This window comes from Pholcus phalangioides, unplaced genomic scaffold (genome assembly GCF_987345545.1).
Source record: "Pholcus phalangioides strain wild (caught in Gottingen) unplaced genomic scaffold, Ppha-v1.0 ptg000028l_1, whole genome shotgun sequence".
NCBI lineage: Eukaryota > Metazoa > Arthropoda > Arachnida > Araneae > Pholcidae > Pholcus > Pholcus phalangioides.
This window is the reverse complement of record NW_028301618.1, coordinates 5,858,798-5,979,673: the sequence shown is the minus strand read 5'-3', so window position 1 is coordinate 5,979,673 and position 120,876 is coordinate 5,858,798. Positions and strand designations below refer to the sequence as shown.

At 39.5% G+C, this 120,876-nt stretch overlaps 1 protein-coding gene across 4 annotated transcripts; it reads left to right on the top strand.

Moving 5' to 3' along the window:
* The first annotated feature begins 17,403 nt into the window (after positions 1-17,403).
* On the top strand, positions 17,404-86,705 carry LOC149067825 (uncharacterized). 4 transcript variants are annotated; one of them, XM_089252306.1, is made up of 22 exons: positions 17,404-17,490; positions 29,822-29,888; positions 33,628-33,710; positions 35,792-35,890; positions 38,285-38,455; positions 55,710-55,787; positions 58,664-58,743; positions 61,033-61,138; positions 65,200-65,280; positions 66,031-66,117; positions 69,218-69,343; positions 70,856-71,127; positions 72,809-72,858; positions 77,695-77,767; positions 77,911-77,992; positions 78,415-78,659; positions 78,807-78,921; positions 79,218-79,406; positions 79,782-79,881; positions 80,531-80,637; positions 81,902-82,025; positions 86,490-86,705. In XM_089252306.1, exons 1-22 carry the CDS (start codon positions 17,446-17,448, stop codon positions 86,597-86,599), a joined length of 2,490 nt encoding a protein of 829 aa, XP_089108432.1. In that variant the 5' UTR covers positions 17,404-17,445; the 3' UTR covers positions 86,600-86,705. The 4 variants fall into 4 exon arrangements, with proteins under 4 accessions (XP_089108432.1, XP_089108434.1, XP_089108435.1 ...); XM_089252308.1 differs by having other exon boundaries at positions 17,406-17,490; positions 38,318-38,455; XM_089252309.1 differs by having other exon boundaries at positions 17,413-17,721; positions 38,318-38,455.
* Positions 86,706-120,876: the final 34,171 nt, after the last annotated feature.

The following is a 120,876-nucleotide window of genomic DNA, read 5'->3' as shown; positions in this document are numbered from 1 at the left end:
TATATTAAAATGAAGTCTTTACCAGGTCATCCACTTCATAATGTCATTTTCAATCCGTCATTTCATAGACTTTTTGCTGCTCGCCCTTCATGTGTTTGTTACGCGTTGGAGAGGGGCGCTTCGTCGTCCGGTAGGCTCGCTCATAAGTAGAATATAGCGATTGTTAATTATTTACATGTTTTATTTAAAATTTAAACAACCATTATAACTTTAATAGCAGGAGCTTGTGGCAGACGTACGGAGAAGCCGAATGCAAAACAAACAATAAAGATAGTCGGCTTTGACTGAATGAAAATACACATGTTGCCACACTGACATAAATAATAATAAACAGTTGAAAAAGGGTCGCTACATGTTCCATCTTACGGTCTTCGTATGAGGGCACTTGTGGAAGAACTACAATTAGACATCAGTCGTGTGGCCCCAGTTGCTTGGCAACTGGCACCATGGGAGCAGGCTCTGCCAGATGTCTCTCTTTCATTATCATTATACCCTAGAGCCACCACAGCAGATGTCATATATCAACAGATTTTCTTTAGGCACAGGGGTAGGTACAACAAGTACTTCCCCATATATACCGACGGCTCCAAGAGCCCTGGCCATGTCGGTTGTGCCTACATCTGCTGTGAGGAGACATCTTTCAAACTTCACGACACATTCTCTATTTATTCGGCAGAGCTGTACGCAATCCTTCAGGCTCTACGTCATATACGACGCAAACGCCACCGACGATGCATCATTTATAGCGACTCTCTTAGCTCATTGCAAGCATTGTGTTCTTTTACTTTTCACATTCATGCCATTTTTCATGAACTGCATCACCTCATTCATCACGGTACCACAGTAAAATTTTACTGGGTACCAAGTCATGTAGGAATACCGGGCAACGAAAAAGCAGACAACGCAGCTCGAACAACAACTAACATTGACAATAGCCTTTTGGTTCCTGCCAGTGACCACTTCTCAATCCTCCGGGAAGTGATGCATCGCCGCTGGCAGGATCATTGGAACAATCAAACTAATAATAAACTTCATGCCATCAAGCCCACACTTGGCCACTGGCGTTCGAGCTGCAGGACCAACCGAAAGGAGGAAGTTCTGCTTGCCCGGTTACGCATAGGACACAGTCGCATCACACAATCATATCTTTTACTACGAGAGAGTCAACCGCAGTGCCCTCATTGTCAAAGTCCATTGACCATTGCCCATGCTTTTACTTGTTCGTCATCATTTTACGACCGCTTTTGGTCAGAATCATCTTTCACTTCGTGACATTTTATCTGACCATTGCGATGCATCTCGCATTTTTAAATTCATCAAAGCCATTGGTTTTTATAACAAATTATAGTTTTACAATTCATGTCATTTTTTTACGTTTGTTTTCCTTTTTATACATGACAAAAAGACATTTTTCTTATTTTTGTGTCATGTTTTGGCGCAGTTTGGCCAAATTGGTCCTTGCGCCAAAAAAATTCAAAATCCAATCCAATCCGACGGTTCTAAGAGCTCTGGTTGTGCCTACATCTGCTGTGAGGAAACATCTTTCAAACTTCCCGACACATTCACTATATATTCGGCAGAACTGTACGCAATCCTTCAGGCTCTACGTCATATGCGACGCAAACGCCACCGACGATGTATCATTTATAGCGACTCGCTCAGCTCATTACAAGCACTGTGTTCTTTTACTTTTCACATTCATGAACTGCATCACTTCACTCATCATGGTACTACAGTAAAATTTTACTGGGTACCAGGTCATGTTGGAATACCGGGCAACGAAAAAGCAGACAACGCAGCTCGAACAACAACCAACATTGACAATAGCCTTTTGGTACCTGCCAGTGCAGTGACCACTTCTCAATCCTCAGAGAAGTGATGCTTCGCCGCTGGCAGGACCATTGGAACAATGAAATTAATAACAAATTACATGCCATTAAGCCCACACTTAGCCATTGGCGTTCGAACTTGAACTACCAGACAGATACCCACGTTAATATTCCTTACGGAACCTCTAACGTAAAGGGTATCTGTTGGAAAAGTAGCAACACCTTCCCCAGCCCATCAAATCCATCCACCCTACCCGATCAAACATGAGAACACTTTTTCAAAGTACATGGGGGGGGGGGGACGTAAAATATATATAGTAATTTACAAAATAATGTGAAAATTAAACATTTGTGGAAGCACAATGCACGTCACAGTTCAGTATGTATGAAAAGGGTGGGGGAAAACATCAGTTATATATAGTATATATCAGTTATATAACACTGGAAAACACAGAACAATGAAAAATAAACATCTGTGGTAAGCACAATGCAGGTCACAGTCCGAGAGAAAAAAAAACGGGGAACAACAGAAATGCAAATATGAAGAACACGAAAATGCAAATATGGTAAGCACAAGAAATATTCAAATCTTAAGCATCTGTGGTAAGCACAATGCACGTCACAGTCCGTTCAAGTACATATGTATATGAGGAATAGAAAATAAACAGTTAAATCACTATGGGAAACACAAAAAACAGTAAAAATTAAACATCTGTGGTAAGCACAATGCACGTCACAGTCCGAGAGAAGGAAAAAAATGTGAACACATTTTTACAATTTCAGCGTAGTCATTAGATTTGGGGTGTCGATGCTGATCTGGCCATCGATCTAGTCACCACTCTCATCAGATTCAAAGAGATCATCTTCATTTTTGCTGTGCAGTAACGACAGATTTTCCTCTAGAAAGTTGATAAGTTTAATGATGTCAGCCCAGTTTTTAGTTTTTATTACTTGACGTTTCCAGACGTGGAAATGTTTTAGATTAATCGGGGGCTGATGGTAGGATGCAGTGCTTGGACACGACCAAATATAGTGAGGAAATGTTCCGATTTCCCCACAAGCACATAATTTATTTTTAGATATTTTAAATCTCCTTAAGTAATACGGAACAGGGCCATGCTCACTATATAGGATTGTCCTTTCTCTAATCCATGGTTGGTTGAAGATTTTGGTCTTATTTATGATTTGGAAGACCTTTCTGCCCCGTTGTTCACCATCAATCCATCTGGACTGCCAAGTTTCTTTCGCTACACAAAGTATCTTGTGTTTGGCATGAGACCAGGGAGGAAAAACATCAGAGTTCATATTTTCTGATGAAGTAGCTGTTTTAGCAAGTGCGTCTGCTAATTCATTCCCTGGTCCATGAGATGAAAGTGTTGGGCTTGTCAATTAGATTTGCTCTGATTTGTCGTACAAGTCGGGTGGGGGAAAAATTATTTCTAAGCGCGAGAATACTGGAAAGACTGTCGGATATAATCTGAATAGGTTCGTTCTCATGTAGTATATGGAGAATTGCCTGATGAATAGCATACAATTCTGCCTGGAAAACAGAGTTGAAGTCTTGGAGCCTTTGTGACCATTCGTGTATGATGACGTTGTTGCGAAAGACGACAAAAGCCGAAGCAACTCCATTAGAAGTTTTCGAGCCATCCGTATATATTTTGATGGCAGTTGGAATGTCTTTTTCTTCAGTGATGAGCTGATTATCTTGAAGATCTATGGCTGGATGATGAGGCCATGAGGTTATTTTTTCTTCGTATGCAGATGCTAGTAGACTGAAATCGTTACATATGACATTGTGTCTTAATAGAAGGAGTCGGCTTCTTTTCGATATAACTTCTATTTGAAGGTCCAAAGGTAAATTTCCAGTGGAAAGTTGTAACACATTAGTTGGCGTAGTATTATATGCACCTGTTACAAAAAGTAAGTATTGCCTTTGAGCTGTCAGCATCTTGCGTTTCATTCTGCAGGTGGGGTTTGCAAACCAAATACTCGATCCATAGGATAATTGGGGGATGATAATGGTTCGATAATAGATATTTCTGAATAGCCTGTTAATACCCCACTTGCTGCCCCCAATCCTATAGAAAGACTGGAGTGTTTTATGAGCTTTAAGTACTTGTTGGTCAATGTGGTAGATCCAGTTAAATTTTTCGTCAAAATTGATTCCCAGATATTTAAAGTTCCGTGTTCTTTTGATGTGTTGGTTATCATGCTGGATTTTCAGGCGTCCTTTCTTTCTATAAGGCCAGAAATATGCAATCTTGTTCGTTTGAAGTTGCAGGTGATTAATTTCAAGCCATTCTTCTATTTCTTTTAGACATCGGGTGGCAATTTCATTGATGGATTTTGATGTGTTGCTTGATACTATAAGAATGATATCATCAGCATATGCTTGTAGGCATACATCGTCTGGCCATTGATGTTTGAGAAGGTCGTTAATAATAACATTCCAAAAAAAAGGACCACTACAGGAGCCCTGAGGGCATCCCTGTTTCTGTGTCTTTGTTGCAGGCCCTCTATCTGTCATGATGGATATACTTCTTTTTTCTAAAATACTTAAAGTGCTTTTAAGTAAATTATCAGGTATTGTTGAAATTGACGATAGCCTATTATATATGAGCTCATGGCGAAGATTATCGAATGCTGACTTGATATCGAGAAGGATCACAGCAGAGAAATTACTCTTTTCTTTTTGTCGTTTCAATTCTTGCATCATGTTGTCGATTTCCCTTTTCTAAATCCAAACTGTAGCGGATGGAACCAATTCTGTTTGTTTAAGAAATAATCCATTCTATTTATGAGTATACGTTCAAATATCTTCCCAGCATTCGATAATAATGTTATGGGTCTGTAAGAGTCAAGGTCTTCGGGCTTCCTCCCTTGTTTCAGAAATAATAATAGCATGCCATTTTTGAAATGTTCCGGAAAGGTTCCAATGTCCAGGCATTTATTGAACAAGATATAGAATAGAGAAGGGAACTGACAATGAAGTTTTTTGATAGTTCTGTTACAAATTCCATCCACACCTGGTGCCTTTCTATTGTTTAACTTGTTAATGATTCTTGTTATCTCCATGTGTGTGATAGTCTTATCTCTTGTGTGCAGTGGAATGTCACGAGATTGGAGATCGGTGTTCCGGATCGGATCTGGATAAATAAGATTTAATTGACGTCCAGCTGCTTGCACAATATCTATTTTTTGGTTTTCTTGCAAATGAAGGAGCTGCGGCGGGAAATATTTGTTGTTCTTCGTTGTTTTAAAGCAATTCCCGTAAGGTTCTTTCATTCGGCTGCAATATTCATACCATTGTTTTTTCTTAGTGCTTCTAATTAGTTTCTTGAAAATAGCACGCTTTTTCTTAAATTCTAGTATATATCCTGGTCTGTCATCTTCTTTTACGTAATTTATTTTTCTTTCCATTGCACGAAGTTTCCGCTTTTCTTTAGTCAAATGTTCATTCCACCATGATAATTTGGAAATAGTTTTGGGAACTTTTAAAGTGAAAGTATTACTGCATGCAGTCGTTAAAAGATCCAAGATTTTCTCTACTAAGGTTAGTGATCCTTGATTATTATATGTATCTTGGTGTTTCAGCTCGTTCAATAAATTGTTCAGAGGTTCTTGCAGCTTTTTGCAAAGCAACCTTAATTTTCTCTCTGTTACGTGATATCGAGGATAAGATGAAACACAAATGCTCTCAGAAATGCTGATTCGAATGTACTTGTGTTGGCCCAAGGTGTCTTTGTCGCTTATTTCCCACGAAGTAGAAGCCGAAAGCGTTGGAGAATTGCAGAAGGAAAGATCAGGCCAGGGGTGTAATGTGATAGGCCTCCTCGTGGTGCACTCTGGGTAACGCCAAATCTATCACACGTCATTGTCATCGCTTTTTGTGCTCATATACTTCACCTTCAATAGCCCAAATTACACGTTTATTTCTACACATCTTGCAGTACATGTCTTGCGTCTCGTTTTGTCCTGTACATGTTTGTCTTCTGTGTCCAACCCCTCATTGTGGGCCCCGCTCAGGCGGGGAGGGGTCCTCCCGGATGGGGCATTGCTTCTAGCGTATGCTCTATCCGGGACGCTGTCTACCTGCGTGTTTGCCGTGCGTGGAGACCCGTAAGGCTGGAGATGGGGATCCTGGTTAGCCTGATGCGCTAGCTTTGGCCTCGGATTCAGCCGAAACGGGAGGCCTGTATTAGCCCCGTCTGGGTCAATCGGCTGGTCGCTTCGGTGGCTGAAGGGGTTACACTACTGGGCAGGTAGAGGGACCGGGCCTGCCGGACTTCGTGAGGTTTCTTGGTGCTGCTTCACGTCGCTCTTGGATCTGGAACGCGTCTGCTCGCCTGTTTCGGTGGTGTATAGTTCCTACCTAACCTGGCGTTGCCACTAACCTTCATCAGTTACGTGCGCGCGTCCCCTCGTAGGGCTCCATGGTGGGCATGGTCGGTAGGGGCCGAACAAACTATCTCCAAAATGGGAAAAAATGCACCAAAACGTCAACGTATAGCTATGAGCGAAACAATTGTCACTGAACCTGCTGCTACTGTTTCATTTTTCTTCTTGCATTCTACTGACACCGATAAACCTCTGGCCAAAGCATCACCATTCTTAATAGACAAAGCTCTCTACGGCGCAATAGGCACATTAAAATCAGTGAAGGCTCTTCGTTCAGGAGACGTTCTAATTGAAACTAACACACCGAAACAATCCGAACTTATTCAAAAGCTCACATCTCTTGGGAATATTCCCATAACAGCAAAAATTCATCCCACGTTGAATTATTCACGTGGTGTCATTTCAGATACTAACTTGATTAACATGGATGAAGAACTACTAACAGAAGAGCTGGCGTCTCAAGGCGTAACATCTGCCAAGCATATCATGAGCCGCAAAGATGGCAATCCAGCTCCATCACGTAATATAATCCTGACATTCTCATCACCGACATTGCCGAAAGATATGAAGATAGGCTATTATAGCCTCAAAATCCGCCCATACATTCCTAACCCTGTTAGATGCTTTAACTGCCAGAAATTCGGTCACTCACGAACGGCGTGCCGAAGTCAACCCACCTGCGCAAAATGCGGTGAGAAGGACCACATTTCGGACAACTGCACTTCAACATCATTCAAGTGCGTCAATTGCGGTGACATTCACCCCGCATTTGACAGAAAGTGTCCGAAATGGAATGAAGAAAAAGAGATCCAGAAGATCAAGGTCCTTAACAACATCTCATATATCGAAGCACGCCGTCGTATAACCTCTAACCAAACTCCAATAGGTACTAGATCATACTCTAATATGGTAGCAAATCCATCGTCAGCTAATAAGACTAACACTGTCACCAAAGCATCTGTAACAACTCAGACTGAACCAATAGCTGACACATCAACTCAAACATCATCATCTAACCAACCGTGCAATAGTTGTGGCTGCTGTTGCTCCGCTGGATTCCGGAGGGAGTCCACTACCTCCGAAGAAGAAGCGGGAAAAGCAACGGCTAACACATTCAAAATAACTACAGATACTAAACCAAAAATCAACTCTGCAAACAAATCAAAAAAGAAACCATTCAAGACCGGATATTCACGAAAAGCTGTACAGAGAGCGCTGAAATGTCCATCCATGAAGAATGTGTCACTTCTTGATGACAAATCAATTGGTGACATGGACCTTGACAATAGATCAAATTCCGGTACTACTCGCCGTAAACTAGACCGGAATAAATTTAAAGATCTTGAACCGTCTAATTCTACTTAATTTATGGCCAACATAATTCAATGGAACATTCGTGGTCTTAGATCCAATTATGAAGATCTCAAGGATTTGATCAATCGTTATCATCCTGTTTGCGTGGCACTCCAGGAAACTTTTACGAAGCCCTCGGAGACATGGAACATCAGGCGACATTCCTTGTTCCGTATTGATTACGATGACGGGAGCAGAGCTTGCCGCGGTGTTGCTCTGCTGGTTCCACATCACGTGTCGTCGCGCGTTTTAACGCTGCGCACGAACCTGCAAGCCATCGCGGTGGAAATCTCTACAGGCCTAAGGGTTACCATCTGTTCCATTTATTTGCCACCAAATGACACCATCTTACAGAGAGATCTAGAAGATCTGATTGATCAATTACCTCCACCATTTTTTCTTCTTGGAGACTTCAATGCACATAACATGATTTGGGGTTCTAACAGCAACACCCCACGTGGCGAAATGGTTGAACGGCTGTTAGAAGACATGGACCTCGCCATCATGAATGATGGCAGTTTCACTCATTTCCATGCCCCAAACAATAGTTTCACTGCAATAGATCTATCGTTATGTTCACCCACACTCTTGCCGAACTGGTCCTGGTCGGTTGATCCGGACCTCCACGGGAGCAATCATTTTCCTCTAGTGGTTAAGTGCCTTGATCGAAGCCATAGCATACCTGAGGGTCCTCCTCGGTGGAAGCTTGTGGCCGCCCGATGGGCAGACTTCACGGTCAAGGCAGAAATCACGGAGGATATGGTTTCGCAACCCGACGTCGACCACTGTGTCGACCTTGTGACCAGTTGTATGATCTCAGCAGCCAAAGAAACAATACCCAAAGTCTCCTCGAAACTTCCTAAATTTCCTAAACCTTGGTGGAACCACGAATGTAATCTCACGATTAAAGCACAAAAGAAAGCATGGAGTAGGTTCCGGCGGTATCCTACCCATGACAACAAGTTGGCATTTTTAGAAGCAAAGGCGATAGCAAGAAGAACCAGGCGCCAGGTTCAACGCGAGTCCTGGCAAAAGTTTACCACGGGAATCAATTCATCTACTTCATCTAAAGTCATTTGGGACCGGATCCGAAAAATCAATGGTCATTATCAGTCTCATCCCATCACTATTTTAAACACCAATGGCACTATCATCAGCAATGTGAGGGATATTGCGGATACCATCGCCGCCCATTTCGCCACTGTCTCCAGTGATGCGAATTATCCCCCATCGTTTCATCCCATTAAATCATCGGCCGAACGTACATCGTACACCTTCCGGCCTTTTACACCGGAGGGATACAATTCCTTGTTCACCCTTCATGAACTGACGACGGCCTTGCAGCGAAGTCCTGACTCAGCTGTAGGGCCGGATGCCATTCATTATTCCATGATTCGGCATCTATCACCAGAATCACTGTCACATTTACTCATATTATTTAATCGGATCTGGGTCAGTCATTCATTTCCTGACACCTGGCGAGCAGCCATTGTTCTTGCATTCCCGAAGCCTGGCAAAAATCCTCAGCAACCTAACAGTTACCGACCCATTGCTTTGACCAGTTGTTTATGTAAGCTCATGGAACGCATGGTCAACTATCGCCTTATGCACTACCTTGAGGTTAACAATATTTTATCGAAACATCAAAGCGGCTTTAGACGGTTCAGGTCCACAACATGCAATATGTTACGCCTTGAGACATCAATAAGACAAGCATTCGTAAAGAGGGAGCATATGATAGCTATATTTTTCGATATAGAAACGGCCTACGATCGTACATGGAGGCACGGAATTCTTTCCGACCTCTATAATAGCGGCTTGCGGGGCAACTTGCCCATTTTCATTAAGAACTTTCTTGCTCGCCGCATCTTCCAGGTACGGATCGGAAGCACATTATCAGCTCCCCAAATTCAAGAACAAGGTGTACCTCAAGGTAGCATTTTAAGTGTGACACTTTTTATTTTGAGACTCAACGGGGTGTTGAACCAACTCCCGTTGTCAGTCACTGGCGCACTTTACGTGGATGATCTGTTAATATCATATCAATCAGTGAATATGAGGTCAGCCGAGAGACAATTACAAACTGCTCTCAACAAGATCAGCAAGTGGGCTCATGATAACGGTTTCTCTTTCTCCGCTGACAAAACCGTCGCTGTGCATTTTTGCCGGCGTCGTGAGCTTCATGATGACCCACAATTATTTTTAAATAATAGTCAAATACCTATTGTAGAGAATACAAAATTCCTCGGCATTTCATTTGACAAGAAACTTACATTTAAACCTCAAATTGCGCAATTAAGAGCTCGTTGCATGAAGACGATGAACCTCTTGAAGGTCATCTCTTCTACATCGTGGGGAGCTGACCGTAAGTCGCTCCTTCACTTATATAAAGCTTTAATAAGATCGAAGCTCGACTACGGCTCCATTGTATACGGGTCGGCACCTCGGAGCTATCTGAGTGTGCTCGACCCAGTCCACCATCTCGCCCTGCGGATTTGTTCTGGAGCATTCCGGACGTCTCCAATGGAGAGCCTGTATGTCGAATGCAACGAGCCATCACTGACATCAATACGCCAACAACTTTCTTTGATATATTATATCAAAATGAAGTCTTTACCAGGTCATCCACTTCATCGTGTCACTTTTAATCCCTCATTTCATAGACTTTTTGCTGCTCGACCTTCATGTGTTCCATCTTACGGTCTTCGTATGAGGGCACTTGTGGAAGAACTAGAATTAGACATCAGTCGTGTGGCCCCAGTTGCTTGGCAACTGGCACCATGGGAGCAGTCTCTGCCAGATGTCTCTCTTTCATTATCATTATACCCTAGAGCCACCACAGCAGATGTCATATATCGACAGATATTCTTTAGGCACAGGGGTAGGTACAACAGGTACTTCCCCATATATACCGACGGCTCCAAGAGCCCTGGCCATGTCGGTTGTGCCTACATCTGCTGTGAGGAGACATCTTTCAAACTTCCAGACACATTCTCTATTTATTCGGCAGAACTGTACGCAATCCTTCAGGCTCTACGTCATATACGACTCAAACGCCACCGACGATGCATCATTTATAGTGACTCTCTCAGCGCGTTATAAGCACTGTGTTCCTGTACGTTTCACACTCATCCATTCATTCATGCCATTTTTCATGAACTGCATTACCTCATTCATCATGGTACCACAGTAAAATTATACTGGGTACCAGGTCATGTAGGAATACCGGGCAACGAAAAAGCAGACACCGCAGCTCGAACAACAACTAACATTGACAATAACCTTTTGGTACCTGCCAGTGACCACTTCTCAATCCTCCGGGAAGTGATGCATCACCGCTGGCAGGATCATTGGAACCTTCAGATAAATAATAAACTTCATGCCATCAAGCCCACACTTGGCCATTGGCGTTCGAGCTGCAGAACTAACAGAAAGGAGGAAGTTCTGCTTGCCCGGTTGCGCATAGGACACAGTCGCCTCACACAATCATATTTGTTATTACGAGAGAGTCAACCAGAGTGCCCTCATTGTCAAAGTCCATTGACCATTGCTCATGCTTTTACTTGTTCATATCATCGTCATCATTTTACGGCCGCTTTTGGTCAGAGTCATCTTTCACTTCATGACATTTTAAATGACAATAGCGATGCATCTCGCATTTTTAAATTCATCAAAGCCATTGGTTTATATGACAAATTATAGTTTTTACAATTTATGTCATTGTTTTACGTTTCATGTTCCTTTTTATGTTTTAGTTTTTTGACATGACAAAAGGACATCTTTCTTATTTTTATGTCTTGCTTTGGCGCAGTTTGACCAAATTGGTCCTTGCGCCCATAAATTGAAAATCCAATCCAATCCAAGATCAGGCCATCCCTTAGACTTTCCGTGCACATACGTTGGAGTTTGTAGATCTTGATTGAGTAGTATGAGATGATTCTTTTGTAGAAATTGTAAAATTGTTCTTCCTCTGGAATCTTCATCTCTGTAGCCCCATAACGAGTGATGACCATTCAGATCCGATCCAATCAATATAGGTATATTTTTGTTGCTCTTTATTGTTCTTTCAATTTCATCAATTGTAGAAGATAAGTTTTCGTACGGAGAAGAGTATGCCGAGATGATAATGAGATCACTGTTATTCAGACATACTCTAACAGCTGTGGTGGAAGTTGTATTGCATACTGTGGCTGGATGAATGTTGGAATTTGTACATACTATTGCAGCTTTATTGTTGGTGGATGACCATCTATTCCAGTGCGGTGGAAGACCGTGCAGTTGTCCGTTTTTGGTGCACGGCTCTTGCAGCATTATGAAATCAATTCCTTCTTTTCCGGCCATTGTTACGAACGATTCGGTTGTGTCCAGTGCACGGTCAGCGTTATACTGTAAAAGTTTGATGGGCCCCTTAAGACTTTGCTGAGACATAGTTTTAGTGTGCAGTAGATAAATTTTAGCTTGAAATTGTTTTTTATTCAGGATTAATGTGAATTCAGTGAAATTGCGTTTTTAGACACACTGATTTCGATGATGCGTGCCCTTCTTTTTTCTAAAATTTATATCTTATGTCGCTGGTTATTTCTAAGTGAAATTTAAGTTTGAAGTTATTGGTCACCTCCGAACTTATAATTTTCGCTGCTAATGGATCTGTGCAAGTCAGTACGAGTTGATTTCCATTTGCATCTGTTTTAATAATGTATTCATGCAGGTTACTGTATGTCAGTTTTTCTTCCAAATCATGTACGACTCTATTGATGTCACCATGATCAAGGATGTTGAAAGTTAGTCGAGTTCTGTTTATGTCCATATTGCGAAAATTTGTAGTGCGATTCCATCCTGTTCGCTGCTTGGCCAAACTTGCATTTTGTTGGCGATTATACAATACACTACCAGATCCAAACCTGAAAATTGGCGGGTGATTATTCACAGGGTTTGGGTTATTCTGAAGGTATGTAGAGAAATTCTTAGGTTGTGAGATGAGTCGAGGATTCTTTTCCTGGAAAATCTTTTTATCATGAGTCCAATGTTGTGGGTGACCAGAAATATTCTTCTCCGGACAAATGACATATATTGTTTGTCTCAATAAGTGATTGTTGAGAATAAATTTTCTTATTTTGAGACAATCCTGAATGGTATAGCAGTCAATTGCCGTGCCATTTTTTATATGTCTGATGGCATGGATATTGTTTTCAAATTTCTTTATTATAATTGGACCGGTGGTATCAAATTGTTTCGAGTTGGATTTTTTATTTTTGTATAATAATACTGTATGTATTCGTTGTTTTAGATTCTTTTGGTTCCTCCTATAAGTGACTTTTTGAAAGGGCAAGGTATTACAATCTAACTCGTCTACAATGACATATGAAGGTGCACTGTCATCTTCGTTTTCATTATGTGAGGTTAACGAATTGGTTTTTTGTGTTAAAGGAGAAGAAATTCTTGGACATGGAACTTGTATCATCTTGTCTTTCCTAGTTGCCAAAGTTGTGTCGCTAGTTGTAGAGTTTTTTTCTGGAGTATTTGTTTTCTTCTCAACATTGTCCGAAGTCTGAGTAGAAGCATCTTTTAAATCATTATGGGAGCTAAGAGCCCATAAATTGACAATTTCCAACAATTTTTCCGCTTTTTTCCGCATTTGAGTTGGAATTCCGAATTTAAACGTCTTGCCTTCGCCTGTGGAATGTCTTATGATTTGTATGATCTCCTGGAAGATGTCCTGGATGTTCAAGACATTATTCTTGTAACGCTCTGTAGCAATGATTTCCATCCAGTCTTGTTCAGAGTACTCATGTGATGTGGAGGCTATGGGATCATTTTTATTTTTTTCTTTGCTCCCATTAGAATTTGTTGGTTTTCTTTTCAATGGGTCGGATAGTTTACCTTTAACAGCAGGTCTATTGGTCTTTTTGCTGATTTTCTTCTTTGTATGTTCATTATTGTCTTTGTCATCTGGATTCTGTTTAGTTTTTGCCCTGTTGGTATTCAGGAACTTTTCAGGACTTTTAAGGTCACGAATAATGGTGCCGTTCTCTGGATCCTGTTTGACAGATACAACTCGTGGATTTGAATTTTCCGTTGACTTATCAATATCATCTTCGCCTCCCAGCTTATTTCCATCATTAATGTATTTATCATTATTGTTTCCAAATGGTGAGATCATGTAGAATTTGGATGGAATGACATCAGTAGGAGTAAAAACAAATGTCTGTGATCCTAATAACAATCTGGTATTCTGTTTCTCTGACTCAGTTGTCTGTGCTACTATTTCCGCTTGCAAAGGTACGTGGTTGGAGACCGATGCCGGGGACGATGACTGTGCATTAGTACCTCCTTCATTATTGAGCTTATATGCATCAGTTAATTCTACATGATGTCTTTTCTCTTCCATTGATAGCTCGGTGATAATGTCCATGATTAAGTTGTGATTTCTCCATTGTTGTTTGGAGTAGAATGGTGATCATTCGAAAGTCCAACAATACCAGAGAATATATCTGATACAAGAAAACTTGGAGAGTCCAAAAGGTGATCATCAACATTTTCATCAGTTTGAGCTTCCACCCCAGAAATTTCATCTTGTATCTTCAGTTCAGGGTGTATAATAGAGTCGGTATTGAAATTTTGACCATCAGCAAGTGGGTCCTTTTCTCAGATGTTGTCTCTGTTTTAAAAGAGCCTTCTGTTGTCTCTGTTTTAAGAGAGCCTTCTGTTGTCTCGGTTTCAAATATGGACGACGTAGGTGACATCATTTCAATACGGGAACTATTGGAACACTCCGTCGATCTTTTATCAAGATATTCCGTCATTGAGTCTTGTATTACCTGTTGTTGCAGGTAGGATCTAAGATAATACCTTGACTTCCTCCCCATTTTTACTAATGATGCCTCGTTGTAATTACAATCCAAGTCCAGTGAGACATCAAATTCTGTGTGGTTTTTCATAATTTTCTTTGAAGGTGGGTTAAATAAAAAAATAGTTTCAAAAATATACGAAGAACACTTTTTTTTTTTTTATAAATTTTTCAAATTTTGCAATTTATGAAATGTAAAATTGGATGTCAATCATTCTATATATACATATAAGTTAGTATGCAAATTTTTTGCTTTTCTTCACCACCAATATATAAATGTCACATCCAACCCGGTAACCCGCGAAATTGACAAAAATTACTGAGCTGCAAACACAGAAAATTATAGGATATGAAAGTAATGTACAAATTAATTAAAGACCGTTACAAAACGAACAAATGAAATCGAGCCAACAGTTTTCAGGATAGTAATGTCGGTGGCAACAATTTTGTACTTTAGCTAGGGCAGATCATTGATATAACCACAAATACAAATTTTCCAAAATATTGTATGGCAGACAATAATACCAGGGGCAAAAAACAAGAGGAACATGTTGCATTGGGCTTCTATTAATTACAGCAATTTATATTTGATATAATTTTGAACTCAACTGGCAGTTTAGCTTTTGTTTACATTTTCAACCATAGAGGTCGCCCATGATCGTTGTCGCCGAGAAGTTTTTTTTTTTTTCCTTTTTTGGAAGAGGGGGGGGGGAAGACACAGGCACAGTTACTATGTTGACAGTTATTTTTCAATTATGTTTAAATGAAATCCGGAGGCGTATTTATTCATTTTCGATGAAACTCACCCAATGTTTTTTCTCTTTCCAATCTCTTTCTTTCAACTCAGACCCAACGGTGACCGTTAAAACTTCGCCACGGTGGAACAGCAATAACTTTTGAATTTGTAGACAGATTCCCTCAAACAAACACCAGAATACTCCTCACACATTCTTACGTACATTACCTACATTTTATTGCACAATTTTTTAGTATAAACTATTAAATAATCAACAAAAGCACAGAGCGCTGAAAACGGTGACTGACGATGACGACTCTAGATGGCGACTCTTGGCGTTCGAGCTGCAGGACTAACCGAAAGGAAGTTCTGCTTGCCCGGTTACGCATAGGACACAGTCGTATCACACAATCATATCTTTTATTACGAGAGAGTCAACCAGAGTGCCCTCATTGTGAAAGTCCATTAACCATTGCTCATGCTTTTACTTGTCCACATCATCGTCATCATTTTACGACCGCTTTCACTTCATCAAGGCCATTGATTTTTATAACAAATTATAGTTTTGCAATTCATGTCATTGTTTTACGTTTCACGTTGCTTCTTATCATGGACAGTTTTATTTTTTTTAATATGACCAAAGAACAATTTTTATGTTATAATTTTTTGGCGCAGTTTGACAAAATTGGTCCTTGCGCCAACAAATTTGAAATCCATCCATCCTGGTCGGTTGATCCGGACCTACACGGGAGCAATCATTTTCCTCTAGGGGTTAAGTGCCTTGATCGACACCATTGCATTCCTGAGGGACCTCCTCGGTGGAAGCTTGTGGCCGCCCGATGGGCTGACTTCACGATCAAGGCACGTAGGATATGGCGCTCACTGGAATCTACTAATTGTTTGAGTGCATTGGACGGAAAGCATATTCGAATCAAGCAATTATTTGGAACCGGCTCAACTAACTTCAGTTATAAATCGTATTACTCAACTGTAATACTAGCGTGTAGACGGTAAGTTCCGTCCAATTTTCCCTCTAAAGCATACTTTTTATAAATGGCGAGACGATGATCTTATAGCGAAGGAAAAAATTGAGTCGTATGAATCATCTAAATTTTATATTTTCATTCGAATATGGCCGACAGTTTTTTCAATTCGCCGCGCAAAGGATTATGGGGAAGAAGAGGTTATGACCTCTAAATTATCTCAAGTGAAGGGGCTACGCCTTCTCCCATTTCTTTCCCTACGAGAGGAAAAATAGCCGTAAAGTGGGTGCTAGCCCCCCCCCCCCCATATTGCATATGTGAATGGATCTGATGTAACATTTGAATCCCCCTTATGGGTGGAATTTCAAAAAATCCGTTCTTAGTGAGCCTACGTCATGAAATAAAACTATCGCTAATTTTCATAAATATTGATTCAGCTGTTTCGGCTCGGTGATGATAAATCGGTCAGTCCGTTATATATACAGGATGATTCAAAACAACGTACAAACTTTTAGGAGCAGTAGAAAACAAAAAATTGTGCATAACTGGATTTTAAGAATTGTTGAAACTTGACGTGTACACGTACTGTCTTCGTGTAAAGTATCGCTAAATAAAGAGTTTTTCTACCTAAGTGTCATTCCTCTAGCATCTCCGGTCGTACATTCCTATGTGATTCTGTTTTCTACCTCCCCTAAAAGTTTGTACGTTGAGTTTTGAATCACCCTATACAGATATACATGTGGAAATATTTTTTTTTTGTAAATGAAACTAAGAAATAGAAAGCATGTATTTGAACATATCTTGTGGATTTTTTAGTGCATTTAATCCGGGCTTGTCTCGCTAAAGTAACTTCACTTTAAAAAAAAAATGCCTGTCTCTAATTAGTTATTTTTTCCCTTCCGAGCTCACGTTCTTACTCCCCTGAAATCTACCCGAGGATTCTAGCTTTGGACCCCGCCTCTATAGTGATATCACCAGATTTGGATTAATGGTTGTTTCTTTCTCTTATTTTTTCTGGCAAATCTTCGTTAGCGATATCTGTTAATCAATGAAAAAAAAATTGAGTTTCGAAAACTACTGCAGCGCCAGAAAGAATTACGGATGGGTTTTCATTTTCTTTATTTTATGTTTTCTGCTGAAAGAGGTCAAAGTTTATATTTTCCTTGATAACTTGAACGAGGTGATGATTTTATTAATATGCTCACTATCTATTTCAAGATCTTTTCTTTTTCAAGTGTGCGATTTCTCAAATTTCGTCCAACTCATTCGCGATGGTTATGTACAGTTCCTGGGTTAATGTCCGAAGTTAGTGACGAGGAAGGAATTGCTTTCCAACCCGAGGTCAGTCAAAAGAAGTCATTTCAAGTAATTGTGATCTCATTTCACATAAAATAACGAATTTATATTTTAGTTGTTTCTCAATTTTAAGACTAATATAAAATCAGAATGAGATTGTCACCAAGAGAACTTGAAGGGCTACTTTTACATCAGGCTGGATTTGTTGCTCAGAAGCGCTTGGCGAGAGGCCTGAGACTCAATCATCCTGAAGCAGTGGCTTTGATTTCATCTCAGGTAAGCTAGCACCAATTTTATAATTATGCTGAACCCGTCGCTTATATCACATAAGAGAAAACTAGAGTCCCCACCATCGGCACTACAACAAAATAAGCAATGCGCCATATCCGCAGTAAACCATAATATGCATTGCATTACAATACAGCAGGGAATATCAGCATTACATCACTATAAGCAATGCACTACTATATACAGTGCACCACAAAATATAGCATACGATGCACAACATTACGTAATTAGGTATTACATAGCAATACGCAATGCATAAACAATGTACTATAATAAGCAATAACCGCTGCATTACTATAAGCAATACAGCATAATAATGCAATGAAAAGCATGAGATTCAACGGCCCTCGAAACCAAACCTTCCTCATGGAGGTTCGGCAATGCTTTTTTGTATCATAGATAACACGATCTTTTTGCTGTGTTTAATGTGTGTGTGTATATTTTTTACAACAATTTTCTTTTATGATATAAAACATTGGCTTCAAACAAATTACACACATGTTGAATGAGCATTCTGTTCCGGTCTCTAGAGTCAAAAACATCGACCCGCACTTGGCGACTGTTGCCCAGTGTCTTTGATTTGGTGAGCCGTAGCGAAGTCATCTGCTCAATGCTCCGCCCTGGGTACTCGAACCTCTGTTGATATATATATATATATATATACACACCTCTTGGCACATACACAAAACTTGATCCCGATGGGTTAAACGGTTCTCGATATATTCAGGAGTTAAATGAAAACTTGACCCAAAATCGTAACCAATTTCCGTTGCATTGAAATGGGTCCTTTTCGAGTTTGTGATTTTATATTACAGATAGAAACGCGACAATTGTAGAACCTTCGTTAACAGACACTTTCTGATCCAGGGTCAATGCAGTCTTAACGCATGGGCCTAAAAAAAATGCCTTTGAACCACTTAAGGGTCGAATTAGTTGATGCACGGCCTGGTTTGCAGTTTCACTGGCTGTGATACAACAGGCAAATTCTATGGAAAAGGGAAATTAACAGTCATTCATGCGGTGAGGGCAAGTGAAATGTCCGGATCCCATATATTTGGTGGCACGTGATTATAATGCTGCCCCTTGATTCGAAATTTTTTTCTTGGTCCCTAGAATACCGTTATATCGGGATTAAAAATTGACAGACGGGCAGTATCACATTTCTTGCACCTTTATGCGTTGCATTGTTTAATGAAATTAAATTCATTGGTTCATAAAACTTTGTTGATCACGAATCGGTTAGAGCATGGAAATCGGCTGAGAAATCATAAACTAACATAAAGGTGGAGGAGGCGAACAGAAATTCAAATGTAATTTTCGAAATTTCTCTCAAAGAAATTTTCTGCCTTCCTTTCCCCCGTGTAATGTTATGTCTTTGATACGCATCTGCACTGGGAAAAACCCAACTTAATTTTTGTCAGTAACTGCGGCCATGACCCGAGAGGAGTAGAAATCGAGCCGAAGTGTTGCGCAAACGCCGAGATATTATGTAACATTGATAAAGAAGGGCGTCACATAATTTCATAGGAATTAACACTACAACGAAAAAAGAATGGATTGGGGGAAAACAAACTCCAACTTTTTTAGCATCAGTGAATATGAAAAAAAAAAACGATGCCTCCACATTTTCTTATACAATAAAAGTCCGTTTTAACGACAGTCAGGGACGGCCTTAAGAATTTTACGGTTCAGTGAGAGAACAGTTTTCTAATGGTATGTCGTGAAATGGAAGCTTATGGGAGTCTAAAGACACGGTATACTCTGAGAAAATGCATCTACCTCAGTCAGTCAGACGTTAAAAATAACGCACAAGATAGCACAATAAAATAAGTAATGGAAGATAGCTACCCCCGAACCGCCCTTGGGGGCATCTGGAAACCAATGAAATAAGTAAATCCAATAGTAATATATTTGCGGGCACGTAAAATCGATTCAGATATGCATTATTTCATGTCACATGCCCGACTTGATATGTAAATTTTTGGACATTTGGCCAGTCCGGGTATTTTTTTTATCAGTGAGAATTAACTGTTTAAACAAAATTATAATTTGGAGGAGTATATTTTCACTCCTCAACGAAATTTGGGGGAGTAAAGTTGAATTTTGACGCGTGAACCACGCGTCTAGATACGGCGAATACTAATTTCGACTCTACACTTTGCTGAGCCGCGGTTTCTCACGCAATGTCTTATAATTTTACACATTACGAACTTCACACGCAATGTCTTATAATTTTACACATTACGAACTTCATTTTTTCTGTTTTGTTGTAAAACAGTTTTTAACTTAACAGTTACAAAATATTCGAAAAGTTCAGTCCTGTGATGATTTGAAGAAATTTTTGATCGTAGTCTGCTTTGACGTCACTAAGTAGCCCATTTCACCTGCAGTCATTGTATTACCTGTAGATATTGCAGGCCGACGTATGCGATCTTTACCTTTTTGCAGTATATTCAGTGACGTCACGAGCTTCGACTGGAGGCTTTTTGAAAGAATCCCCAATCGTAGACTTTTCACGAGGTTCCTACTTTGATTCTACGAAACTGAAAAAAAATGACGAACGTCCAGGATTCTAGGATAGAGAGTCACGTCAGCCTTTCATTTGTTACAGCCCACAAATACATTTTCCCACTAGACCGCGAAACACCTGAACGCTCGGATCGTGCAACAATCTTCTTCCGTGCACGCCATGATCTGATTCGAAAATGACTATCGCGAAATAGACAAGAAAAAACAAAAGCTCGATTGGTTCCAAACTGCAAGGAAGAATTCCTTTTGTGTTCGTGGAAAAAACCGATTCCAAGCGCAGATTAAGAATAATTAATCATTCGATTTTTCTTCCCTTAAAAATTTAGAAGAGGCTGATTAGTTGACTTCAAACGTCCTTTGGAATCTCTTTTCACATCACAATACAACACGTCTTTTGATTGCAGTCACATTATGTTGCTTACAACTGATTGTAACATTGCAGACTGTACAATAACCATCTTCAGGTTTGATATTTTGTTCCATTGCAATTGATTTCTTCAAGGATATCTGCATCTGGAAAATTATAAGTAGTTATAACTACTTATATATAAGTAGTAATATATAAATTAACTAGGCTACATGAAACTTAGACAATTACTTAGACACCATGACCATATCAATGTTTAAGATAGGCTAGTACTGATACATCAACTCTGTATCAGTAAAAAATAACGACAAGAAAAGTAACATTTTTAGAATCACGAGACCCCTTTTTTCGAACCTGAGTTCAGAATATTTCTTAAAACACAGTGTACGGACAATTATGACTGTCGTAATAAAAGAAAAACCAATGCTCAAAATTCAGGAGTTTTCCCGATATTCCAGCAGACCAGTATGCCATCATACTTGTATGATGTTGAAACTGAAAAATTTTTTTCCCCCCAAATTTTGTTCTCATTACATGAGGGCTATGCACCTGGGGAAAATCTCATGAATGGAACAATCACAGACCATGTTATTCTTGGTTATTTTTATTATCTCTATCAAGTCCAATAGAGAATTCTACCGAACCAGATTTATTTTATTTCAAACTGTAAAATATGTTCTTACCTCTCGTCGCTCTTCTGTAGAAGGCAACTTGACGTATTCCTTTGTCAAGTTAGTGTTAGCTGAAATGACCCTGTGGCATAAAACCGCAAAGCAAGAGGAAGTTGTTGCTGGACTGTAAATTTTCTCCGACTAGGGAGAGAATCCCTCTCTGCGGTGATAGGAGTTATCCAGTATCTGGCATGAAAATCTTCGCCAGATAATTCATCCAAATCACAACCCCCCTATCTTCATAAATGATCCTCGATTTTCCTCCAAGTCTTCCAAACATTCAAGATCACTGTCCGCCATGTTTTCAGAGGGAAAATGAATTTTCCAAGCACAAATACACATGCGCTAACCGAAGCTGGTTATTTTAACCGGCCAAGTAGCTCGGGTTAAAATTTGACGGTTAGAACGGCATTTAACCGGGCGTTTAGGTACGGAGAATACCGTTTTTCAAATAACTGACGCTTTAACAGTTGCTCCGGCCGTTAGTTAATTTTTAAAGAATTAGGATTGAGAGATACAAGCCACATCTGGTACGTGGGCCAAAGGTCTGCGCCAAAATTTCTCGGAAAATCAACGTTATGTCGCAATAATCCCATCCCTGCAGTTATAAGAAAGAAATGTACCATACAAAAGTCACAGCGCACGTATGATTGTCAGGAATGTCCAAAATCCACGTTGCAAGATCGAACCGAAAATGCGTCTAATATGGGGTACAGCGCGACGGCGGACACGAGGCAGTTGAGGAGTCCCTGTGGCAATCGGTCCCACTCCTGCAGCAACGCAGTTTTCAGTTCTGGGATGGTTCTCGGAAGAAGATGCCAAGAGCGTCCCAGGCATGTTCTATAGCAGTGGTTCTCAACCTTTTTAATATCGCGGCCCGGCAAATCTTTAAATGCGATTCAATAACATGTGGAATAAGGGTGCTTGAATGCAAGTCGTCATCTTCCATAACACAAGCGCACTAACTGTCCGGCAAAATCAAGAGAAGACTCACCACTTACAGCAACGGTTGGAAAATCAAAAGGATACATCCGCGATGCGTCGATGATCCTAGAAAAGCAACCAGTATAGCTGTGTCGATCTTGATGAACGCCTCCGTCGTGCTTACAGCTGCCGTTCGTACACCAGAAAAGCTTCACACCATCACAACCTCGCCCTACCGATGTCACTGAGAGAATGGGCCCGAATGTAACATAATTTAAGTATGACTGAAACATTTCGTAAATATTTTCACCAATGATTTTCAGCATAGGCGGGAGTAGCCTTGGAAGTCTGAGGGGGGGGGGCACGATTATGTGAGTTTTTTAATCACCATGACGCCTGGGATTTATAATCCTTGCAAATATTCTCAATATAAAATTTTTCTCCTCTCGTATTCAATACTAGGAGTCATCTTTAAGCAATATCTCAATAACATTAAAGCAGGAGTTTTCTAAATACAAAAACAATATAGTAGCATATAAGGTATATACCTATACGTACCTGAATACTCTTTGAACTCCAAATTAATGGCAGTTTCCAATATTTCCAAAATCATGACTATCGCTCAAATGATCTCTGAGTTGGCACACAGTCCGGAATTTCTCCTTGCAATCGTCTTTGCACTGAACAGTGAGTTTCTTCACTTCGTGGATTTCCCTCTGATGTTCATTTAGACCACTCTGTGGGAAGCAAAACTTACTCCCCGCATTATCATTTGTCGTTTTTAATCCATGAACCCCGGACATGCGACCACTCACACAAGTAACGCTTAAAATAAAATTCCGCGTAACAAATTGAGCATTTGTAATCCTTTTTTTTTTTTCAAGACCTGAGTAAGGATAAATAAATCAACAGCAACGGGAAAAAAAAATCAACAAATATACGCCCCAAGAAAGGAATTTGTCCCTAAAAAGGGCCTTTTGAAAAATTAAATAAAAAAAAAGAAGGATGAAATTTAAAAGATGAAAAAGCGAGAAACTACAAGCGAGCACATAAAAAATAAGAGAGAAAAGTAACAAGCGCGGGAAAAAAAACAAATACATAGCGTCAAAGCAATACCTTCTAAAGCCGAAAGTGGGCGATGGAATGGTCCAAGGGAGCGATGTGAGGAAAAAATTTCTGATGAAGGGGGCGATGGAACAAAAAGTTTGGGAGACTATGCTCTAGAACATAGGTTTCCCAACCTTTTTTGTCCCATCGCCCCCCTTCTTCAGAAAATTTTTCTCCCATCGCCCACCAACGCAATCTAACCCATAGGATCCTATGTTAAATCCGAACATTCCATCGCCCACGTTGGGAATCACTGCTCTAGAAGGTGTTGGCCAAAGCCACATGCAAAAGGTTACGAGGAAGAAAATCCTGATTTTACGTCATAGATCACGAGGTAGTAAAGGCCCAATCAAATTTGACATTAGAACAGAGTCGGACAAGTATTGAGGCGCTTTCTTCAAACTGCAGAGAATCAAAAAAGACATGACAAATATGTGACATGAATATACTTATTTTTTTTTATTGTAATCACATACACATTACATAAATACTATAACACACGAAAAGGAATACAAAAGAAAAAAAAAAGACATACACATATAACGAATATACACTATGGGACACTAAGTCCTTCCAGGAAGCCAAAAAGACATTGTATTACATTTTTTCGCCGCCAAGCACGCAGTGTAATTATAAAAAAAAACATATAAGAAGTTTAAGACATGATGTATAACAGTTCAATGTAAAATGACAATCCATATTTAGTAAAACTTGAACAAGATGATGCGAGTATGTTCTGGGTACAACATTAATACACATAAAAAAAAAATTGTTAATTTTATATTTATCTAGCTTTTTTATGAACAGTTTCAGAACATGTCATCATAATTTTGAATGCTTTTTTCATACATGTAAATTTCATATTTGTGGTTGGTATTATTAGTAGTTGGTTTTTTTGACTGAAATGAAATTAGGAGCAGTAAATGAGAAACACTTTTGAAAGAGATGTTTTTGTTTTTGGAACTTCAAAATCATGTTTGAATCTCGCTGCTGTTCTATTTGGTTTTTCTCTGAAGCCAATTTTTATTTTTCGTCGCAAAGTTTATCGTTCGGTAAATATATAATTGTCTGATGTCTAGTGTGTGACAGTTAATTTTTCTATCGTTTCCAGTATAGGCTTGTGTTTGCATATTTCTTACCTGATAGATTTTGAATTGCCACATAAAAAAGTACCTTTCATTTCCTGTCGCAGAATCTCCAGTACCTTTTCTATTTGTTCCAATCAAATCTGATGACTCACTTTTGACGATAGGGGGCAATACCCCCATGCCATCCCATATTTCCGTCCATCATAGCGTTGTACTTCGTGACATTTTATCTGACCATTGCGATGCATCTCGCATTTTTAAATTCATTAAAGCCATTGGTTTTCATAACAAATTATAGATTATAGTTTTTACAATTCATGTCATTGTTTTACATTTCACGTTGCTTTTTATCATGCATAGTTTTTATTTTTCTGACATGATCGATTGTTATGGCGCAGTTTGACCAAATTGGTCCTTGCGCCAATAAATTTGAAATCCAATCATTGCGTTGTGTAGAAAAGCAAGGGTGAGTGGATGGTGTGTTGCACTAGATCAGTGTTTCCCAAAGTGGGCGATGAAATGGTCCAAGGGGGCGATAGAACCTACTGATTTAACTTAGGATCCTATGGGTTTACTTGAGTTGGGGGGCGATGACAGGAAAAAATTTCTGATGAAGGGGCGATGGAATAGGTTTTGCGCCGCGTGAACCGAATAGTATAATTTCGCGTCGGCAGGCAGCAACGTGTTACATAATCACGCTACGCATTTGTGTTTTCCTAGCGAGGCGCATCAGATCAGGGCGGCTGTATAAAGTATATGGCTTCGGCATCAGCTACTCTGTCGTCTGCATGCTCCGGTTTAAACGGAAGGAAAAGAAAACGCACAAGAGTGAAGAGAATATCGGCAAAACCGCGGCGCACGACGCATTTGACTCCTCCAGAAGCAGTCAGCCAATCACGCCCGACGTAAATCGCTGTCGTGAGGCGTATCGCGCTCTGTAGGAAAACACATGCTGCTTTTCTTAGGCCCCTTTCACACGGAGCGGACGCGGGTCCGCATACCCTTTCAAACGAGCGCTGAAGATGCGGACGAATCGCCCGCATCTTTAGTTCGAAATTCGTGCATAAAAACTGTTTTTTCGCAATTTTTGTAATTATTTTTCTCCTTCACCCCTGATTCAGTGCCCACAGGCAGCCTAGAGGCATTCTTTGGTGGTTTTTATCATTGAGCCTAAAGATGCCTCCATTCCGATCCTCACAAGTAGTCGATGGGAGAAAATATCTTAAAATATTTTCAAAAAATTTTGAAAAAAAATCTGTCTTTTCGGAAAAATATGAAAGAAAATTCCAAAAACATCCAATGTTCGAAAAATCCAATCCAAAAACATCCAAAACATTCGATGTTCCAAAAAGAAAAAAAAAAAAAAAATTCAGCAAATATCAAAGAATTTGCAAGTATAAAAAAAGGGAGGGGTTGGGACTTTCAAAATGTCTGTGCTTAGAAATATTCACATCACAATTCTGTCTTAGGCCGGGATTACACTATAAAAGTTTTGTAAAAGCTCTTTGATAAAACGTGAAAAATTCAACCATTAAGATCACCGGTTGCATTTGCTTGAATGCAACCGATGCGCCTATTGGTTGAATTTTTTAACTTTTATAAACGATTTTTTACCAAACTTTATAGTATAATCCCGGCCTCAAGTACGGATTACACTATAAAAATTTTATAATAATTCTTTTAAAAAAACAACTAATAAATTTATGGGTTGCACTTGCAATTTATTAGTTGCTTTTTTCAAGTTTTATAAAATAACTTTCATAAACCTTTTAGAGTGAAATCCCATCCTTAGATTAGTCTCACTTCTGAAATATAAAATTTCATTTTTTTAAGTTTATAGACTAAATATTGAGTAAAATATACTTGTAGGTCGGGGAACCACCAAACTATTCAAGCGCTAGGGTCTTCAAACGTCTTAATCCGGCCCTGAGTGAACACCGTACGTGGATAACGTTGTTTAATAAAAGTATTTTTTTTAAAGATTAAAAATTAAAAATAATAATAAATATTTAAAATAATATTTCAGATATTTATATTTTTTTAAATAATTTTAAAAATTTAAAAAGAAAAAAATTAAAATTTTTAAATTAAGTTTAAAAGTTATTAAAGTATGTAGTCAATTAAATATTCGTAATGGCTTATAATTTTGGTCCCGTCAGTGGCCGTTGTTGGCAGGTTTTATTGTATAAAATTGTGAAATATGGACAAAAGGCAGTTAAAGTTGCTATATCTCAATCTCAGAAGGAAACGAAGGGATAGACGTATGTAGGTACATTATATTAATGAGCAGGGACCATCATATGGTGTTTTTAAGGGTATTTATGGCAAATAATTAAAAAAATTCCGTGAAAAATCACCTTCAAAAAGTAGCCAAAGATGCGGACGAATTCGCTCCGCATCCGCATCGTGTGAATAGCTCCGAATAAACCTATTATCAAAACTTCTATGTGCGGATGCGGAGCCCGCACTTAGGTTTTACATGCGGACGACGTCCGGCCCCGCATGAACATTTCCTAGGTGCGGAGATTTTTCGGCTCGTCTGAAAGGCGCAGAATATTCCAATTGTTAAAACTTCTTCCGCATCCGCTCCGTGTGAAAGGGCCCTTACTGGTGAGTGGACAGCGTGTCGCGCTGGGCGAATCACGTCAGGAAACCTGCTTCCTTCTAGGGAAACCCGGCTTTACTTGACTTGACTGGACTTTAATATTCAGAGATATTCATATATGATCACTTTTTTCCCCCTATATTTTCGTCCTTACATTGTCATCCTTATATATGGCAACAATCAGTTCCTGCCATTGTCTCTCTTTTCGTGCTAAAGTACAAAAATCTCTTTGATGTCTTTCTCAATATTTACTCGTTTCTTTGTTGCAATGTTCGAGATGGGTAAAGAGATATTGTGATTTTTTTCTTAAAACTTTGTTGTTATCATAAAAAAACTTACTATCCCCGCATTTGGACAATATCACGGCCTTATTATAATAACTCTTTTAATTTGTTTAGTTCAGTGCCGTGTTAACGCGTGGGCCCCGTTCGGGCACCTCAAGAGAAGAGGGCCCTCATAAAATGATATTTGGTTGAAATTTTCTAGAATTTACATGTAAGCGCCTCAGAAAAACGTTCGGCCTAGGGTCCCCACTTAAGACGGCCCTGGTTTAGTTTCTCAGATAGTTCCTTATTGGTATAATGACAAACAATATTAATTGTAAATGGTTCCCAAAAAGTGTCCGCGGGTAAAAACGAAAATGTAAGTAGCAAGTGTTTTTTGTTTGTCTATTGGGTTTACTAGGTAACCCTTAACACTAGAACTATCGCACGGTCAAACTTTATTCTTCAAAATTGTAAAATTACGCTCCATTACTTTTTCTAATTCGTTGGAGCAAAAACTAAAATTTTAAGCCATCGCATAGGTTTTTTTACAATAGCTTCTACCTAGGACTGCGGAGCGGTCATTTTGTCTGTTGGAAATGCAGTTGCTCAACCAGATATGTATTGAAAGTGCCGTCTTCACGCATGGGCTCACCCACGGCCTCATAATAATATCTGGTTGAAATTTTCGAGAATTTGCCACCTAAGGACCTCAGAAAAATCACTTCGTTCGATGGCCCACGATACTCGTAAGACGGCCCTGGGCAAATTTGTAGTGTGGCTTCAATAATTCATGCACATACCCTTTCCAACGTGCTTTATTGAATCCCTAATATGCCAGATGGCTAGTGTCCCCAGTAACCATTCATTGTTTTCCCTTATCGGAACCCTTGAATAGAAGGGAGGGGATTGCCATTCAGTTGTCTTGGAGCAGAATGATTGTGCAGAGATTGTAGAATGATTTTCTTATATGAAGAGATATTTTTTCTGCCTGATATATACTGAGAAATTTAATTTTCCGGATGTTATGCCGAAACTGATATTTGAAAAGACAAGTGATATGTCTCCTCCGGGAATCAAACCCGGGTCCCCTTGCATAGTGCACTTGCCCGTATGCAAGGGGACCCAGGTTTGATTCCCGGAGAGGAGACCTATCACTTTTCTTTCCAAATATCAGTTTCGGCATAACATCCAGAAAATTCAATTTCTTAGATTGTTTCTTATGTTACTCGCAAGACAGTAGTGAGGGTAACTTACTTGGTTTGGTGAAACCTGGAATCAATGGATGGTGTATCCCAAAGCAGAATGTTTTTCATACTGCGACATGCCCCAGCTGACTGGAAATGTTCTGCTGTAAAAATTCCCATAATATAGTGTTTTTACACTTTTCTCAATTTTTTTGCAGCAGCACTGATTGTTCTGTGACGTATGTCACAAATTTTGTGGGGGGGGGGGGGTAGCGCAGAAATGCCAATTATCATTCAAAAACAGAATATTTACAAAAATTTGAATGTAGATAACTTTTTTTAAATATGTTGATCAAGAAATATATAATATTTAAATATTTTTATACCATTCCCGTTTGTCACCTGTTAGACTATTTCCCAATTTTGTAAAAGCCATGGGCCATTCTAATTGATGAAATAATAGTAGCACCACCATATTTTCTTAGCTAAAATGCACCCGTTTACCGTGATGGTCCAACAGTGCTCGAGGAGGGGCAATTTATTGTGTAGTATTTTATGTGACATTAATTTTTCTCCTAGTACTCAGCTCTTGGGCTATCGGCATCAGGGCTGTAACTAAATACTTTGGCACCCAGGGCAAACCAGTATTTTAGTGATCCTTGCCATATAGAAGTAGTTAAAGGGTGAATTCGGCACTCCTTTCTGGGTCCAGCGTCGATCAGTATTGTCCCCACCCCCATCTGGATTCGTGGCTGTAAATCTTCGCAGGGTGATCTGCCAGGACTGTGAATGTTTATTGGTGGTTGTCCTTGAGTGAGTGCAAGTGTGTCGATAACCCATTGAACAGGGACCCAATTCAGCACCTTGAATCATCCAAAAAGAAGAATAGAAAACATATTTCTCTTATTGCTTCTCAATACTTACGGGCTGTGTGATTCATGCATCAAAATTAAATTTTACTCCAAATTTTATTGAGGAGTAAAAATAGTCAAAATGTTTTTTAATAGAATTATTTCTTCGCTTGTCCTGGAGGAAATCCCTTTTTTTGCGCAAAACCACCCCTTAACATTTCAGAGACTAGTAAAATAACTTTTTAAAATTATTTTTTGGGTAACACTGCTCATAGGTCCCTAGACTAGGGTTCTGAATGAGGACTTTCAACAGTGGCAAACTCGTGCCTCTACATCCCTCAGCAGGGGGCTCTTAGCCTCCTCAGTCCTCCATTAACCTACTCTTGTTTTAAAATTATTGATTTTATTTTAAGTTGAAATTACTTGTGTTTTTACTTTGTTTTTATTTATCGGAAGGCATAACATAAATATTCCTATGCATTTCTTTTATGCACAGGTACAAGAATTCGCAAGAGATGGCTGGAGTGTTGCCGATCTTATGGACAGAGGTCGCCAACTTTTAGGTGAGTGGATATCAGTTACTTGAGCGCAAAAAATTTTTTTTTTAAAAATCTCTTGCACTGGAAAGACATGCTATGCACATAGCTTGTTATCTGCTTCTAAAGTGGCAATGAAGTGCTATGCGCGCCTACTGAATTTACTGTTTATAATAAATAAATACAGCAATGCGATATTTGAGCATTTTTGCAGAGAATGGTGTTTGTTGTAAAATTTTATTTGTCTTATTGCGGTACAATAAATAACAACCAAGTCGGTAATAGTATATTTATTATTTTTTTATTAAGCATTATTTTTATCTATTATTATCTTTATTTAGATCCTAAAATGGATCGTTGCATTGCATATTCCTCATTGTTTTGAAGTTTATTATATTGTACAGAATTATTAATAAAATGCTTTACAACATTGTAAATCTTATTTATATTTATCTAAATAGTGCGACTATATGTATTTTTTACACACGATCTGCTTGAAACTTTAATAGAATTATTACAAGTAAAAGCGCTCGCTTTGGACGAGTTTGTCACGGGCTTCTGCCAATTAATTTCCAGCGCAAGAGGTTAAATCATTCTACGTACATGAAATTTTGATAGTGAGTGCAAGAACTGGTTCTCGCTAATTAACTGCTAAGCATATTGTATATGACCGCTAGGGTGGCCCTTAGCCATGTAAATTTCAGAACGTTAAAATTATGCTACTTTCATCCCTGATCATATTCTAATAATAAAAAAAAATTATCTGTGCAAAATTTTATCTCAATTGGACAATTGCTAGGCAACCCTCAAACATCTCGAAGTCAGAACATAATAAGGCAATGTCAATTCCTTAATTCCGTTCAACACCTCATCCATCGCGGTGCCGCAGTGGAATTTTGCTGGGTGCCGGGTCATGTGGGAGTGCCGGACGGCATAGGAGCGGGTGCCGCGGCTCGGCCAGCGGCCGGCATTGGCAATGGCCTTTTGGTTCCTGCCAGTGACCACTTCTCAATCCTCCGGGAAGTGATGCATCACCGCTGGCAGGATCATTGGAACCATCAGATAAATAATAAACTTCATGCCATCAAGCCCACACTTGGCCTTTGGCGTTCGAGCTGCAGAACTAACAGAAAGGAGGAAGTTCTGCTTGCGTGAAGTTCTGTTTGGTTCTTGGATCATTGAGACACTCAAGTAAATGGTGGATTACATGGCATTGGGCCCCACATTTGGCCGTGGCGTTCACGCTGCAGGAGTGATCGGGGGGAGGAGGTTCTGCTTGCCCGGTTGCGCATGGGACGCGGTCGTGTTGCGGGGGAGTCAGCCGGAGTGCCCTCGTTGTCGGGGTCCATTGGTCATTGCTCATGCTTTTGCTTGTTCACATCACCATCATCATTTTACGACCGCTTTTGGTCATAGTCGTCTTTCGCTTCATGACGTTTTGAATGACAATAGCGATGCATCTCGCATTTTTGGGTTCATCGGACCATTGGTTTTTATGACAAATTATAGTTTTGCAGTTCATGTCGTTGTTTTGCTTTTGGTGCTGCTTTTTTGTTGTGCGCCTTTTTAATTTTTCGACATGACAAAGGAACAATCTTTTTTATAATCATGTGTTTTGGCGCAGTTTGACCAAACCGGTCCTTGCGCCAGTAAACCTAAAATCCAATCCAATTAATTCCGCACCATGGGAGCAGTCTCTGCCAGATGTCTCTCTTTCATTATCATCATACTCTAGAGCCACCACAGCAGATGTCATATATCGGCAGATATTCTTTAGGCACAGGGGTAGGTACAACAGGTACTTTCCCATATATACCGACGGCTCTAAGAGCCCTGGGCATGTCGGTTGTGCCTACATCTGCTGTGAGGAGACATCTTTCAAACTTCCCGACATATTTTCAATTTACTCGGCAGAGCTGTATGCAATCCTTCAGGCTCTACGTCATATACGACGCAAACGCCACAGACGATGCATCATTTATAGCGACTCTCTTAGCTCATTGCAAGCACTGTGTTCCTGTACGTTTCACATTCATCCATTCATTCATGCCATTTTTCATGAACTGCATTACCTCATTCATCATGGTACCACAGTAAAATTTTACTGGGTACCAAGTCATGTAGGAATACCGGGCAACGAAAAAGCAGACAACGCAGCTCGAACAACAACTAAAATTCAGAATAGCCTTTTGGTTCCTGCCAGTGACCACTTCTCAATCCTCCGGGAAGTGATGCATCGCCACTGGCAGGATCATTGGAACAATCAAATCAATAATAAACTTCATGCCATCAAGCCCACACTTGGCCACTGGCGTTCGAGCTGCAGGACTAACCGAAAGGAGGAAGTTCTGCTTGCCCGGTTGCGCATAGGACACAGTCGCCTCACACAATCATATTTGTTATTACGAGAGAGTCAGCCACAGTGCCCACATTGTCAAAGTCCATTAACCATTGCTCATACTTTTACTTGTTCACATCATCGTCATCATTTTACGACCGCTTTTGGTCATAGTCATCTTTCACTTCATGACATTTTAAATGACAATAGCGATGCATCTCGCATTTTTAAATTCATCAAAGCCATTGGTTTTTATAACAAATTATAGTTTTTAAATTTATGTCATTGTTTTACGTTTCATGTTCCGTTTTATATGTTTTAGTTTTTTGACATGACAGAAGGACATTTTTCTCATTTTTATGTCTTGCTTTGGCGCAGTTTGACCAAATTGGTCCTTGCGCCATAAATTGAAAATCCAATCCAATCCAATTAATTCCGTTCAAAAGCGGAGTATAGGCCTACTCTTCCTTATCTTAATCATTTTTTTCTCCTCTTTGGGAAATTTATAAGGACACATCTATAGGCAGCCCTCAGAGCAATTGTTTAACCTTCTGACTGATTATATTAAAAGTTTGGTTATGAAGATTCTAGAAACCTTTCGATTAAAACCTTGAAAAGTTATTTAAAATTAGATAAATTTTCAGAAATAAGTTCAAAGCACAAAGAGTTAAACTCAAATTTGATTGACGAAGGAAACTATTCTTATATAATCACCATCATTCTAAGAAGATACAGAACTGTTTTCTTCAATGTAGATACACTTAAATTCTGTATCACTCACACTTCTTTGTAAGTTCTGTAGCAATGAACACTGCAATTAACCACTCCAATGAACACTGCAATTAACCACTCCCCGAAAATCCCAAAAAAAGAGGCAAAGGAAGTTCCATTGGGTAAGGTTCTTTTTAAAAGTCACTCATAAAGATTAAGTTAGCAAACAAAGAGTCTGTAAATCGTCCTAAAACCTAAATGATAGTCCTCTCTTTCTCGTTGTTTAGAGTAAATTAGTAAGGGCATCTTTTTCTCAGTCACCTCATTGGGCATTTTGCCTGTTGTGGCATTGTATTTGTAAACATCATCGTATTGTATGTTTGTTTATGGCATTATTTATTATATTATGTATATTTTATTGCATTATGTATAACTATTATTATGTAATTATTGATTGAATGCCATTTTTATTAGTTAGTTATTTATCATAGTAGTCCTTCCAGAGAATATTCTCTTAAAGATTATTTTCGAGAATTTTACATCTATATATATATTATTGGTGTAATTTGACCAAATCGGCCGTTGTGCCAAAAAAAAATCCTAAGATTTTTCAAGTCCTTCATAGCCTGCTTTCCCCCAGGTATTGAATGTTTGAATGAATGTTCTGCAAGTTTTTCAAAGCCTTTTCTTTCTTTTTTTTTATGTTTGAAACATAAGGTCAATCCATGGTGATGGATGGTATTGTGGACATGATCCCAGATATCGAGGTCGAAGCTACATTTCCTGATGGAACTAAACTGGTTGGTATTCAAATTGAATTATTGATTTGATCTATAACTTTTACTCATTTTAAGAAACACTGAAGCACCCATTACTGATTGATGTCTTCGCAGTTTGATCTTGATTTCTTTCTGTGTTTCAATGTTGTTAAATTACTCTGTTTATACAGTAATGAGCCACACTTGTTATACATAGTCACGAAATCACAAAAGTGTATGTTCAGACACTTTCCAAAAGTGCATTTTGAAAAAAAATAAGAAGCCGTTTTGAGACTTCGAAGCAAAATGTAATCAAACACTCACTCTCTTGTCATATACTGTTACTTTTCTGACATTAAGGAATAAGTATTGAATTCATACGCAAACAGAAAATACATTCATTTAAAATACCTACAGCAGAACTCTTTTTAACAGTCACACCCCTCTTTCACGACCAAATAATATTTTTTCTGCTTCAGTTTTTTTATTTACTGTAACTGATGAAATCTTGTTCAGCGAAGTTGAGTAGTCATCACATTAAATTTTATTTCAAATTCCCTCAATTTGGTGCGATTTTATGAATCTCTGAACATGTAGATGTCTTTCTTTGAGAGCAGCTGAAATTTTACAAGTAGTCACACACACACACACAACTCTTCCTAGATAAAAAAGTATCATACTTGTATGTAGCAGTATTTTTGTATTGAAATAACACTAAAATTACTTTCTGAAAAACTAAAAAAAAAAATTGAAAAGAAATTTGTATAATGGGTTTTTTGACCATGTTCAGTAAATGCCCCGGCGTAAGCCTGAGTTGCGTCCTTTTTGTGAACAATTCACATTACTCAAATTCAAGCATAATCAAATGATTGCTAAATTGGTAGCAATTATTAAGTTATAATCAAGTAAGAATTAATTTCTCAATCAGAATAGTATATGTGCTGAACTATATATATTAATTTTGACTATATAAGCTCGGGAAGTGGTTAAAGATGAAAACTTTGCCGTGATTTTTAGAAATGTGATTCCAAGTCATGGTGTGCTATGATTCATTTTTACAGACTGATGTCCAACCTTATTTCCAGCCTTAAAAAATTCATTAACGCTCATCAATGACAATTCACAGGGTCTGTGTGCAACTCAAACTTAATTTCAATTCATGAGTGAAAGTTTACTTCTTACCTTTGAAACCAAGGTTTTATGAAAAAAAAAACTAATTGAAGTGTAATATACATGAAAGGGTTGTTTTTTTTTAAACCAGTCAAAAAATCAAATAAAAGTGGCTTAAATATAATTTTTTTTCATGAAAAATATCATATTGGTTCATTATTAGCCAAAATTTTTCATTCTTGACAAAAGACTAATGTACTAGTAGCTACATTATCTCAGACATTTTCATTTTCTTTCCTGTAAGAAGTAGCACATCTTGTGCTATATATCACCCAGTCTTAGTATTCACTAGTTTTTTATACTTTCACCAATAAGCCCAGTTAATCAGGGTTCTGTTGCGTAGTAGTCACAGATTTATGAAAAATAATCAGCTTTATACAGGGTGATTATTATTAGTTTTGATTCCAAGCTATACAATAAGGACCACTGATCAGAATATCTTGAAAAGTTGCATGGATACTCTTGAAGCAATAGAAATTTCTTTAGCAGAAGGAAAAATGTGCAAGTAGATGATGCTGTACTTGGCCATCAGTATAATCATGCTATAAGTTGATGATGCTGTACTTGGCCATCAGTATAATCATGCTGTAAGTTGATGATGCTGTACTTGGCCATCAGTATAATCATGCTGTAAGTTGATGATGCTGTACTTGGCCATCAGTATAATCATGCTGTAAGTTGATGATGCTGTACTTGGCCATCAGTATAATCATGCTGTAAGTTGATGATGCTGTACTTGGCCATCAGTATAATCATGCTGTAAGTTAGTGGTCTGTCGAATCATCTCTGGCATTTTTCTAAAGATTTTTACCTTGGATTCAGTAAGGTTGAGAAACGCTGCTCTATGGTGTACCACTTGCTCACACACACTGATAGAACGTATTTTGAAACAGTGCACAGAATGAATAGTTCTATTATTCTCAAATAATCTTGAGTTTATGTTTACATTTCAGGTCACACTGCAGCATCCAATCTGTACAGAATATGGAAACCTGGATCTTGCCTTACATGGAAGTTTCCTTCCGATTCCGAATTTAGATGTCTTTAAAAAGGTTTGTTCAGTTATTTATGTTTGATATGTTAAACTCGCATCTAAGAGGTAGTGGTCATGAAAAAAGACAGCTTTAGGTATTATAAATCAAATCAGACTATCAGTTTGAATATACAAGGAAAACTTGATGTAATGATCCCTAATTCAACAATTTCCTCAATTCAACTATAAAACAAAATGGTGTTGACAGAACTGCAGGTATATTGAAATTTGCAATCACTGATACTTAAAACAATACCCTTATTGTGCATAACATTAGAATATCTCTACAATCAAAATACTAAATTGTAGGACTAAAATGCCCATTAATTTGGCAGTACTGGCTTGTATATGATGCTTAAGAAACTCCTGTAACTTATTCTTAGTGCAAAAGTAAGAATAAGTTTGGTTATGATATGGTATATGTACTAGCATTTACATATTTTTGTTTTCCAATTGAAGTTGTATCTAAACGTGCAAAACAAATGCTTTGGGTGTCAAGTCCTGTCAGCTCAGCTTTAATTGAAAATACTCTTTAAAATTCTGGATTAATACAACCTGAGTTAATAAATTTTGAGGGTGAGAATAAATTAGTTTAATTACTATATTACAAATACAAATACAACGCCACAACAGGCAAAATGCCCATGTAACCATCTGTAGACAGACTTAACAGATGCTGTGCGAGAATTTCTATATGGCATAAAATTTTGGGTAAAACTTTAATGTACATAAAAGTAAGTGTTTTGTTATTTAACATGTCAATGTTGTCAAATAGTTTTTTCAACCTTTCAAATTTTTGACTGTTTTAACCCTCTGACTGCTCAATTTGTGGACCGAAATTGCTTCAAAAATTGTGTAATTTTTTTCACTCAAAAAGTGAAGTTTGAGCGGTAATACCACGTGTCTTCAAATGCCGCAATTTTAGTGGACAACTAACGACATCTGTTGGCCAAAACATAAATGAAACGTCTAATACAGTATATAATTTTTTTCAGTGGTTAAACGGGGAAAAAACGGGATGCGCTTCTCAATAAAGGAAGAAAAACACATGCCCGCGGAAATCGTGGGATGAGCAGATTTTGCTACATTTGAGTTGCCCGTGGAAATCGCGGGATGAGTAGCCAGAGGGTTAATACTGAGTTGGTTTCCGAAGTAAAAAACCCTAACCTGATGCCCTATTACACATATTTTAATTAAACAGCTCTGTTTTGCTTAGCAAATTTAACACCGGTAATCCGTAGTTTAGATAAAATGGGCCATAAAATATTATCTGTTCTAGACTTCTATGTCAAAAAATTTCAAATTATAATTAATATTTTGTTTTAATTATTGTAATAAATTGTTTAAAAATAAAGCATTGTAATATGCAAAAAGTTCATTGTGTTACATACCTAATGTGTTCAAAACGTGATCCAAAAGCATTCATTCAGGTTTTTGATGGTTTAAATCAGTTTTTGATGCTTGTCATGTCAAAAACCCAACTCTGATTGAAACTCCAATAAATACCTGCTACACTAAAAAAAAAAACTTTTGTTTGTCCCCTCCCCCTTAAAGAAACAAGGGTACCCTGAGAATTTCACCATTCCTACATTGTATTAAATTTGGTTATTTGTAATCGTAAACTTGTTCTTAGTTTTGCTCTTGAACATGTTATATTTATAAAATGTTTTTGATGTATATATTGTTCCGTCTCTCTGACTTCTCGGGTTCTTCGCCAGAGACTTGAAGATGCATAAAAACTCACAGGAACGAGGATTTGAGAACGAAGAAACTTTTATTTACAGCAACTAGAAGTCCTGCTAAACTACAGAAGCCATTCTTACAAATGTTTTCTCTCTTCAAATTCTTCTGAGTCTGTAGAATCTTGCTCTTCTATTCGAACTATTGCATGTCATGCGTACCTTACTTGCGTTAACAAGTCTTTTCAAATGTCTACCCTTCGCAACATTATATAAAATATTTAAAAAAATGGTGAAATCCTGCTCAGCACCAAAAATTTTTAATGCAAATCTTCTATTTAGTGGCTACAGATGGCACATCTATGCAAATTTCAAATTCTTCTAGCACTAAAACTCTACCAAATGGATGATACTATTAAATTAGAGTTTGAATGTATATTCACATTCTCTGTTGCTGAAAAAAGTGAAAATTGTGTCATGTTGATCATGGTACTAAATGTTAAAAAATGGTTGAAGTTGGTACGTGTAAAAAAGCTGGACCTAAAAGGTCCAGCTTTTTTACTCGTGTTGGTTACACTTTTTAGGGGTGTTGGTCAACTAAATTGGTTGGTTTATGAAATTTTTTTTTTTTGTAAATTGGTTTTTAGCACACCTAATGTAAAGATAATTTATACTGAGATCACATACGCTACTTATTTTTCCTTATGTTATGTTGGGTTTATTTTTAATGTTAGGCTAAGAGGTCCATCATACATAAAATATTCCAGGTAAAGAAAGAAAGTTCCAGTACCTCACAATTGTCACCAGGCGCCTTCATACCATCTCAGAGTGGAGACTTAGAAGTTAATGTTGGACGGAAGCAAACTGCTTTGAAGGTCACAAATCTGTGTGACAGACCCATACAGGTAAAACCAATTTGTGGGCATGTATTGTGATAAGTAAAATCCTGATTTTCCGTGTGAGTCTGATATGGAGCTTATTAGGTTAATAAGGTCTTTTTGGGATCGAATAAAATCAAGATGTAAATGGTGGAAATTACATTTTCTCAAAAAGATTAGTTCAAACTACTGGACAGTGCATACAATATTCAAAAATATCAAATGGTAGTTGTAGTGCTTAAGTTATAGTTATTAAGTACTTTTACTATATTTTCAATTTACGCTTCAGTGATCACTTCGTGTGATTTGAAAAATAGTTTCTTATTGCACTGTATTCATTATTCAATTTTGAGCATTGCTGTAGTAAGGCGCTTGTCTACCGCCATGAAGTTGCTGTCAAGTCTGCGGGTACAATCCTAGGGAAGGACTTAAGTTCTCTTTTGGGGTGTAATGTGATAGGCCTCCTCGTGGTGCACCCTGGGTAATGCTAAATCTATCACACGTCATTGTCATCGCTTATTTGTGCTCATATCCTTCACTTTCAATAACCCAGATTACATGGTTTTTTTTCTACACATCTTGCAGTACTTGTCTTGCGTCTTGTTTTGTCCTGTACATGTTTGTGTCTTGTGTCCAACCCCTCATTGTGGACCCCGCTTAGGCGGGGAGGGGTCCTCCCAGACGGGGCATTGCTTCTAGCGTATGCTCTGTCTGGGACGCTGTCTACCTGCGTGTTTGCCGTGCGTGGAGACCCGTATGGCTGGAGATAGGGCTCCTGGTTAGCCTGATGCGCTAGCTTTGGCCTCGGATTCAGCCGAAACGGGAGGCTTGGATTAGCCCTGTCCAGGTCAATCGCCTGTGGTCGCCTCGGTGGCTGAAGGGGTTACACTACTGGGCAGGTAGAGGGGCCGGGCCTGCCGGACGTCGTTGAGGTTTGTTGGTGCTGCTTCACGACGATCTTGGATCTTGAACGCGTCTGCTCGCCTGCTTTGGTGGTGTATAGCTCCCACCTAACCTGACGTTGCTACTAACCTTCACCGGTTACGTGTGCGCGTCCCCTTGTAGGGCTCCATGGTGGGCATGGTGGGTGGGAGTGGAACAATGCCCATTCAAATATGGGAAAAAATCAAAATGCACCAAAACGTCAAAGAACTGCTTCAAACCAAACACATGTCAATGTAACTGCTTCAAATTCATCAACTGTCTCATTTTTCTTTCTGCACTCTTCAGATGCCGAAAAACCGCTGGCCAAAGTATCACCATTTGTAATAGATAAAGCTCTCTATGGCACAGTTGGTACCTTAAAATCGGTGAAGGCCCTTCGTTCAGGAGACCTTCTCATCGAAACTAACACATCCAAACAAGCCGAACTCATTCAAAAGCTCGCATCTCTCGGAGACATTCCAATAACAGTCAAAATCCATCCCACGTTGAATTATTCACGTGGTGTCATTTCAGATACTAACTTAATTAACATGGATGAAGAAGAACTAACAAGAGCTGGCGTCTCAAGGCGTAACATCTGCCAAACATATTATGAGCCGCAAAGATGGCAATCCAGCTCCCACACGAAACATAATTCTCACATTCTCATCACCAACATTGCCGAAAGATATCAAAATAGGTTATTATAACCTCAAAATCCGGCCATACATTCCTAACCCTGTTCGATGCTTTAACTGCCAAAAATACGGTCACTCACGAACGGCGTGCCGCAGTCAACCCACCTGCGCAAAATGCGGTGAGAAGGACCACATTTCGGACAACTGTACTAATTTACCATTCAAGTGCGTCAATTGCGGTGGCGACCACCCCGCATTTTACAGAAAGTGTCCGAAATGGAATGAAGAAAAAGAGAGATCCAGAAGGTCAAGGTCCTTAATAACATCTCGTATATTGAAGGACGCCGTCGTATAATGCCTAACCAAACTCCAATAGCTAGTAGATCATACTCTAATATGGTAACAAATCCATCAACAGCTAATACGACTAACAATATCACCAAAGCATCTGTAACAACTCAGACTGAACCAATAGCTGATACATCAACTCAAACATCATCATCTAACCAACCGTGCAATAGTTGTGGCTGCTGTTGCTCCGCTGGATTCCGGAGGGAGTCCACTACCTCCGAAGAAGAAGCGGGAAAAGCAACGGCTAACACATTCAAAATAACTACAGATACTAAACCAAAAATCAACTCTGCAAACAAATCAAAAAAGAAACCATTCAAGACCGGATATTCACGAAAAGCTGTACAGAGAGCGCTGAAATGTCCATCCATGAAGAATGTGTCACTTCTTGATGACAAATCAATTGGTGACATGGACCTTGACAATAGATCAGATTCCGGTACTACTCGCCGTAAACTAGACCGGAATAAATTTAAAGACCTGGAACCGTCTACTTCTACCTAATTTATGGCCAACATAATCCAATGGAACATTCGTGGTCTTAGATCCAATTATGAAGATCTCAAGGATTTGATCAATCGTTATCATCCTGTTTGCGTGGCACTCCAGGAAACTTTTACGAAGCCCTCGGAGACATGGAACATCAGGCGACATTCCCTGTTCCGTATTGATTACGATGACGGGAGTAGAGTCTGCCGCGGTGTTGCTCTGCTGGTTCCACATCACGTGTCGTCGCGCGTTCTAACGCTGCGCACGAACCTGCAAGCCATCGCGGTGGAAATCTCTACAGGCCTGAGAATTACCATCTGTTCCATTTATTTGCCACCAAATGAAACCATCTTACAGAGAGATCTAGAAGATCTGATTGATCAATTACATCCACCATTTTTTTCTTCTTGGAGACTTCAATGCTCATAACATGATATGGGGTTCTAACAGCAACATCCCTCGTGAAGAAATGGTTGGACGTCTGTTAGACGACATGAACCTCGCCATCATGAATGATGGCAGTTTCACTCATTTCCATGCCCCAAACAATAGTTTCTCTGCAATAGATTTATCCTTATGTTCACCTTCACTCTTGCCCAACTGGTCCTGGTCGGTTGATCCGGACCTCCACTGGAGCAATCATTTTCCTCTAGTGGTTAAGTGCCTTGATCGAAGCCATAGCATACCTGAGGGTCCTCCTCGGTGGAAGCTTGTGGCCGCCCGATGGGCAGACTTCACGGTCAAGGCAGAAATCATGGAGGATATGGTTTCGCAACTCGACGTCGACCACTGTGTCGACCTTGTGACCAGTTGTATCATCTCTGCAGCAAATGAAACAATACCCAAAGTCTCCTCGAAACTTCCTAAATTTCCTAAACCTTGGTGGAACCACGAATGTAATCTTACTATTAAAGCACAAAAGAAAGCATGGAGTAGGTTCCGGCGGTATCCTACCCATGACAACAAGTTGGCATTTTTAAAAGCAAAGGCGATAGCGAGAAGAACCAGGCGCCAGGCTCAACGCGAATCCTGGCACAAGTTTACCACGGGAATCAATTCATCTACTTCATCTAAAGTCATTTGGGACCGGATCCGAAAAATCAATGGTCATTATCAGTCTCATCCACTTACCATTTTAAATACCAATGGAACTATTATCAGCGATGTGAGGGATATTGCGGATACCATCGCCGCTCATTTCGCCGCTGTCTCCAGTGATGCGAACTATCCCCCATCGTTTCATCCCATTAAATCATCAGCAGAACGTTCATCGTACACCTTCCGGCCTTTTACACCGGAGGGGTACAACTCATTGTTCACCCTTCATGAACTGACGACGGCCTTGCAGCGAAGTCCTGACTCAGCTGTAGGGCCCGATGCCATTCATTATTCCATGATTCGGCATCTATCACCAGAATCACTGTCACATTTACTTATTTTATTGTTAAAAAAAAAAAATTCAATTCAAATAAAGACACGAATTTTTTCATACTAACACATCTATTTATTTCAAATCCTTAAGCTCAAAACCAAACCTTATCAATCGACATACCCGTATCGGTCTCCGTCTTCATCACCACCCATCTGATCGGAGTTCACAATCTTTTTTATACAATCTCACTACGTCATCCGACGCGGTACTTACATTTGCATATCCACTCAATATGGAATTTGATCGAGCAAAAACATGAAAACCAACAATCGGCCCCATTGATCGAATCAAAGAATAATTGAAAAGTCCATCAACAATTTTTTTAAATTTCTCCTTGACAAGAGGCTTGGTTAAAAAATCTGCAAGATTATCTTTCGTACTTACATACTTCAATTGAAATAAGTTATCATTGAACAATTTACGTACAAACTCGTACTTAATGTCTATATGCTTGGTCTTATTATTTTCAACATTATTTTTAGCAAAATGAATAGCCGCTTGGTTATCACAATACAATATAGCAATTTCATTTTCAAGAACATTCAATTCTTTAAGTATCCTCGAATACCATATTAATTCCTTCGAACATTCAGTTAAAGCTACAAATTCCGATTCCATGGAACTCAATGCAATGCATTTTTGCTTCTGCGGTTTCCATGATACCGGGATTTCTCTGAGCATAATCAAATATCCACTAGTTGAATGTCTTTCACTAAGATTACATCCCCAATTTGCATCAGAATATGCTTTCAATAAAAAATTCTTTACATTAGACAAATTTATCTTATAATGCTTAGTCTCAAAAATATAATTCAATACATCAACTAAAACAGTCCAATGGTGATACGTGTACCCATTACAAAATTGTGCCATAGTATTAACTACGTATGAAATGTCGGGTCTCGAACGACTTGCTATAAATGACAAACATCCTATTAATGATCTATAGGGTATTTCACGCATCAAGTCACTTTCACAAATTTCATTCGCTCTATCCGGTAATTTACATCCAACTTTTAAAGGTAATTGTACATTTCGTTTCGGTAAATTTTTAAATCTAGAAATCAATTTATCAATATAAGTTTCCTGATGTAAATACATTGAATCACCAATTTTTTCAAAATTTACGCCAAGTAAATATTTTACTGGTCCTAATTCAGTTATATCTAATAAGCCTTTAATTCTATTGATCTCGATTTTTGCATCTTTTTCAGTTTTACCAAATATTACAATATCATCAACATATACAATCAAAATTACTTTATTCAATTTATAAACACAATTACACCATTTACATTTATAATATCCCAGGTTTAGTAATATTTTGTCTAATTCAAAGTTCCATTGACGTCCGCTCTGGTGTAAACCATATATAGCCTTTTTTAATAGGCACACATAATTTTTATATTTTTCAGAAATATAACCAACGGGTTGTCTCATATATACAGTTTCATCAAGATTACCATACAAGTAAGCCGATTTAACGTCAATTTTAAAATGACACCAATTCAATAAGCTAACTAATATAACAAACAAATATTTGATTATATCGAAATTTACGACTGGGGAAAAAACATCAGTAAAGTCAATACTTTTTGGATTGGATTGGATTTTCAATTTATTGGCGCAAGGACCAATTTGGTCAAACTGCGCCAAAGCAAGACATAAAAATGAGAAAAATGTCATTCTGTCATGTCAAAAAACTAAAACATATAAAACGGAACATGGAACGTAAAACAATGACATAAATTGTAAAAACTATAATTTGTCGTATAAACCAATGGCTTTGATGAATTTAAAAATGCGAGATGCATCGCTATTGTCATTTAAAATGTCATGAAGTGAAAGATGACTATGACCAAAAGCGGTCGTAAAATGATGACGATGATGTGAACAAGTAAAAGCATGAGCAATGGTGAATGGACTTTGACAATGAAGGCACTCTGGTTGACTCTCTCGTAATAATAAATATGATTGTGTGAGGCGACTGTGTCCTATGCGCAACCGGGCAAGCAGAACTTCCTCCTTTCGGTTAGTCCTGCAGCTCGAACGCCAGTGGCCAAGTGTGGGCTTGATGGCATGAAGTTTATTATTAACTTGATTGTTCCAATGATCCTGCCAGTGGCGATGCATCACTTCCCGGAGGATTGAGAAGTGGTCACTGGCAGGTACCAAAAGGCTATTGTCAATGTTAGTTGTTGTTCGAGCTGCGTTGTCTGCTTTTTCGTTGCCCGGTATTCCTACATGACCTGGTACCCAGTAAAATTTTACTGTGGTACCATGATGAATGAGGTGATGCAGTTCATGAAAAATGGCATGAATAAATGGATGAATGTGAAAAGTAAAAGAACACAATGCTTGCAATGCGCTGAGAGAGTCGCTATAAATGATGCATCGTCGGTGGCATTTGCGTCGTATATGACGTAGAGCCTGAAGGATTGCGTACAGCTCTGCCGAGTAAATAGAAAATATGTCGGGAAGTTTGAAAGATGTCTCCTCACAGCAGATGTAGGCACAACCGACATGCCCAGGGCTCTTAGAGCCGTCGGTATATATGGGAAAGTACCTGTTGTACCTACCCCTGTGCCTAAAGAATATCTGTCGATATATGACATCTGCTGTGGTGGCTCTAGAGTATGATGATAATGAAAGAGAGACATCTGGCAGAGACTGCTCCCATGGTGCCAGTTGCCAAGCAACTGGGGCCACACGACTGATGTCTATTTGTAGTTCTTCCACAAGTGCCCTCATACGAAGACCGTAAGATGGAACACATGAAGGGCGAGCAGCAAATAGTCTATGAAATGAGGGATTAAAAATTACACGATGAAGTGGATGATCTGGTAAAGACTTCATTTTGAAATAATATTTCAAGGAAAGTTGCTGGCGTCTTGATGTCAGTGATGGCTCGTTGCATTCGACATAGAGGCTTTCCATGGGAGAAGTTCGGAAAGCTCCAGAGCAAATGCGGAGAGCGAGATGATGAATTGGGTCGAGCACACTCAGATAACTCCGAGGTGCTGACCCGTATACAATGGAGCCGTAGTCAAGCTTTGATCTTATTAGAGCTTTATACAAGTGAATGAGTGACTTACGGTCTGCTCCCCATGATGTAGACGAGATGACCTTCAAGAGGTTCATCGTCTTCATGCAACGAGCTCTTAATTGTGCAATATGAGGTTTGAAAGTAAGCTTTTTATCGAATGTGATGCCGAGGAATTTTGTATTTTCTACTATTGGTATTTGACTATTGTTTAGAAACAATTGTGGGTCATCATGTAGGTCTCGACGCCGACAAAAGTGCATAGCGACAGTTTTGTCAGCGGAGAATGAGAAGCCGTTATTATGTGCCCACTTGCTGATCTTGTTGAGTGCGGTTTGCAATTGTCTCTCGGCTGTCCTCATATTCACTGATTGATATGATATCAAGAGATCATCCACGTAAAGTGCGCCAGTGACAGACAACGGGAGTTGGTTCAACACCCCGTTGAGTATTAAAATAAAAAGTGTAACACTTAAAATGCTACCTTGAGGTACACCTTGTTCTTGAATTTGGGGAGCTGATAACGTGCTTCCGATCCGTACCTGAAAGATGCGGCGAGCGAGAAAGTTCTTAATGAAAATGGGCAAGTTGCCCCGCAAGCCGCTATTATAGAGGTCGGAAAGAATTCCGTGCCTCCAAGTACGGTCGTAGGCCTTTTCTATGTCGAAAAATATGGCTAGCATATGCTCCCTCTTCACAAATGCTTGTCTTATTGATGTCTCAAGGCGTAACATATTGCAAGTTGTGGACCTGAACCGTCTAAAGCCGCTTTGATGTTTAGATAAAATATTGTTAACCTCAAGGTAGTGCATAAGGCGATAGTTGACCATGCGTTCCATGAGCTTACATAGACAACTGGTCAAAGCAATAGGTCGGTAACTATTAGGTTGCTGAGGATTTTTGCCAGGCTTCGGGAATGCGAGAACAATGGCTGCTCGCCAGGTGTCAGGAAATGAATGACTGACCCAGATCCGATTGAATAAAATGAGTAAATGTGACAGTGATTCTGGTGATAGATGCCGAATCATGGAATAATGAATAGCATCGGGCCCTACAGCTGAGTCAGGACTTCGCTGCAAGGCCGTCGTCAGTTCATGAAGGGTGAACAATGAATTGTACCCCTCCGGTGTAAAAGGCCGGAAGGTGTACGATGTACGTTCGGCTGATGATTTAATGGGATGAAACGATGGGGGATAATTCGCATCACTGGAGACAGTGGCGAAATGGGCGGCGATGGTATCCGCAATATCCCTCACATCGCTGATGATAGTGCCATTGGTGTTTAAAATGGTAAGTGGATGAGACTGATAATGACCATTGATTTTTCGGATCCGGTCCCAAATGATTTTGGATGAAGTTGATGAATTGATTCCCGTCGTAAACTTTTGCCAGGACTCGCGTTGAGCCTGGCGCCTGGTTCTTCTCGCCATCGCCTTTGCTTTTAAAAATGCCAACTTGTTGTCATGGGTAGGATACCGCCGGAACCTACTCCATGCTTTCTTTTGTGCTTTAATAGTCAGATTACATTCGTGGTTCCACCAAGGTTTAGGAAATTTAGGAAGTTTCGAGGAGACTTTGGGTATTGATTCATTTGCTGCAGAGATGACACAACTGGTGACAAGGTCGACACAGTGGTCGACGTCGGGTTGCGAAACCATATCCTCCGTGATTTCTGCCTTGACCGTGAAGTCTGCCCATCGGGCGGCCACAAGCTTCCACCGAGGAGGACCCTCAGGTATGCTATGGCTTCGATCAAGGCACTTAACCACTAGAGGAAAATGATTGCTCCCGTGGAGGTCCGGATCAACCGACCAGGACCAGTTGGGCAAGAGTGAAGGTGAGCATAACGATAAATCTATTGCAGTGAAACTATTGTTTGGGGCATGGAAATGAGTGAAACTGCCATCATTCATGATGGCAAGGTCCATGTCATCTAACAGTCGTTCAACCATTTCCCCACGTGGGGTGTTGCTGTTAGAACCCCATATCATGTTATGAGCATTGAAGTCTCCAAGAAGAAAAAATGGTGGAGGTAATTGATCAATCAGATCTTCTAGATCTCTCTGTAAGATGGTGTCATTTGGTGGCAAGTAAATGGAACAGATGGTAATTCTTAGGCCAGTAGAAATTTCCACCGCGATGGCTTGCAGGTTCGTGCGCAGCGTTAGAACGCGCGACGACACGTGATGTGGAACCAGCAGAGCAACACCGCGGCAAGCTCTACTCCCGTCATCGTAATTGATACGGAACAGGGAATGTCGCCTGATGTTCCATGTCTCCGAGGGCTTCGTGAAAGTTTCCTGGAGTGCCACGCAAACAGGATGATAGTGATTGATCAAATCCTTGAGATCTTCGTAATTGGATCTAAGACCACGAATGTTCCATTGAATTATGTTGGCCATAAATTAAGTAGAAGTAGACGGTTCAAGATCTTTAAATTTATTCCGGTCTAGTTTACGGCGAGTAGTACCGGAATCTGATCTATTGTCAAGGTCCATGTCACCAATTGATGTGTCATCAATTAATGACACATTCTTCATGGATGGACATTTGAGCGCTCTCTGTACAGCTTTTCGTGAATATCCGGTCTTGAATGGTTTCTTTTTCGATTTGTTTGCAGAGTTGATTTTTGGTTTAGTATCTGTAGTTATTTTGAATGTGTTAGCCGTTGCTTTTCCCACTTCTTCTTCGGAGGTAGTGGACTCCCTCCGGAAACCAGCGGAGCAACAGCAGCCACAACTATTACACGGTTGGTTAGATGATGATGTTTGAGTTGATGTATCAGCTATTGGTTCAGTCTGAGTTGTTACGGATGCTTTGGTGACATTGTTAGTCATATTAGCTGATGATGGATTTGTTACCATATTAGAATATGATCTATTACCTATTGGAGTTTGGTTAGAGGTTATACGACGGCGTGCTTCGATATATGAGATGTTATTGAGGACCTTGATCTTCTGGATCTCTTTTTCTTCATTCCATTTCGGACACTTTCTGTCAAATGCGGGGTGGTCGCCACCGCAATTGACGCACTTGAATGGTGAATTAGTGCAGTTGTCCGAAATGTGGTCCTTCTCACCGCATTTTGCGCAGGTGGGTTGGCTGCGGCACGCCGTTCGTGAGTGGCCGTATTTTTGGCAGTTAAAGCATCGAACAGGGTTAGGAATGTATGGCCGGATTTTGAGGTTATAATAACCTATTTTGATATCTTTCGGCAATGTTGGTGATGAGAATGTGAGAATTATGTTTCGTGTGGGAGCTGGATTGCCATCTTTGCGGCTCATAATATGTTTGGCAGATGTTACGCCTTGAGACGCCAGCTCTTGTGTTAGTTCTTCTTCATCCATGTTAATTAAGTTATTATCTGAAATGACACCACGTGAATAATTCAACGTGGGATGGATTTTGACTGTTATTGGAATGTCTCCGAGAGATGTGAGCTTTTGAACGAGTTCGGATTGTTTAGGTGTGTTAGTTTCGATGAGAAGGTCTCCTGAACGAAGGGCCTTCACCGATTTTAAGGTACCAACTGTGCCATAGAGAGCTTTATCTATTACAAATGGTGATACTTTGGCCAGCGGTTTTTCGTTATCTGAAGAGTGCAGAAAGAAAAATGAGACAGTTGATGAAATTGAAGCAGTTACAGTGACATGTGTTTGGTTTGAAGCAGTTCTTTGACGTTTTGGTGCATTTTGATTTTTTCCCATATTTGAATGGGTATTGTTCCACTCCCACCCACCATGCCCACCATGGAGCCCTACGAGGGGACGCGCACACGTAACCGGTGAAAGTTAGTAGCAACGTCAGGTTAGGTGGGAGCTATACACCACCAAAGCAGGCGAGCAGACGCGTTCAAGATCCAAGATCGTCGTGAAGCAGCACCAACAAACCTCAACGACGTCCGGCAGGCCCGGCCCCTCTACCTGCCCAGTAGTGTAACCCCTTCAGCCACCGAGGCGACCACAGCCGATTGACCTGGACGGGGCTAATCCAAGCCTCCCGTTTCGGCTGAATCCGAGGCCAAAGCTAGCGCATCAGGCTAACCAGGATCCCCATCTCCAGCCTTACGGGTCTCCACGCACGGCAAACACGCAGGTAGACAGCGTCCCAGACAGAGCATACGCTAGAAGCAACGCCCCGTCTGGGAGGACCCCTCCCCGCCTAAGCGGGGTCCACAATGAGGGGTTGGACACAAGACATAAACATATACAGGACAAAACAAGACGCAAGACAAGTACTGTAAGTTGTGTAGAAAAAACATGTAATCTTGGCTATTGAAAGTGAAGGATATGAGCACAAATAAGCGATGACAATGACGTGTGATAGATTTAGCATTACCCAGGGTGCACCACGAGGAGGCCTATCACATTACACCCCGTAAAGTCAATACCTCGTTTCTGATTGAAACCCTGAGCCACTAATCTTGCTTTGAATCTCTTGATGTTATTTTTGTCATCTCGTTTAATATTGTATATCCACCGGCAGCCTAATATTTTCGCATTTGGAGGTGGTTCAACAAGATCCCAAACTTGCCGATCGTTCATGATATCAATTTCATCATCCATAGCTTGATCCCATTTTTCCTTGAACTGTGAATTTTGCGTTTCCTCGAATGTTTTCGGAATTTTAACGTTGTAAGCTTCACATTGAAAAATATCCACAAAATCCGCACTTTCATCAGATTCAACTTTTTCACTTGCAGTTTTTACAACTGGTTTAAAATTGAATTGATCTGGTTCAAACTTCAAATTATTTTTCTCGCAATATTTTTTGACATCATTCAAATTTCTAAGTCTTTCCGATCGTTTGGATGTAGGGAAATAATACACATCTACACGTGAACTTGTAGTTCTGGGGTTTTCTTCCCTTATCCAATTAGATACGTCAATAGATTTTTTCTCCGAATCTTCAAATTGTCTAACATTTGTGTCTAGTTCATAAGAACCATATTCAAACTTATTTTCATGACCGAACAGTGAAATAACACCAATTTTTGATTCATAAATTTTTACATGAATACTTTCAACAACTTTACGCTCTTTAGGAATCCAAATTCGGTATCCTTTTCTTTGGTTAGCGTATCCCAAGAAAATTCCAATTTTCGCTTTAGCTTGAAATTTATTTCTGTAAGCTTTTGGAACATGCACGAAAGCCAAAGATCCAAAACTTCGAAAATGCCGGACAGATGGTTTATGACCAGTCCAAATTTGTATAGGCGTTAACCCTTTAGTGAGTTTGTGTATACACCTGTTCTTGACGTGAACATAGGTTAGTAAAGCTTCAGCCCAAAATGATGGTTTTAGTTTGCTGTCATGTAGCATAGCTCGTACAGCATCCATCGATGTGCCATTGAACCTCTCCGCTACACCATTTTGTTCTGGAGTAAAAATTGTGCTCCTTTCAATTCCTATTCCCAAGTCTCTTAGAAAATTTTCAAACGTCTTGTGAATGAATTCTAACCCATTATCGGTTTTGACAGACTTCAACCTTTTACCAGTTTCTCTTTCAGCTTTAGACAAATATTTTTTGAAATATTCAAACACCTCATCTTTGTTTTTTAAAATAAATACATAAACTTTTCTTGAATAGTCGTCAATGATTGACAAAAAATATTTTCCTCCATTTAACGATTTCACGGGAGCAGGCCCCCATAAATCCATGTGGATTCTTTCGAGAACACATTTTGTATTTCTGGCATATTCATAGTTTTTAGTCAGACATACTCGCTTAGACTTAGCGATATTACAAGTTATGCAATTAGCGTTTTTGAATTTCACATTTTCTAGACCTTTTACGCTATTATTTAAACGCATATTTTTAATTACAGGAACATTTATGTGACAAAACCTCTTATGCACACAGTCAGAATCTAAGCCATGTGCTTCAATATCATTCCCCTCATTAATTTTTGGATAACCATATAACACATATAACAAACCTTTACGAAAAAAAGTAAAAAAATATTTCGACCATTTGTTATATACAAGCATTTTGTTATTTTTCCAAATAATTTTGTTTCCGCCCAAGTCTATTTTAGCTCTGCTTAGTAAGTTTCTCCTCATATTTGGTACATACAATACATCCGTGAGAGTTACGTTAACGTCACCTTTTACATCTTTAATAACAAAATCAATATCACCTACCCCAAGGATCTTGGACGTATAGTCCTTGTCAGCTACAAGCGCTTCCGATGATGACAGTTCTCTAAAGTTCTTGAACCATGATCTTTGATTACAAAAGTGTGAAGTCGCTGCTGTGTCAATCAGGAATTCTTCCATCTTTCTTGTCGATGAGAAGGATTGTTCTTGATCGGTGATTGCACTATCACAAAACATAGTCTGAGTATTCTTTCGATGATCACTGTCACTTTTTTTCTTTTTGAAGCATCGATCCACCTTGTGATTAGTCCCTTTACAGTACGTGCAAAATTTCGACGGCCCCATAAGATGATCGTAGGTGGTTGAAGGCCTAGATTGTTCGTTTGGTTTGTCCAACACGCATCCACTGCTGTTGATTTGAGAACGGCGACTCGATTTAGCCCGATTACGTTTTGTTGATTTCATTGCATATGCACAGTCGATTGCTGTTGCGTTAGAGTCTTTCTCTTTTAGTTGGATTCTACCATCTTCACTAATTAGTTGTTTCTCGATGTTCAAGAAAGAGAATTCGTCGTCCGCTAAACGATATAAGATTTGTACTAAATTATCGTACTCTTGTGGTAGACGTCGGATCAACTGGAAACAGCACAAAATTTCTGGGATCTTGAATCCCGCATCGTTGACTTCAAGTCGTTTCTCGGCAACTCGTTTGCAAAATATGCCAATCGTCTCATTCTCTGAATCAAATTTCAGCTCGAAAAATTCGTCGATTAAACATGCTAGTCTGGCTCTGGATGTCGGTTCGAAATTTTCATTCAAAACTTGCCAAGCTTCTTTTCCATCATTAGTGTTGCTTATCAGAGGAAGAAATTTTCGCTCCACACCTTGATAAATTGTGGTGTAACACCGTTGCCTACGCCAAGCAAAGTCTCTTTTGTCTCGTTCCGGAGCATCGTCAGGATATTCTTGAGCTGTGCCCATCACAAAGTCCCAACAATTGCGATCCATCAGGATAACTTTCATGTCCATTTTCCATGTTGAATAATTGAACTCGTTCAACTTGGGAAAAACAAATCGATCTGAGCAACTTTCAGCCATAATTCATCAATATCTAGGAAAACTTCGCTAGCTATAACAATTTACGATTAAACTAGAGCTTTTAGGATTTGGGTGCTTGGCCCATAACCTTGTTAAAAAAAAAATTCAATTCAAATAAAGACACAAATTTTTTCATACTAACACATCTATTTATTTCAAATCCTTAAGCTCAAAACCTTATCAATCGACATACCCGTATCGGTCTCCGTCTTCATCACCACCCATCTGATCGGAGTTCACATAATCTTTTTTATACAATCTCACTACGTCATCCGACGCGGTACTTACATTTGCATATCCACTCAATATGGAATTTGATCGAGCAAAAACATGAAAACCAACATTTATTCAATCGGATCTGGGTCAGCCATTCATTTCCTGACACCTGGCGAGCAGCCATTGTTCTTACATTCCCGAAGCCTGGCAAAAATCCTCAGCAACCTAACAGTTACAGACCTATTGCTTTGACCAGTTGTCTATGTAAGCTCATGGAACGCATGGTCAACTATCGCCTTATGCACTACCTTGAGGTTAACAATATTTTATCGAAATATCAAAGCGGCTTTAGACGGTTCAGGTCCACAACATGCAATCTGTTACGCCTTGAGACATCAATAAGACAAGCATTTGTGAAGAGGGAGCATATGCTAGCCATATTTTTCAACATAGAAAAGGCCTACGACCGTACTTGGAGGCACGGAATTCTTTCCGACCTCTATAATTGCGGCTTGCGGGGCAACTTGCCCATTTTCATTAAGAACTTTCTTGCTCGCCGCATCTTTCAGGTACTCATCGGAAGCACGTTATCAGCTCCCCAAATTCAAGAACAAGGTGTACCTCAAGGTAGCATTTTAAGTGTTACACTTTTTATTTTAAGACTCAACGGGGTGTTGAACCAACTCCCGTTGTCTGTCACTGGCGCACTCTACGTGGATGATCTGTTGATATCTTACCAATCAGTGAATATGAGGTCAGCCGAGAGACAATTACAAACCGCTCTCAACAAGATTAGCATGTGGGCTCATAATAACGGCTTTTCATTCTCCGCTGACAAGACTGTTGCTATGCACTTTTGTCGGCGTCGAGACCTACATGATGACCCACAATTGTTTCTCAATAACAATCTAATACCTATTGTAGAAAATACTAAATTCCTCGGCATCACATTTGACAAGAAACTCACTTTCAAACCTCAAATTGCGCAACTAAGAGCTCGTTGCATGAAGACGATGAACCTCTTGAAGGTCATCTCTTCTACATCGTGGGGAGCTGACCGTAAGTCGCTCCTACACTTATATAAAGCTTTAATAAGATCGAAGCTCGACTATGGCTCCATTGTATACGGGTTGGCACCTCGGAGCTATCTGAGTGTGCTCGACCCAGTCCACCATCTCGCCCTACGGATTTGTTCTGGAGCTTTCCGGACTTCTCCAATGGAGAGCCTGTATGTCGAATGCAACGAGCCATCACTGACATCAAGACGCCAGCAACTTTCCTTGAAATATTTTATCAAGATGAAGTCTTCCAGATCATCCACTTCATCGTGTCATTTTTAATCCCTCATTTCATAGACTATTTGCTGCTCGCTCATGTGTTCCATCTTACGGTCTTCGTATGAGGGCACTTGTGGAAGAACTAGAATTAGACATCAGTCGTGTGGCTCCAGTTGCTTGGCAACTGGCACCATGGGAGCAGTCTCTGCCAGATGTCTCTCTTTCATTATCATTATACCCTAGAGCCACCACAGCAGATGTCATATATCGACAGATATTCTTTAGGCACAGGGGTAGGTACAACAGGTACTTCCCCATATATACCGACGGCTCCAAGAGCCCTGGCCATGTCGGTTGTGCCTACATCTGCTGTGAGGAGACATCTTTCAAACTTCCAGACACATTCACTATATATTCGGCAGAACTGTACGCAATCCTTCAGGCTCTGCGTCATATACGACGCAAATGCCACCGACGATGCATCATCTATAGCGACTCTCTCAGTGCATTACAAGCACTGTGTTCCTGTACGTTTCACACTCATCCATTCATTCATGCCATTTTTCATGAACTGCATTACCTCATTCATCATGGTACCACAGTAAAATTTTACTGGGTACCAGGTCATGTTGGAATACCGGGCAACGAAAAAGCAGACACCGCAGCTCGAACAACAACTAACATTGAGAATAGCCTTTTGGTTCCTGCCAGTGACCACTTCTCAATCCTCCGGGAAGTGATGCATCACCGCTGGCAGGATCATTGGAACCATCAGATAAATAATAAACTTCATGCCATCAAGCCCACACTTGGCCACTGGCGTTCGAGCTGCAGGAGTAATCGAAAGGAGGAAGTTCTGCTTGCCCGGTTACGCATAGGACACAGTCGCCTCACACAATCATATTTGTTATTACGAGAGAGTCAACCAGAGTGCCCTCATTGTCAAAGTCCATTGACCATTGCTCATGCTTTTACTTGTTCACATCATCGTCATCATTTTACGACCGCTTTTGGTCATAGTCATCTTTCACTTCATGACATTTTAAATGATAATAGCGATGCATCTCGCATTTTTAAATTCATCAAAGCCATTGGTTTACATGACAAATTATAGATTTTTACAATTTATGTCATTGTTTTACGTTTAATGTTCCTTTTTATATGTTTTAGTTTTTTGACATGACAAAAGAACATCTTTCTTATTTTTATGTCTTGCTTTGGCGCAGTTTGACCAAATTGGTCCTTGCGCCAATAAATTGAAAATCCAATCCAAAACCGCTTTTGGTCAAAGTCATCTTTCACTTCATGACATTTTAAATGACCATAGCGATGCATCTCGCATTTTTAAATTCATTAAAGTCATTGGTTTTTATAACAAATTATAGATTTTTACAATTCATGTCATTGTTTTATGCTTTACGTTGCTTTTTATCATGCATAATTTTAGTATTTTGACATGACAAAAGGATGATTTTTCTTATTTTTATAATTTGTTTTGGCGCAGTTTGACCAAATTGGTCCTTGCGCCAGAAAATTTAAAATCCAATCCAATCCAAGTTCTCTTTTTTTACCGAACCTGAGATGGTACCTTCATTTTTGACTCTAATCAATTGGTAGTAAATTGCTGTATGGAGATATGACTGGAGTCTGTGTGCGGTAAAGAGGTAGTAGTTTTACTTACCAAATTATAGATATTATACATATTTCTGTTGCAGGTGGGGAGCCATTTTAATTTTATAGAAGCCAATAAAAGTCTGGTATTTGATCGAGCCTTGGCATATGGAAAGCGTTTGGTAAGGCTAATTCTTAATTTGAAGCATTGCTTGGATAGGTTATTATATTGCGAAACTAAAACATACATAGTGCCATTTTGAATCAGATGGGAAAACTGTTCTAGAGGAGAGGCTCAGCACAGTGTGGATGATTCGAACAACAAACTGTACAGCAACGTTAGTATCATAAGTAAATGAAAAAGATCCAACTGGTGACAGTATATCAAAAAGAAATTGTGTGGCTTATTCATGCACACTGTGCTAAGCCACACATAACCAATTTTTATTTGGTTAAGCATGACATTATGTAGTTAATTCAACCGCTGCTTAAAAAGAAATTTACATGTGCATATCCAGTGTTATGTGGAAAGTAATTTTGACGAGTATTTTCACTTCCATCCAAAATTTTAAGGGGTAATTTCACGAAAAAAGTGTTTTTTAATGAAAAACAGAAATAACTCTATTAAACAAAAAGAATTACATGAAATTCGAAAGAGTATTAACACTCGTCAACAAAATTTAGAGGAGTAAACTTGAATTATGATGTGCGAATCACACATCTAGATGTGTATCATAATCCACTGCGGATTATGGGATAACGTTTTTTGCCCTCAAAGAGTAAACAAATGTAAAGATCCTGAATTATATGCAAGGCTTTTTATTAAAAGAAAAATCTCCATGATATTAATTTTGTTGGCATACCACTGAAATTTTGCAGACAACCATTACGAATCACTGATATTGAATATGAATGAAGTGCAAAATCAGCCAATGAACTCAAACGTTAATTCTTTCATATAGTGAGAAAAACCAATCCACCATTAATTTGTGTATGTGAACATGGTTGTCATGTTTTCATTATATGTGTGAACAATGTCCCCAGAAAACAATGGAACTCTTGAAATAGAAACATTTAGTACAGCAAGTTCACTTTTGTCAACATAGTGATTGCAAAATCTTTTTGGCTCGCTTCTTATTTTTTGCCTGGAAATACGTTCGCAGGTTATATGAGAGCTAAATTAATCTTTCGAGGACAAAATATGTAATGAGAAACAACTGATGAAATCAACTTATGTGCATATATTTTTGTTAGGTACTGATGTTTTATGTACATTAATCTGTATTGTAAGATGTGGGGTGGTCCTTTGACCATTGACACTTGTAACCCTGTTATTGTTTCTGTCATACGACAGTTTGTGTTGTGACCGTAAACTACCGAATTGGGGTCTCCTTCGATTCGAAGAGCAATCCACAAATCTAGCAGAATAACCCGGGCCTCCTAAATATTTAAAATAAACTGAAACTTGAAAGTAATAGGAAAGCCTTTTAATTTTAACTAAACAATTTATTCATAGAAATATAATTTATAAATGCAGTTCACTCTGGTATTGGTACTTGCATTATATTTAACTTTTAATAGCGATGTGAGAGACTAATTCTACTAAAAACATGACAAAAGGTGAGTATGACTTACCCCAACCAAGCCGAGGACCCTCTTTGCTCCTCCATCGTTCTTCCAACCATCCTTTCAAAAAATCATCCTAAGACTCTTACCAACCCTTCCTGATTTTCTCTAAAACTATTTTATATTTTAATCATTATTTTAACTCCTTTTTGAGCTATTTCAGAACTTTTCATTCACCCATCTTATTATTTTCTGTACCCTCTGTGTTACTTTTTACCATCAAACTTGATTTCATTGGTTCTTCTCTGGTAAAATCGTACGCACCCATAACCTTTGACCTACCACTTCAATTCAGATCCGTTTCATGTCCATAGAAAATAGTCTAGACACACATTCCCTAATAAATCAATGCATTTGACCAACGACAAAGATCAGTCTTATCTTATTTTACATAAGATTTCCAGTGCTGCAGTCTTCAAGCTTGACAGGAATAATATTTTACTCACCTATCGTTCTCAACTAGCGTCCCGTTTTATTACATTTTCTCATTTTCTCCGACTACATATAACGACATTCCAAAATATAGTTTTTTCCCATAAATTCAAAAAACCTGTCTCATTGGATTGAACTTTCCCATCGAAAATTCACCCTACCTCGCAGTGCCTCCTGACCTACATTCTTGTACTGTCAGATTTCTTTTACCCTCCGTAGCCTCTTACTTTTCTTTCTTCTCTGCTACATTTTCCCATACTATTACTACTACAATATATAACACTTTCAGTTTTCTTAACTACCTTTAATTAACTCAGTTAACATTAACTATCTTTAATTAACTCATCAAGTTAACAGTATTCATAATTTTTCTGAATCTATACAGTAGGCTATGTATCGACTAACATATATATTTGCTTTGTATCATGTATAATATTTTAAAACAAAAATATTTTTTTAAATTTCTTTGTGGGAGGCCGAATTCCCTCATATTGGTTATTTACCTGTGGTCTACAAGCTAACATAATTTAAGTTGTAATCTTAATGTCTTAATAGATGTGTGTGTTTGTAACTTCGAACGCAATTTTAAGAACCTATTTACAAGGTATGTCTATAAAATTAGGAAACCTTAACTGAAGCTATCCTAACCTCCATTATTGGTAACATGGTCCCCCCCCCCCCATCATGCCTGAAGCATGGATGTGCAAATTTTCACTTTTTCAGTTTATCAGCTGGTTTGGATCCCCTTACTATCCAAGTTTTGTCAGTAACATAAATGGCAACCTCTATTGAAATCCATGTTACAAAGCATTTTCGGGAAATAACGCTTACAGAGTAACATGGGTAAGGTAAACATTCCAATGAAATTTCCCATATTTTGGGAATTTGAACATTCGTGCTTCTGTCATTGGGGGGGGGCAATATATAACATGATGATCATATTCATGTCTTTTGATTGTTATCCACAAACTCAAATGATTTTACTTTTTTTTGTGTATAGAATATTCCAGCTGGAAATGCCGTTCGATTCGAGCCTGGACAAACTAGTGTTGTGACTTTGGTTGATATTGGTGGAAGAAGGTGACTTTTTTTTAATTACTAGATTGTTTCAGTTATTTAAATGAAATAATGAGCTTGTAATAGCATTTTTTTCCATTAACACATCCCTGGTACATTTTGAGCTATTCAAAAAGATATGTCAGTCCTGGAAAAAGTACCCTTTATCTCTAAAATCTCAACCTCAATTTTGATGACACTTTAGTAAAAGTGACAGAATTTTATTGTCCTGTAGTGTATGCTGTCATCCTGTAGTTTACCCCACCGTCGCCCAGTGGTGGTTGGCTGAAGTTGGTTTTCTGTGGTTCTCAACTTCCGAGTCATAAATGCATAAATCTCAATAATTTTATTTCATTCATAGTTAGAAAATCCGATGGCAAAGATGGCTGCACTACACATAACAAGCATTACACAGAAACAAACTTCACTTTTGGTTCATTACATGTACGAGCACATTCCAACATGTACCAATTTGTTAGAAGTTCTGCAGAGAAATGTGGACAAGGTGCAGGGTATCTACCATCACGGAGAAGTCACTGAATGAGGAAAAAGGTCATGGAAGTCACTGAAAAGTCATAAAATTTTGGCAAAGGTCATGGATGTTTTACATCTTAAAAAAAGGGGTTTTTTTTCTCTAAATCACTTTTTTTTCTCTAAATCACTTTTATGTACCCACTTGTGCCAAACAGAAATTGATATTATCTGAGCACTTTAAATGATTGGCCTGGTAGCCACCCAAAAGTAACAAAATAGATGCAGACCTAAGAAAGATTTTGAAACTATTCGAAAGCATTCAATTTTATTAATTAATATGTGCTATATATGAATGACCATCTAACAGCTGAGGTGCCAAATAAGTAAATATATATATACACACAAACATGTTCAGTATAATTTAACATGACTGGCGGAGGGATTGGAGGTGTTTTGAAACAGTGAGTGCTCGCTCGCCTTAAGCTTTATATGCAGGAAATTTCAATTTCTGAATAAATTCTGGGATGCTGAGACTTACGTCATGTATTACCATGAGTGCTTGAGCACCCACAGCACCCCTGGTTTCAACACCACTGAGGACTGTGTTCTAATTCTCAGTTGTAATTGACTTTACTAGGTTTCATTGTGGGTACAAAATGACTGCGGTGCTGCAAAAATGAACAAATGTGCAATGTACAACAATTATATGTTTTACATGTACAACAATTCTCTCAGTAATAAGACTCTGATAGAGAAATTTGGTTTCTGTTTGTGTTGTAAGACAGTGCTTACTATGGGTGGAGATACATGGGAACATGAAGGGGTTGCAGCCACCCCCTCCCCCTTGCATCAAAGATTTGAGCAGTCGATCAAAATACATTGTGCATATGTGTATTGATATTATCATCATGCTCCATGAAAAGTTTCAAAAGATTAAAATTGATTTTTTTTATGTTTCTGTTATGTAAATTCACTCACATTCTCCCATTTCATTAAGACACCCTCCATTTTCTAACACAAACCCTCCCTAGGGGGTCGCGACCAGTTTGGGAACCACTGATATGGAAAAACAATCTAGCATGGTTCATTATGTTGAACGAGAAAGGGTCACAGCAAAGTCACCAAATTTTGCTTTTGGTATGTGGTAGACACCTTGAGGTGCATTTGTGGTTTATTCGGGTGGATCTATAGCTCACTGTTAGGATGGGTGATTGTTGTGGACAGTCTCCCATTTTATCCAGTATTTTTTGGGACGGTCTCGGTTTTCTCTCTGTCCGGACTTTTTGAAAAAAAAATGTTTCAGTTTTTTCTATTTTTTGGTTGAAGTTTTCTTGAATTTGTTATTTAATCAAAAAAGTTGATACAATTAATTTTCAATAGATTTATTGAATGCAATATTATTATAATCATATTCTGCTTTCCCCCCCCCCCCCCCCCATGGATCCGCACCTGGGTTTAGTAGTAGTCATGTATGCTGCCAAGCAGCAGATGTTTGGCTAGATTTGAGCTTGCTTGGTGAGAAACCTCCAACACACACATACTTCTGCTCCCAGTCATCGCGATTAAACCATGCATACAACCGGCTTCAGATTATGTCTCATAAATTGATTTTTATTAAATAAATTTTAGTATATTTTATTCAACATGAATAATCATGTTTTTGCAACCTAGTTTGGCTGTAAAAAAAATTTAATTTTAATGGTTTTTTAGCCATTCTCTAAATTACTCATGAACTGTGAGCCCTGCTATAATTAACCTACCAGAGTGCATAAAATAACTATTATGCAAAATAATAATAATTTTTTTTTTGATGTGTTCAATGTCGGAACATATTTTCAGAATTGTCAGAGGTGGAAATAGCATATGTGATGGTCCTATCAGCAAATTAAATCTACCATTGGCCATGCAACGAGTTCATTCTAAAGGCTTTGGTCATGTTTCACAGGTGAGTTCATAAAGCTACGACGAATACCTCTTGTGCATCTGATTATTTTAATGCAACCCTGATTTCAGCTTAATGAGATTTCAAAACATTTGCACACTGTAAAGATGAATTTCAAACCATATATAATGCTGGATGACGGCCATTGCAAACAATACTATCTGAAAGAGTAAATAATCCTTTTCTCTGATATAATCCCAAATATAGAATGTGATAAAGGCAAATACATGGAAAAATTGGAAATTCCTCAAATGCATTTTGACTATGGGCGACGTCTTCAGAGGATAAATATCGGTCAGATCGCGCTGACCAGGGATATCAATTGGGTTGGTTACTATATCTCAACTCCTGGTTGCTCAACTGAAAAAATACATGTCTGCTCAAATCCAATGTCATGGTCAGAATGAAGCTGAGCACCTGCATGTAAGTCTAATGTTTTGCAGCAATGTTCTGATTGGGTGCTTGTGAAATGAAGCTATTTGATTGGTCTGTTCTAATTTTCTTACAATTCTCACTCGTAATAAACATGGCCTGGGTTTGAACGTCATTGGCGCCACAGTGGTCAGCCGAAGTTGGTTTCTTTCTTTGTGGCAGAAATGCGAGCTTATCTCCCCGTTTAACAGTCTCACCACAGAAAGCAAGAGGCCTACAAAGGGTACAGATATTTAGTAATTATACTTCACTTCTGAAATATAGAATATATCTTCACTATCAGGAGTTGCGACGCGAAAATAGTCTGCAAATTCAGAGTGTCTACGATCATGGAAAAGTGATGAAATTAGAAAAAAAAATAGGGCGTGGAAATAAATGTACTCGAATTGAATTTTTTGTGAAAATAGAATCATTCCATTAAATTTCTAATAGTTTAATCATCATTCTATAGTTTTTATTTCTATAGTTAAAATTAAGAATACATAATTTAATTCTGTAGTTGAAATTACTATAGTTTAAGTTGAAAATAATTCAAGTCTAGTTTTTAATCGCTCTATTAACAAATTTCTTAGAATTTCTAATAAATATTCTAAGAATGACCGAGCAAAAGAAGTCATCTCAAAGTATGTTGAATTAAACTAAGGTAATGATCAGGAGCAAACTCTGAAAAAAAACAACTTATTTTAAATATGAAAGGGGTAAATTCTGGTAAAAGAAGCTAGATCAAACATTCAAAAATGCGTGAAACTGAAGAGTACAAAAGCACAACTTAGACTTGCATCAGCGGCAAAAACAAGAAAAATAATTACTTTTCTAATGAGTGCTTCAAGTCTCTCCTGTAGCAGGGGGTGGGAAGTGACAAAGTCCATTTCGGAGTAGCAAAATTCAGGATTCGGAGCAGTTTTGGAGCAGCAAAATATAGGATTCGGAGCAGATATTTATAAATTGGAGCAGCAAAATTAAAAAGAATATTTTCATTAACCCTCATGCCTTTTCAAAATAAAACAACTGCACTGTCTCTTGTTATCAAACACCTTTTCATCAGCTTGTTTTTTGTTTTTGGTGTTTCAGGCTTTTGACAGCTTGCTTGAAAAAGCGGCTGTCATAAAATTTTTTGCACCAGTCTATTTAAGATGATTTTTGTTTACTGAGGACACTATTTGCTGTCTGGAACAGCAGCACTTCAAATGGGCTAAAAATTTTCTATGTTTTCAATTTTTTTATATTGGGGGAAAGGAATTTCAGTAAAATGAACACGATGTTTGGCGATTCAGCACCCATTATTTGGCGAGATTGGCGATTTGACACTCGTTATTTGGCGATTTGACAGAATTGAGGCTCCTAATCGCCCATAGTTCAGCTGCTTTTAAGTTCAACTGCTCCGGGGCAGCTTAGCTGTTGTTAGAATTCTGGATGCTTCAACCCGTTATTTCTTCTGCTTGTTCTGGCATGTTTCTTATGGCTGCTTCAACATTTCCTCATTGGGGATTTCACATGAAGTGATGGCAAAATTTCCTCCCTTGGTGAGCACTGATACCTCGTTTTCTGTGAGCACCTGGTCTGTCAAGTTTACCGCAGTCTTTCTCATGTCCATGGGTTGCTGCTCAAACCAGCATTAGGTGATTTTCTGAAACTTTGCTTTTTTACATTCAGTGATGCAGTTGATGTGGTTTTCCCATACCTCTGTATGTGATTACATCAATTTCATTCCAGTCCTCTGGACCAGGGTTTCCAAATTCCCGACATTTTGAGGCTATCTGGAATGGGAAATCGTATCTCTCGGGAATTCCCGAAATCATGTATTCACATCGAAACACTGTTTGCACGACTCTGTTTATATGGCCTCATTTACTCTTTATACTTTCTTTTAAGTTGAAATGTTTAATTTATGTTCCGCTCAACTTCAATTACACAATGTTTTCACAAAACTAATCCCAAATTTCATAGTAATTAATTGATTAATATCATATTGTAATTATCTTTATATTATTACAATATTAATAATCCATGCAGTAAACATAAAACATTTTGAAATCTTTGCATCAAAGAGTGAACTGGCACTCGTTACTGATACACAGGACCTTAAAATTCAACAGTTGATAAAATTCATTGCAGTTTGGCCACAGGCTCGGAAAAACTTACATTTTAAACATAATTTCTTATTTTTCCTGTTACAAATTAAATTTAATTTATGTTGCATGAAATTTCATATTCTATAATTTCCCCACAGTTATCAACTGGCATTTAACCCTTTTTTTTCATTTTTCTTATTTTACCAATTCCCTTTTCAGACTGAGCAAAGGGGAAAAAAAGAATGTCTTAGCTTTTCTATAGTTTAAATTCTAACTTGCCTATACAGATGGCTTCATTTCAATTATGATAATCATTCAAATGCTTATACATCACTCTTAATCACAGCTGATAAAAACAATAATTCTAGAAACACTACTCGGGACTCGGCTTGTTACTCAGGTGATAAAATATATCCAATATGTTTTTGTCGGTTCGGGCAAGTTCTCTTCAAGTGAAGTGGATGTTTCACGAAGCTACCAATCATTTGTAGACGCAGTGAGCTTGGGCCGTGAGAGGAAGAGTTGTTTTTAACTTCAGAAAGACAGGAATGATGTTTGAATCTTTGACAGCGACTATGAGCAAAACATCGGTCATTTCTCTCAAATCCCAGTGCCTTAAGCACAGAGATTTTGTTTCACACTGTCCAAAAGGTGTCAAAGCTCTTTTGCCGATTCTTGTTTAGTTTTCTTGCAATTGATAATCTCGTGAGATCAATTGATAATCGTCAACTACTATTCCCTTGTTTTTGAATCGCTCTTGTAGGGCTTTGAACAATGACTTGTAGCTATCGTCCACAGAATCAACACTCTTGGCGTTACAGTGACACATGTAAATAATGGAGTTTCTGTACACTGGTCAAATATTTATTTTCTTTTATAAGTTCAATGAACTGTGCTTTGAATAGATCCCAGTCTTTGTATTTACCAGTGAACAGCAGGAGCAGGATTTCCGAAAGTTTCATTTTCCCAGTTTCTTTCGGCTGTGATAGCTCATTCAATTATTCTGAAAAGCTGTCAGTTTGGGAGATTGTAGAGAGTAATTTGCAACTTATCCAACAGTTCTCTGGTTGCAGCGACTGATATCAGCTTCATCTTTAGCCACAATAGCATCACTGGAGAGTTGAAACTCGCTGATGAATTTTTCGACTACTGACTCCTTTACTTTAAGTAAACCTTTCTGCCAAATTAGTTTGGTATCCATTTTGTCTCTGGATCATCTCTGACTCGACAGACCAACAATGTTTTGGCACAATAATTAGTTGACTGTATTTGAAAGAATTAAATAAACACTATCAGCAGAACAGGAGCATTTAAATTCAACGTTTTAATTATAAAATTAAACTTAATGTAAAATGGTTCCACAGGGAAAGGCTACAAACACGTGCGTGACAGATAACTACTGAAAAACTGTTTTTTTTCTCTCTCTCTCTCTCTCTCAAATACCTAACCATATAGCTTCCAAGAAGGTGCTGCCATCTATGGAGCAAAAACACAATAGCAAGCCTGAGCTCTAACAGCTCTGGTAATTGAAATGTGTCTAATTTAGAAATTTCATTTCAGGTTGAGATTCTGGAAGCAAGTCCTTGTTTTATGTCAAGATTTCTGTACGCACAGACATTCGGTCCTACGGTTGGAGATAAGGTGAGTAGACTTTGTGTTCACATCTTTTTACTTGGGTTATTTGGTTAGCGCAGCATGACCTTAGTGGTCCTTGTATCAAAAAAATGCAAGCCAATCCTGAAGGAAAATTAAAAAAAAGTTTTTCATGCGTCATTTATTAAGTTTCATTGTGAAATTTTCGCAGTTGCTAGATGAAACAAACCAAGACTGTGGATTCACAGTTTGTGCTTCTCAGAACTTTTTATAATGTACAGGGTTGGCCAAATGTACATTGGAAATTTTGAATTTGGAAGCATACAGCGGATTCAGAGGGGCTCTCCCCCCACTAAATAAATTATTTTATTGGCGTAGATAGAATCGTGAAAGTGGAAAATTACCCTCCTTATTCACAATACACATCCTAGGTGTCCCTGTTTCAAGAGCCTGGCCAGCAAATCATTCAAGGACTATGTGTGAGGAAATGCAGAGTGGATACAAAAACAGCTAAGCCAATATCCACTCATAAGTAAGACAGGAGGGGGGTCTATAGAGAGTTTTATCTATAGCAATGTTAGTTCAGATGCCCACAAACTAGGGAGCGTCTATCCAATGACATTATTTCGTGAACAACATTCTTTACTTTTACCAGTAAATTAACATTCTATTAACACCATTGTTTGTGCAAATATGTAAAATATTACTTGAATTGAAATTTTTTGACTGAAAATTGCTTTTATTCATTTTTTTACCTCTGAAAGTACAATATTTTTCATTGTGATTATTCATTTGCAGGTAAAATTGGCCGATACTGACTTATTAATAGAGGTGGAAAAAGATTTTACAGTTTATGGTGATGAGTGCAAACATGGAGGCGGAAAGGTAAGTTAAATATATATCTGATATATACAGGGTGCATAGGTAACAGGGCATAGGGCATTTTACTGGTGAACCGTCGATTCTAGAAGCATACTTCCAATTAGAAAGTGTCAAAATAATTTCAGGTAAAACGGTTTATTTGAATTTAATGCTTTTTTTCCCAAACTTTCCTCTGTTTTTCGAATTCAAATATCTCAGTGAATATTGCACTTAGAAATGTGGATTTTTCTTTTGTTGGCATCAGGAGAGACAGGGCCACAACTTCGTAATTGGGTTCTTGAGCACAGGATGTCTGTATCGAAAGTTAACCTTTTTATTTTAACCACTATACAACCCCTTTAACATGAATGACATATCTGAGTACTACACATTATTTGGACACTTCTTCTAATTGGAGGTATGCTGCTTAGTTCAACTGCTCGCCGGTGAAATATCGTATGCCCTTTTACCTATACACCCTGTATATTGCTATGTCCCCCCCCCCCCCCATGAACATAAGTCTCTGTCCTGCGATGCTGTCACTCTATTATTCGTATGAAGGTTTTTAACAACTTGCTGAAGCAAAGATTAATTTACAAGATCCCACTCGTCCTACTTTTCCTACTTTTTGGTAAAATGTCCTACTTTTTTACCAAATCCTATCAACAAAATTTGTGTAATTGATTTTAATTGAGCAGGGAATCATTGATGTATTGCTAAATATTTCAAATGTTGGAGATTGCAATTAATGATTCTGCCAAACAAAAGGACAATTTTTCTTATTTTTATATCATTTGTTTTGGGGCAGTTTGACCAAATTGGTCCTTGCGCCAATAACTTTAAAACCCAATCCGACTCTGCCAAAGCAGAAATTATATCGTTTTTAAGATTATTGGGGAACGAGGTGTATGTGGACCATTTGGTTCATTAATTTTTCATTTGCTTAGTTTGAGGGTTCATCAAGCAGAGAAGTCATTAAAAACTTCTGTCTGGATGTAAAAAATGATTTCCTATTTATTACTTCATGTTCTTGGACAGTAACTAATATTCATCATTCAAAATTATTGTGCAAATAGGTGCACAACAGTTTGCATTACAAAGCAGTTGGATACATAGGCTTATTCTGAGTTTAGTGATCCTGATGCTACCCAATGGCATTCAGTTGTCTTCTGTATTTTTAAGGCATAAACAATATTTACAATGCTCAGCAAAGAGCTAGAAATGAAAGTGCTTCAATTGTCAAAAACTATCACACTGGCATTGAACAGTAAAATGTAAACAAATCTGTTTAAAAAAGGGATGGACAACACAGTAAAACTATCTGGTTCACCTTGCCTTATTTACGTCGGATCTTGTAATTTACACATTTTGCATGTGCTTTTGAAAGTGGTCTCAAAGGAGCGTCATTCTAAAAAAACGTACATCTTCAAAATTTGCTGTGCATTGTCGAAGAGAGTTGACAAACTCTGCACGTTGGAAGACTCCAAAAAAAAAAAAAGAATGTAATATATATGAGGAGACAAAAGAATTATCTCTGGTTGCTAGTACACTGTTTTGGCGAAAAATTGGTTTTGTAACCAAGTCATTTGTCATTTTGCTTTGGCTTGAGCCAATTTTATAAGGTACTGAAATAGTGCTATGAAAAAAATAATTATTATTCAAAATTAAAAAAATTTTTTTTTTTTTTTTTTAGGGATTTTTTTCATTATGCTATGATTATGTTGTCTAAGGGAGTTATCATATGGTTGTTGTTCTGATGATGGGCATAGATTATGCTCTCTACACAAAAAATGCTGAAGATCCCCACGGGACTGTTTCCCCTCAAGATTAATATTAAAAATTGATAGACTAGTTTTAAAGGAGGTTTCTTATTAGGATTTTCTTTCTGGCTTCAAGTGAATAAAAATAGAGGCTAATTCATAGCATGGGATTCATTACAAGCAGAGGCATCTTAAGACTTTTACATCTGTGGGTGCTTGACACTTAACCTTTTATTTAGAACTAACTTGAGCTTTTATACTAATAATATATACAGTAAAACTTTGATTAGCTATCACCGTCCGAACCAGGGCTTTGACGGATAACAGAAATCTCTTAATACATTTGTAGTTATGTGATTTTACTATGCGCTTGGGATGAAAATGAATATAAAATCCTTTAAAAGTGAATTAATACATACATATCATATTTAATTTTACAAAATGATCAATATAAGAAAATAGCATCCCTTATATTGTATATCTTCTGAAATTCTTTTACAGTCATATCACATCATCAGATGGAAGCAAGCCTTCAATAAAAGCTTTTCTGTAACGTTTCATATTTTCAATTATGACCTGGTCCATAAACTGGATAAGTGGAGTTGTATTCGCTGGGAGAAAGAGGCATGTTATTTTGCCATCATCACTTTTGAGCTCACAAGAGTGTGTCGGGGAATTGTCCACTAACAGCAGTGCTTCCTGCGACAATTGCTTTTCGGCCATATGAGCTCTAACTTGAGACACAAAAATGCTGTGGAACCATTCTGAGAAAATTTATTGGTCCATCCAAGCATATTTTTTTTTGGGTGTGATAGTTCACAGACAAAGCTTTCATATTTAAATTTTTGAAAGCACACGGTTTTTCGGATTTACCAATTATAAGCAGGGATAATCTATGATTGCTGGTGGCATTTGTACAGACCATAGCAGTGATCAAATCTTTTTGAACCTTCAAACCTGGATCTGTTTTCGATATTTTTTATTTTTTTAGACGATGATAGATAACAGAGAAACTGATGGTTTATCAACGTTTTAGTGTACCACTAAATTTTTTTGTGTGCTTGGCACCATGCTGCAAAACACTATGGTTACTTGAGCATCCCTGGTCACTAGTTACATGACTGATAAATATTGGTATTATGTGAGGGTAACACAAAGTGCAGTGAAATTTCATCTTTGAGTTGTTGATTCGTTATTTTCACTAATCAATTTCTGCAAGTGTTTGCCATAAATTTCATGAAACTGAGGTGGGGGGGGGGTATCATTGTTTTTTAGGAATACTTTCACTTTTTTTGAAGGGGTGACTAAATTGAATTTAAATTTTTTTGTGTATTTTCATGAATTAATATTAGGTTTGCTTTCAGGTTTGTAGAGAATCAATGGGCATTTGTGTCCAGGTGTCGAGTAAGGAGGCCCTAGAGACTGTTGTTGTCAACTGCCTGGTTATAGATGCTGTGCTGGGAATAGTTAAAGCAGATATTGGAATTAGGGTGATTCATATCATTTTGAATTTTTCCTATTAATTTCAGTACTTGCTCTTTTACCTTGTTGACAGTCGGCTTATCACATGCCTTGCATCTGTATTAAAATTATACATCACATTGTAAACTGAAAGTTTTATGGTAAAATTCTTAGTTTTGGTGCAGCTTGACGTAGATAATCCTTGCGCCAAAAAAACTCAAAATCCAATCCAAATTCTTCGTAGTAAAAATCAAGGAATTTCAAGAAATTTACACAGTTTAAAACAACAAAATACAGTGGAGTCCTGATAATCTGAGTTAATCAAGATCATAGCCAACTCTGAAGATGTAGATTATCCATTCATAATGCATGAAGTTGTATAGTCTGAGACAAAACTGGCTTAAAATTTAACAAAACCAAGAACAGACTATTGTTTTTTCTCAGGGCTCATTATTTCTATGAGGATATTGTCCCACTTACATGAGTTTTGGAATGTAGTTGTACATTTTTGTAGCACTCTTGATGGATTCGTATGTACTATTTCTCTTGTACAAAATTGAGTGGCCTAAACTAATGTGGGAGGAAAAAGACGAACGACATTTACTAGAAAGATAAAAATGATGAACATTCATACATGTTAGTGGTGAATGTGAGGGAAAGTCCCTATGTGAGGGGAAAATTGCTCATACAGGGAAAAACATGTGAACATAGAGTAATATTTCCCCTCTTACTAACAGAATTTGAACAAACATCCACTTTCTGTAGCAGGGATCCACTAATTCTGGCCTTCAAAGTGGGGTTTCCTGGCCATGCAATGTACTGATCCCATGATAATTATACCAGTTTGTGACCCACAGGCAGTAGCCAAATATTTGGCAAGCAGACTGAAATATTGTACATCAAGTTTTCTTGCCCACATGGTTACCATTGATACGATAGTAAAACACATTAATTGCGATAGTAAAACACATTAATGCTTTCTCATAAAGTATCGGCTGAATAAATGGTAGGAGGAAAAGATTTCAAAGGTTTTGATTATATTTTTCTTTGTAACTTTTATATCTTAGAAAATACGTTTTCTCTAAATTGTTTCTAAATTTTTGACAGTTGGCTTACATACAGGTGTTTCAAATTTTTAGCCATTTTGGTGGTCCTCAAGTGGGGGTGGGGGTGTAGCTTATGCACGAGTAGGCCTATGTATGATGATACAGTGAGATTCTTTTTTGTTAGCAAAGGGAGTAAAATTATTCGGGCTCTAATTATCAGGACAAATTACGTAGAAATGAACTAAAGAGGACTTGTAATGGTGCAAACTGTCATCACATGAATGGTTTTATTATATATGGCGCAACATGGAATTGACATCATTTGATACAATATTTTATAGTTGATCTATTGATTTCTACTTAAAGCAAAAAATGTGTGCAGTAGGAATCTCATTACTTTAAATGAAACTATATGTCGGGTAAAATTCACCACACACAATTCATAACATTGTGCATTATAAACTGTTACAATAACATTTTTTTTGTTTTCATTAGGATGGTAAGATTTGTGCTATTGGCAAGGCTGGTAACCCAGATACAATGGAAGGTGTAACTCCTGGGATGACAATAGGTGCTGCTACAGATTTAATTTCCGGTGAAGGTCTCATACTCACTGCTGGAGGCATCGACACCCATATTCACTTCATCTGTCCTCAACTTGCACGGGAAGCAATTGCTTCGGGTATAACAACCATGATAGGTGGTGGTACTGGCCCTAGCTCTGGTTCTTGCACCACCACCAGTGCACCAGGTCCTGATCATATTCGGTATGTATGCTCTTGTTATAAGAATACATGAAATTCAATTGCAACTGAAAATATTCATTTGGACTGGATTAAAAAATTATGTTCATGCTCTCTTAAGAATATATAATTGTATAAAGAACCTCGTAGAGAGTAGAACTTTGATTTAATGACTTCTGAAGAGCAAAAAATTTGTTGTATGGGATGTTTGGGTTCATATTGTGACATTGAAAAAGAGTGTTCTACACCCAGGCATGTTTTTTTTTTGTCTCGAAAACAGAAGCAGTCATCTCTTAATTTTGACGTATCAGGTTGGTGGCATTCCATGTCATGTTGAAGCAGACTAACACTTACTGAAACAAAAAAATACCGAAAGAAATTACTCAAGGAATAAGAATATATGTAATAGATTAATCTGGTTCCGTGTAATCTCATGGACACATACAGGAGCACCAGGTAATAGTATCGTGCATATCCTTTCACATCAACAGGTAGTGTGCCTGGTTCACGCGAAGCTAGTATATTTTATCTTAGTACCATCATGGGTTTACCCATGATAGTCAATATTGTCCACACGGCTGGCTTTTGACACGCTTGTCATGGCAATAATAAAATTCTTCTCAATCTATTGGTGAGTAAATCAATTCCTTGAGCATCTATTAAACCTATGCGGCCTCACCAGTTGCCAAATCAGGAATAAGGGATAAAAATAATAGCAGAAAAATGTTTTTAAAAAAATGGTTTTTGTTTTTGAAATTTGAAACTATCGGTGTAACTGGAGTAATTTTCGAAACAGTAATTTTTGATGCATTGCATCTGTTTGCTGGGAAACAGACAAACAATGGATTTGTATACTTAGTATGGTTTGTATACTTAGAATAAGACAACCATAAGTATTCTTTATGGGCATTGTATAATATTTTATCATGTGTATAAAATGTTTACAATTTTTGTTAATTGCATTTTCAATTGGGTTGCTATATTTTTGAAATATATGACATCCATATTTTTATGGGCATCTTTTTCTCAGCCACCTCATTGGGCATTTTACCTGTTGTGGCATTGTATTTGTATCAATTTATGAAGAAGCTGTTTAATGAAGCCCAGTTTAAGGCGTTTAAAGATTGAATCGCCTGCTTTCCATCATGTAAAATTCAGCATTTATGGTGGACACAAATCTGAAAGTTTTCTGGGTCTTGTTACTGGTGCAGCTTATATGCCAGAGCTTTGTTCCTTGTGTGTCCTGCAGTGTGTAGCTGACCATTATGTTGACCCTTGAACAGTAAGAAGTTGGCCACCCCTGGTCTAACCTATACATTGACTCTTTCATGGAATATAAAGTTCATGAACTTTTGCACCAGCTCTGCATATACATTTCATTTGCGAGAAGGAAGCGATTATACAGTATTCCTTTTTATATTGGGCTGGCAGAGCTTGGAATAAACTTCCATCCGATTTCGTTTGTATACCTACATATGCGTTGTTTTGCAAACGACTATCAAGCTTTGACATTTCGAGTTCCTTGATCAGGTACCCATTTTCCCATTTTAATTTAATGCCCCCCCCCCCATGTATGTACAGTATGCCATCGTTTGCTTCTTTTCTTTTAATTTTTATCATGTTTTTTTTTATTCCCCACAATGTAAGTGCCACCAGCCTTTTGTGAATGTAAATAAATAAATAAATTTATCTATTTTTTTGACAGGTTCATGATCCAGAGTACAGATGAGTTTCCACTGAATTTCGGTTTTACTGGTATGTCACTTTTATGTATGTTGGAGTTGGATCCATTGCAAAAATTCCCCATCTTACATATACATTGAAGAGCCAAAAAAACTGGTACACCTGCCTAATATCGTGTGGGCCCCACGAGCCCGCAGAAGTGCCGCAACACAACGTGGCATGGATTCAACTAATGTCTGAAGTAGTGCTGGAGGTAATTGACACCATGAATCCTGCAGGGCTGTACATAAATTCGTAGGAGTAAGAGGGGGTGGAGATCTCTTCAGAACAGCACATTGCAAGGCATCCCAGATATGTTCAATAATGTTCATGTTGCCAGCGGAAGTGTCTAAAGTCAGAAGAGTGTTCCTGGGGCCACTTTGTAGCAATTCTGGACGTGTGGGGTGTCGTATTGTCCTGCTGAAATTGTCCAAGTCCGTCGAAATGCATAGTGGACATGAATAGGTGCAGGTGATCAGACAAGATGCTTACGTACCTTTCACCTGTCAGAGTCGTATCTAGACGTATCAGGGGTCCCATATCACGCCAACTGCACACGCCCCATACCATCACAGAGCCTCCACCAGCTTGAACAGTCCCCTGTCGACATGTAGGGTCCATGGATTCATGAGGTTGTCTCCATACCCGTACACGTCCATCAGCTCGAAGCAATTGGAACCGAGACTCGTCAGACCAGGCAACGTGTTCCCAGTCCTCAACAGTCCAATGTCAGTGTTGTCGGGCCCAAGCGAGGCATAAAGCTTTGTGTCGTGCAGTCATCAAGGGTACACGAGTGGGCCTTCGGCTCCAAAAGCCCATATCGATAATGTTTCGTTGAATGGTTCGCGCGCTGATACTTGATGGCCCAGCATTGAAATATGCAGCAATTTGTGAAAGGGTTGCACGTCTGTCACGTTTAATGATTCTCGTCAGTCGTCGTTGGTCCTGTTCTTGCATGATCTTTTTCCGGCCGCAACGTTGTCATAGATTTAATTTTTTACCGGATTCTCGATATTCACGGTACACTCGTGAAATGGTCGTACGTGAAAATCCAAATTTCATCGCTATCTCGGAGATGCTATGTCCCATCTCTTGTGCGCAGACTATAACACCACGTTCAAACTCACTTAAATCTCGATAACCTGCCATTGTAGCAGCAGTGACCGATCTAACAACTATGCCAGACACTTGTTGTGTTATATAGGCGTTGCCGACCGCAGTGTCGTACTCTGATTGGTTCCATATCTCTTTATTTGCATACGCATGCCTGTATCAGTTTGTTTTTTTTGGCTCTTCAGTTTACATGTTATTAAAATGCTGATTCAGCATTGTTTTATGCCTTTTATTTGATTTAACGTTATAAATTTAAATACACAACGGGTGCAACAGGCAAATTGCCCAACAAGTTAGCTGAAAAAAAAATTCCCATAAAAATATGGATGTCAAATATAACTAAAATACAGCGATCCAATGCAATATAAGAGCAAGTGACATTAAAACCTAGATAAAGTTGTCTGTCAATTTAAAGTATTTTTTGCCATCAATTAGTCCATTGATATGAGACAATTTGAAGCAGGTTGAAGCCTGAATGTCTGGGGAATAAGATTTTTTTAATGGTCAATTATATTGCTGTGTCATTATATCATACTTTTTTCTTTGGTTTCCATTATAACGAAGGGTTACTGTAATATACAGGGTATGCATAATTAAAGTTAACATAGTCATAGCTATCTATAACTGTTTTATTTATCAGAGAGTTATAAAACTTTGAAAATACCTTTATAAAGGGATGGGAAAAATAATCTAGGGCAAAAGTAAAAAAAAAAAGAGTTCTGACATTCACCGCTGGAGAGTGTTTTCTATTCAAATTGTATCACACATGTTAATTTTTTGCAAACATGGGACCAACGTGTTCAAAATTCGTGATGTGTTATCCAGACATCTTCAGTAGAAATCTTTCTCATGTCTTCACCAAAGGGTATGGCATGGAGTTTACATGAATGTGCTCCGCTGGTGAACCTCTTTTACTTTTACATACACTGTGATTTCTCACTAAAAGCCACACAGAAATATTGCCAAAAGGGCTTCAAAAATTGTCCCAATCCCTTCATTTAGACTGGGGTGGCCAACCTTTTTCCAAGCTGTTTCATGTGTGCCAATCTAAGTATTTTAACATGAAGACCATACGCCCTGTTTTTGTGGGAGCAGTCTCTCTGTTCATGAAAAATATTGTTCAGCTGTCCTCTTATTTTTGTAAAAATTTATTTAGTTTGTAACTCCTTTGCGCTCTAAATTGTTTTTATTTTTTTAGTCAAACTAGATTATCGCAATGCAGATTGTGTATATACAAGCATCAAAGTTAATCTTACTATGTTGGGCATAGACGCAGAAACCCGAAAACTCTGGGTGCTTGAGTCTCACCTTCCTAATAAACTTTGTATGAGTGCATACCCCTCTCCCCCAAGAAATCATGGATATGCAATGCGTGTCCCCACTCGTGCAGACGATTCTGAATCTTGTATGCATGGGATGTCCAGCAATTATGCCCAAAGATGAAAAACCAAACAAATGCATTGAATAGAAAATTATCATATAATTATTATTTCAAGAGTGCCTACCATACTAAATTTACGTTCGTCAGCCTATAATACTATCATTCATAAGAAAAGGATTGTTTGCAAGTTGCAGAGAATTTCTTCGATTGTGAAAAATGGAATAGAATTTCTTTAGTTTTTGCAGAAACTTTCATGTGCCTCTCCTCATTTAGACATTACTAAAGTTCCATAATTTTTTTTTAGGGTAGTTAAGCTTGTAGACAGCTCAGAACATGCTAACTTTATTACAGGCACCCTGTACTTGATTGAATTAGAAATAAGCAGGGTTGGGTTTTGGCCAAAAATGGGTTTTTGCCAGGACAGTGGCAAAAATTAGTAAAAATTATTCTTTTTACTCAAGACATTACTCAAGCTTGGTTTTTCAATTACAAAATATTCTTTTCAATATAAAAACTTAAAAAAACATGAAACCTATAAAATTGCATGGTATAAAAATGAATATTCACCAACCAAAAATTTGAAACATGTTTTCAAAACAAACCAAACATTTGAAAACAAACAAAATTTGAAACAGTAAAATATGCATCACCCAGATTTGCTATAAAAAATTCATAAGTAAAAGACTGAGTATTTATTAATAGAATTCAAAACAGATAAATTCTATTTTTAAATTTTATGAATTTTTGCCAGGTGGCAAAAAATATGGCAAACATATTTGCTTTATCCAAATAAAATGTACATCATCCAGATTTGTTACAAAAAATTGATAAGCATGAGGTTTTATAATTATGTATTCATAAATTTGAAACAGCTAAATCTAGTTTTTTAATTCTATGAATTAGCAAAATCTTGCCAACCGTGGAAATAAGTGATATATATTGTTCTTTTAATGCTACACTGCTGGCCACCGAAATTGCTGGGTCAATCGTTGAGCAACCATGGACCACATGTTTTCTATCGGCGAAAGATCCGGAGAGCGAGCTGGCCAGGGAAGCAATTCAATCTGGCGATTGACGAATAACCTTTGGACAATGCGTGCCACGTGTGGTCGCGCATTATCCTGTTGAAATATGGCTGTGGGCAAGCCCTGAAGGTAAGGAAGGACAACTGGCTCCAACACCTCGGAGATGTAGCGCTGGCTTTTTAAAGTACCGGCAATGCGTACTAGAGGAGTGCGAGAGTGATATCCAATACGAACCATACCATAATACCCGGTGCAGGACCAGTGTGGCGGTGCATCACGCAGCTGTTCAGCATCCTCTCTCCACGGTGTCTCCAGACTCGAATCCGACCATCGTGGTGTTGCAGACAGAAGCGTGACTCGTCAGTAAAGACAATTTCATTCCATTGTACCGTCCACATCCTTCTTTCATCGCACCATTGGCGACGGAGACGTCTGTGGTTCTGCGTCAAGGGTAGACGAAGCAATGGACGTCTTACGGACAGACCACTCTGCTGTAAACGGCGTCGAATGGTACGCGCAGACACTGGATGATGCGGTACAGACTGAATGTGCTGTGCTATGGTTCGTGATGTGGCTGAGCGATCCGTCACTGCCATACGCACAATACGCCTGTCATCACGTGAAGTGGTGCACTGAGGTGGATGCGATCGACCACGTTGGTCCGTCGTACCCTCCTGCATCCAACGATCACATATCCGCATTACAGTTGTTTGGTTTCGTCCAACACGACTACCGATTTCCCTGAAAGATAATCCACAATCTCGGTAGGCCACTATCCTTCCTCTGTCGAACTCGGATACTTGATCAAAAGATGATCACTGTTTTCTACGAGGCATAATTGATCGTTTTTTTGAAAAAACCACAAGAAAATTGCCGTACTTCAAATCGTCCAAATCTCCAAGCCTTAAATAGCGCTTTGAAGTGGCGCCAAAGGTGCGAGTGATGTGCGTCTGCGCTGAAATTCTAATCATTTGCATATCTCACCTCCGCTAATGCATGTTGTAAATTTCATATTATTTGCATGCTTCCTTCAGGGTGTTGCATTTACGGTGGCCAGCAGTGTAGTTAACATAAGCATGTAAAACAACGCTGCAAATAGATATTTTGTTGGCCAGAGGAGCATTTATTTTGGATGAATGATTATATTTAATGATCTTAATGTTGGATAAATAGTAAGAGGTAAGCAAACTGAGTTCACTGCTCTTCCTGTTCAAGTACCTGGGACACCAGACAGACTGATGTAATAAAATCAATGTGAAATATAGTTATTTTATATAAATCAAAAAAAGTCTTATCACATTTTTTGGTTGAATAAAACTTTTCCTTTTTTTGTCTTCTAAAATTTTGCAGGTCGGGGGAATACATCACAAACAGAAGGTCTTTGCATTGAGCTTGTGGAACAGATTGAAGCTGGAGCCATAGGGTTGGTAGATTTTCTCAAATTCAATTTATCTTTGATTAATTTAATCCATTCTTCCCCTGCCTGTAATTACTAAATGTTATGATATATGTATGAAAATGAAAAATTTTTCATCTTGTACTGTAATTTTTTAACTCTGTGTATAGGTTAAAACTACATGAAGATTGTGGTAGCACTCCAGCAGCTATTGATACGGCTTTGAGGGTTGCTGATGAATATGATATTCAGGTGGATATAATGTATTCAGAATTGCTACAAAGTAATTGTAACATTAACTAGGTTAGATTAGATAAAAAGTAGTAATTAATAGTAATTATAGTAGTAATTAAGTAGTAAAAATAGTAATTATGTAGGCAATAGTTAAAAAGTATCGTCAATGCCATCATTTCTAGACAGATGTACTCCACATGGTAGTAGCTTCCTATTGAACTGATAGTGTTGCAAACCACACCTTTTTATGTCAATTGGTTGATTTGTTATTAATTTTTAAAATGTGTCCAAGACTTTTCGTCCATCCTGTATTTTTTATATTTTCATGTACACTGTTTAAATTACAAGGATGTTGATTTTTTTAGTTGAGGATAACATCCACTTTATTGCTGCATTCTCAAACTAACTCAAGACGACTCATGTAAATATTTCCATTACAGATAACAATTCATACAGACACCCTCAACGAATCAACTTGTGTTGAAGGAACAATAGAAGCATTCAATGGTCGAACTATTCATACTTACCATAGTGAAGGTGCTGGGGGTGGTCATGCACCAGACATCATTTCAGTTTGTGGTGTACCTAACGTATTGCCTTCTTCAACAGATCCAACTCTGCCATTCACGGTCAACACCATCGATGAACACATGGACATGCTGATGATTTGCCATTTTCTCGATAGGTGTGCTTCATTGACTATTTATAAATTATTAACTATTCATAACTTGTGTCTCCATCTGTTGCTTGTGTTTACCATATTTATGTATCCTTTAATTCTGACATTGTATGGAAAAATTTAATATAACTATAATTAATTCTTTCTGCTAAGGAATTTAAAAGAAGATATTGCTTTTGCGGAATCTAGAATACGAGCTGAAACAATAGCTGCTGAAGATATCCTTCATGATTTGGGGGCAATCAGCATGCTGTCATCAGATTCTTTGGTAAGTAGGTCACATATATATGCGTACATGAAAAACCCCCAATTTAAATTCTGTATCAGGTGGGGATAGGGTTTACCCCATGTTATACCCTGACTGGGAAATAACAGGGTATATGAAATTAGATTGATAATAAAATAAGAGACGTGTAGTAGATGCCCAAGTCACACTTAATTCTGCATTATAGCTGGTGCATTTTACATTGTTTCTTTAAATTGATGAAATGAAGTTTTAGGACAATTAATTTGAAAAAAAATTGTATCTGTTATATTTATTGAGTGAAAATACGTATGTTATAGGCAATGGGTAGAGTTGGTGAAGTCATCAGCAGAACATGGCAGACTGCTGACAAGATGAAGAAACAACGAGGGAAATTGGCAGAGGAGAGAGGTGACAATGACAATTTCAGGGTTAAGCGATTTGTTGCAAAGTATACTATAAACCCAGCAATAACTCATGGCATCAGTCATGTTACAGGATCAGTTGAAGTAATTATATCTACACTTTGTTGCTATGTTAGTTATTTCTTCTGATTTTATTCATTACAGAGCTAAATGTATGGTTTGTCTGTTTTCTTCTTTTTTTTTGTACTGGCCGGTGGAATCTCAATAAAATTTATCTCCAGAGTAATTGTGATAACAGCCATTACTAAAATTCTCTGCAACTACTTTTTTTTGTATGTCAAAATGTAACCAATGTTAAAAATCATTACGTTAAACCAAAATGTAACCATTACGTTAAAATTCGTTACATAATTTTAACGTAATTGGAAGCACCAGATTTTTTCAGTTTTTTTTACAACTATTATGTGTGTATCGCTTTGGTATATTCAATTAATGCACACCCGTTTCTTTAAAAACTAGATTGGTAAAATTGCCGACTTGGTGCTGTGGAATCCAGCTTTTTTTGGAGGGAAACCTCATATGGTAATCAAAGGAGGAAAGATTGTTTGGGCTGCTATGGGTGAGAAAATTTTCTTACTATAAAACCCCTATCTCAGAGATAAGTGACTTGTGACTTTATTACTTGGTTGCACCCCCTCCTGAATTACTAATACACGTAACATTTAGAACTTGCACCATGGAAAACGTTTTTTCTCACATTCTTAAGATTTCTTTCATATACTCCCCCCCCCCTTTCTCCAAGCATAAAAATCTGTCGGAAATCAAATTCAATGTTTTTCTTTTGATCGGTTTTTCTGACTGAAACATTTAATAAAGGGTTAGGAGGCTTGGGAACTAATCTTTATTATGCTGTCGCCAGTAGTGTTCTGATGCTCAAGACACCCCCCCCCCCCCCCAAGATTGGTCTTCTGTTTCATCATGTGTGCGTGAAATACAATATATACGTGTATTGTAAATATTTTTCTGACTTGTAAATACTATACAAAATCGATTTTTATTTTTGAGACATTTCTTATGGGAAACATAGATGAGTTCCTCCCCCCCCCCCCGCTCCCTGTTCATTATTCAGCTTTGTGAAATAACTTTCATGCTTAAATGATTTTGTTTTGGCGCAGCTTGACCTAGATGGTCCTTGTGCCAAAAAATCAAAATCCAATCCAATCTAAATGATTGATACAATTTTTATTATTGATTGTGTATATTGTTAGGTAATCCGAATGCATCAATACCTACTGCAGAGCCAGTGAAAATGAGGAAAATGTTTGGAGCCTATGGAAAAAGCATTGAAACTACCTCTTATATTTTTGTTTCAAAGGTGAGGCATTTTACACTGTTTGAAAGAGAAAAAAAAATCATACATGCCTTTCAAATGCGCTCAATGCTTTGGATTTAAGTACCTTTTTTGTAAGTTATAGAGCAAATTAAAAAAAAATTAGGATCTTTCTTACTTCTACTCTTTGAAGTATCCCTCATTTTTATCCCTAACTTCAGCTGTATTTCCAGCACTTTAAAATTTAATTCTTTTTTTTTTCCTTTAAACCAGATGAATTCTGGAATGTAATTTTGAAAGTTTTCTGGTTTTTTGGCTGACGTAATGCATAGTTTTCGGCTTTCGACGTTTCGTTTGAAGGGGTGGTGAACATTTTCAAGAATTACGTAATGGTGAACAAAAAAGGCTACTACTTATGCCTTCTTCCTATTTGAGTTTCACTGCTTCGTCGGGATTGGTCCGTTGAGTCCGATTTTCCCATTGGCAGAATTTGTTCCTAAGTACTCTGGATAATGCTTGAGTTTCAATCTCGTCGTTTCTAATGAAAGACGAAAAACTATGCATCACATCGGCCAAAAAACCCGAAAACTTTAAAATTGAATTCTAATTTACATGATGGCCATGAAAGCATTTTTGTTTCTGGAAAAAAATTGTCTGGTTTTAACATCTACATCATAGTTTCCCAAACTTTTTGTTCCATCGCCCCCTTCATCAACAATTTTTTTCCTGTCATCGCCCCCCAACTCAAGTGAACCCATAGGATACTATGTTAAGTCTGTAGCTTCTATCGCCTCCCCCGGACCATTCCATCGCCCACCAGGGGGCGATATTGCCCACTTTGGGAAACACTGATCTACATTTTTCATGTGAAGGATTTTGATGGGAGTGAATTACCCTTACACAAGATAGTGCTATGTCTGGTCATCATGACTTTAATTCCTATCACAATCAAAAGCAGTTTTGTTTGTATAAATCAAATCATGATTTTTGTTAAAAGCAGATACTTGAAGTATGCAAAGTCTGGCTGATTACAGCAAACAAGCCGGTCAACGGAAAGCCTTTCTAAGTTTCTCATTGATAAAGTTAGAAAAGGTTTTTTTCTATTAGTTACTGTAAAATGGGATGAATGGAAAAAAATTATGAACTGTAAACAGATGTGAAGCAAAATCACTGAAACTTACCAGTTCATTATACATTTCTTTATATTTTTTTGATGAAATAATCCTAACATTTTTTAGGTCACTATTTTTGTTTTTTTTGCAAAATTTTAACTATTTTCAATTATAGTTTTCCCCTTTTTATCATGCAGTTGGCTGTTCAGAGAAACACCATTCAGAAATATGGCATTAGAAAAGCAGTTGTGCCTATACAAGGAACCAGGAATATTGGAAAGAAAGACATGATTATGAATAACTACTTACCGAAAATTAGAGGTACGTACAATTTCTCTAATTTTTTTTTTTTTAACTTGTGGTTTTGAGAATGGGGAAAGATTCTTTTGATGCTAGGGAAAAAAAATATTTGTATTATAGCATCACATTTATACTGCGAGTGTAACGTTTTATTGTTACTTCCCGAATTATTTTTTTACCAAGTTTTTTGACAGCACAAGGAAATAAGATAACAACGAGTTCAAATCAAGACATTTATTCAACTATAAAAAATTAAACACAGTTATAAAATTTAGTAAAAATTTTGCTAACGATATTAAAAATTTAGTATAAGAACATTATATATATCACATGGACTTTTTTTACATATTGCACTTATCTGAACTTCAGCATATGACTAGAGGAAAGTCACCGTTTCCACATGACTTCCAAAGTCCAGTTTTGAAGTGGTCGTCCTCTGAGTAGTAGACCCGAAGGAGGCTGATTCACATTAGCCCAGAGGTGGTCGAGGTGTGTAGGAAACCATATCATCAAATCTCAAGAGGCACTGTCAAGAACACAACATCGGAACCAAGAAAAGAATCTGGTCGTACAAGTGACGCAAGTCCATAGGTGAAACGATCGAACGTCAGCGCAGAGAGTGCCAAGGGGTTGTTAGATTGCAGGTGGTTGGAAATCAGGCTGCAATGAGGCAGATGTTGAGAACAGCCATAGTCGACCCATCCATTGTACGTGGTTGGCGACACCACCTAGACTAGGACCAGAAACTCTAGGTGTAGAGACCTTTCCGTCATCGCCTAGCTAGCATTAAATGAGCTAAGTCACCACTCATATATGTGAAGCTACTATTAAAGAGATTGGGACCTGCCGAGACATAAATGCAAATTTAGAAAAAAAACATCACAGGATACTTTTCCGAGCCTAAGGCTAGATGAAGTTTCGTTACATTTAATCTGATTAGTGAAAAACTAGCACCACTGTGCTACAACATCGGAGAACTGGACTCGTAGAACAAGTGAGGTGAAAAGGAATGTGTCCGTTCGGCAAACACAATCCGTATTTATACTAATCATGAAACAAATATTCTTGGTGCACTTGGACCATGGAAACACTTCGTCACAACAAAAAAACTATTACGTCACAACGTACACTTCGACATAATTTACATATAGTTTCAGAATATTAGTGTAACAATAATTTATCGTTTGGCAACATGTCAGGTGAACTGGCCAGGTTCACCCAACACGACCAATGACAACCGAAAAAGTTTACTAACGGAGGTCCACGGCCATCCGCCGGCAAACGAAATACTTAAGTTAACATAAAATTTAGAACAAAACAACCTCCAACGAGACTAGATGATATCTCTCCCAGGAGACACCAACAGATTAAGGAATCAAAAGGTAAGTCATCCCCTTGACATAAATTAAGGAAACATGACCCGGAGGACGTCATGTTACACAAGATGATATACAATTGAACCTGTGTCTATTTCAAATGCCTCAATAACATTTTAAATTACTGTTGCGATGCATCTCACATCTTTAATGCATCTGCTCGCCTGCTTTGGCGGTGTATAGCTCTTACCTAACCTGGCGTTGCTACTTACCTTCATTGGTTACATGCAGGGTTGGGAGGTTTTTGACAGTTTAAACTGTCACGTCAAAAACTCTGTGTCAAAAACCTCAAATATTGCTTTTCGATATAAAAATTCCCATTGGAAATGCACACGTTAATTGCATGTAATGTTTAAAGTGACTATGTTATACAAAGAATAAATAATATGATTCTAAAATAATTTTCTACTTTCGACAGAATTATTTTGGACAATATATATGCTTTTTTTCTTATAAAATTTGAATATGAACATGCAAGGGAACATGAACATTGAAGGGAAAACTATGGAACGATTTGACATTGTTTGATTCAAGATGACTCTTAATCTTCCAAAATTTCTTCAACTGCTTATATATGTCTGCATTGATATAAACCGTCTGCTGTACTCTTTTTACAACAGATAAGTGTTTAAAAAAGTTTATTACATCATGTATGTAATGTTGATTTCTGTTATTAAATTATCTAGATAGCCACTGATACTTAAAACGATACTCTTATTGCGCATAACATTGAAATATATCTAGCGATCAAGATACTAAATTGTAGGACTAAAATGTCATTTAATTTGGCAATGCTAGCTTGTATATGTCAAACTTGGTTTATTCTTACTTTTGCACTATGATATGGTACATTTACTAGCATTTATAATGCAATGGTTTTCCAATTGAAGCTGTATTCAAACGTGCAAAACAAATGCTTTGGGTAACAAGTCTTGTCAGCTCTGCTTTGGTTGAAAATACTCTTTAAAGCTCTGTGAATTTATACACCCTGATCTAAGAAATTTTCAGGTGAAAATAAAAGAGTTTAATTAGTGCATTATAACAGATGCTGCGTGAGAATTTTTATATGGAATAAAATTTTGGGCGGATCATAAAATTTAAAATATCAAAATAGATATTTTTCATCAGTAATTATCATTCTGAATATCAGAATCTAAATAAAAGGAAGTGTTTTGTTATTTAACAAATCTATCAAGTTAACAAAAACTATTTGACAACATTAACAATAAGTTTTTGACTGTTTTAATACAGAGTTAGTTTCTGGGGTCAAAAACCTAACCCTGATGCCCTATGATACTTATTTTGAATAAGCAGCTCTATTTCACTTAGCAAATTGAACACAGGTAATGAGTAGCTTAGATAAATAAACCATAAAATTATATTTATATGTTCTAGACTTTTATGTTGAAAAATTCGAAATTGCAAATTATAATTAATATTTTTTAATTATTGTAATAAATTAATGTTTAAAAATAAAACATTGGAATATGACAAAAAGTAAGTTTTTCATCATGTTATATACCCATTGTGTTCAAAACGCATTCATTTTGGACGGTTTACGACAGTTTCTGACGGTTTAAACCAGTTTTTGACAGGTTTAAACCAGTTTTTGATGCTTGTCATGTCAAAAACCCAACCCTGGATACGTGTGTGCGTCCCCTCGTAGGGCTCCATGGTGGGCATGGTTGGTTGGAACAAATTATCTCCAAAATGGAAAAAATGCACCAAAATGTCAACGAACTGCCATGAGTGAAACAATTGTCACTGAACCTGATCTATTGTCTCATTTTTCTTCTTGCGTTCTTCTGATACTGATAAACAGCTGGCCAAAGTATCACCATTCTTAATAGACAAAGCTCTCTATGGCGCAATAGGCACATTAAAATCAGTGAAGGCTCTTCGTTCAGGAGACCTTCTAATTGAAACTAACACACCCAAACAATCCGAACTCATTCAAAAGCTCACATCTCTTGGGAATATTCCCATAACAGTAAAAATTCATCCCACGTTGAACTATTCACGTGGTGTCATTTCAGATACTAACTTGATTAACATGGATGAACAAGGGCGTAGCCGGGGGGGGGGGGGGGGGGGGGGACTTGGGGGTCTGGTCCCCCCCCCCCGAAATGTGAGAAAATGACCGAAAAAAGGGAAAAAGATGGCCAAATCCATTGTTCTGTCACTTTGGTCCCCCCCCCCCCCCCCGAAATGAAAGTGGTCCCCTCCCGAACGAAATTTCTGGCTACGCCCCTGTGGATGAAGAACTACTAACAGAAGAGCTGGCGTCTCAAGGCGTAACATCTGCCAAGCATATCATGAGCCGCAAAGATGGCAATCCAGCTCCATCACGTAACATAATCCTGACATTCTCATCACCAACATTGCCGAAAGATATTAAGATAGGCTATTATAGCCTCAAAATCCGCGCATATATTCCTAACCCTGTTAGATGCTTCAACTGCCAGAAATTCTGTCACTCACGAACGGCGTGCCGAAGTCAACCCACCTGCGCAAAATGCGGTGAGAAGGACCACATTTCGGACAACTGCACTAATTCACCATTCAAGTGCGTCAATGGTGGTGGCAATCATTCCACATTTGACAGGCACAGTCGCATTACACAATCATGCCTTCTATTACAAGAGAGTCAACCCGACTGCCCACATTGTCAATGTTCATTGACCATAGCTCATGCTTTTACTTGGTTACATCATTTGCATAATTTTACTACTGCTTTTGGTCATAGTCATCTTTCGGGATATTTCAAATGATCATTGCGAGGCATCTCACATTTTTAAATTTAACAAACTCATTAGTTTAATCATAGAGTTTCTTATGATCAAAATTATTGTTTTATTTTGGTGCAGTTTGACCAAATTGGTCCTTGCGCCAATAAATCCAAATTATTGTTTTATGTTTCAAGCATCATTGTTTTTTTTTTTTTATCATACATACTTTTACTTTCCTGACATGGCGAGAACGAATTTTATCTTATTTTTAATTGGTCCTTTGTTTTAGTGTAGTTTGACTTAATTGGTTGTTGCGCTAATCCAATCATTGGTATAGCATTGTTACTGAAATTTATATTTGTTTAAAATTTTCATTACAGTTGATCCAGAAACATTTCAGGTTTTCATCAAAGAAAAAGAAGAATGGCAACATTTATGGTGCGATCCGGCAAAACAGATAGCATTAGCACAGCGATATTTCATGTTTTGATGTGCAGAGGAAAAGAACATTGTTGACGTTGCTACATTTTTTTCATAATTGTATTAGCTGTGTACATTGTTTCATTATAGCACATAGTTTGATGCTCTCTATCATATTCCTTTCCTGATTTTTTTGGGGGGTACAACTTTTAAATCACTGACAAAATTCTTCAAACACTCGAATCTCAAGAAGTTCCCAACTCAAGTCAAAAACAATGGCATTGCCAGGTGCATCCAATGATATTACTTCGGTTTCAATATCTCTTACTGTCTGGTCACAAGGCATGTGGCCCTGATTGGTAAGAAATTGTTTTCTGCTATATCTTAGAAAGCATGCAACTCTCGTCTGAAGCAATGTATCGTCAGATGCACATGGCAAAGTTGCATCCAATTATATTATTTCGGTTTCAATATCTCTTATTGTCTGGGCGCCAGGCCCACTGCCCTAATTCGTAACAAATCTTTTTTCACTATATCTCAAGCAGTTTACAACGAAAACAGATATAGCATTGGTATAGTTTGTGAGCTATTCCAGAGACAAAGCTGATGATAATGATACGTCAGTACCTAACAAGCAATTCAAGACAAAAAACATTAAACGTCAGAACTAGCAGCCGTGTCCATGACACATCCTACCCCAATTTTATTTCATCTTCAAGCCCCAAAGAAGAATATGCTAAAATCTGTGACATATGTCGCAGAATAATCAGTGTTACTACTACTGAACCACACTTGCACCTCGTCTACATTCCTCTGCAGAAATTTTAACAAACTGGGACGTGTTGGAATGTACATGTACATGTTGTGGACCTGTCGTGAAGTTAGTTGTTTAATGGGGAGATCGGCTCACGGTTGTACCTCAGTTTGGTCTAAAGAAAACCAACTTCAGCCGACCACCACTGGGGTGACAATGGGTTTCGAACCCAGTCCTTGTAATGCAAGTCTGTAACTATGACCACTCAACCACCACAGCGGCAATCAGTGCTTCTATAGAACAATCTGGAAGAATTTTAAGAAAATTAGAAATATACACATAAAGGCCGCAACAAGCAAGGGACTGAAAAAAGATGCCAGTAAAAAAATATGGATGCTGAATATAACCAAAATACAGCAATCTGATATTAAAGCATGTATTGCAAAATTAAAAAAAGGTGAATAAATACTAAAACTATTACGGGGATTTTTTTTTTACCCCAGAACATTTCCAGTCAGCCAAGAGCTCGTTGCAGACCAATGTAAAACATTCTGCTTTGGGGTCTTAAAATCTTGTTTTTTCACTGATGTTTTTTCAGAAGCAAGGTCATATTTAATGTAATTTTATAAACTGGGACAGCCCTCCAATTATGTGCATAATAATGTAGGTATTAAAACTTCTTTAACCAAATTTCTGTTTTATATAAAGTTTTAAGGTGAATGAGGCAGATAATTCAAGATCTTAATTAGTTTATCTGATTTTTTTTTATTACTTGTATTTTTCAATTTAGTGATCTTAGAAAACACTCACTAATTTTTATTTTGTTGCAAACATTGCTACAACACAAGTCACTAGTAAGAAAATTAAAAATTTTACTATACAATTTAACAAATTGATCCCAATTGCATGTAAACGCTTCAAGAGTTTACCACGTTCGACCTGATCCTATGCCTGGAAATTAAGATAAACATAGACATTTTTACCTTTTCCTAAAGAGGCAATATTGGCATGATGTAGCACTAAATTTTATGCTGCTGTTGTCGTTTATTCATCACAAAAAATTATAGTTGGTTAGTTGATAAAAGGGTCATTCCACGTGACCAACGTAACATTCACAGCCGAAATGAGCTCTGTTTTTTGCTTGTAAATAATGGAATTTTATAAAAAGGTAGTTTTAAAAGTTATAAAACTTGTGCACCACCACAGGGAATGGTATAAAAATTGTTGAATGCATAATTTTTACTCAATCTATTAATTTTTTTTCATAAATAGTGGCTGTGACCAATGTAACAGCTTTTATACCCCCTTAAAAAAATACTTCATTTCTTTTAGCAATTCCTCTGAATCTACATGTTTTCAAGTCCCCAATTTCTTAACATTATAGCTTTCAAGTGTTGAGTTTAATTTAATATACCTGCCAAAGCATCAAATTAAATAACTTTTTTTTTAAAATTATTTGTGCACAAGTGCGTGTGACCAACGTAACTTGCGAAATTGTAATATAAAAAACACATGTAAGCGGAGTAAATGGAAGCCAAATTCTTTTTATTTGCAAAGTATTGCTTATAAATTGATGTTTTCTGCGAATGGAATTAGGTCTCCAGTGTTTGTGTACATGTTTACACGCATGTTGGCAACTTTACATACCGAATGGGCAGATTTAATTCCATTTAGTGGATTCGTACCCCTAAACAGTTTTTCCATTTCTGCCATCTTATCATCAATGACATCTGTGGATATATACATATATGCATTTGATGTTCAGGCTACTTTGGTCCACTTCTTTGAAGAATTCACTTGCATCAGCTATGTGAGTTTTACCTTGCAAGACCTTTTTCCAAACATGGCGCTTCAGGACTGCCCCAATGCCATCATGAGGACCTTTTCCATGGTAAGATGCACAAAAGTTCCACTCTGAAATTAAATTCGAACACACATTGCAGCCATTGAGTAACGATTCTTGAAATGTGCAGCAGCACCATCGCTCCAAATTGTAGCCTTTCTTACTGAAACATTGGTGTTTTTTTGAAAATCCGCTATCAAATATTCATTAAAAATCTTAACTTCATAGGATGTATGTTTTTTTGTGTCGGATATAATTGCATATGACTTTTTTTCTAAATCATCATCTAGTTGTTTTCTGTAATATATTACAGCAGTATATATGGTTACAGTTGGGTCCTTGTCACTTTTCCAGTGAGCTGCCATCACTTCATTTTGGTGTTTTATTTGATAGTTTTGAGCAAAATCTGTTTGGAGTAGGATCTCATTTGGCAGCAAATTATCTTTCTGCTTCCTCAGCTCCACTGCTTGACGAGTTATGTTGTAGACATGTTCTGCAATTTTCATAGTCTGTTTTGCTAACTCTGAAGTAAACAAACTAGGGGTGAATTTTTTTTCTTCTAACTTACGTCCATTCCACTGCTGCACACACACACCTTCAGGTTTAACTTCCACAGAGTTAGAAATTGCCTCAAAAAACTGTGGTGAACATGTTACACATTCTGCTTTCATGCAATCAGCAGACTTCATATCACATACGATCATAGCCAAAAGATCATTCACAGATTTAATAGTGGAATTTCCCCATGCACATGAATGTATTAGAAAAGATATGTTTTCACCAATAAGGGCAACAACAAACTTCTTGATCTTTAGAACTGACGGTATTTACTTCCACTGGTCTGAATTGACAAAATTTAGAAAAACCTATTGAAGCATCAGGATTTTCAGCTTTGAATAATTCATACACCTCCTTCAAATTGAACATTAGAAGACGTCTTGCCAACATCCTTTTATCCTTAGTTACGGGGTCTCTAACTGATTTTATATCTTTTTTTCCCAGAAGCTGACGAGAAATATCATCTCTACGATAAAATTCTTCAACCCTACTTTTAATTTCAGCTGATATTCCTTTCTTACCATTTTCTATTATATTCTTACCAGAAATTGGAATCCCTAAATCAGTAGCCATTTTTTTAACAAGTGCAACTTTTTTTCTTGGACTATGGGGTAGTGTACTTTTGGTTTTTTGGAGAGCTTTTCCAAAGCTCTGAGGACTTCTGAAAGGATTTTCTTTGGGTATCTGTAAAGATAACTCTAACTTTCTTTTTTGACGCATTTTTTGCATTCTCAATTTCGATGCATGGCGTTCTTTCTCTATCCATTTTGCATTGTTTTTTCTCTTTAGTCGCATTAACTTCATATCAACTCTAGCCCTTTCTCTTTCTTCATCTTTTTGCTCTGTGGTTTGGTTAGCACAACTTTTCCTTTTTCTTATTTTAGCACTTGTTGGCGCCATTTTTTTCCTTAAAAAAAGCAAAAAAATAATTTTCTCAGCTGTGCATCATATTATAACTTAAAAGATAAAATTTTAAATAAATGAAAAATAATGTGAACATAGAAATTCATAAAAGTAAAACTTTATTCAGTTACGTTGGTCACACAAATATTGTTCGTTAGTCACAGCTTTAGAAATCGGAATAATTTTACTAAAATGTTTTTTAAATATTATTTCAGTAGACCAGAGCTTAGAAAAAGAGAAAATGAAAACGAAAATTTCTATTCATAAAATTGATCGACTCAGAAACAAAAAACATAATTTTTGTGACCAACGTAACATGTAAAAACAACAAAGAGAAATAAAATACATACCTTTAGTATTCTTCAAAGCCTAAGTAATGAATTATAGTTTATTTTTGTCTACTGCTGAAAATAAGACAATATTCAAGATAATTTTTTTTTTAATATTCACAAAAATGACTAATTCAAGACGGAAATCCCATAAACTACAACAATGTGCAGAAAGTGTCCGAAATGGAATGAAGAAAAAGAGATCCAGAAGATCAAGGTCCTTAATAACATCTCGTATATCGAAGCACGTCGTCGCATAACATCTAACCAAGCTCCAATAGTTGGTAAATCATACGCCAATACGACTTCACAATCACCGACTACTAACAAGATTAACAGTGTAAGAAAGTTTCTATTACAACTCAGACCGAACCAATTGCTAACACATCCACTCAAACTTCATCCAATCAACCATGCAATAGTTGTGGCTGCTGTTGCTCCGCTGGATTCCGGAGGGAGTCCACTACCTCCGAAGAAGAAGCGGGAAAAGCAACAGAGCGAACACATTCAAAATATCTACTGGTACCAAACCGAAAATTAGTTCTGGAAATAAAAAAAAAAAGAAACCTTTCAAGACGGGGTATTCCAAAAAAGCCATACAGAGAGCTTTGACACATCCCACCGTTAAAAATTTGTCACTTATCGATGACACGTCGATTGGTGACATGGATCTTGACAATACTACAGAATCCGGTACTACCCGCCGCAAGATTGACCGGAATAAATTTAAGGACCTTGAACCGTCTACTTCTATTTGAAATTGAAATTTATGGCCAACATAATTCAATGGAACATTCGTGGTCTTAGATACAATTACGAAGATCTCAAGGATTTGATCAATCGATATCATCCTGTTTGCGTGGCACTCCAGGAAACTTTTACAAAACCCTCGGAGACATGGAACATCAGGCGACATTCCCTGTTCCGTATCGATTACGATGACGGGAGTAGAGCTTGCCGCGGTGTTGCTCTGCTGGTTCCACATCACGTGTCGTCGCGCGTTCCAACGCTGCGCACGAACCTGCAAGCCATCGCGGTGGAAATCTCTACAGGCCTAAGAATTACCATCTGTTCCATTTATTTGCCACCAAATGACACCATCTTACAGAGAGATCTAGAAGATCTGATTGATCAATTACCTCCACCATTTTTTCTTCTTGGAGACTTCAATGCTCATAACATGATATGGGGTTCTAACAGCAACACCCCTCGTGGGGAAATGGTAGAACGGCTGTTAGACAATATGGATCTCGCCATCATGAATGATCGCAGTTTCACTCATTTCCATACCCCAAACAATAGTTTCACTGCAATAGATTTATCGTTACGCTCACCTTCACTCTTGCCCAACTGGTCATGGTCGGTTGATCCGGACCTCCACGGGAGCAATCATTTCCCTCTAGTGGTTAAGTGCCTTGATCGAAGCCATAGCATACCTGAGAGTCCTCCTCGGTGGAAGCTTGTGGCCGCCCGATGGGCAGACTTCACGGTCAAGGCAGAAATCACGGAGGATATGGTTTCGCAACCCGACGTCGACCATTGTGTCGACCTTGTGACCAGTTGTATCATCTCTGCAGCAAATGAATCAATACCCAAAGTCTCCTCGAAACTTCCTAAATTTCCTAAACCTTGGTGGAACCACGAATGTAATCTTACTATTAAAGCACAAAAGAAAACATGGAGTAGGTTCCGGCGGTATCCTACCCATGACAACAAGTTGGCGTTTTTAAAAGCAAAGGCGATAGCGAGAAGAACCAGGCGCCAGGCTCAACGCGAGTCCTGGCAAAAGTTTACCACGGGAATCAATTCATATACTTCATCTAAAGTCATTTGGGACCGGATCCGAAAAATCAATGGTCATTATCAGTCTCATCCACTTACCATTTTAAATACCAATGGAACTATCATCAGCGATGTGAGGGATATTGCGGATACCATCGCCGCTGTCTCCAGTGATGCGGACTATCCCCCATCGTTTCATCCCATTAAATCATCAGCCGAACGTACATCGTACACCTTCCGGCCTTTTACACCGGAGGGGTACAATTCATTGTTCACCCTTCGTGAACTGACGGCGGCCTTGCAGCGAAGTCCTGACTCAGCTGTAGGGCCCGATGCTATTCATTATTCCATGATTCGGCATCTATCACCAGAATCACTGTCACATTTACTTATTTTATTCAATCGGATCTGGGTCAGCCATTCATTTCCTGACACCTGGCGAGCAGCCATTGTTCTTGCATTCCCGAAGCCTGGCAAAAATCCTCAGCAACCTAACAGTTACAGACCTATTGCTTTGACCAGTTGTTTGTGTAAGCTCATGGAACGCATGGTCAACTATCGCCTTATGCACTACCTTGAGGTTAACAATATTTTATCGAAACATCAAAGCGGCTTTAGACGGTTCAGGTCCACAACATGCAATATGTTACGCCTTGAGACATCAATAAGACAAGCATTTGTGAAGAGGGAGCATATGCTAGCCATATTTTTCGACATAGAAAAGGCCTACGACCGTACTTGGAGGCACGGAATTCTTTCCGACCTCTATAATAGCGGCTTCCGGGACAACTTGCCCATTTTCATTAAGAACTTTCTTGCTCGCCGCATCTTTCAGGTACGGATCGGAAGCACGTTATCAGCTCCCCAAATTCAAGAACAAGGTGTACCTCAAGGTAGCATTTTAAGTGTAACACTTTTTATTTTAAGACTCAACGGGGTGTTGAACCAACTCCCGTTGTCAGTCACTGGCGCACTATACGTGGATGATCTGTTCATATCATATCAATCAGTGAATATGAGGTCAGTCGAGAGACAATTACAAACCGCACTCAACAAGATCAGCAAGTGGGCTCATAATAACGGCTTCTCTTTCTCCGCAGACAAAACCGTCGCTGTGCATTTTTGCCGGCGTCGTGAGCTTCATGATGACCCACAATTATTTTTAAATAATAGTCAAATACCTATTGTAGAGAATACAAAATTCCTCGGCATCACATTTGACAAGAAACTTACATTTAAACCTCAAATTGCGCAATTAAGAGCTCGTTGCATGAAGACGATGAACCTCTTGAAGGTCATCTCTTCTACATCGTGGGGAGCTGACCGTAAGTCGCTCCTCCACTTATACAAAGCTTTAATAAGATCGAAGCTCGACTACGGCTCCATTGTATACGGGTCGGCACCTCGGAGCTATCTGAGTGTGCTCGACCCAGTCCACCATCTCGCCCTGCGGATTTGTTCTGGAGCTTTCCGGACGTCTCCAATGGAGAGCCTGTATGTCGAATGCAACGAGCCATCACTGACATCAAGACGCCAACAACTTTCTTTGAAATATCATATCAAAATGAAGTCTTTACCAGGTCATCCACTTCATCGTGTCATTTTCAATCCGTCATTTCATAGACTTTTTGCTGCTCGACCTTCATGTGTTCCATCGTACGGTCTTCGTATGAGGGCACTTGTGGAAGAACTAGAATTAGACATCAGTCGTGTGGCCCCAGTTGCTTGGCAACTGGCACCATGGGAGCAGTCTCTGCCAGATGTCTCTCTTTCATTATCATTATACCCTAGAGCCACCACAGCAGATGTTATATATCGACAGATATTCTTTAGGCACAGGGGTAGGTACAACAGGTACTTTCCCATATATACCGACGGCTCTAAGAGCCCTGGGCATGTCGGTTGTGCCTACATCTGCTGTGAGGAGACATCTTTCAAACTTCCCGACATATTTTCTATTTACTCGGCAGAGCTGTACGAATCCTTCAGGCTCTACGTCATATACGACGCAAACGCCACCGACGATGCATCATTTATAGCGACTCTCTTAGCTCATTGCAAGCATTGTGTTCTTTTACTTTTCACATTCATCCATTTATTCATGAACTGCATCACCTCATTCATCACGGTACCACAGTAAAATTTTACTGGGTACCAAGTCATGTAGGAATACCGGGCAACGAAAAAGCAGACAACGCAGCTCGAACAACAACTAACATTGACAATAGCCTTTTGGTACCTGCCAGTGACCACTTCTCAATCCTCCGGGAAGTGATGCATCGCCACTGGCAGGATCATTGGAACAATCAAGTTAATAATAAACTTTATGCCATCAAGCCCACACTTGGCCACTGGCGTTCGAGCTGCAGGACTAACCGAAAGGAGGAAGTTCTGCTTGCCCGGTTGCGCATAGGACACAGTCGCCTCACACAATCATATTTGTTATTACGAGAGAGTCAGCCACAGTGCCCACATTGTCAAAGTCCATTAACCATTGCTCATGCTTTTACTTGTTCACATCATCGTCATCATTTTACGACCGCTTTTGGTCAAAGTCATCTTTCACTTCATGACATTTTAAATGACCACAGCGATGCATCTCGCATTTTTAAATTCATCAAAGCCATTGGTTTATACGACAAATTATAGTTTTTACAATTTATGTCATTGTTTTACGTTTCATGTTCCGTTTTATATGTTTTAGTTTTTTGACATGACAGAATGACATTTTTCTCATTTTTATGTCTTGCTTTGGCGCAGTTTGACTAAATTGGTCCTTGCGCCAATAAATTGAAAATCCAATCCAATCCATATCCCTCACATCGCTGATGATAGTTCCATTGGTATTTAAAATGGTAAGTGGATGAGACTGATAATGACCATTGATTTTTCGGATCCGGTCCCAAATGACTTTAGATGAAGTATATGAATTGATTCCCGTGGTAAACTTTTGCCAGGCCTGGCGCCTGGTTCTTCTCGCTATCGCCTTTGCTTTTAAAAACGCCAACTTGTTGTCATGGGTAGGATACCGCCGGAACCTACTCCATGTTTTCTTTTGTGCTTTAATAGTAAGATTACATTCGTGGTTCCACCAAGGTTTAGGAAATTTAGGAAGTTTCGAGGAGACTTTGGGTATTGATTCATTTGCTGCAGAGATGATACAACTGGTCACAAGGTCGACACAATGGTCGACGTCGGGTTGCGAAACCATATCCTCCGTGATTTCTGCCTTGACCGTGAAGTCTGCCCATCGGGCGGCCACAAGCTTCCACCGAGGAGGACTCTCAGGTATGCTATGGCTTCGATCAAGGCACTTAACCACTAGAGGGAAATGATTGCTCCCGTGGAGGTCCGGATCAACCGACCATGACCAGTTGGGCAAGAGTGAAGGTGAGCGTAACGATAAATCTATTGCAGTGAAACTATTGTTTGGGGTATGGAAATGAGTGAAACTGCGATCATTCATGATGGCGAGATCCATATTGTCTAACAGCCGTTCTACCATTTCCCCACGAGGGGTGTTGCTGTTAGAACCCCATATCATGTTATGAGCATTGAAGTCTCCAAGAAGAAAAAATGGTGGAGGTAATTGATCAATCAGATCTTCTAGATCTCTCTGTAAGATGGTGTCATTTGGTGGCAAATAAATGGAACAGATGGTAATTCTTAGGCCTGTAGAGATTTCCACCGCGATGGCTTGCAGGTTCGTGCGCAGCGTTGGAACGCGCGACGACACGTGATGTGGAACCAGCAGAGCAACACCGCGGCAGGCTCTACTCCCGTCATCGTAATCGATACGGAACAGGGAATGTCGCCTGATGTTCCATGTCTCCGAGGGCTTCGTAAAAGTTTCCTGGAGTGCCACGCAAACAGGATGATAACGATTGATCAAATCCTTGAGATCTTCGTAATTGTATCTAAGACCACGAATGTTCCATTGAATTATGTTGGCCATAAATTTCAATTTCAAATAGAAGTAGACGGTTCAAGGTCCTTAAATTTATTCCGGTCAATCTTGCGGCGGGTAGTACCGGATAAGTGACAAATTTTTAACGGTGGGATGTGTCAAAGCTCTCTGTATGGCTTTTTTGGAATACCCCGTCTTGAAAGGTTTCTTTTTTGTTTTATTTCTAGAACTAATTTTCGGTTTGGTACCAGTAGATATTTTGAATGTGTTCGCTGTTGCTTTTCCCGCTTGTTCTTCGGAGGTAGTGGACTCCCTCCGGAATCCAGCGGAGCAACAGCAGCCACAACTGTTGTATGGTTGATTGGATGAAGTTTGAGTGGATGTGTTAGCAATTGGTTCGGTCTGAGTTGTAATAGAAACTTTTGTTACACTGTTAATCTTGTTAGTAGTCGGTGATTGTGAAGTCGTATTGGCGTATGATTTACCAACTATTGGAGCTTGGTTAGATGTTATGCGACGACGTGCTTCGATATACGAGATGTTATTAAGGACCTTGATCTCTTTTTCTTCATTCCATTTCAGACACTTCCTGTCAAATGCGGGGTGAATGCCACCGCAATTGACGCACTTGAATGATGTTGAAGTGCAGTTGTCCGAAATGTGGTCCTTCTCACCGCATTTTGAGCAGGTGGGTTGACTGCGGCACGCCGTTCGTGAGTGACAGAATTTCTGGCAGTTGAAACATCTTACGGGATTAGGTATGTATTGGCGGATTTTGAGGTTATAATAGCCTATCTTAATATCTTTCGGCAATGTCGGTGATGAGAATGTCAGGATTATGTTACGTGATGGAGCTGGATTGCCATCTTTGCGGCTCATAATATGTTTGGCAGATGTTACGCCTTGAGACGCCAGCTCTTGTGTTAGTTCTTCTTCATCCATGTTAATTAAGTTATTATCTGAAATGACACCACGTGAATAATTCAACGTGGGATGGATTTTGACTATTATTGGAATGTCTCCGAGAGATGTGAGCTTTTGAACGAGTTCGGATTGTTTAGGTGTGTTAGTTTCAATTAGAAGGTCTCCTGAACGAAGAGCCTTCACTGATTTTAATGTGCCTATTGCGCCATAGAGAGCTTTGTCTATTACGAATGGTGACACTTTGGCCAGCGGTTTATCAGTGTCAGTACAGTGCAGGAAGAAAAATGAAACAGTAGGAGCAGGATCAGTGACAATAGTTTCGCTCATAGCAGTTGTTTGACGTTTTGGTGCATTTTGATTTTTCCCCATTTTGGAGATAATGTGTTCGGCCCCTACTGACCATGCCCACCATGGAGCCCTACAAGGGGACGGGCACACGTAACCGATGAAGGTTAGTAGCAACGTCAGGTTAGGTAGGAGCTATACACCACCGAAGCAGGCGAGCAGACGCGTCCAAGATCCAAGATCGCCGTGAAGCAGCACCAACAAACCTCAACGACGTCCGGCCCCTCTACCTGCCCAGTAGTGTAACCCCTTCAGCCACCGAGGCGACCAGCCGATTAACCCAGACGGGGCTAATCCAGGCCAAAGCTAGCGCATCAGGCTAACCAGGATCCCCATCTCCAGCCTTACGGGTCTTCACGCACGGCAAACACGCAGGTAGACAGCGTCCCGGATGGAGCATACGCTAGAAGCAATGCCCCATCCGGGTCCATGTAGAGGCAGAGCTCGATCCCTTTTTCTTCGGCGTTGTACTTGTATAACCTGACGAGATTATTTCTAACGACGTGTACGTTTGTCGCGTCGTTGGTCACGAACAGCGGCACGAGTTTCAGGGTCCCCCTTATCAGGAAAAGCGTTATCGCGATGTCGGCCGTGTGCCATTCTTCGTTTTCTTCGTCGTCGATCGGGGAATCTTGCGGATCGCAACGTCCAGTTTCGAGCCGATCATGATGGGCCACACGTTGTCGAGAAATTTCTTTTTGATCGCGACGCCGCAAGTGTACGATGCATTGTTTGAGGGATCGTTTACACACGAGCGAGCATCCGACGATTCTCAGTGATGTCAAGAGCTTGTCGGTGTACGTGTCGTAGTTTCCGAGAACGTTGCGCGTGATTTTTTTCGCGTCCATTCGTACCTTGGTTCTGAGAGGAATGGTGGAGGAGACGTTATTCTCGAAAAAAAAAAAAGAAAAAATTCCCCATATTATTATTATCCCCCCTTTTAAAAATATATTATAATCTAATATATATATTATATAATAGTCTTTCTTTTTCTTCTTTTCTGCAACTACCACTTGGAAATTCTTATGTATAATATTTAATCTCTGTGACTACTGCCTGAGTCGGAAACCCGTATATACTTAATTTGACCTCTGCGACTACCACACGCGAATCGGACACCCATATATATTTAAATTTAACCTCCGGAAAAAAAAGGAGGAGTACTCAATCTACGATGCGAGCGTATCCCTGAAGTATATTTACACGCAGAGATTATATTATATGGATAGCAGCGCCATCTGAGAGGCTTGGCTCTGTTCCAAAAAGCAACTGCGTGGTAAGCATCAGCTCCATATTTTTTGAAAATTTTTAAGAGGTGTGGGATTCATTATATATATAAATATAAAAAAAAAGAAAAAGCCTCCTCCACATTGTGGGGGGTTTCGATTACTTATATATATATATTTTTTTTAATATTTAGCTATATATGTATTTTTTTTTAATATAAAGTTGAAAATAGTGAATAAATGCTGCCACATTCAATTTCTGTAGCGATCCATTTGAACACGCAGATGTATAACAGAAAATAGTATTTTATATAATAATTTAAAAAAAAATCAAGTGTGCGTTTTGATGGGAATCTCGAATTTCACCCTATTGTTGCATTCACTCGATTGTAGAGTTAATTCTAAAATCGGCTATTACGATAGCATACTCGTGGACATACAAAGTATCATACACTCCCGAATATATTATTCGTGCAAATACCGACGTTCGCAGCTCGTAGAAGACGTGTGTTCCAATGTGGTCAAATGGTTTCGAGAAGTTCTAATCACAGTCCCGATGAAATGGGCTATTCAGAGGGAGAGGAGAAGGAAAGCGCAAACGATCGATTTCAGCGAACAAGAAAAAATGAAACGGGGTTTGTTCGAGCACAACTACGTGTCCCGAGCAGTGTACAAGCGACTCAAAAAAGACATTGCCTTGAACTTTGAGCGGTGGAACCACCCGGCCAATCTCATACCGGAATCGTTGCGGTTCGTCTTGACGAGTAGTAAGTTGAAAGGAGAGGGGGAACATAAAATGTTCTATTTGTCCGAGTTTTACAACTGCCGAGATCCGCTGTTCCTCAGCATCGACAACGACGTTTTTACCCTCGGCGTTCGTACGATCACATACAGGTGGCCAAGAACGAAAATCACGTATACTCCCTGCAACCGCTGATGAATTCCCTCGGCGAAAACGGATCGTACGTGCTTGCGATCGTTAGTTTTCTATTCGGGAAGGGGTGTAATGTGATAGGCCTCCTCGTGGTGCACCCTGGGTAACGCCAAATCTATCACACGTCATTGTCATCGCTTTTTGTGCTCATATACTTCACCTTCAATAGCCCAAATTACATGTTTATTTCGACACATCTTGCAGTACATGTCTTGCGTCTCGTTTTGTCCTGTACATGTTTTTGTCTTTTGTGTCCAACCCCTCATTGTGGGCCCCGCTCAGGCGGGGAGGGGTCCTCCCGGATGGGGCATTGCTTCTAGCGTATGCTCCATCCGGGACGCTGTCTACCTGCGTGTTTGCCGTGCGTGGAGACCCGTAAGGCTGGAGATGGGGATCCTGGTTAGCCTGATGCGCTAGCTTTGGCCTCGGATTCAGCCGAAACGGGAGGCATGGATTAGCCCCGTCCAGGTCAATCGGCTGTGGTCGCCTCGGTGGCTGAAGGGGTTACACTACTGGGCAGGTAGAGGGGCCGGGCCTGCCGGACGTCGTTGAGGTTTGTTGGTGCTGCTTCACGACGATCTTGGATCTTGAACGCGTCTGCTCGCCTGCTTTGGTGGTGTATAGCTCCCACCTAACCTGACGTTGCTACTAACTTTCACCGGTTACGTGTGCGCGTCCCCTCGTAGGGCTGCATGGTGGGTGGGAGTGGAACAATACCCATTCAAATATGGGAAAAACAAAAAATGCACCAAAACGTCAAAGAACTACTCTATTATTGTCACAGAAACCGCTTCTTCAAATCTGTCATCTGTCTCATTCTTCTTCTTGCATAGCTCTGATACCAATAAACAGCTGTCAAAAGTATCACCATTCTTGATTGATAAAGCTCTCTATGGCGCAGTTGGAACTCTGAAATCAGTGAAGGCTCTCCGTTCAGGAGACCTTCTCGTCGAAACTAACACTCCTAAACAAGCCGAACTCATTCAAAAGCTCACATCTCTCGGGGACATTCCCATAACAATCAAAATCCACCCCACGCTGAATTATTCACGTGGTGTCATCTCAGACCCTAACTTAATTAACATGGATGAAGATGAACTAACTCAGGAGCTAGCGTCTCAAGGCGTAACATCTGCCAAACATATCATGAGCCGCAAAGATGGCAATCTAGCTCCATCACGTAATATAATCCTGACATTTTCATCCCCAACATTGCCGAAAGATGTCAAAATCGGTTACTATAACCTCCATATCCGGCCATACATACCTAACCCTGTAAGATGTTTCAACTGCCAAAAATTCGGTCACTCACGAATGGCGTGCCGTGGTCAACCCACCTGCGCAAAGTGCGGTGAGAGGGACCACATTTCGGACAGCTGCACTAATTCACCATTCAAGTGCGTCAATTGCGGTGGCGACCACCCCGCATTTGACAGGAAATGGAATGAGGAAAAAGAGATCCAGAAGATCAAGGTTCTCAATAACATCTCATATATTGAAGCACGCCGTCGTGTAATCCCTAACCAAACTCCAATAGCTAGTACATCATACTCTAATATGGTAACAAATCCATCAACAGCTAATAAGACTAACAATGTCACCAAAGCATCTGTGACAACTCAGACCGAACCCATAGCTGATACATCCACTCAAACATCATCTAACCAACCATGTAATAGTTGTGGCTGCTGTTGCTCTGCTGGAATACGGAAGGAGTCCACCACCTCCGAAGAAGCAGGAAAAGCAACAGCGAACACATTCAAAGTAACTACAGCTACTAAGCCAAAATTCAATAGTGGAAATAAATCTAAAATAAAACTATTCAAGACCGGATATTCAAGAAAGGCCATTCAGAGAGCAAAGAAGAACCCTACAGTACAAAACATGTCACTGCTTGATGACAAATCAATTGGTGACATGGATCTCGATAATCCCACAGAATCCGGTGGTACTCGCCGGAAATTAGACCGAAATAAGTTCAAGGACCTTGAACCGTCTACATCCATTTAAAATTTATGGCCAACATTATTCAATGGAACATTCGTGGTCTTAGATCCAATTACGAAGATCTAAAGGATTTAATCAATCGTTATCACCCTGTTTGCGTGGCACTCCAGGAAACTTTCACGAAGCCCTCGGAGACATGGAACATTAGGCGACATTCCCTGTTTCGTATTGACTACGCTGACGGGAGTAGAGCCTGCCGCGGTATTGCTCTGCTGGTTCCACATCATGTGTCGTCGCGCGTTCTAACGCTGCGCACGAACCTGCAAGCCATCGCGGTGGAAATCTCTACAGGCCTAAGAGTTACCATCTGTTCCATTTATTTGCCACCAAATGACACATTCTTACAGAGAGATCTAGAACAACTGATTGATCAATTACCACCACCATTTTTTCTTCTTGGAGACTTCAATGCACATAACATGATTTGGGGTTCTAACAGCAACACCCCTCGTGGGGAAATGGTTGAACGATTGTTAGATGACATGGACCTTACCATCATGAATGATGGCAGTTTCACTCATTTCCATGCCCCAAACAATAGTTTCACTGCAATAGATTTATCATTATGCTCACCTTCACTCTTGCCGAACTGGTCCTGGTCGGTTGATCCAGACCTCCACGGGAGCAATCATTTCCCTCTAGTGGTTAAGTGCCTTGATCGAAGCCATAGCATACCTGAGGGTCCTCCTCGGTGGAAGCTTGTGGCCGCCCGATGGGCAGACTTCACGGTCAAGGCAGAAATCACGGAGGATATGGTTTCGCAATCCGACGTCGACCACTGTGTCGACCTTGTGACCAGTTGTATGATCTCAGCAGCCAATGAAACAATACCCAAAGTCTCCTCGAAACTTCCTAAATTTCCTAAACCTTGGTGGAACCACGAATGTAATCTCACTATTAAAGCACAAAAGAAAGCGTGGAGTAGGTTCCGGCGGTATCCTACCCATGACAACAAGTTGGCATTTTTAGAAGCAAAGGCGATAGCAAGAAGAACCAGGCGCCAGGCTCAACGCGAGTCCTGGCAAAAGTTTACCACGGGAATCAATTCATCTACTTCATCTAAAGTCATTTGGGACCGGATCCGAAAAATCAATGGTCATTATCAGTCTCATCCCATCACTATTTTAAACACCAATGACACTATCATCAGCGATGTGAGGGATATTGCGGATACCATCGCCGCCCATTTCGCCACTGTCTCCAGTGATGCGAACTATCCCCCATCGTTTCATCCCATTAAATCATCAGCCGAACGTACATCGTACACCTTCCGGCCTTTTACACCGGAGGGGTACAATTCATTGTTCACCCTTCATGAACTGACGACGGCCTTGCAGCGAAGTCCTGACTCAGCTGTAGGGCCCGATGCTATTCATTATTCCATGATTCGGCATCTCTCACCAGAATCACTGTCACATTTACTCATTTTATTTAATCGGATCTGGCTCAGTCATTCATTTCCCGACACCTGGCGAGCAGCCATAGTTCTTGCATGTTACAGACCTATTGCTTTGACCAGTTGTTTATGTAAGCTCATGGAACGCATGGTCAACTATCGCCTTATGCACTACCTTGAGGTTAACAATATTTTATCTAAACATCAAAGCGGTTTTAGACGGTTCAGGTCCACAACATGCAATCTATTACGCCTTGAGACATCAATAAGACAAGCATTCGTAAAGAGGGAGCATATGCTAGCCATATTTTTCGACATAGAAAAGGCCTACGATCGTACTTGGAGGCACGGAATTCTTTCCGACCTCTATAATTGCGGCTTGCGGGGCAACTTGCCTATTTTCATTAAGAACTTTCTCGCTCGACGCATCTTCCAGGTACGGATCGGAAGTACATTATCAACTCCCCAAATCCAAGAACAAGGTGTACCTCAAGGTAGCATTTTAAGTGTAACACTTTTTATTTTAAGACTCAACGGGGTGTTGAACCAACTCCCGTTGTCAGTCGCTGGCGCACTATACGTGGATGATCTGTTGATATCATATCAATCAGTGAATATGAGGTCAGCCGAGAGACAATTACAAACCGCACTCAACAAGATCAGCAAGTGGGCTCATAATAACGGCTTCTCTTTCTCCGCAGACAAAACCGTCGCTGTGCATTTTTGCCGGCGTCGTGAGCTTCATGATGACCCACAATTATTTTTAAATAATAGTCAAATACCTATTGTAGAGAATACAAAATTCCTCGGCATTACATTTGACAAGAAACTTACATTTAAACCTCATATTTCACAGTTGAGAGCTCGTTGCATGAAGACGATGAACCTCTTGAAGGTCATCTCTTCTACATCATGGGGAGCAGACCGTAAGTCGCTCCTCCACTTATATAAAGCTTTAATAAGATCAAAGCTCGACTACGGTTCCATTGTATACGGGTCAGCACCTCGGAGTTATCTGAGTGTGATCGACCCAATTCATCATCTCGCTCTCCGCATTTCCTCTGGAGCTTTCCGAACTTCTCCCATGGAAAGCCTCTATGTCGAATGCAACGAGCCAACAACTTTCTTTGAAATATCATATCAAAATGAAGTCTTTACCAGGTCATCCACTTCATCGTGTCATTTTCAATCCGTCATTTCATAGACTTTTTGCTGCTCGACCTTCATGTGTTCCATCGTACGGTCTTCGTATGAGGGCACTTGTGGAAGAACTAGAATTAGACATCAGTCGTGTGGCCCCAGTTGCTTGGCAACTGGCACCATGGGAGCAGTCTCTGCCAGATGTCTCTCTTTCATTATCATTATACCCTAGAGCCACCACAGCAGATGTCATATATCGACAGATATTCTTTAGGCACAGGGGTAGGTACAATAGGTACTTCCCCATATATACCGACGGCTCTAAGAGCCCTGGGCATGTCGGTTGTGCCTACATCTGCTGTGAGGAGACATCTTTCAAACTTCCCGACATATTTTCTATTTACTCGGCAGAGCTGTACGCAATCCTTCAGGCTCTACGTCATATACGACGCAAACGCCACCGACGATGCATCATTTATAGCGACTCTCTTAGCTCATTGCAAGCATTGTGTTCTTTTACTTTTCACATTCATCCATTTTTCATGAACTGCATCACCTCATTCATCACGGTACCACAGTAAAATTTTACTGGGTACCAAGTCATGTAGGAATACCGGGCAACGAAAAAGCAGACAACGCAGCTCGAACAACAACTAACATTGACAATAGCCTTTTGGTACCTGCCAGTGACCACTTCTCAATCCTCCGGGAAGTGATGCATCGCCACTGGCAGGATCATTGGAACAATCAAGTTAATAATAAACTTTATGCCATCAAGCCCACACTTGGCCACTGGCGTTCGAGCTGCAGGACTAACCGAAAGGAGGAAGTTCTGCTTGCCCGGTTGCGCATAGGACACAGTCGCCTCACACAATCATATCTATTACTACGAGAGAGTCAACCAGAGTGCCTTCATTGTCAAAGTCCATTGACCATTGCTCATGCTTTTACTTGTTCACATCATCGTCATCATTTTACGACCGCTTTTGGTCAGAGTCATCTTTCACTTCATGACATTTTAAATGACAATAGCGATGCATCTCGCATTTTTAAATTCATCAAAGCCATTGGTTTATACGACAAATTATAGTTTTTACAATTTATGTAATTGTTTTACGTTTCATGTTCCGTTTTATATGTTTTAGTTTTTTGACATGACAGAATGACATTTTTCTCATTTTTATGTCTTGCTTTGGCGCAGTTTGACCAAATTGGTCCTTGCGCCAATAAATTGAAAATCCAATCCAATCTATTCGGGAACGATTTCATTCCGGAAATCGTGGCGATCCGATCTGCCAACTCAGATATCATTGCCGAGAACGTTCGTCTGGTCGCGAAGCAGACGGACTCGATACCAGAAATCGTACATTTGTTTTTGAAACGCATGGAGAAGCATCTGGTGTTCAATAAGATGGACGATTACGAAGACGCGTTCTGGAAAAACGTTCTTTGGATGACGGACTATTACGTCAACGAAGAATTCCCGCAAAAGTACATGCGTAATCGATTATGGGACATTTTCGATCGCGACAGGTTTCTGAACGGCAATTTGCGACGCCGGGTTCATGCACGACACGTTCGATCGAGCCAAGATCGAGTACGGAAATCTCCGCACGAGTATCGACAACGACTGGGAAGAAAAATTAAACGTCGTTTTCGGTCCCGACGAGAAAGACTTGGTGAGAGATTTCCTGCTGGTCCCCAAGAAAAAACCTCCTCGGATAACCGAGTTTACGTGGCGTCGTCGATGATAGACTCGTAACCGTATTCGATCAGAAAACTGTCGAGTTTCATAAACTTTTTCAGCGGGTTTATTCCGAACACGAAATCGAGAGCCGCGCGTACGTCCAATCTCCTATGTTCTTGGGTCCCTTGATCATTTCGAAATTCGTGTCGAACACGTATGTTTCTCGTGCCCAATCCAGCGCGTTCAAATCCTCCAATTTGAATTTTTTCGCGTGGGGATAACGCTCGTAAGCGTCCACTAGTTCCGTTAATCTGGTCATCACCAGCTGTACGGTGAACACGAAAGATTCTGGAAATTGTAAGACGATGTTTTCCCTTTCGAAATGTTTCACGTAGCGGATCCACGATTTATCGATTAAAAGTTCTTTATAGCTCGTCATCGTAACACGTCTTTATTTTATTTTTAGCAGCGAGAATAAAGATGCAACCTATCTGCATTGTTAATTTATTGAAATCTATAAAAAACGTTAGAACGAAATCGGTGATCTTAACCGCGCTTAGAGAATACGGTTTCGACGGCGATAGCTTGGGTCTAATCTACCTCGATCACGAAATAAAGTTGAAATTCCTATGGTGATCTTGTTGACTGTAGCGCTGTGCGTGTTGCTTGTTTATTATTGTATCGTGATTTTGGTTCGATATTACATCGTCGGTGTCGGCAACCGTTTCGCGTGGTCTCGTATCCCGGTGCCCACCGATGAAAAACTCGACGACCGTCACCAACCCTGCAAACCGGATAAGTTGGATTGTTCTTTGTGCACGGTGGATTTGGATGAAGACTGCCGAAAACTTCTAACGTTTGCGAAACGCCAGATGGATGAAATTGCAGCGAACGAGTATCGAACCGAGACGGGTTCGACCTTGCCCGACCTTGAAAACCAGGAAATTCCGGTCAAGAAGAGCCTTGTTGAACATGGAAATCCAACGACGATTGTTACTGACTCTAATCGATGCTCACAATCAAGTGATCGATCGACTCAAGCCGAAACCGCCACAGCTCTCTCCACAGCCACTATTTTACAGAATATCGTAGTCGATGCCCTGCCCGAATCCGGACTCAAAGGGGTTATCGAAATAAAATGTGCGACGAGTCCCGTGACGACGATCTCGCTTGTGGACATTGTGTAACGAAACTAGAATTTCAGTGCAGATCTTTGAGATCTTATGTAAAAAAAACAGCTCGCTATAACGAACGGACTCTGGGATCGATTTATCGTAATTCACCGATGAGAATAATTGTTCATTAAAATCTTTTTCTTTTCGTTCTAGTTCTGTTAATTGTATTTTTTCGTGATTGATATCTGGATAATCACCGTGAACGTTATTATGAAAATCGTTTTTTGCGTAGTACACCCACCACAGGGAGTATACGTGATTTTCGTTCTTGGCCACCTGTATCCAATAAGATCACTCGTTTTGTCAATTCCACGCTCAAACGGTCGTTTTCGGCTGCCCGATTTTCCAGAATCATCAAACGTGCCTCGAGTTCCGCCACTTTCGTTGTCAACGTAGATATTAGATCACCATGTGACACGTTGGTTTCTAAAGTTTGCACCAAGTCCGGAAAGTACATCTGATTTGGGAAAGCGGGTTTAGCTGGAGGTCGTTGAACGGCTAATTTCTCCATGTGTTGTTGCTCGCAGTAATCTACAGGAACATTCATCATGAAAGTTAAGAACGAGATATGTTAGCTGCTCTCTGCACTGTGACAAATATACTTAGAATCCACGTATTTATATAGGGCGATGTTCTACTCTTAAAAAAATTTTTTTTTTTTTTTTTTTTTCAAATCTTCTGGACTTAGCTTACATATATCGGTTATATATTTTATTCATCTCTATATTTTAATGAGGATATGTCTCTCAATTTAATTACAAAAACCACTCTCACGGACTTACCGGATGAAGCCATCATGGAGATAATGCGATACTTGACCGATCCGAGCCGCTGTTTCGCGGCCCTCGTCGTCGTGTCCTGGGTGTGGAGCAATCGCTGCCACAAGCTGACTCTCGTTCCGCAAACGTTCGCCAGACTGGTGAATGCGGGTGCTTTACGTTTCGTACGAGAGTTGCAACTGCAAAAAACGCTCGGTACGTTTATCCACTTGGGAATGCAAGAAAAGTTACGCGCTCTGACTTCTTTGACCCTGTTTGGCCCGTTAACTGGATGGGAATTAAAACTACATATCGAGAACGAGGAAATGTATTCGTTAAAGAGAATCATTCGCGCGACCGCCGGTGTGGAAACGCTCGTGTTATTCGTTACGCAGATATTTGACTTCTCTGATCTGGACGGCTGCGAAGTATCTTCATTGGCCATCGACGAGAAACATTCCGATATTCGATTAAAGTTATTATCACAGCGTGACACTACCTCGTCTAGAAAAACTATGTTGGTATGGTAGAGATTTCCCGTGAAAAGTGTTGTAAAAATCTCAAACATCTATGCGCGTTTTCCAAGAGTTCCGAAACAGACGGAAAGTACTGTCTTTCGTGCAATTTTGACGAATTCCATTACGTAAAGACATCGCTGTTCATTCCGAATTTGTGCAACTTAAATGTTTCTTCTTGAAAACGTGTCTGGAAAAATGGAAATCAACTTTAGTGACAATCTGTTCTTCCGTGTATTCGTTGGTAGTAGGATTATCAAAATTGGACGGGACTGCGGAAGCGCTCACACACGTGTATTATAACGGAATATATATGGAAAAAGAAAAAATAATCAATAAAAATATACGGCGTAAGTGTCCGAAAATCTCAATTATCGAGAAGAAAATGTACGGAAACCATGAAGTGGTACCGCCCTCACAGACCTTTGAAAGAGCGTCGTCGCCATTACTGCTGGTGAATTCGACGACGCTAAATCGAGCCGATTTGGCTTCGGCAGGAATCCAGTCTCAGGTGAGTGTTTTTTTCTAAATGAGGTAACTAACTTTTCACAATTATTTAATATCACTTTGTTTTTTTCCCTCCCGATAGCCCTCATACACGCCGTCTCAACAACAAACATCCCCCGAGGGAGAGGTAACTTCCTTTCTTTATTCTCCCCAATAATTCATCACCACGGAGTGATTTAATTATTTAATATTCCTTCATGTCCTCCATCATCGCCGAACTTCCAGAGGGAGGAGCTACTGCCATCCCTGGATAGGGTAAATTTAATAACGTTTTTTTTATTTGATAATTTAAAAAAAAAAAAAAATCATTTTTTTTTTTCCTCCCAATAGTTACCTCCTCCTCCTACACCACCTCATTTCAGTCCAGTCACGCCGGTTGGCGAGTCGGGGTGCTGCTGCAGGCTCCTCACAGAACGATGTGCACAACTTGAGCAATTAATGGCCGGAATACATCACAACAAACAAGAAACGATCAAATTATGGGGTCGCAATAATGCAACAACAAAACACCCACCATCAAGAACTACAACAACAAATGACAAACCTACATCAACAGTTGTGTACGTCGCTGTGGAGACCAGAAGCGGCCTCGACTAGTCACCCAACACCTCCAGATCTGTCATCAATACTGGAACCAGACGACGTATTACCGAGGTAATTTTTTTTATATCGATTAAAATTATATATTTAATTTGCTTTTTCTTAAAATCTAGCTATACGTACAATTCAACTGCCCCTGCGGGGAATCGAACCCACGTCCTTTCACTTTCCGGGTGATATTGTTGAATGACCAAACGGGTCTTTGAGAAGCCTTCTCAAAAAATGCTGAAGTTATTATTTTCTGTAATACCATTTTTTTTTTTAAATCTTTATAGGTCGTTCTAGAATATTCGACTGGAATCTGTAGAAAGCCGAGTCGGAAGTAACTCTACGTCTACTGCTGAAAAATCTGAATCCACGATTTCTAAGGGGGGGAGGGGGAAAAAGTTTCTAGAATTCCTGGAAATTACAAACCTGATAATCGACAAGGTATTTTGTTCATTTTGTCAGCGATGTTCTGAAATGCTCGAGAAAAGAAAACCTCTTGTATAAGGTGGTTTCTACAAATAAAAACACGTGTTATAGAAATTGCATACTCGCAAACAATCAGAATGTCACAGCGAGTCTGTAGAAAACGGACTATCCAAAACAATTTATCTATACCGAAAAACATACCCGATATGAAAAAATGATTTTGTCGAGTGACGCTATTTTTGTCAGTCTTCTCTATTCGGCAAATACAAGGTCACAACAGGCAAAATGCCCAACGAGAACTAAAATAGCGGCCACGAAGACTCGAAGTTAAGACATTTATCGTTACTTCATTCTAAAGAATCGCAGTCACCGTTGAAATTGTGCAGACAAGTGAAATGGCTTTCTCCCGCGATTCAGAACGAAATTAAGGCTCATTAAGTGTTGAGAACGTGTGTTTCGTTTCTCTCGTCGCCGTCTCTTTCCCTTCCACACTCTGTCCGCCCAGAGACATCTTTTGAGACGGTTGCGTTTTCAATTTTTTTTTTCCGAGCCTATACGCAGTAGTGGTATCTCGTTAGAAGTGTAGTTTCCATTCGTTTTATCGTGTGCATCAGGAAACTTCGCAACGATAATGGCCGGCATCAAGGACAATATTGTCAAGCTGAATAATCAAAACTATTCGAACTGGAAGTATAAAGAGAAAGTCATCGAGAACGACAGGCCGGATCAGCCGCTTTCATGTTTAGATAAAATGTTATTAACCTCAAGGTAGTGCATAAGGCGATAGTTGACCATGCGTTCCATGAACTTACAGACCAGTTGCCTATGCAACTATTAGGTTGCTGAGGTTTTTGCCAGGCTTCGGGAATGCAAGAACAATGGCTGCTCGCCAGGTGTCACGAAATGAATGACTAACCCAGATCCGATTAAATAAAATGAGTAAATGTGACAGTGATTCTGGTGAGAGATGCCGAATCATGGAATAATGAATAGCATCGGGCCCTACAGCTGAGTCAGGACTTCGCTGCAAGGCCGTCGTCAGTTCATGAAGGGTGAACAATGAGTTGTATCCCTCCGGTGTAAAAGGCCGGAAGGTGTACGATGTACGTTCGGCCGATGATTTAATGGGATGAAACGATGGGGGTTAATTCGCATCACTGGAGACAGTGGCGAAATGGGCGGCGATGGTATCCGCAATATCCCTCACATCGCTGATGATAGTTCCATTGGTATTTAAAATAGTAATCGGATGAGACTGATAATGACCATTGATTTTTCGGATGCGGTCACAAACGACTTAAGATGAATCGATTCCCGTGGTAAATTTTTGTCAGGACTAGCGCCTGGTTCTTCTCGCTATCGCCTTTGCTTTTAAAAATGCCAACTTATTGTCATAGGTAGGATACCGCCGGAACCTACTCCATGCTTTCTTTTGTGCTTCAAGATTACATTCGTTAATAAGAAAAATCATCCTTTTGTCATGTCAAAATACTAAAATCATGCATGATAAAAAGCAACGTAAAGCATAAAAAAATGACATGAATTGTAAAAATCTATAATTTGTTATAAAAACCAATGGCTTTGATGAATTTAAAAATGCGAGATGCATCGCTGTGGTCATTTAAAATGTCATGAAGTGAAAGATGACTATGACCAAAAGCGGTCGTAAAATGATGACGATGATGTGAACAAGTAAAAGCATGAGCAATGGTTAATGGACTTTGACAATGTGGGCACTGTGGCTGACTCTCTCGTAATAAAAGATATGATTGTGTGATACGACTGTGTCCTATGCGCAACCGGGCAAGCAGAACTTCCTCCTTTCGGTTAGTTCTGCAGCTCGAACGCCAATGGCCAAGTGTGGGCTTGATGGCATGTAATTTGTTATTAATTTGATTGTTCCAATGGTCCTGCCAGCGGTGATGCGTCACTGGCAGGTACCAAAAGGTTATTGTCAATGTTAGTTGTTGTTCGAGCTGCAGTGTCTGCTCTTTCGTTGCCCGGTATTCCTACATGACCTGGTACCCAGTATAATTTTACTGTGGTACCATGATGAATGAGGTAATGCAGTTCATGAAAAATGGAATGAATGAATGGATGAGTGTGAAACGTACAGGAACACAGTGCTTGTAATGCGCTGAGAGAGTCGCTATAGATAATGCATCGTCGGTGGCGTAGAGCCTGAAGGATTGCGTACAGTTCTGCCGAATATATAGTGAATGTGTCTGGAAGTTTGAAAGATGTCTCCTCACAGCAGATGTAGGCACAACCGACATGGCCAGGGCTCTTGGAGCCGTCGGTATATATGGGGAAGTACCTGTTGTACCTACCCCTGTGCCTAAAGAATATCTGTCGATATATGACATCTGCTGTGGTGGCTCTAGGGTATAATGATAATGAAAGAGAGACATCTGGCAGAGACTGCTCCCATGGTGCCAGTTGCCAAGCAACTGGGGCCACACGACTGATGTCTAATTCTAGTTCTTCCACAAGTGCCCTCATACGAAGACCGTAAGATGGAACACATGAAGGGCGAGCAGCAAATAGTCTATTAAATGAGGGATTAAAAATGACACGATGAAGTGGATGACCTGGTAAAGACTTCATTTTGATATAATATTTCAAAGAAAGTTGTTGGCGTCTTGATGTCAGTGATGGCTCGTTGCATTCGACATACAGGCTCTCCATTGGAGACGTCCGGAAAGCTCCAGAACAAATCCGCAGGGCGAGATGGTGGACTGGGTCGAGCACACTCAGATAGCTCCGAGGTGCCGACCCGTATACAATGGAGCCGTAGTCGAGCTTCGATCTTATTAAAGCTTTGTATAAGTGGAGGAGCGACTTACGGTCAGCTCCCCACGATGTAGAAGAGATGACCTTCAAGAGGTTCATCGTCTTCATGCAACGAGCTCTTAATTGCGCAATTTGAGGTTTGAAAGTGAGTTTCTTGTCAAATGTGATGCAGAGGAATTTAGTATTTTCTACAATAGGTATTAGATTATTATTGAGAAACAATTGTGGGTCATCATGTAGGTCTCGACGCCGACAAAAGTGCATAGCAACAGTCTTGTCAGCGGAGAATGAAAAGCCGTTATTATGAGCCCACTTGCTAATCTTGTTGAGAGCGGTTTGTAATTGTCTCTCGGCTGACCTCATATTCACTGATTGGTAAGATATCAACAGATCATCCACGTAGAGTGCGCCAGTGACAGACAACGGGAGTTGGTTCAACACCCCGTTGAGTCTTAAAATAAAAAGTGTTACACTTAAAATGCTACCTTGAGGTACACCTTGTTCTTGAATTTGGGGAGCTGATAACGTGCTTCCGATCCGTACCTGGAAGATGCGGCGAGCAAGAAAGTTCTTAATGAAAATGGGCAAGTTGCCCCGCAAGCCGCTATTATAGAGGTCGGAAAGAATTCCGTGCCTCCAAGTACGGTCGTAGGCCTTTTCTATGTCGAAAAATATGGCTAGCATATGCTCCCTCTTCACAAATGCTTGTCTTATTGATGTCTCAAGGCGTAACATATTGCAAGTTGTGGACCTGAACCGTCTAAAGCCGCTTTGATGTTTCGATAAAATATTGTTAACCTCAAGGTAGTGCATAAGGCGATAGTTGACCATGCGTTCCATGAGCTTACATAGACAACTGGTCAAAGCAATAGGTCTGTAACTGTTAGCCTGGCAAAAATCCTCAACAACCTTCGGGAATGCAAGAACTATGGCTGCTCGCCAGGTGTCAGAAAATGAATGACTGACCCAGATCCGATTGAATAAAATAAGTAAATGTGACAGTGATTCTGGTGAGAGATGCCGAATCATGGAATAATGAATAGCATCAGGCCCTACAGCTGAGTCAGGACTTCGCCGCAAGGCCGTCGTCAGTTCATGAAGGGTGAACAATGAGTTGTACCCCTCCGGTGTAAAAGGCCGGAAGGTGTACGATGTACGTTCGGCCGATGATTTAATGGGATGAAACGATGGAAGATAATTCGCATCACTGGAGACAGTGGCGAAATGGGCGGCGATGGTATCCGCAATATCCCTCACATCGCTGATGATAGTGCCATTGGTATTTAAAATGGTAAGTGGATGAGACTGATAATGACCATTGATTTTTCGGATCCGGTCCCAAATGACTTTTGATGAAGTAGATGAATTGATTCCCGTGGTAAACTTTTGCCAGGACTCGCGTTGAGCCTGGCGCCTGGTTCTTCTCGCTATCGCCTTTGCTTTTAAAAACGCCAACTTGTTGTCATGGGTAGGATACCGCCGGAACCTACTCCATGCTTTCTTTTGTGCTTTAATCGTGAGATTACATTCGTGGTTCCACCAAGGTTTAGGAAATTTAGGAAGTTTCGAGGAGACTTTAGGTATTGTTTCATTTGCTGCAGAGATGATACAACTGGTCACAAGGTCGACACAGTGGTCGACGTCGGGTTGCGAAACCATATCCTCCGTGATTTCTGCCTTGACCGTGAAGTCTGCCCATCGGGCGGCCACAAGCTTCCACCGAGGAGGACTCTCAGGTATGCTATGGCTTCGATCAAGGCACTTAACCACTAGAGGAAAATGATTGCTCCCGTGGAGGTCCGGATCAACCGACCAGGACCAGTTGGGCAAGAGTGAGGGTGAACATAATGATAGATCTATTGCAGTGAAACTATTGTTTGGGGCATGAAAATGAGTGAAACTGCCATCATTCATGATGGCGAGGTCCATGTCTTCTAACAGCCGTTCAACCATTTCGCCACGTGGGGTGTTGCTGTTAGAACCCCATATCAGGTTATGTGCATTGAAGTCTCCAAGAAGAAAAAATGGTGGAGGTAATTGATCAATCAGATCTTCTAGATCTCTCTGTAAGATGGTATCATTTGGTGGCAAATAAATGGAACAGATTAGAACTCTACTTAGGCCTGTAGAGATTTCCACCGCGATGGCTTGCAGGTTCGTGCGCAGCGTTAGAACGCGCGACGACACGTAATGTGGAACCAGCAGAGCAACACCGCGGCAGGCTCTACTCCCGTCATCGTAATCAATACGGAACAGCGAATGTCGCCTGATGCTCCATGTCTCCGAGGGCTTCGTAAAAGTTTCCTGGAGTGCCACGCAAACAGGATGATAACGATTGATCAAATCCTTGAGATCTTCATAATTGGATCTAAGACCACGAATGTTCCATTGGATAATGTTGGCCATAAATTAGGTAGAAGTAGACGGTTCGAGGTCTTTAAATTTATTCCGGTCTAGTTTCCGGCGAGTACTACCAGATTCTGATAGATTATCAAGATCCATGTCACCAATTGATGTGTCATCAATTAATGACACATTCTTCATGGATGGACATTTGAGCGCTCTCTGTACAGCTTTTCGTGAATATCCGGTCTTGAATGGTTTCTTTTTCGATTTGTTTGCAGAGTTGATTTTTGGTTTAGTATCTGTAGTTATTTTGAATGTGTTAGCCGTTGCTTTTCCCGCTTCTTCTTCGGAGGTAGTGGACTCCCTCCGGAAACCAGCGGAGCAACAGCAGCCACAACTATTACACGGTTGGTTAGATGATGATGTTTGAGTTGATGTATCAGCTATTGGTTCAGTCTGAGTTGTTACGGATGCTTTGGTGACAACATTGTTAGTCATATTAGCTCCCCAGCGTGGTCCAACCCTTCTGGGTAAATGGCTTACATCCCATCAGGGACAGAGCCTGGACCGCGACTGGCCTTTAAGTCATATTAGCTGATGATGTATTTGTTACCATATTAGAATATGATCTATTACCTATTGGAGTTTGGTTAGAGGTTATACGACGGCGTGCTTCGATATATGAGATGTTATTGAGGACCTTGATCTTCTGGATCTCTTTTTCTTCATTCCATTTCGGACACTTTCTGTCAAATGCGGGGTGGTCGCCACCGCAATTGACGCACTTGAATGGTGAATTAGTGCAGTTGTCCGAAATGTGGTCCTTCTCACCGCATTTTGCGCAGGTGGGTTGGCTGCGGCACGCCGTTCGTGAGTGGCCGTATTTTTGGCAGTTAAAGCATCGAACAGGGTTAGGAATGTATGGCCGGATTTTGAGGTTATAATAACCTATTTTGATATCTTTTGGCAATGTTGGTGATGAGAATGTGAGAATTATGTTTCGTGTGGGAGCTGGATTGCCATCTTTGCGGCTCATAATATGTTTGGCAGATGTTACGCCTTGAGACGCCAGCTCTTGTGTTAGTTCTTCTTCATCCATGTTAATTAAGTTATTATCTGAAATGACACCACGTGAATAATTCAACGTGGGATGGATTTTGACTGTTATTGGAATGTCTCCGAGAGATGTGAGCTTTTGAATGAGTTCGGCTTGTTTGGATGTGTTAGTTTCGATGAGAAGGTCTCCTGAACGAAGAGCCTTCACCGATTTTAAGGTACCAACTGTGCCATAGAGAGCTTTATCTATTACAAATGGTGATACTTTGGCCAGCGGTTTTTCAGCATCTGAAGAGTGCAGAAAGAAAAATGAGACAGTTGATGAATTTGAAGCAGTTACATTGACATGTGTTTGGTTTGAAGCAGTTCTTTGACGTTTTGGTGCATTTTGATTTTTTCCCATATTTGAATGGGTATGGTTCCACTCCCACCCACCATGGAGCCCTACGAGGGGACGCGCACACGTAACCGGTGAAGGTTAGTAGCAACGTCAGGTTAGGTGGGAGCTATACACCACCAAAGCAGGCGAGCAGACGCGTTCAAGATCCAAGATCGTCGTGAAGCAGCACCAACAAACCTCAACGACGTCCGGCAGGCCCGGCCCCTCTACCTGCCCAGTAGTGTAACCCCTTCAGCCACCGAGGCGACCACAGCCGATTGACCTGGACGGGGCTAATCCAAGCCTCCCGTTTCAGCTGAATCCGAGGCCAAAGCTAGCGCATCAGGCTAACCAGGATCCCCATCTCCAGCCTTACGGGTCTCCACGCACGGCAAACACGCAGGTAGACAGCGTCCCAGACAGAGCATACGCTAGAAGCAACGCCCCGTCTGGGAGGACCCCTCCCCGCCTAAGCGGGGTCCACAATGAGGGGTTGGACACAAGACATAAACATGTACAGGACAAAACAAGACGCAAGACAAGTACTGTAAGATGTGTAGAAAAAAACATGTAATCTTGGCTATTGAAAGTGAAGTATATGAGCACAAAAAGCGATGACATGTGATAGATTTAGCGTTACCCAGAGTGCACCACGAGGAGGCCTATCACATTACACCCCGTTGAGACTTGGGTATTGTTTCATTGGCTGCAGAGATGATACAACTGGTCACAAGGTCGACGTCAAAAAAGAATTCAGAGGCGATTTCAAACATATCAGTATGTGGCTGATACACTGCTGGCCACCGTAAACGCAACACCCTGAAGGAAGCATGCAAATAATATGAAATTTACAACATGCATTAGCGGAGGTGAGATATGCAAATGATTAGAATTTCAGCGCAGACGCACATCACGCGCGCTATTTAAGGCTTGGAGATTTCGACGATTTGAAGTACGGCAATTGTGGTTTTTTTCAATAAAACGATCATCTTTTGATCAAGTATAGTGGCCTACCTTTCAGGGAAATCGGTAGTCGTGTTGGACGAAACCAAACAATTGTAATGCGGATATGTGATCGTTGGATGCAGGAGGGTACGACGGACCGACGTGTTCGATCGCATCCACCTCAGTGCACCACTTCACGTGATGACAGGCGTATTGTGCGTATGGCAGTGACGGATCGCTCAGCCACATCACGAACCACAGCACATTCAGTCTGTACCGCATCATCCAGTGTCTGCGCGTACCATTCGACGCCGTTTACAGCAGAGTGGTCTGTCCGCGAGACGTCCATTGCTTCGTCTACCCTTGACGCAGAACCACAGACGTCTCCGCCGCCAATGGTCCGATGAAAGAAGGATGTGGACGGCACAATGGAATGAAATTGTCTTTACTGACGAGTCACGCTTCTGTCTGCAACACCACGATGGTCGGATTCGAGTTTGGAGACACCGTTGAACAGCTGCGTTATGCACCGGGTATTATGGTATGGGGCGGTATTGGATATCACTCTCGCACTCCTCTAGTACGCATTGCCGGTACTTTAAAAAGCCAGCGCTACATCCAGTTGTCCTTCCTTACCTTCAGGGCTTGCCCACAGCCATATTTCAACAGGATAATGAGCGACCACACGTGGCACGCATTGTCCAAAGGTTCTTCGTCAATCGCCAGATTGAATTGCTTCCCTGGCCAGCTCGCTCTCCGGATCTTTCGCCGATAGAAAACATGTGGTCCATGGTTGCTCAACGATTGACCCAGATTACATCCCCAGCTGCCACACCAGATCAACTTTGGCAACGCGTGGAAGCTGCTTGGTCTGCTGTACCCCAAGAACACATCCAAAGTCCCTTTGAATCAATGCCGAGGCGTGTGGCAGCGATGATCAACAATGGCGGCTACTCTGGCTACTGATTTTGGCAGGAACCACACTTCACAGAAGTCTATAAATTTAATCATTTGATGCTTGGTCAACATGTTATCTACAAAATAAATATTGATGCGATATCTCTTGTCTTTCTTGGTGTTGCAATTTGGGTGGCCAGCAGTGTATATCAGTGGAAAAAGAAAACGTGAGACGAAAGTGAAGGAATTGTTAGGACGGGTGTTCAAGAAGTACAGGAAGAAGGCTTTCCTTGTGATTGGATTCCTCCTCCTCATTGAATAGAACCGTGCATGAGGCGCAGAACGTTCCAACTTTTTACGCGGTAAACTTTGTCTATTCGTTGCTAGAGGAAGAACACCAGAACAGCGAGTCGTCGTTCCTGGAAACGTACGGAAACCTCACCGCCCCCGTGGATATCGTTAAACAAGTTTACCTGCACACCGTCGACGTAGCCGAACGCTACTGGCAAACGGAGCGCGATTCGAACGTGCTGGGTGGGTATCTTAATTCCACCGACGTTCCCGGCGTCGACGGCGGATCTTTTAAAAAATTATACGGAGGATACACACGTACGATGGACGAGTCCGTGCAAAAGAACAATCGGTTCCTGAATTTGGATATCGCCATTCGTGCATTAAAGGATGCGCAAGTAGAAGAGGAGGGCGACGTAGAGTTCTTGGAGCGAGCCGGGACGAGGTTGGCCAAAATTATAGCACGGTGAGTGGAATTTCTTCTTCGTTTTTTTTTTTTTGTTTATATTTATTTTCAGTAAAGTTTCCAGAGAGAAAATAGCTGACGTTGGAAATATATATCGATGTTTTTTTTTAAATCTGTATTCAATGTATTTTGGGTATTGTATTTATATATTTTTGGAATGAGAAATAAAGGCCGCTTGATGATCGTCTTTTTGGTGATGAATTCGTTTTTTCACACCATAGACGGTTGTTTAGCAGCTTAGGATTCGATCATAAAGCTTTTTTCCTGCAGATTAGCCGTAAAGGCAGCTTAGGATTCGACCATTTTTTCCTGTATTGTTCTAGATTAAAGGCAGCTTTCGTAAAGGATTCAACCATATATTTTATTGTAAAAAGCTTTTTTTTTTCCTGTATTGGTAGAGATGTGTTGATTCTAGCTGTTCTCGCAATAGAACTTCTAAACCGCTCCATCTGCTAAAAAACACAAGTGTTGAGATATTTTTAATTTAAAAAAAAAATTAATTAACCCAACGTTTCATGTAACAATATAGGTGACGTCCTTGACCATGAACTTCTTCGCGAACCCGAATTGACGTCAATGAACCTCTTCAATTTATGGACATGAGCGTATTTAGTGAATAGATATGGCCACCTTTATCAACTTTCGAATAGATGAGAGCGAGTTGGCAATTTTGACGGAAAACGTCATTACCAAATGAACTTTTTCGCGAATTAGTCGCGGACGAAGAAGCATTTATCAACGAATGTCTAAAGAGACCGGCGAGCTCTGATACGATAGCAAAAAAGATGCGTGTGGAAGCAGGACCAAGTGGATATGCAGAGAAGGAAAACGAGGTTAGTTTTTTTTATTATATATTTGAGGGTTAGTACGAATCAAATTGTTCAATCATGTTTAAACTTCACTTCAAATTTATTTCATGTCATGAATCAAATGAATTGTCGCGAGTAAATTTATTTTCAAAAAGAATTCTAACGTATAAAATAGAAAAATTTTATTCAATTGTATATGAGTACATCCGCAGACTCGTGAATCAATTTATACATTTCCGCACTGGTGAGATTAACAGCTTTGGTAGTAGGCGCATTTCCGTTGAAATAACGTATATCGTAAGATTTATTGCAATACGTGAAATATTTCCTCCCAGCGGAAGAGAGGAATTACATCTTTCAAAGTCCATTTGATTTTTATATGTTGTTGCTATAAGAGTAAATAATATAACAATCAGAGTCGTGAATATGGTGAACATTCTCTTGTGTCTTCTATAGGATATAATTGTATACAAATCACCCAAAAAATTTTTGGATGATTTGTATACAAAGTGAAAATTCTCTCTCGAATGCATGAAGAACCACGCCAACTCCTTGATTATGAACGTTCTATCCGACAGTTTGGAAACCCTCGATCTCCATCACTGCCGTCATCTTCGAAAATGGAAAGTTTCATTTCCTGGGTTTATAGATATATTTAGTC

Bases quoted from the DNA above. Each gene is read 5' to 3' on its own strand.
- LOC149067825 (XM_089252307.1), top strand. From the start codon at position 17,596: ATGAGATTGTCACCAAGAGAACTTGAAGGGCTACTTTTACATCAGGCT. The intron at 35,891-38,284 runs GTTTGTTCAGTT...TTTTAATGTTAG, and splicing joins ATTTAGATGTCTTTAAAAAG to GCTAAGAGGTCCATCATACA. The intron at 61,139-65,199 runs GTGAGTTCATAA...ATTTCATTTCAG, and splicing joins GCTTTGGTCATGTTTCACAG to GTTGAGATTCTGGAAGCAAG.